Raw genomic sequence first — 121,896 nt, 5'->3', positions numbered from 1 at the left:
AAAAAGTTTTCAAAAAATCACAAAAAAATCAGGGCGGTCAAAACTTTTCTGCTCCTGTGGCCATTGATTAATGAAATTCGCTGAAAATGTTCATGAATCTAGCCTATTAGGTCCTACAACACACCTTTAAATATGAAATAATTTTCCAACAGGAATTTGTGACAGCACATTTTTTTTTCTTCTCTTGGGCAAAAAATCAGTTAGACTGGGGTGAATAGGAACACCATGGTGTCGTTTGATTGGCCCTTTAAATTTTCTGTATGATTAACTATTATAATGTCATAAATTGCTCTGAAATGTTTGTTATGTCCAGCTATTTCCAAAAGTGTGAATTTTTATTCTAAATCTCTTGACAAGAGAGCAATTAGATCTTTGGATATGTGGCTTCACTTTTGTATACATCATAGATGAGAGTGAACTTTGCTGTCTTAACCCTAACTTGGGGAGGAAGGGTCTGGGAACCCTGGCCCCACCGACCCTCTTGGGATTTTTTTTTTCACTGCCTAAGACAGGATAGGACTTTTCCACTTGTATTTCATGACCCTTTTCTCTGTCTTCTGCATGTTTTAATGCCGATAACACATCTGTTTGGGTCAGACCCATACTATAGGTGCCAGCTTAATATAATTGCTGTAAGAACTCCCAATATATCCCCGACATCACAAGAGTCAAGTTACACTGAATTTAGAGTGTATGAATAAGATTGTACATCATGATTTGCCACTAGAAGAAGAAGTGGGTTAATATTTGATCGCAGTTCAATGGATTAGTAAAGTTTTGACTTACTTTTCAATCTTAACCATTGACCTGATGGGTGACATTTTTTGATATCAGCTCATTTTGTTGAGCTGTTGCAATTTTTGTTAAAGATTGATTTATCAATGGAATAGATTGCTCTTAAATGTTTGTATATCATTTTTAAACTCTGTAGTTGTTCCCTTAATCCAATTCATTGGATGGATTGAAAAAAAAATGCCTCCTAACAGCTTTTTTTTTGATCAAAAATAGTGTTGTCCCTGTTGACCCCAAATTTGGGGTCAACAGGGACAGCGTCATTTTATCAAAAAACATACTTTTCCCCCAAATATTTATTTTTTTTTCACAATACCACATTAAAGGTATTTTGGGTGGACATAAAAATCCCCACATAAGATTGAGTCTCTGGGCTGCATGAAAAAAAAATACAATCATAAGAACTTTAAATTTGTCCCTATTCACCCCGTTTTACGGAACCCTTAAAAGGTATCAATAATCGGTTTCATGGTAGTAAAATATCTTTGTGCTATAAAGGTAAACCGATGCTTTCTAGTTGCATAGATTTCTAAAACGTGTTATACCGTAGGACCTACTCAGAAAATCTATGCTCTACAAACGTGAACATCCCAACATCAACTCGCTCTGGTTTCAGCTCCACAGCGCCATCTGTTGCCCTAATCCCTCACGAGGTCTCTTGAGCTACTACATACACTCGCAAAGAGAATAGTTATAGTGTAGCTTCTATAGGCCCCACTCTTTGCTAGCTCGCTCCACTCATTGCGTTAAGCTCTACGCACATCTCCTCTCGTGTGGTCTAGGCCTATGTGGTGACAACTGCAATTATACTCTGGTTATAGTATTATAAATGTATAACATTTTACTGCGTAGCTTTACTTTGCATGCAGTCAAGAGGTGTCGATCACGTTTCGAGTACAATAAACACCAGCGCCGGTTCCGGGTAAGTGATGTGCATTTTTCATATTTATCGTACTTCGTAGTGACCGACCTCCCAGCGTTAATAGGATTAGAGAGGTTCTAACACTAACAGTTAGTGTTAGTCAAAGTCTAGAATCTCTATAGAAGTGAAGTCGGTCCTTAGACCGTGAAAGTGAAACGACAAACTAAGAACGTTAAGGGTATCTCTCATATCATATCATTCCATCTCTCCTAGAATCTAATGCACTTGTCAATTGAAGTCCCGGCCCATGGGTACCCGGACATGGCCGGGACTTGCAACCAAGCTGGGCGGGGATTTCAGCATTTTTTTCGCCCGGGTGGGTCGGGAATAGACCGGGCTTTGTAGGGGGAAATTCACTTAATTTGTCCCGGTGGGCCGGGGATGTACCGGGGTATTGCCGGGGGAAATTCAGTTATTTTGCCCCAGTGGGTCGGGAATGGACCGGGGTTTGTCGGGGGAGATTCACTTAATTTGCCCCGGTGGGTGGGGAATAAACCGGGGTTTGTCGGGGGAAATTCGCTCCAACCAAATGGCAGGCATTTGGGGCGGGAATTTTGGCTGGGATTGAGCCAGATTTTGCTTGAGAGTTGATTATGACTTGTACCATTTCCAGTACGGTAATGTGACCATAAATTATTTCGCTTGACTAGCAATTCCCCGCTTTTGAGGACTCAGTAACGTTGCCCAAAAGTTGCGTAAACGCATGAATCACGTAAAGAGCCTAGCGCGAAACATGCGCGATTTGCACATTTCATGAATTTTTCTGACGCGGAACCTTCGATCGTATTGTCCGTGGATGTGCGCCGGATCGGCACTTTACGCGATTCCACGCGGGCGGGCTCGGTCACACTGCCCAAAAGTTGCGTAATCGCATAAATCACGTACCAGTAACTAAGAAATTTGGTTTTGTGTGCTTGTCCGTCGAGAATTTTACCATTTTCGCTGATTTACGCAATGAAAAATCACAGATGAATTGCGCAAGAACTACGGAAAGATCACGCAAATATATAGCGCCACAATCATACGTGAGTTGTTTCTAATGTTAGTGATACATTAGTGATTCCTCGATCAGTATTTCGTGAGTATTTACCGTGTTCTGTTAGAGATACATAGGCCTACGCCAATATTTTTTTTTCAGTGATTTTCAGTGATACGTAGGTGTTTCAAGCGCGAAACATGCGTCATTATTTATAGTCTGCTTTTTTGTCAGTGGAGAGTCGTTGGTGAACGCGATAGCGGCAACATTTTTGCGAACAATCGCTGTTATTCCACGCATATTTCGCGCATTGTTCGCGTAAGAACCACGCAAACTACGCAAAAATTACGTAAAACAGCGCAATACTGCGTAAAATTTTTACGCGAAGCCGAGTTTTGAGCTCCTCAAAACATGGAATTGCGTAAAGTGCCGATCCGACGCACATCGGCTGACAACTACGAAGGTTCAAATTGTAGACAAACTCATGAAATGCGCAATTCACGCATCGTATCGCGCAAAATAAGGCTCGAATTTCTTACGTGATTCATGCGTTTACGTGACTTTTGGGCAGTGTGAGAGGTCCTCAAAAGCCAGGTTTTTGAGCAGCTCAAAACTCGGCTTCGCGTAAAAGTTTACACACTTCTAGGCAGTATTGCGTTGTTTTAGTTTTTACGTAATTTTTGCGTAGTTTGCATTGTTCTTACGCGAACAACGCGCGAAATATGCATGGAATATCAGTGATCGTTTGCGAAAATGTTGCCGCTATCACGTTTATGTGCGATTCATACGCAGTTAATTGTGATAAAGCGCAGATTATGCGTGATTTTCCGTGGACCTCTGTCGTCAGGCGTCGCGCACAATCACGAATTCGCCCTATTTGGGGCCTTTGCGTGCCTATGCGCTGATTAGTGATTTTTGAGTGATATTTCCGTAGTTCTTGCGCAATTCATCGGTGATTTTCATCGCGTAAATCAGCGAAAATTCTCAATGGACAAGCACGCGCAAAACCAAATTTCTTGCGTGATTCACGCAAACTTACGCGACTTTTGGGCAGTGTGACCGGGCCTTGAGGGTCGGGACTTGGCCGGGGAGTTCTATACAAATATGCCCGACTTGTCGGGGACTTGGCCGGGGATTTCTGCACAAATATTGCCTGGACTGTCGGGGAATTGGCCGGGGATTTCAACTTCAATTTTGCCCGGCCTGCCGGGGACTTAGCGGGGATTTCCGTGAAAATTTTGCCCGACCTGTCGGAGACTTGGCCGGGACTTGGCCGGGTAGTGTAACTCCCAAAATTGCAAGTGGGATGCAAGTCCCGGCCATCCCCGGGTACCCATGGGCCGGGACTACAATTGACAAGTGCATAACGGTTAGACCCCCTCTATTTCAGTACTACTAACTACGGGGCGCTCCAGTTGTACCTGTACACAGCTTACTGTGGCAAGTGAAGTGGGTTCAGCTTTCTGGCTGTGTTTTGCAGTTATCCATGATTCATAGCCATATACACTACGACTACTACTATTATACATACTCTTGTTGGGAATGTTGCTATAGAATAAAGTGGATCCGTTGACTAATTGTTCTGGCTCCTGCTCGTGCTAAATTTCAGTTGTTAACGTCAATTACCGTATGGTCGCCACTTGTGTGTAATTCTTGTGCACGTCCAGCTGGCGAACTAATATCGGCACTGAATTAGTTCGCCGCCCCTAGCCGGCCACATATTATTAGCGTGTGTGTTATACATACGCTTCAATGAAGGAGGCATTGTCGGTCACCGCGTTTGAAAATCTCCCTTAATCTGCCACCTGAAATCCATTCTAAATCAAAAACATCCTTGCATTAAAAATGGTTTTATCACCTGTTACATAGATGGTAAAATATATTTTGATTAAAATTATTTGTGTTTTTACGGAGGAAAAAGGTGAATTACGAATGTATTTTGAGAGTGATGAAAATCCGTCGCCCAACCTGATCTCCGATCGCGGCGCGCGTTACATGCGATGTGAATGTCTGGCGACCTTACCGCAGTGGCGACCATACCGTAATTGACGTTAGAACTGTAAATTCGACCTCTAACAATAACAATTGTTAGTCGAACTAACTCCATTCATAACTTAGAAAGATCCGTCTGTCCGGAGGAGTCTTTATTTTTTTGACGTTATCGCTCTCTCCTCCGTAGACAGATGGAGGCTGGTAGAGTGGTACTATACATCGCTGTGAGGAGTCTTAATCACTGTCTCCATGCAGATGGAGAATTGGGTGAGGTACCTCACCCTTCTCGATTGCATCTACAAGGTTGTAATTCACAGCCCTAACTAACAGATCGGAAAATTTAAACTTGTAGGGGCCTATGTATAGCAAAATCAACATTTCAAGTATTCATTGCACTCGCCAGATTACTGATGTATCCAACATTTTGGTAGAATTTTCATGAAAAAAGATGCAACTACCAGCCGTTGTTAAACAGCTCTTCAACAAATGAATCCGTGGCGTTAGCCAATCACATCAGGGGTGTATCCAGGATTTTTTTGTGGGGGGGGGGGGAGGGGGTCGTGATCATAATTTTTTGGACCTTTTTACAATGATAGATACTATGCAAAGAAAATGTGGTAAGGCACATTCAAATGTCCCTGATAATACTAGCTAGGCCGTACACAAGAATATTTTTCGGGGGGGGGGGGGGGCAAGTATGTTCAATATATGGAAAAACACTGAAGCGAGGGAGCAAATGAGCAGGATGAGAGTGTGAGCCCACATGAAGTATTTTTCATTTTTAGAAATGAAATTCAACAATCTGGTGCACTTTTGGGGGGGAAATATTTGGAAAATTGTTAATCAAAAAGCAAGAAATATAGACATTCAAGGATAATCAGAATGGCTAAATTGAGGGGTCTGTCACCTTTTTTCCCCATCTGCGTGCCGCTTCACTGTGTGCTAAGTCAGGGGAGATTGACAGAAGGGGAGGGTGTAGGAGGGAGTGTCCCCCCTCCCACACAGGGAGCTTTTGCATTTTTAGAACTGGAATTCAACGATCTGGGGCCCGTTTCATAAAACTTGTCATCAGTGACAACTGCCACATTTCTATGACAACTTTGCTCTCAGCCAATCAGATGCAAGAATTTCAGTAGCTTGTCACGTCTATGACAACTTGTCACTGATGACAAGTTTTATGAAATGGGCCCCTGGTGCATACTTTTTGGGGTTAATATTCAATCAAAAAGTAAGAAAAATTAATATTTATAAGAACAATGTGAAGGGCTAAATTGTGTCTGACACATTTTTCTTTACACCGCATCTGGGTCCTTTCACTGTGTACTATCAAAGTCTAATTTTATGGAGATGGACTGAAGAGGGAGGGTGTGGGAGGGGGAATCTCCCTCCCACATGAGAACATGGCAATGATGGTGTTATTCAACCCCCCCCCCCCTTTCCACATGAGGGAGCTTTTACATAGACTTGAATTCAACTATCTGCTGCACACTTTCTGGGGGAAAATTTAGAATATTGTCATCAAGTTTTAGATTTAAAAACTAGAAATGTCGCTATGGTGACTGGCATGCCTCCACCATTATGCATGATTCTCCTAATACAATGTAGGTCTATAGTACATGTGGACAATGTGTGATTACATTTTCACAAAATTTCCAAAATATTAAAATGACATGTTTGTCACAAATGTGTTGAATGTTCACCTTCCTTGACCTATGTTTAATTGGATGAATAGGAGAGCATGTATTTGGGGATTTACGAACTTTAACTTTGACTTTGACCCTCTCATAAGTTTATGCATTGAGTAATTTTCAAGGTATGGAGAAAAAGTGCAATTTCTGTATTGAGCAGTAAATTGACCTAATAGGTCTATAGTACATGTGGACAATGTGTGATTACATTTTCACAAAATTTCCAAAATATTAAAATGACATGTTTGTCACTGATGTGTTGAATGTTCACCTTCCTTGACCTATGTTTAATTGGATGAATAGGAGAGCATGTATTTGGTGATTTACGAACTTTAACTTGACTTTGACCCTTTCATAAGTTTATGCATTGAGTAATTTTCAAAGTATGGAGAAAAAGTGCAATTTCTGTATTGAGCAGTAAATTGTTACCATTGTCATCAGGCCTTTGACCCTAAGATTTATAAGAGAATCACTGTCAGGCAGAACATACATAAATATGTACTAAGTTTCAAGATACCTTGAACCACTTCCGAGATATGGAGAAAGAAGGAAGTTCAGCACTTTCACTTGATCTTTGACCTTTTGACCTTAGACCTTTGCCAAAAAAAAATCCCAGAGAATCTCTATTGGGTTATACATGCATACACCAAGTTAAAAAAAAAATAATCCTGCTGACATTGCATAAATATAAGGGAAATAGTAAAATTTTGAAGTATTGCACTTGACCTTTGACCCCATGAACACCAAATTCCCTAGATAACCACTGCCAGTCAGTACATGCATATATACTATGTTCCATGAAGATACAGAACAATTTCCAAGATACGGAAAAAAAAGTGAAATGTTAACATTTTTTACTTGACCTTTTGACCTTTGACCTCATGACCCCAAACTTTCACCAGAGAATCTTAATTGGGTAATACATGTATACACTAAGTTTAAAGAAAATATCTTCAAGCATTGCATCTATGGGGAAATAGTGAAATTTTAAGCATTTGACCTTGACCTTTTGACCTTTGACCTTGAGCATGTGCACTCAAAAGTTGGTAGGCACAACTTCACCCCCTAATACATATAAGGGCTTTTTACACATTTTGTAAAATTTTGCTTAGCCCCGGACCAACGGTTGGGCTAAGGGGGGGCCTTGGCCCCACCGTTGGTACGGGACTATCCTTAGCCCACTTTCTGTTTACACTCGTTTTTGCCAAAGTGGGCTAGCCCCACCGATAGTACGGTACTATCTGGCCCTGCAAAATAGCAGGGGTTAGCACCGCAATTGCGGTGCCAAGCAAGTGAGTGTAAACAGAACGAAAAAATAATCCTGGGCTAAGCGACGGAGACGAAGTCCGACTCTCACTGACCAATCAGAAACGAGGTAATCAAGTGCTGCCGATGCGTGCGTGTACGTGTACAGTACACAGCGTAATTATGAATATTCATGTGGTTTGGAAAGTCCGGGGCTAAGAAATACGAGTGTAAAAAGGTCAGTTTTCTCCTTAGCCCCGGACAAGCGATAGTACGGGACTAATTGGCGAGTGTAAAAAGCTGAAAAAATTGGTACAAGACTAACGATAGTCCTGGGTTAGAGAAAGTCCGGGGTTAAGAAACACAAGTGTAAAAAGCCCTATACATGCCAAGTTTCAGTAGGATATCTCAAAAGTTTTGTTTAGTTAAGCTGTCCACAAAATTCATTACAGACGGAAGGACGGACGGAAGGAAGGACGGACAACCCGAAAACATAACCCGCCTCCGGCACCACTTCGTGGCGGAAGCATAAAAAAGGTGAAAAACAAATATTCAGCACAATGAGAGTGTCTGAATTGTGTTTTTCCCAGTCACTGTCACTGTATACGAAGGTGGAAAGGCCGGGGAGGGAATGGGAGGGGTTCCCCTCTCACACGAGGGAGTTTCTGCATTTGATGACATAAATGGTATCCCAGGGTACCAAATAAAAATCAGCCATTTTGTTGAATTATTTATTTTTTTTTAAAGGTTGTACCCTGGGTGCCAAAAAGAGGAAATTATTTTGGTGCAGGAGCTAGCGCGCGCTAGCCACTGCACTGCACTACACTAAAGCACACGCTAGTGGTATCGCAGCTTTCATGCACGCATAGTATAACATGCAGTGGCATGGGAAGGACTATGTACACGCACACAGTGCATGCATTTTTCTCTGACTGTTCTCGAATGGACGTGAGGTGGCGCTACACAACGCGGTAATCCGGGGTACTACGGTACCCCGGGGTAACGCGTGGTGCATCATTTTTAGCTCACCTGAGCCAAAGGCTCAAGTGAGCTATTGCGATCGCCCTTCGTCCGGCGTCCGTCGTGCGTAAACTTTTTACATTTTCATCTTCTTCTTGAAAACCCCAAGACCGATTTCCATCAAACTTGGCAGGTATCATCCCTAGGGGGTTAGGAACCCAATTTGTTAAAATGGGCACCATGCCCCACCCTGGGGGCCCCCAGAAAACCAGCCAAAATTAAGGAATCTGTAAAAATCTTCTTCTCTAGAACCAGAAGTGATAGAGCTAAGTTAATACTATGAGTTAGAACATTGATGACTGTAGTTTCAAGTTTGTTCATGGCAGAATCAGGGTTGCCCCCCTTGGGACCCAGGGGAGGGGGGTGGGGAGTGGTCCTAATGGGGCCTAAATTGTCCATTTTCATCTTCTTCTTGAGAACCCTATAACCCATTTTTACCAAACTTGGCAGGTAGCATCCCTAGGGGGTTAGGATCTCAATTTGTTAAAATGGGCACCATGCCCCACCCAGGGGGCCCCCAGGGGGCCCCAAACCCCCCAAAATAAAGAAATCTTTAAAAATCTTCTCTAGAATCAGAAGTTATAGAGTTAAGATAATACTATGAGTGAGTACATTAATGACTGTAGTTTCAAGTTTGTTCATAGCAGATCCAGGGGTGCCCCTCTTGGGGGCGGGGGGGGGGGGGGGGGTTGGGAAGGTCCAAATGGGGGCCTGAATTGTACATTTTCATCTTCTTCCTGAAAACCTCATGATGGATTTTCGTCAAACTTGGCAGGTAACATCCCTAGGGGGTCAGGATCTCAATTTATCAAAATGGGCACCATGCCCCACCCAGAGGGCCCCAGAGGGCCCCAATCCCCCAAAATTAAGGAATCTTAAAAAAATTGGGCCGTTTTTTTTTTTTTTTATATTGTACATTTTCATCTTCTACTTGAGAATGCCTGGTCAAATTTGAGTAGAGCTGTGAATAATTTAGATTAGTGACTGCGTGAAAGGTGAACTTGCGATACTCAGGTGAGCGCTAGACCCGCGGGTCTCTTGTTACAATTGTAATTCAACGGTCTGGTGCACACTTTTGGTGGAATTTTGAGAAACATTTCAATAAAAAAAAGGTAAGAAGATGAATATTGAGGGACAATCCGAATGGCTAAAACATGGAATCTGTCACATCTTTTTCCGCATGTGTGCCTTTGTAGTCTATCCTAGAGCTCACTGACAGTAACGAAGCTACAAGGTAGCCTATGTAAGTTCAAACAGTACTAAAGTACTGACCTGACTGGCGTGCAGTTCAACTGCTTGTGACATGTATGTCTAGGTTTGTGTTGCTGTTCATCACAAAGTAGGCCTATGGCCAATAGAGGAAAGGCGGCGCCCGCAAACAAAAATCATGTGTTGCTCCGGCAAACAACTGACATAGGGCGAAGCTTGAGTAACTTTTAGCCAGTTGCGATAAGTTGCTGGGAGACACGAAAATTGATTACAGCGCGGCTTGAAGCGGATGGCAGACTCAGTGTCAGAATGGCTGGAATTGGGTAAGAATTACGTCACGCAATTGGCAAAGGTTTTTGGATTCCTTGCTGGTACCTGGTCAATGTTTTTTTTTTTTTTTTTTTTTTTTTTTTTTAATTTAGGTCATTGTGGAAAGGCCCTCAGAAAAATTTTGCGAAAATGTGGACTTTCTTAAATTGTATTTTTTTTTTTGAGGGGGGGTCGTACGACCCTCACGACCCCCCCCCCCCCCCCTTGCATACACCCATGCACATGCCAGGTAGATTTCTATGTGATTTTTATTAAAACACGTACCTCGCATGTGATTGGCTAACGGATTCGAAATGGCGACTTACAGCTAGCGAACAGCGATGAGCCGATGTTGCGATATGGATACAAATTTCTGCGATATAACCTAGAGTCTAATTACTGTGAGTATTTCGATTGCTCTGTGTGAGAAAGTTACAGGTACCCCAAATATTGCTGCATAATGTGTCATGTCATGTCAAACTTGTTTGAATGTAAAAAAGCTGTCTGTAATTTGGTTTATCGTAACGTTTGATCTGTGCGCGACCGCTGGCCACAGCACATCCCTACAGGAGCTAGCATCATTGCCTTCGGTCTGTATAGGAGGGGATCCGTGAAGCCAGACGCAGTCTCCACGGAACATATCCCCAACGACCAGATACAGACCGATTTTTCAGTCAATTCTATACACGGCCCTGTCGCTGTACACAAGTGTCGCGACAGGGCTGTACCGACTGGAGGCATTGTAATCTTTAAATTCTAGGGCACCGACACTATTCTGAATTTACTACACCATATTTGCTACTCAGACTATGTAAAATGAATTATCTAGCTTCCGTCTTTAGGTATCGATATTGACATACAGATATCACAACTTACCGAAAATGAAGCCTTTTTAATCATATACGCTGCAGAAATCATAGAAATCGAAAAAATGATTCGAAATGTAGGCGCAGCACTGCAAAATGGTGGGCAAAGGGGGAGCTGTTGACCGTACGGGCGTACAAACTCTAGCAGCGCAATTTGCATCGTTCAAAGCTGGGAAAGATTTTTTTTTAATCGCCCAGCGATGATCACAGCATTCCGAGTTAAGATTGGACTTTTTGCTCAGTGTATGTTGCGTGAGGGCTCACTATGGACTGATATACCATGCTCATAGTCCAAGCATTTCAATTCACACGAGTGATTCGCAAAGTTTGTGATAAGAATGTAGAAATTTTCAACAGTTTTGTTGTTGTGTGACGTTTTCAAGGGTCTTTAGTAGATTGGTGTATCACAGTCTGTCTGGTCGGGCTAACTCCATTCGTAGACATCGCATGTAACGCGCGCCGCGATCGGAGATCAACTGGGGCGACAGATTTTCATCGCTCTCAAAAGACATTCCTAATTCACCTTTTTTTTTTCCCTCCATGAAAATACAAATAATTGTAATCAAAACATATTTTACTATCATATGTAAACAGGTGACAAAACTATTTTTAATGCGAGGATGTTTTTGATTTCGAATGCTGGATTTCAGGTTGCAGATTAGCAAAGTTTTTCAAACGCGATAATGCACAACATGGCAAATGTATTGAAACTGCAAAACACAACCCGAACACCGAACGCAAAGCGTTCGGGCTGTGTAGGGAAGGATATTGAGTGAAGGATATTGAGTCACGGCAGAGGGTAGATTCGTGGGTAAATTCCAACTTAAGTACTTTCCAAAATTTCTTCAATTTGAAAATTGAATACTTACAGATTTGGTCCAATTGTTGATAACACTTGCCTGGGTACGTTTTGCTCCTCCAGTAGTCCCTTTCTGTAAATATTGGAGACTTTGATCCGCTCAAGAGGAATCTGTGACAATGATGTCACAAATGTACACACAAGTAGTTATGTACATGTATCAAGGCTGTATGCATGGTTGTTTAATGTGTATGTACACAGGGTGACCAGATTAATGGAGAACATTCTATATGATATAGATATAGTACATACAGGCTGACCAGATCAGTGGAGAATTTTCTATGTGGTATACAATGTAGCTACAGTACATGTATGCATGTGACAGGAAATACATTATAGCTCACTCAATCTAGAATGATTTAACCCATTCCAGAAAATTCTAGGAAGTGCTGGCTGAGTGAGGCACTGCCCTTGTAACCCAATGTGATTGGTAGTTAATTTTGGCAATGATGTTATGCACATATTAGGCAGTGAGTCATCCAGGATTCCTGGAATTTGGACTTGCTACTATGTTCAGGTATGTGGCCCCAGGTTGGAGAAAATTACAGAATGTACTAGAAAGGGGTGAATGGATAGTATATAAGCTGGAGAAATTCTGCAGTAGGCAGAGTACCCAACACCTCTGCTCTGAGAGTTACGTCACTTCTGGCTCTGAAGCGACTTGTTATAGTCAGTCCTGTGTTACCTGCTGACCTGCTATACAAACTGTGTTTGTGGAGATAAGGCCTGGGAGACATTTTGCCTGCAGAGAATTAATTTGCCTACATTGGAGATAGACTCCATATTTTAGTGTCAACGGACATTATTACGGCAAAGCTGTGACGGGCTGGATTCCTTGCTGGACATTATAAAGTGAATCATCATTAAACGCATCAACTGGACGTGGTCGTCACAACGTTTGGATTCTGCGCGTTTCGCTGTGAACATCTATCGTGGACTATACCCTGGATTTATAACGCGGACTATTGTAACCTGTGCCTCTGGATTTACGTCGAAGGAATCATTCATCGGTGCATCACGGATCATTCATTTGTGCATCAAGCATCGTATTTGGACACTACCAGGAAACTGTAGGGATTTCGTGATTTAGTGAGTAAGTGATTCCATTAATGACTTATATTTGTTTATAGTGATCATTATTGTACTGATGTGAAAACCGATTACGAGTCTGTACCCACAATATCACTGTTAATAAACCGCCTGAACATTAGTTGATTGTTTCTTTTGTGCGATCATTCTCAGAGTGATTTTGGTCGTAACAAAATTGGGGGCTTGTCCGGGAAGTGAATGTAAAGCCAAAACTTAGAATTTGGAAAGTTCCGGAATCCAGAATATTGGTACAGACAAAATACCAGTGAGTTGATTGTTCAAGTGTACATTGTGTGTAATACATTGTGACAATGTCAATCAGTACAATGGATGTTCAGGCATTTGTTCAGAGGACAGATTTGTCCCTCAAAGATTTGCAAAGGTTGCGCAAATGTGATTTGACTGCAATTGCACAGCATTTAAATGTTGATGTTCCACAAGGTGTAAGAAAGGCAGAGATTCTTGACTTAGTAGCTGGTCACATGGAGCTAAAAGAAGAAACACAAATTTCAGATCAAACTCAAATGTCTGATCAAACACGGCTTGAGCTTGCTAAAATGGAAATGGAGAAAGAGAAGATGAGATTAGAAAGAGAGAGGGAAAGAGAACAAAGAGAAATGGAAATGAAGGAAAGGGAAAGGGCTCTGGAAATGAAGAAACTTGAAATTGAAGAGAAGAAATTTGAGAGGGAAATGGAGCAACAACTGAAATTGCGTGAGATGGAATTGACTCATGCGCAAACTGTTGGAAATCGTGACAGGGCTCCCCCTGAATTTGATTTGGCTAAGAACATTCGATTGGTGCCAAAGTTTGAAGAAAACAGAGTTGATGCATATTTTGTGTCATTTGAGAAGGTGGCTAACAGTTTGAACTGGCCACAGGAATTTTGGCCCTTGCTCCTTCAAAGTGTGTTTGTCGGCAAAGCTGCCGATGTGTACTCATCTCTCTCTGAAGAGCAATCACGTGACTATGCTACAGTCAAGAAGGCAGTGTTGAATGCTTATGAGTTGGTGCCAGAGGCGTACAGACATAAGTTCAGAAATTCGTACCGCAAACCAGGCCAGACACATGTTGAGTTTGCTCGTGAAAAAGAAATGATGTTCGATAGGTGGTATAGATCCCTGAAAGTGGATCAGGATTTTGATAACCTACGTGAGGTTGTTCTTTTGGAAGAATTCAAAAAGAGTGTTGCTTTCAGTGTGAGGTCGCATTTGGATGATCACAAAGTGACAAGTCTGCATAAAGCAGCCTTGATGGCTGATGAGTATGAGCTGACCCACAGAAATGACAACAGACCACCTTTCAGGAATTTCTCTGGAAATAAGAGAGACAAAAATCAGTCGAGCAATCCAAAGAATGCTGGTTCTGAAAAAGGCACGAGTTCTGAAACTTCATCGGCACCAAAGCCTCAATCTGACAAAGGGTCCAGTACAAGTGCAAATGTCATCAAATGTTTTCACTGTAACAAGACAGGGCATGTAAAGTCACAGTGTTGGAAGTTGCAAAACAAAGCAAAGAAGGACATGGGATTTGTCATGTCAAAAAGTGTCCTACCCGAAAATAGTGTCCCTTTCAGTGAAACACAGGCCATTGAAAGTCGATCTCCCAAATTCAAAGATAGGCTGAAGCAGGTGGATGAGAGCTATCGTAGCTTTTTGTTTGATGGTGAGGTGACAGGGGTCGAAACTGGCGATGGTCCGCTGGCCATTGGCCACCCACAATCACGTCGGACTAGCTAAAAATCCTAAAATTCTGAAGTTACTAGTCCGTCTGGCTAGCCAAAATGTTGCTTCAGTGTCAAAATTGATTCTCAGTAGTCCGCCTGGCTAGTTAAAAAAAAAGTTAAGTGCGACCCCTGGGTGACCCCATGTACTTCTGGTGAGGCAGGTAAACCAGTAGTCATCCTGCGGGATACGGGGGCCTCTCAGTCGTTGATGGTGGATGGTGGTATGACTTTTCCACCAGATAGTGCAGTGAATGCAAAAGTCTTGATTCAAACTGTTGATGGCAGTTATATGTCAGTACCACTGTATAGAGTGGATTTGAAGTGTGACCTAGTTTCTGGTCCTGTCACTGTTGGAGTTGTTCCCGAGTTGCCCATGGTAGGCATTGACTTCTTGTTGGGGAATGACTTGGCTGGGGACAAGGTGGTTGTGTCTCCAGTTGTTTCGGATAAACCAGTGGTGGTTGCTGAAACTGAGCAGTTGCAGGAGGAGTTTCCTGGGATTTTCCCAGATTGTGTTGTGACTAGGTCTCAGGCTCGTAGAGCTGTTCAAGATGATGCGGATTCTGTTGATGTGGAGGAGAATTCCGGTGTTTGGTTGGCAGAAACCTTTTTCAAGGATTTGAATGATGGGGTTGCTGTATTAGGCTCCGAGGCTAACAGTGATGGGCTGTTTAGCAAGTCTTCCTTGGTTGAAGCACAGCAGGCAGACTCTGAGTTAAAAGGCTTGTCTCAGACGGCGTGTTCTGAGGCTGAGGCCGAAAAGGTCCCTGAGTGCTATTATGTCAAAGATGGCATTTTGATGAGGAAGTGGAGACCTCCCCATAGGCCAGCTGATGAGGATTGGACGGTGGTCCGTCAAGTTGTTGTCCCTCCCTGTTACCGCGGTGAGATCTTGAGGATTGCTCACGAGTTACCTGTTGGCGGCCATTTAGGCGTCAGAAAAACAAAGGATCGGATCATGAGGCATTTCTATTGGCCAGGGTTGAATGTGGATGTGGCTGAGTTTTGCAAGACTTGTCACATATGTCAGGTGGCTGGTAAACCACAGCATTCAGTGAAGCCGGCGCCATTGATTCCGATACCTGCGTTTGAAGAACCATTCAGTCGGGTTCTAGTTGACTGTGTTGGACCTTTGCCTAGGACTAGGTCGGGTCATAAGTACCTCTTGACAATCATGGATATGTCTACACGGTTTCCAGAGGCTATCCCATTGAGAAATATCACTGCCAAGACTGTGGTGGATGCTCTAGTGCAGTTTTTCACTAGGTATGGGTTGCCCAAGGAAGTGCAGTCTGACCAAGGGTCAAATTTCATGTCAGGCATATTTCAAGAGGTGATGTATCGTTTGGGTGTGAAGCAGCTGAAGTCGTCAGCTTATCATCCCCAATCCCAAGGTGCGTTGGAGCGCTACCACCAGACCCTAAAGACAATGATTAGGGCATTTTGTGAGGAGTATCCCGAGGATTGGGATAAGGGCATCCCTTTCCTGCTGTTCGCAACGAGAGACTCCCCAAATGAGTCAACGGGTTTCAGCCCATTTGAGTTGGTGTACGGTCATGAAGTTACGGGCCCACTGAAGCTCATCAAAGAGAAATTCATGACTGAGGATGATGAGGTCCACCTACTTGACTATGTGTCGAAGTTTCGTGAAAGGCTTTCAAAGGCTTGTGAGGTAGCTAGGGAACACTTGAAAGTGTCACAAGACTCAATGAAGAGAAGCAGACAAAAATGCCAAAGCCCGAACCTTCAAACCAGGTGACAAAGTTCTTGTACTGCTGCCCATACAAGGTGAACCACTGAAAGCCAAGTTCAGTGGCCCATACTGTGTCAAAAAGAAACTCAGTGATGTGAACTATGTGATCAGTACGCCAGACAGACGAAAAGATCAGAGGGTGTGTCATGTAAACATGCTGAAAGAGTACTATGAGAGAAAGGCTAGTCAGCCTGTAGGCGTAGCTCAGGTGGTAGAAGAGGAAGTAGATGAAGAGGGAGAAGCTCAAGATGAGAATGGAAGTGAGCCCTCTAGTGTCAGGTTGTCTAACTCAGAGATGTTAGGGAAAATAGATGAGGCACTGAACTACCTACCTGAAGATCAGAGGAAAGATGTGACTAGTCTGTTACATGAGTACAAAGAATTGTGTGAAGACAAACCAGGCTGCACCCCTCTGGCTGTACATGACGTTGATGTAGGAGATGCTGACCCTATCAAGCAAAACCCTTACAGACTAAACCCGAGCAAACTGCAAAAAGTACGGGAAGAGGTTCAGTACATGCTAGACAATGACATAATAGAACCAAGTAAAAGCAGTTGGAGCTCCCCAATCGTCATGGTGCCAAAACCGGATGGGTCTCAAAGATTCTGTATAGATTACCGAAAGGTAAATGCCGTGACGAAAACAGATTCTTTCCCCATTCCCAGACTAGAAGACTGCATTGACAGGGTCGGAAATTCTGCATATGTCAGTAAAATAGACCTTCTAAAGGGATACTGGCAAGTGCCCTTGACCGACAAAGCCAGGGAGATTTCTGCCTTTGCTACACCAGATGGCTTGTTCCAATGCAAAGTAATGCCATTCGGCATGAAAAATGCTCCGGCCACCTTCCAACGGCTAACAAACCAAATCATTGCCGGACTTGACAACTGTGTAGTATACATTGATGACATCCTAGTGTATAGTGACACGTGGGAAGAGCACATTACACACTTGCGGCAACTTTTTGATCGACTCAAGGAGGCCGGATTGGTGATTAATCTGGCAAAGAGTGAATTTGCAAAGGCCAAAGTGGTGTATCTCGGGCATGTAGTCGGTCAGGGACAGGTATTGCCAAGAGAAGCCAAGGTAGAAGCTATACTAGGCTTTCCCATTCCCCAATCCAAGAAGGAGTTGCTCAGATTCCTGGGCATGGCTGGTTTCTACAGGAAATTTGTGCCAAATTTCAGCACTGTAGTCACCCCCCTAACAAACCTGCTGAAGGGTAAGGCAAAGTACACCTGGACTGATGAGTGTCAAAGAGCCTTCGAGAAACTAAAAGCAGTCCTTGCTAATGAGCCTGTTCTGGCAGCTCCTGACTTCCAAAAGCCATTCAAAGTGGCAATCGATGCTAGTGATGTAGGAGTGGGAGCGGTTTTGCTCCAAGAAGATGAAGAAGGCACTGAACGACCGGTTAGCTACTTTTCCAAAAAGTTGAACGCATACCAAAAGAAATACTCAACTATCGAGAAGGAGGCTCTCAGTCTCATCCTTGCCCTCCAGCAATATGAAGTGTACTTGACAAATAGCAAAGGGGAGATCACGGTCTATACTGACCACAACCCCTTGGTCTTTTTAGACCGGTTCAAAATGAAGAACAATAGACTGTTCAGATGGAGCATGATGACGCAGCCATATGCTCTCAAAATCAAACATGTGGCAGGCAAAAATAATGTAATTGCTGACGCTTTGTCAAGAGTGTAACATGAAGAGAGTATCAAAGGTGAAAAGTTTTCACCGCATATCACTTACAGTGTACATTGTATGTGTTTAGCATATCCATTAATGTATGCAAAACAGTTTGACATGATTGTATAAGCTCCGAGAATCCAAGCAATATCAATGTAACTGGTATCCATGAAAAGAGAACATGGAATCAATGCAGCTTTTCAAAAGGCATGTGATAGTATGTGATTATGGTTGTTTGAGTTGGATTTTACCTCACATTCGTTGTAAATAACAATAAGAAATTGTGAAGGTAAAAGAAACCCTTGCTACAGCAAGGCTTTCTTTTTCCCATGGGGGATGGTGTCACAAATGTACACACAAGTAGTTATGTACATGTATCAAGGCTGTATGCATGGTTGTTTAATGTGTATGTACACAGGGTGACCAGATTAATGGAGAACATTCTATATGATATAGATATAGTACATACAGGCTGACCAGATCAGTGGAGAATTTTCTATGTGGTATACAATGTAGCTACAGTACATGTATGCATGTGACAGGAAATACATTATAGCTCACTCAATCTAGAATGATTTAACCCATTCCAGAAAATTCTAGGAAGTGCTGGCTGAGTGAGGCACTGCCCTTGTAACCCAATGTGATTGGTAGTTAATTTTGGCAATGATGTTATGCACATATTAGGCAGTGAGTCATCCAGGATTCCTGGAATTTGGACTTGCTACTATGTTCAGGTATGTGGCCCCAGGTTGGAGAAAATTACAGAATGTACTAGAAAGGGGTGAATGGATAGTATATAAGCTGGAGAAATTCTGCAGTAGGCAGAGTACCCAACACCTCTGCTCTGAGAGTTACGTCACTTCTGGCTCTGAAGCGACTTGTTATAGTCAGTCCTGTGTTACCTGCTGACCTGCTATACAAACTGTGTTTGTGGAGATAAGGCCTGGGAGACATTTTGCCTGCAGAGAATTAATTTGCCTACATTGGAGATAGACTCCATATTTTAGTGTCAACGGACATTATTACGGCAAAGCTGTGACGGGCTGGATTCCTTGCTGGACATTATAAAGTGAATCATCATTAAACGCATCAACTGGACGTGGTCGTCACAACGTTTGGATTCTGCGCGTTTCGCTGTGAACATCTATCGTGGACTATACCCTGGATTTATAACGCGGACTATTGTAACCTGTGCCTCTGGATTTACGTCGAAGGAATCATTCATCGGTGCATCACGGATCATTCATTTGTGCATCAAGCATCGTATTTGGACACTACCAGGAAACTGTAGGGATTTCGTGATTTAGTGAGTAAGTGATTCCATTAATGACTTATATTTGTTTATAGTGATCATTATTGTACTGATGTGAAAACCGATTACGAGTCTGTACCCACAATATCACTGTTAATAAACCGCCTGAACATTAGTTGATTGTTTCTTTTGTGCGATCATTCTCAGAGTGATTTTGGTCGTAACAATGACAACTGCTCCGTTCGACAGATTTGAAACCTGTGCGCATGCGCTAACCAGAGTGCAATGTAGCCTTTTCACAAGGCCTTCTTGCTGTATTGCGTTGCTTTCTGGGTGAATGAAGAAGCAATATCCCAGCCGAGTGCGACAGCTTGAGAGCAAAAGGGCCTTGTCCAAAGGCGGAAAACATTGCGCCTTTCATGCATATTCATATCGCCAATGCACTATGTGCCTTCACAAAGGTCGTTTCGAAAAACGAAGTGAGGAACCGGGAGAATGGAGATGGACTTGTAGAAAAACGTCTTTTCAAGACCGTAGGATCAGTTTCAAAGTGTGCAAGTGAACAGCAAGTATGAATTAGATAAGAGACTTATGTAGAGTATAACTTAAAAGAGTAAGCCTTTTGCTGGTGAAAATTTGGGGTTGTCTTCCAATGTTCAGTTACAGCACTCTTTCAACTCGGGGCTCTCCCGCAGTATAACTATGTACAAGGAGCGCCCCGCGGTTACCTAGATACATTGAAGTGTGTGTATAGCACACGCGCTAATAATACCTGGCACGCTATGGGCGGCAAACTAATTCAGTGCCTATCGTTAGTTCGCCAACCTGGGAGTGCATAGGAAATACATGCAAGTGGTGACTATGGTAATTGGCGTTACTGACTTCAGCGGATAAGCCGAGTGCAGTGATCTGGATTGGTCGGGGCATGCAGATGCGGGTGATGGCGATATTCGTTTGTCTGCTAGGCACCCTAGACCCAGTGGTTTAGTCAAATGCGTACGGGGTCAGACAGCGCAGGTTTCCTACAGAGACCTAGAGTTCTGTATGCTATCAACTCCTCTTCAGGGCCAATTCACTTCTAGGTTCTAGACCCATTTCCATGAGTCCGAAAAGTCTGATCCACTGTAACATTAGTCAGTGGTCCAATCACAGTTCGGCTCATGATTTGGCTAATGATGATAACAGCTTTAGCAACCTTCTTCTGTGATGTCATACTAAGAAGCACGCACCCAGGTATCACTACAGATGCAGACTGCGTGATGTGCAATAGACAACGAAGGCAATGTTACTTAGCAACACCTATGTGCTTTACTCTTGATGACAGCTCAACTTCAGCAATCTTCGTATCAATGCTAACGTTATTGGCACTATCATCCAACAGCGCCTATGCAACTTCCGGGTTATACGCATCTTTAAACGTTTTTCATTAATCATTTCTTTGGAACTCACCAGTAAAACCTACAGTAACTACACTGTAGATCTAGAGTCTAGATCTATAGACCTTAATGCATTGACATCACAACTTAATATGACTGATTTCGGCGCTATCTTTGAGGGCAAGCAGTGTCTTGGCAACGCACTCAAGTGTGTATGGTAGGTGTCCAACACATCAACACTTTGACTGAAAGATTTGTATCTATCTGGTCGTCGGGGGATATGTTCCGTGGAGTCTGCATCTGCTAACCGATGTGTTCTACTAATATTGCTGCATTCACTCAATCCACATGTATATGAAGGTGGACTTGTCTTTTAAGTTTCTATTGATAGAAGAACATTAGGGTACCAATGTATTAGACACCCAACCATACTATGCATGCGACTGCAAAACTTGATTCACTTGACCGTAACATAATTTAGTGATATTGTATGCTACAGACATCTGTTGTATTATGTTTCAGCTTCTCAAACGATGTCATTGTGGTTGAACTACAGCCATCAAAAAATTGAAATAATTATTGGTACAAACGTTTCGCGTGTTTTTAATTCCGCGCAATCAAAACATCAACTACACGAACATATTGCAAGCAAAAATATTTGCATGCTTTATTTTTAGCGCTAGTTTCTCGTTGCGCGAAATGCGCAAAAATTTCAACACCGCGAAAATTTCCACTTTTACAGTAGCTGCATAGCACCTTCATTTTTAACAATCAAAGGTGTGCGGAAGTTTAAATATCCTTGTGTCTGTTGTTGTGATTCATTGAGTAACCACTTCACCAATTTCACCATTTGCACCCAGAAAATAATCCCGGAATTATCTAGAGTAAACTGATGACACATTAATGCCAACCCCGTATTAATATGTGTACTTCGCAGCACTCGCAACACATCGCTTGCCCTCAGGGAGAGGGCACCCTTCGGTTTCAAGGCTGCGTGACGTCATATGCATAAGGCCCGTACAGCCCTGTTGCTGTACAGAAGTCGCCACGGGGCTGTACAATCAGGGTCCGAAACACCAATGGACTCAAAATGATGACATTGATTTTGGATTCATGGTGTCATGTTTGTTACCTCAGACCCATTACTAACAATCTTAGGCAATTAGGGTCAAAGGTCAAGAGTAAAAATCAGGTGAAAATTTCGAAGCTAGCTCAAGTCAAAGACCTGTTCTAGACCACTGGCATGATTTCAAATGTCATGATTCTTCATTCTTTCATTTAATTTGGCCTCAAATAAGGCTATTTCTCCTCTTTTCTTTATTTCTTTCCTGAATTATCTTCCACTGCCTAATACAAAAGTAAGTAAACAATACCAAACTCAGAATGACTTATTTTCCTGCTTTAAATTTTTTTTCTCCTCCATTCTATATTTCTTTTCTGAATTATCCCCCACAATAAAAAAAAAGAGACCTTGGTGCCCTTTTGATCAGAATTAGCTGCCCTTTAAAAGTGACCCTTGATGCCTTTTGAATGGCCTTGATGCCCCTTGAAATTTTGAGGTATCTAAAGCCACTTTGCCCTAAGCTGAAAGTACCCTTTTAAAAATGGCCTTGACCTTCAAAAATCTTATTTTGAGCCCTGTGATCTGTCGAGAGGAGTTCTCTGTGAAGGAAAAGTCACAGTAGGAGTAGTCACATGACTATTACCTTTTGTAGGTGACTATTTTTAGTTGCCCAGAGGATGCCAAGTTATACTGTATAAGAACAAACTTGCCGCTGTCATTGGGGATCTTTGTAGGTCCTAACATCCTGAGTGAGCAACAGCAACTGAGCCCCACCTCACTCAAGTGAATGGATAGCATGCTTTATGATACATCCATTGTTGTCTGGAAAATGTGTTTGACAGTAGGATTGACAGTGATTGTAAGATGATCTGTGAACGATCATGGATCATCTTGTGTATCTGTACAATTCTTTTTTAAAATTTTGTATTCTGCATTTTTATGCCTCCGCCACGAAGTGGTGCCGGAGGCATTATGTTTTCGGGTTGTCCGTCCGTCCGTCCTTCCGTCCGTCCGTCCTTCGTCCGTCCGTAATGAATTTTGTGGACAGGGTAACTATCAAAACCTTTTGAGGTATCCTAATGAAACTTGGCATGTATAATATGTGTATTAGGAGGTGAAGTTGTGCCTATCAACTTTTGGGTGCACATGCTCAAGGTCAAAGGTCAAATACATAAGATTTCACTATTTCCACCATATCTATGCAATGCCTGAAGATATTTTCTTGAAACTTAGTGTATACATGTATAACCAACTTAGATTCTCTGGTGAAGAGTTTGGGTCATGAGGTCAAAGGTCAAAAGGTCAAGAAAAAATATTAAAACTTCATCTTTTTCCTCTTTCCTTGGAAATTGTTCAAGGTATATTCATGGAACATACTATATATGCATGTACTGACTGGCAGTAATTATCTAGAGAATTTAGGGTTCATGGGGTCAAAGGTCAGGGGTCAAAGGTCAAGGGCAACACTTCAAAATTTTACTTTTTCCCTCATGTTTATGCAATGCCAGCAGAATTATTTTTTTTTACACTTGGTGTATGCATGTATAACCTTACAGATATTCTCTGGAAAGTTTTTTTTTTCTTTTTTTGCCTCAAAGGCAAAAAGGTCAAAGATCTAGTGACAGTGCTGAACTAACTTTTTCCTCCATATCTCGGAAGTGGCTCAAGCTATCTTGAAGCTTACTACATATTTATGCATGTTCTGCCTGACAGTGATTATCTTATGAATTTTAGGATCAAAAGCCAGATGAAAATAGTAACAATTTACTATTCAATACAGAAATTGCACTTTTTCTCAATACCTTGAAAATTACTCAATGCATAAATGTATGAATGGGTCAAAGTCAAGTTAAAGTCCTTAAATCCCCAAATACATGCTCTCCTATTCATCCAATTAAACCTACAGCTGTAGGTCAAGGAAGGTGAACATTCAACACATTTGTGACAAACTTGTCATTTTAATATTTTGCTAATTTTGTGAAAATGTAATCACACATTGTCCACATGTACTATCTAGACCTATTAGGAGAATCGTGCATTATGGCGGAGGCATACCAGTCGCCATAGCGACATTTCTAGTTTTTTGTTCTTTCTCCTTACATTCTTGTGTACAAACTTAATGCTTTAAAAAAAAAAAAAAAATCAGTCGATTATCAACTTCAAACTTCATGTCATCTAATCACCATGTCCAAAAAATAATCACAATCACATTCTCAGGAGTTCATATCTTTCATCTCATATGACCTATCAATCTCTATCCAGTTATCTCATTAAACTTGATCCATCATGTGGATGTGTGTGTATTCGCATGTTGTAATCTTAACTTGCTCCATTCCAGCTTAAAGATATGGTACAGTATTGGTGGAGATGAGAATTGGGCTTTTAACTTTGTGCAAGATACCAAGAAAATACTTATGATATAGTACAGAGCATACCATTTTAAGAGGAATTCAAAGTTTATTTGATGAAAATCGGGTTTGGAATGACTGAAACATCCAAAAACAAAGTAAAACAAAGCGATCGTAATAAAGTGTGGGTCCCACACTTTATTAGAATCGCTCTATTTTGGATATCTCAGCCATTTCAAATCCAATTTTCATCAAATAAACGTGGAATTCCTCATAGAATGACATGCTCTTTCATATTTCAGAAGAGGTTTCTCATTATCTCACCAAAAAATGTGGGAAACCTGAAATTAGGTCTCAACCAAAACTATACGACCCCTTTAAATTTTTGTTTGCATGCATTTCATGCCATTTGGAGCATTTGATAAAAAATGGATGGGTGCGTATGTGCAAATTAAGGAATCTTTAAAAATCTTCTTCTCTCAAACCAGAAGTGATAGAGAGCTAGGTTAAAGGACAAGTTCACCTTCATAGACATGTGGGTTGAGTGAATGCAGCAATATTAGTAGAACACATCAGTGAGAGTTTGAGGAAAATCGGACGATCCATTCAAAAGTTATGAATTTTTGAAGTTTCCACTCATTCACGGCTGGATAAGAAGACTACTACCTTTGTGATGTCACATGTGTACAATGATACAAAGAAAGAATAAAGAAAATTCAACATACTTTCACTTTTCTTGCATAACAAAAGAATACTTGACTTCTCTCTTTCAGAAGGCAGGGGGAATAATGTTATTCTTAACATACTCCAGTAACAATTCGAAGAAATGTGCACTTTATTAAAAAAGTAAAGTTTTGTGAAATTCTCTTTTTAGCTCACCTGAGCCAAAGGCTCAAGTGAGCTTTTGCGATCGCCATTCGTTTGGCGTCCGTCGTGCGTCGGCCGTCATGCGTAAACTTTTTACATTTTCATCTTCTTGAAAACCCCAAGACCGATTTTCATCAAACTTGGCAGTTAGCATCCCTAGGGGGTTAGGAACTCAATTTGTTAAAATAGGCACCATGCCCCACCCAGGGGGCCCCCAGGGGGCCCAAACCCCCAAAATTAGGAATCTGTAAAAATCTTCTTCTCTAGAACCAGAAGTGATAGTGCTAAGTTAATACTATGAGTTGTACATTGATGACTGTAGTTTCAAGTTTGTTCATGGCAGAATCAGGGGTGCCCCCCTTGGGTCCCAGGGGAGGGGTCCTAATGGGGCTTAAATTCTACATTTTCATCTTCTTCTTGAGAACCCCATGACCCATTTTCACCAAACTTGGCAAGTAGAATCCCTAGGAGGTTAGGATCTCAATTTGTAAAATGGGCACCATGCCCCACCCAGGGTGCCCCCATGGGGCCCAAACCCCCAAAATGAAGGAATCTTTAAAAATCTTCTCTAGAATCAGAAGTTATAGAGCTAAGGTAATACTATGAGTGAGTACATTAATGACTGTAGTTTCAAGTTTGTTCGTAGCAGATCCAGGGGTGCCCCTCTTGGGGGTGGGGGGGGGGGGGTTGGGAAGGTCCAATGGGGGCCTGAATTGTACATTTTCATCTTCTTCCTGAAAATCTCATGATGGATTTTTGTCAAACTTGGCAGGTAGCATCCCTAGGGGGTCAGGATCTCAATTTATCAAAATGGGCACCATGCCCCACCCAGAGGGCCCCAGGGGGCCCTAATCCCCCCAAATTAAGGAATCTTAAAGGGAAGGTAAACCCAAAGAGCAATGTGGATTGAGTGAAAGCAGCAACATTAGTAGAACACATCAGTGAAAGTTTGAGGAAAATCGGACAATCGATGCAAAAGTTATGAATTTTTAAAGTTTTGGTGTTGGAACCGCTGGATGAGGAGACTACTAGAGGATATGACGTATGAGTGGACAACAATACAAAGAAAATATAAAGGAAATTCAACAAAAGTTCACTTTTCTAGAATTATGAAAGAGCAATGGACCAACCGCTTTCAGAAAGCAGGGGAAATAATTGCTACCCTTAACATATGTCAATATCAAGTTCATGGAATTTGTAATTTTCATGAAAAATTGATTTTTGTAGAATTTTCTTTATATTTCCTTGGTATTGTTGTCCACTCATACGTCATAACCTCTAGTAGTCTCCTCATTCAGCAGTTCCAACAGCAAAACTTTAAAAATTCATAACTTTTGCATCGATTGTCCGATTTTCTTCAAACTTTCACTGATGTGTTGTACTAATGTTGCTGCTTTCACTCAATCCACATTGCTCTTGGGGTTTATCTTCCCTTTAAAAAGTTTGGGCCCTTATTGGACATTTTCATCTTCTACTTGAGAATGCCTGGTCAAATTTTAGTAGAGCTGTGTATTGTTTAGGTTAGGGACTGCATGAAAGTTGAACTTGTGATACTCAGGTGAGCGCTAGACCCGCGGGTCTCTTGTTATTTTCTTCATATCGCTACGCGCATGTGACATCATACACTGGAGTAGTCTTCTCATCTAGCATTGACAGATATGTAAAAAATTCATTCCTTTTGAACGGATTGTTCGATTTTCCCCAAACTTCACTGATGTGTCCTACTAATATAATTGCATTCACTCAATCCATGTGTATATGAAGATGGACTTGTCTTTCAATTTACTGTGAGTAATAGTACATTGATCCGAATGGGGGCCGAATGGGGGCCTAAATTTTGCATTTTCATCTTGAAAACCCAATGATGAATTTTCACCAAACTTGGCAGGTAGCATCCCTAGGGGGATGGGATCTCAATTCATTTAAATGGAATTTGTAAAAATCTTCTCTAGAACCAGAAGTGATAGGGCTAAGTTAATATTATGAGTTAATACATTGAATTTGATGACTGTTGTTTCAAGTTTGTTCATGGTAGAATCAGGGGTGCCCCCTCCCTCCTTATTGTCAATGAATGCCAGGGGAGGGGTCCAAATGGAGACTTAAATTGTACATGTTCATCTTTAAAAAATATAAATAAAAAATAAAAAAAAAACAACACCACACTCACGCAAAAACACCTTGATGGATTTTTACCAAACCTGACAGGTAGCATGCCTAGGGGTTTTAATAGGATCTCAATTTTTCCCAACTAGGCACTGTGCTCTCCTTGGCTAGGGGGCCCAAATTAAGGAATATTTACAAATCTTCTCTAGAACCAGAAATGGTAAAGCAAAGTTAATACTACATGTATGAGTTAGTATATTGATGTCTATAGTTTCAAGTTTGTTTATTACAGATCGGGGGGGGGGGGGGGGGATCTAAATGCTGGCCTAAATTGTACATTTTCTTCTTCTTGACAACAACATGATGGATTTTCACCAAATTTGGCAGGTAGCATTCCTATGGTGATAGGATCTCAGTTTGCTCAAATGGGCACCATGATCCCCTTGGGGCCCCAGAGGACTCAAATCTCCCATTTTAAGGAATATACTCTAGAATCAGAAGTGATAGAGCTTTAAGTCTTTTTTCTTTTTCAAACTACACAGTCAGACTTTTTGAGTACAGTGTACTTGGCAGATATATTTACCAGTGTGATAAAATGTGCAAATGGACACCATGCCCCCAGCTCTCAGAGCTGCCCCCTGCCCCCAAGTTTGTAATGATCTGAGGTAAGAGTCTGCAAGAATGTGTGGAAGTTGAACTTGCAATGCATACAGTAGGTGAGCACGACACCCCCGGGTTTCTTGTTGTTCAAACAGTGAAAATGTGAAATTTTAGCAACTTTTTCTGACAATTATGTTTCAGTTTGAAAGTAAGTTTGGCTCCGTTTTTTGATATTTTTCCATTATTAGTGAACAACTGTAACTTAATCATAGTAAAAGTAAAAATCATTACAAAGTGTGAACTAGTCAAGTAGTGGAGTTATAGTGCAGTTTTGCTGCAACACTTTCCCAGCGATTTCTCGTATGCAACGCCTTCATTCAGGGGGAAAGTAAGGTCACGGCAGAATGAAATTGGCAAGTTGATTGTACCCATCCGCTGCGACTGTGTAAAGTAAAAAAAAAAAAGTGAAATTTCAAAATCACGTCCTCAAATTTCAAGTTAATAGGCCGGTTTACTAATGTATGCACAGATCTTTAATTTTGCACACGGCCGCAACCTTGGGCAAACAAAGGATGCGAGCCTGCAACGTCGGCTGCTGCAGCCGTCCCCGACACGTCCCCACATGTAGACTTACGTGTATGTGGTGTACATGTGTGCGATGCATCAACTTCGACTTTACCTCCTGGCATTTCGTGTGGCTCTAAATCAATTCCCAACCTTAGATGAGGGAAAATTTTGCTGTGATCAAACGCAATTTGGACTATAGTTTTCGATTTTATTGAATTTTGGCTTCGATTTTGTCTTCAGTAGTTCTGAAAATGGGTGGAAAACACTGCTGCTACGGAACATACAACAGTATGACCGCATCACTTCAAACTTCAATGATTTTAAGTATTATGATTGATTGTGAAATCTAAACTAGACAACGAATCTCTCATAATCGATATGTTTCCAAGGATTTTTAAAAAAAGTTAGACTCAGACTGATTAGACTTCATGAAATAGAATGACGATTTTGACCTATTTTTCTATTAACAATAACAGTTAGGGGGCCTAGCCCTATATAGCCTAGATCTAGAGTAGATCTAGACGTAGACCTAAGATTAAAAGCAAAAACAATGATAGACCTAACCTCCCTGACATTCGCAGTAGGCAACATTTATTTCCCCCGTTGACTTATTCATCATGACCCAGGTCTGGTACGTTGGTTTGTTGAGGTATGTCCGGTCGGCCTAACCTCACTAAGGAAAACACGAAAAGGGCTCGTGTCCGAAACCTCATTGAACTTCAGGCTTGAAACACCCCCATCCGCGAAAAGACGGTAGTCCTCAAATGACTTGTTGCCTATCCCTTTAGCTTTTCCAGTCATGATGATCAGGTAGTTGATCAGGTAGTTGAACACGTCAAAGAGTCCAAAATCTGGAATACTCTCGAAGTTGGATGTAAACCCAGCGAGCTTGTTAGGATCGGAGAACGAGCAGCCTACCAGAACGAGCTTCTCCTGCAGTGACCGACCCGGTGTCCGCCCGGGAGAGGTCGGGATCGATGGGCAAATCCAAATCGGCTACGGCAGATGCACTAGTTTGATGAGTTTCTCCTTGTTGTAGCCGCTTGTGCTCACACCTAGACTCTATATCCCTAAAATACTCAGTTAATTCCTTAACCGTCCAATTCTTCCATGGCTTGCTCGAACTTTGGCTAGAACTTGAAGCTGACGCCATCTCAAAGCAAGATTATAGCAAACAAAAGTTGTCGATTATCCGCAGCGAGTAATGATCGTAGACAATACACGCGTGAATGCAGAAACAGTGTGGCGCGCGCGTCCGCGCTTATTTCGCTTGCCCGACTTAGTTACAATCACTAGGGTCGCGTGGGGTTGACGTCATTATGCATATCATTAGTAAACCGGTCTATTCAAGTGAATCTCACTTATATTTCGACGAATTTTCACCCATATATCAGTATGTTGTAAGATTAATGAACCTTTGGACTAACCAACCTTTTGAATAACAAACCTTATTCTATTTTTGGATTAAGGATCCTTTGGTATAGCAAACTGTAACAGGCATACTTATAGCAGAGTATTATTTATGTATGAGTATTATCTACATATTCATTTTTAAACAGAAGTCTTGATTCTGATTTCTTGTGACCTACAACATGGAGAGAGCTACCTTTCCCTTGCCTCTAAGTTTGTCTGTCGTACATGTATCATACATTGTGATTATAATATGTCTGTGTTTGTAAAGTACATATGCCAAATCAAAGGTTGGTGGTATAGGAAGAGAACCCTGTATTGTTTCCCTGATTTAGTGTCATGTCTCCTTTTTATTGAAAGGGACATTTGAAGTAAATATGAGAAACTATAACTATCTGAAAATAAGCTCATTAGACTATCTTTATAGCAAAAATAATGTGTGGACAAGGTCTAGGTTGTTCGCAAGGGGTTTGGGATGTTACTGACAGTCCAATCTAGTTAGTAAACAGACATCATAGGTTGCATGAAAACATGAAGGACCTGTATTCCAAGGAAAATCAAACTAGTGTCTGTCTGGTCTGGTGCATGAGATTCCTGTTTGAATTGTGGATTGTATAATGGCATTCATTTGATTGTAATGGCTGTGCTGTAGCTAAAAGTGGTTAGGGTTTGGTGAGGAGACTAAGAGGAAAGGACAATCGCTGGAACTCTGCTGGTAGGGAAGGGTCAATGTAATAAATCCAGTCACAGGATGTGCATGGTAGACAATCATTGCAACTGAGTGATGAAGTGGGAAAAGATCTTCACACTTCTGAGCACCTTTGTGCTATGGCTTAATGCCAAAATCTTCAGATGACTTGATGAAGTCATACAAAGTTTCTATCTCTTTCTCTCTCTCTCTCTTTCTCTCTCTCTCTCTGTGTATGTGTGTGTGTGTGTGTGTGTGTTTTGTGAAGATTTAGATCTGGAAAATGGTATGTGATCAACCACATAGTATGGGGTATTGATATGATTAATATGATCATACAGCAGAAATTTTTTTGTGTGTGTGAGACAGGTTCAATGATGTGGCCAATAGTAAATGTGTACACTAGGACTGTTTTCCCACATACCAACTTGAATCACGATTGTAATGTCAATGCATCACTAGAATCATGATTCAAATGTCACATTTTGACTGTGTATCATATGCAAACTGGAATCATGGAGGGTTATTTGAATCGTAATTCCAATTGTTATTCAAATGACTTGATTCGGAGTTGTTTTCCACTCACAATTCTCCAGAAATACAGAACAAAGCAGTCGTGTGTACAGATTGACCTCCTAATCATGTTGGGGGAGGCATCGTAATTCATGATGACCTTTCAACCACTTCTGCAGAAAACAGTGCTCAAGCACGCCATACTAACTGCTCAAGAGTGATCAATTGGAACTTAATGGTGCACATGCTGCAGCATACAGTCAAACCTGTCTACAATAACTGCTCGGGGAAGCTATGAAATGTGGTGACTATAGACGGGTGGTCTTTATGAGCAGGTTTGACACATTAGCCATATTTGATAGACATTTTAATGCCCCATGTTATGATTACATATAATTTATATTTACACCCACATTAAAGTATGGTGAATGAGAAAAAAGGACAATATTCATAAACAAGGTGATTTATATATTTCTGGAAAGCTTAAGTCTCTAGGAATATGAATAATTAATTTTCAGAAGGTGAAAACGTCTCTAGAACGATGGAGAGATGGTGTTTTGAGACCCTTTTTAGACCACCTGAACCCGATCTGACGGCAAAATTTTGGTGACCAAAATCATGATGTCACGAAATGAACGAATCAGCCCTGCGCTGATGCGCTGTGCTACGCGGCGCCGTGGTTCAAAGCGTGAATTCCGCATGATGACCCACTGAGTGCAGCGAGGTGTCCTTTTCACACAATCAGGCACAAGTGAGTTATAATTTCACTTATTGAATCCATCTTCCTTAGAATTACCATTAAGTATACAGATGACAACCTTTTTAGACTTCTCACTTGCAAAGCGCTCTCGTCTCGACTCTCAAACGGCTCGTAGTAGGCCTAGGCACTCTTAGAACTTAGACATTAAAACTTAGAACCAGAACTCTGACCTACGTAGTACGTACTCTTAATCACGTAGGCTTAAGTTAGATGATCTTAGATCAAACGTCAACGGTTAGACGTGCAAGGTTTTACTTTATTTTCTAATTTACGAACTTAGTTAGGTACATAATTTTATCAAGCATACAAAACTGTAGGCCTACTCCCCAGTTCCCTTGTAGGTTGTATTTGCCGGTAAAGTGATGGCATGCTAAATCGTCTTTTTGGTTTTGTTTTGTTTTCATCTGTAGAACTCTCGTTAGAAGTTATAGAACACCGTCGTCGTGTGCCTGCTGCTGGCAAATCTCCTCACACAGAAATTCTGAACACAACTTGATCTCTGTTGCATTCTAGGGGCAGCTACATGTAGCTACTCGTAGAAGTAACCATTAGACATTTTCTAGAAGCATTAGACCCTAGTAGAACCTCTTAACGTCACTACAATGTAGTACAGTACTAGTCTAGTAGTAGGATGCTGATGCGTCGCGACATGTGTCATGCTGCTAGCTAGCTAGGCCCATCAAGAAAGTCAAACTTAGCATCAGTCGGACAATACAATTACAAGCACAGCCCTTATGCCGAACACGGTCTGGTTTGTTGCTATGGTGCGCCAAAGTAAATAATGTTTGATACTATAAAAACAATATGAAAATCAGGAATTCAGTACAAAATCAATGCAAAATGTTACTCTTATGTCAAAATCAAGGGCATCAACATCGGTATATGAAGCCTCCGGGCTTTTTTAACAAAATTATTAGCGGGGAAGTGATATTGTAACAGAACCAGACACGGTTACTTTTGGCGCACCATAACAAAATACAACAACATAGTGGGCTCCGTTGCCTCTCCCTCGCTTCGTCTACCACCCCCACTTTGCCACTGTCACTATTAGTGTCATTGTCACTGTTAACACTCAATTCACTCTGGATGTCAAACTCAAAGTCTTTTCGTACAATATAAAGTAAAATTTGGACGTTTTAATGTCTCAGCCGAGAAAGCAGATGCAACTAAAGACAGGCCAGATATTGCATCCGCTCACCAAGAAATATGTGCTTTATGAATGGCGGCCTCGATGTCCCGCTGCACCACTCGTAAAGGGTTTTGTTCATTTCATGACGTCATATTTTAGGGCTCGAAAAAGACGGCTGTTCTGGAGCGAATATCGGTGAAGCAAATCAGTCAGCTTTAACTCACGATTTCTCAGTGGCGCGAATATCTGTTAATAAGTCACATTAAAAATCTGTTTTAGGAGACATTTCCCTCTGCTTTGTCACCTTCTTTTATATGATTTTCTTGATTTTAATGTCTCGTTCACCATACTTTAAGTCATAATTTACAGGAATGAGATAGAACAATAACATAATGACCAATGTGACCTTTTGTGCTGTCATAGTATCATAATGTCTCTATGTGTGAACTGTCTTCGAACCAAAACACTTTTTTCTTTCATTCAACCTAGATTTCTGCCATGAGATAATCATTTACGTGCTGACTGTGTGCGTGTCATGTGCTTTTTTGTCACTCTTTCACTTTCAGTTGTGTTGATCTCATTCAGTAAATGTTTAATATTGTACTTTTATGTTATTTATTTTTGTGTCTTGAGAATTGGCTTTGCTGAACCAGTGCGTTACCAACACTGTGTGTTGGAGATGTTTTTGTCATGCATGTTTTATGTCATGTGAGTATATAATCAGAGCCAATGATTTTTTTCATCATCTACATTTTTCAATTGTCAGAGATATAAAGTTGGTATAAAAAGGTTTTATGAAGTTCAGATTTTCAACTAATATTTAAAACTCACACCGCCTTATCTGCAGTGTATGATGTCACACTCCTCTGGCAGTAGACGAAATTGCGCGAAAGATCATGATGACTCTCATGAAATCAGTGCTCAGTTCACCTGTTTTCCTATTTCTTTTGAAAGAATATTAATAATACATCTAAAGCTTATGATCTTGATACATCACAGCAGCAGTGCTGACATACAAACTACAGCGTCTGGTACTTGTACTTTATTTGCCCGCTTTCACTGTTCTGCACTTTGCAACTGCATACTGTAGTCCCACACATGCATTTACACGTAATGCTGCACACAATCACGTCTTGGTGCTTGGCCTTGTGCTTTGTACTTTGCAGCCTTACTATGCATAATGTTTTAAAATCCACATAATTCATCCGAGGATACTTATTCGGCATCTAGTCAAAGACAAAGTAAATATTAAAGGTAAAAAAACAAAGTCACAAATTCCACATAGGCACCCAAGGCACAGGTACTAGCCTACTGCACACGTCAAGAGATGTGACACCCGAAATCGAAATTTTTTCAGCAGCGAGTTGATGTGGGGATGCGACACCTTGACATACGCCTGTGGTTGGCGTCACATCGTTCTCGTTCACCCAATCGCAAAGTCCCTAACAACTGAGTGTTTCCTCAATTGATAGTTACCATCAGAGATGTTTTCAAACTGGATTAGATGCACCCTTATTTTATGAATAGCAGTGTGAGATGTTATGTGTGCACAGTGGCAGGAGTGTAACAGTGACATCAAGTGAGGAGTATACTGTATCATTAACTGAGTGTTTCCTCAATTGATAGTTACCATCAGAGATGTTTTCAAACTGGATTAGATGCACCTTTTAAATGAATAGCTATTGTAATAGCCCTGCTCCTTCAGATGATAACCAGTGTAGACAAGTTTCTGTGACATGGCTAACAAAGCTGTAATGAGCTCTTAGCAGTCCCAGCGGACGACTATAATTAACTCCCCCGAAACGCAGGAAATGTTTTGAATTTTCAACCGTCATCAAGGCAGTCCGAATTGGGCGTTCTCATTTTCACCAAAATTTCACCTTCTCATATCTCCGCTATACACTGACCAAAATCGCTCAAACTTTCAGTATTAATGTAAAATGATGATATCTATCCACATACGAAAAATCCCGAGAAATGATTAAGTATTTTTTAAGTTATTCAACATTTCATGTTTCTCTGTCTCGGAAAACTACCCTCCGACTATTGCCAGACACATTTGGTCGCACCACTAAATATTCATGAAACTTAGTATACATATAAGGCTTATTTTTGAAGATACTTGAGTGAAAATAAATGAGATGTTTTGTCAGAAATCTCAAATTGTGCGGGAGCAGCAAACGAGAATAATGACGTCATATTCTAAGAAAAACTGATTTGCGCTTGTGCAATGAATGGACTTTCCCCACGCTGCACCGATCCAGTGAGCTGACTGTGCGATGCGTACGACTGTTACTGTGCAATGCGAGAGTGTGGCTGCTGCGAATGCCTACACTGTACATGAATGAGTATGGGCCACGGAGTTGGTGTCGATAGCAGAGTACTGCTGACGACTTCGCCACCTCATAAACAAGCACTTACTTCATCAGAACTGGCCTAAAGAAAGAAGCAAACATGTGAACATCTACCAGCTATGATACCACTTGTAAATTCATGACATTGGATTATTCGGACTTTACGCAGATTTTTCTGCACTAACAATAAACTACGAGTTCCCGGTACGAGTTACGATCAGAGTACAGGTGATGTGAGCGCCACAAAGATGTGGGTAGGTGGGACTGTACCCTGTCTTCCCGTGTGGGAAAAACTATGAAATTTCGTGCTCGGAATGAAGGTAGAAAGTGCACCTCATTCGATTATTTCCAGACATATCCGGACGCATGACTTCTCTTATGTGATATTTTAGAGTTCCGTACAGAAATACATACTTAGTAACATACTCAGTGATGGATCTACAGGGGGGTTTCGGGGTTTAAACCCCCTCCTTGGGCTGCCAAGTGAAAAAAAAAAAGAAAGAACACAGAAACAAGCAAAATATAATTAATCGATTATATTAAGACCAAAATGAACATAAAGGCACTTTTCTTGTCTAAAAGTTGTCAATTTCATAATTGAAAATGCAACATTTTCGTCCCTAATGGGGCGAAAATTATAGTACACTAACAATGTACATTATTGTATCTGTACACTAATATTTACTTATGAGTAAATTTAGTGTATATCAAGCTTCGCGTCCTCGAGTGTGCCCCATGGAACATAACTTAAGTAAACCCTACATTTTTCCTTTTCTTCTATGCTTTCTAGTAATATAAGAATAATTTTTATTGCTCGAACAATGCGATTATGTTTTAGCTTTAAATGAATACATTTCAGATGAATGGCAAAGTGAGAGTGGCTCGCTCGCTCGCTCGCTCTGTCCGTACTTATAGTAAAATGAATAGTTTGCTTAAGTTATGATCATTTTCCTTCGCAGTGATTTTTTTACTTTGTTCAATTCCCTAGAAATTTGATGCTCTATAAATGCGATCTTATGGTTAGCGCTCTAACCACGAGCCGCGGGGGGTCCCCACTCATAGTTAAGCACCGTGTGGACACAAAAAACAACGAACTCGAAGTTAAGAGTGACTTCGCCGTGAACTCCAGCCCCCACAATTTCCCTCTGCTTCCGGGTCAACCTCCCAAACATACACCACAAATACACTACACGTGCGCCCAAGGTGAAAAACCTATGACGCACATCACAACAACATCATCTGTTCTTCCCATGCGCTTGATCTCTGAAACTGAACACGTCGCACTCGCTACTGTATTCTATATTCTTCTCCGACGCCAAAAAATTGTTTTCGACGAATATCTTCATACACTGAATACTACGGCCAGCGCATTGGCACACATCACACGCGCACAAATTTCAAATCCATGAACGGATAAGATGTTTGTGTGTGCATGCGCTGGCCGTCAATTCAGTGTAGCTCTCCCAAGGTCCTCTCGACCGAGTCACATTCAGTCATCAATTCGAACAGAAAGGGACTATTGGCAAAACCAAACGTTGCCTGAAGCCTGTTTTCAATACTTCAACTTAATTGGTAAGTCTTCAAATTGAAGAAATTTTTGGATTTTAAGTTGATATTTACCCGCGATACTAAATCTGTCATGATGCTGAATGCTACAATGCGAAGCCCCATTTAGCTATGCGTATGGGGCTGCTGGTCACAGTTAGCTATGCGTATGGGGCTGCACGCTGCTGGTTGCAGTTGTCATGCAATAATGGTTTCGTACAATACGTGTACTACCTCGCCGCCGTACGGCGGCGGCTCTGGTATGAAACCATTATTGCATGATTACTAAGACATGAGAGCACTTTGGGGCGAGTAAGTCTCACAGTGTTAGTTATATGAAAGGTACTTAAACCTGAAACACAAACTAAGACGAGGAAATTCAGGGAAACTTTTGAGGTACCAAAACTTTATATTATCTTTATGTCGTGGCGCATGCAGACTCCATTACGGACAACAAGGGTTTGTGCCTGCAAACTACCCCCCCCCCCCCCTCGCTCGCTTTCCTCGCAATATCCAGCTCAGCCCCTGAAACCCCTTCCCTGGGAAAAAGCTAGATCCACCCCTGCATACTTACAAGTTTTTTGTTGTTCACGAAGTCAAAATGTGAAATTTTAGCAACGATTTCTGACAATTATTGTCCGTTTTGAGAGTGAAGTTCTGCTCCATTTTGGAATATTTTATCGTCGTTATTTAAACAAGGTAACATATTGACAGGTAGAAATGAGGTTTTTACTTTTCATAACCATTTGGATTATCAAAAAATATGAATTAATAGTAAAGTTACAGCAGTTTTGCTGTGACACTTTCCTATTGGTTTTTGTGCGAATCGTGTTCATTCAAGATGAAAGCGAGGTCACGTCAAAATGAAAACAGCGAGTTAATTGCACCCTTCCGCTGCGACTATTAGCTATACCGGTGGGTGGTCATTGCGAAACTGTATGGTTGTCTACCAGAAACCAAAGCCGTGGTCGCCATGCACAGGTTCTGAACAGCCTGTATTCTTTGCTGGAAATGCCGTGTGGTCACTTTTGATGGGCAGATGGTTGTTAGGGGCAAATTGTCATGAAGGCAGGTTTGTCGGTACAATTGTGTCATGTGCTCCAGGGGCATGTTCATGTGCAAAGCCATGCTGTCTTCAAGGGACTTTGAAAAGTAACAAACTCAAACAGAATCTTCTTTAAAGACTTATTTATTTGTGAATTGATATTTTTGGTTTATGTGTGTGTGTATTGAAAGTAAATTGTTACAGTATGTTTTGTGATGAGATTGTAAAGCGCATAGGGAACATTCATTTGTTATATGCGCTATAAAAATTTTTAGTTACTGGGGGCAATTCTAATCGGCATTAGAATGGCAATTGTTATATTGATAGGTAAAGTAAAGCTCTCTCGTAGATAAAATGTTCGATACCGTACATACATATCATTGGTCAAGTGCAACTGTGACCTCTTCTTCCTAGAAATATAAAGTTATTCCAACAAAGCATAATTTGCTGCAAGGGATGTTTTTTTTTTTCTTTTAATTTTTCTTTTTCCCACATAATTTTATTTGATGTGATCTGATTTACAGTGTGTGTGCAGATCAACAGAGACTTGTACAATATTGTATGGTGATGACATTAGGCCCTATCACCTCTAATCTTCACATTTATTTTTGTGGCTCACACAATCATTTTGTGAAAACATGTGATGATTTAAAAACTTGAACATCTCAACATGTCCAACTTTGATCAAGATGTTTGTGTTTTATATAACTCAGTTTATCATATAATTAAGTAATTCTGAACATGTAGTAGAATTGCATATTAAATTTGCTGCTGCATAGACACTTGTCATGCACAAATTTGTAAACATTGCTGTATATTAAGTCACAGTGAAAGTCTTTGAATATTAAATATTTTGAATCTGTCGTAGAATTTTTTTCTTGTTTTTGTTACCTGTGGAAAAAACCCACTGACTATGATTACTGAAACTAGAAAAAGAAGTATCAGATTCAGTAGAATCAAAATAAATCTACAATGTATATTCTTGGTGAGCCATTTGTAGGAAAATAATAATATGTGAAGAGTTTGTTTGCAAAAACCGATAAGTCCATTTTTGAAGATTTTGAAGTATGGTCTCTGTCATAAAGTACAAAATAATACCTTTTAAATGATATATTGGTCACTACGTATAAAGGTATATTTTTGAAGTTATGGTTAAAAGAAGCAAAAATTTTCTTATTATTCTCTTTATTTTCTTGACCTTTAATCGCAAATATCTCCATTTGGCAAATATGGACTTATCGGTTTTTGCAAACAAACTCTTCATGAGTCAATAAAATGTAGTTACCATGCTCAGCAGTCAAACTTAATGGATACAAAAAGACTGAAAGAGTAACAATTGATGTAAGACTTTTACAGCTAATCTAAACCTGTGTAAGCACAATAAAATTATTCCTCAGTTATTTTCCTATATAGATAATGCAAATTATACATGAGGATCTCAAACAAAAGTACAAGGAATCACTGTCCAAGGTACAGTAGTTGTGCTGGGTGTACAGTAGTGAATGTGGTTACAGTAAATTCCATCCCTCAGACTTGTCCTCTATAGGGCTTTTTACACTTGTAAATTTTTGCTTAGCCCCGGACCAACGGTGGGGCTAAGGGGGGGGGGGGGGGGCCTTAGCCCCACCGTTGGTACGGGACTATCCTTAGCCCACTTTCTGTTTACACTCGTTTTTGCCAAAGTGAGCTAGCCCCACCGATAGTACGGTACTATCTGGCCCTGCAAAATAGCAGGGGTTAGCACCGCAATTGCGGTGCCAAGCAAGTGAGTGTAAACAGAATGAAAAAATAATCCTGGGCTAAGCGACGGAGACGAAGTCCGACCCTCACTGACCAATCAAATACGAGGTAATCAAGTGCTGCCGGTGCGTGCGTGTACGTGTACAGTACACAGCGTAATTATGAATATTCATGTGGTTTGGAAAGTCCGCGGCTAAGAAATACGAGTGTAAAAAGGTCAGTTTTCTCCTTAGCCCCGGACAAGAGATAGTACGGGACTAATTGGCGAGTGTAAAAAGCTGAAAAAATTGGTACGGGACTAACGATAGTCCTGGGTCAGAGAAAGTGCGGGGTTAAGAAACACAAGTGTAAAAAGCCCTTATGTACAAAGAAGACGGGTGACAGCCATACAGTGAAAATCATGAATACAACCAGAAGTATGATAGATGAGATAAGCAGATGTTCTAAAAAGCACCATAATGTTATCTCTAGAATAACTATCTTCTTTTCTATCGAATAGCCTGCTGTACATATTAATTACGACATGCATATATGTCACAAGCAAGAATGGTTACCAAGCGGTACAGACTTTAATAGGCTGCTAGATCTGGAAGGATTACTTAATATGAAATCTCAAGACACACATGTCCTCACTGACTAACGAGCAACTGCCTGAGCTTGATGAAATAAGATCTTGAGGGATTTTAGTGGCTATGATGACACATGCTATATGATTTCACTTTTATATCCTGACATTGGTACAATGATAGAAGTTAGACTAAGAAAGGCTTGAGGAATACACTGTAGGCAGGAAAGCTGTGGGAAAGAGGAGGTTGTGAAGGTAAAGCCAGTTTGAAGAAGAAAGAAAGAAACCTTGCAGGAGATGACACAGTCATGGTAATGAATAGTTTACTCCTTAGGGAATATGTTGTTCAATAGTACTGTGCCTTTATATATATAAACATATTTGATGCAAGAGACCAATCTCTCTCTCTCTCTTTTAATGCACAATCATTGAAAATTAGATTAGGGACAAGTTGTGAAGGGGGGATACTGAGGGAAAGGAATACCTGTAATAAAAAATAATGAAAAAAAGTATGGGAATAATGAGTGGATGCCATGAGTAAAGCTCCTTAAGTGTTACTTTGACGCACATACAGGTATCACACTGGATTAAACTCTGCGGTCCAGGGACAATAATGGAAGGGATAAAGGAAATGGTAGCCTTCTCTACATGAGCGTATTAAAACAGTGAATAGAGTTGCAGTGATGGTAGAGGATGAACAATATGAAAGGGTATTAGAGGGCAAGACTTCTGATACAAGTGTAGCCCCCACATCTTAGGCTGGCAATAATGATAGAAGAGAAATCCTGGGCACTCTGGACTGTGTGAGCTATCCCCTCGTGGTTGATCACATGTGCCAGTCAATCCTGACGCTGGTTCATTCCTGCCTGTAGGAGGAAGTAGGTGATTATGGCAGTTGGAGAGCAGTGCAGTGCTGGAGGGTGTCCCCCTTTTATGCTTTATTCTGCTTGCCAGTCATGAACAACACCTTCAATTAATCTTGGACTGCTTTACAACTGGCTGTAGTTAGACTTGTCAGGCTGTGTGTCTGCCAGTATCGTGACTCTTTCTGCTCTTCTCTGTGGTTCAGCAGGTAAGGACAATGTCATTTTATATGGTTATATTGTGTGCAACTTGGCGATGAATGAAGAATTATCTGCAAGCATTGGTGGCTGAGGTTTAGATAAGTATAGGGCCTATGGAGAGGAATGCTACAGTACACGATATCTGTGTGCAGTGCATGTACATGTGCATATTGTACATATACCTCATGATATAAGATTTTGAGATAATTCCTGTATGCTTGCATAGTGTGGGAGAGGTTCCAATTCTGTGAGGAGCCAACTTTCCCGGGCACAGAGTTCATTTTGTTCTCGCTCTCTTTCTCTCTCTCTCTCCTTTCTTACTTTCTCATTCAGTGGGGAGTATTGGTATAGAACAGTAATTTAAAAAAATAGAACTACTGTTCTGTGTTCAACTGTTTCATTGATTGTGGAGGTTGTGCCGTTTTTGCCATTTGCATGTCCCACAATAATTGTGCCCACAGTGCTGTCTTGGGTTAGGTACTGTAAACATGATACCATGTACTCGTTCTGTCGTTTTCACCGCCCTAGGGGAAAAAAAAAAGTGATGGAAGATGAAATCTATAATAAATGTTAATGATTCAGTAATATGTATACCAAACTAGAATTTTTGGTAAAGTTTAGCCTACATGATGTATAGTTACATCTGTGGCATATCAATGAACAATATTTCTTTTTCAGGCTGTTCAAGATGGATCATTGTAATTGTGTTCCAAAGATGCATGTACATGTATCTGACTCATTCTCATTGCTTTCACAGGATTGGCCAAAAAAAGTGATTTTTTACAGGTTTCCACTGTCTCTGAAGATGTGTTTAACATATGATATCTGTGACATATTGTTAGCAACGTAATCATGAATTTTGTTTTGTTTTATTCAGAAAAATTATATCTTGTATAGAATGCTGAGTCACTGCTTATGGGAACCAGATGTAGCCTGTGTATTACCTATGGGAACTTGCCTGTACTCTGAGACATTGAGTCAAAGTGATCACCACCTTATCCCTTGGAAATGAGTCAACATATTAGTTCCTCCTCAGGTGGTAAAACGTGTGCTTATATTTTTCTGCAAAGGATCAAAAATTTTTAGAAGCAAGAATTAATACCGAGCTTTCTTTACTCAGTAATTAGTTTCCCCATTTCATTTACTTCTTAATGGAAAAGAAAGTAATTTCATGTTATTTGGAATGAAGGTGAAGTTGTGCCATTTTTTATTCTATTAAGATTAACATTAATGGCACCAGATTAGGAAGAGTAACAGATTGCAAATACCTTGGGGTGACACAGTTTGACAAAAAAATCTGTTTTGGAAGGCACACATTAAGATAAGTGTACAAGGGGTCTTCAATTATTGAAGCAATATGGAATCTCTATAGATGAAAAGACAGCTCTGTTATTGTACCAAATGATCATTCAACCACACTTTGATTATTGTTCTGTGACGTGGCTGAATAAGAAGTTGTGTGACCTGCAAAGATTCTGGACTCACAGAATAGATCTTCATGCATTGCTTTTGGGGTGGATGCTCAATTGAACTGGGAAACACTGTATCGCACCTAAAAAAAATAAAAAATAAAAAAAATAAAAAAATAAATAAAAAAATGACTATTTAAATGAAAGCTGGAGAAGGCACACTTCAAATTTGTAAAGCTATTCAGAATTCATTGAATACCTGTTCAAGTATTGTATTAAAAGAACATTATTACAATGTTTGTAACAATGAATTATGTCCTTGCCCAAACCAAAGACGAATTGTTTGAGGCGTACAAGTAGTCTGTTCTACCAGCATATCTAAGCTATTTAATGATCTTTCCCATAATACTAACTAATTGTCAACTCCAGCTCTTTTGCAAGAGCAATCCAGAAGATGAATTGTTAAGCTATCATAGCGATCTTTTCTTACCACTCAACTCACAGCTTATTGTATTGTGTTTTTGTTTTGACTGTCCATGTTGTTCACCCCTATACTGTAAAAGTGGAAATTTTCGCAGTGTTGAAATTTTCACGCATTTCGCGCAACCAGAAACTAGCGCGAAAATAAAAGCATGTGAATAATTTTGCTTGCCATATGTTCCTGTGCGTGATGTCTTGATTCCCGCGGAATAGACCGGTTTACTAATGTATGCACAGATCTTTAATTTTGCACACGGCCGCAACCTCGGGCAAACAAAGGATGCGAGCATGCAACGTCGGCTGCTGCAGCCGTCCCCGACACGTCCCCACATGTAGACTTACGTGTATGTTGTGTACATGTGTGCGATGCATCAACTTCGACTTTACCTCCTGGCATTTCGTGTGGCTCTAAATCAATTCCCAACCTTAGATGAGGGAAAATTCTGCTGTGATCAAACGCAATTTGGACTACAGTTTCGATTTTATTGAATTTTGGCTTCGATTTTGTCTACAGTAGTTCTGAAAATGGGTGGAAAACACTGCTGCAACGGAACTGTCGGAACATACAACAGTATGACCGCATCACATCAAACTTCAATGATTTTAAGCATTATGGTTGATTGTGAAATATAACTAGACAACGAATCTCTCATAATCGATATGTTTCCAAGGATTTTTTTTAAAGTTAGACTCAGACTGATTAGACCTCATGAAACAGAATGACGATTTTGACCTATTTTTCTATTAACAATAACAGTTAGGGGGCCTAGCCCTATATAGACTAGATCTAGAGTAGATCTAGACGTAGACCTAAAATTAAAAACAAAAACAATGATAGACCTAACCTCCCTCACATTCGCAGTAGGCAACATTTATTTCCCCCGTTGACTTATTCATCACGACCCAGGTCTGGTACGTTGGTTTGTTGAGGTATCGTATGTCCGGTCGGCCTAACCTCATTAAGGAAAACACGAAAAGGGCTCGTGTCCGAAACCTCATTGAACTTCAGGCTTGAAACACTCCCATCCGCGAAAAGACGGTAGTCCTCAAATGACTTGTACCCCTTTAGCTTTTCCAGTCATAGTCAGTCCGATTGATGATCAGGTAGTTGAACACGTCAAAGAGTCCAAAATCCGGAATACTCTCGAAGTTGGATGTAAACGCAGCGAGCTTGTTAGGATCGGAGAACGAGCGGCCTACCAGAGCGAGCTTCTCCTGCAGTGACCGGCCGGTGTCCGCCCGGGAGCCCGGGAGAGGTCGGGATCGATGGGCAAACCCAAATCGGCTACGGCAGTTGCACTAGTTTGATGAGTTTCTCCTTGTTGTAGCCGCTTGTGCTCACACCATATATCCCTAAAATACTCAGTTAATTCCTTAACTGTTCAATTCTTCCATGGCTTGCTCGAACTTTGGCTAGAACTTGAAGCTGACGCCATCTCAAAGCAAGATTATAGCAAACAAAAGTTGTCGATTATCCGCAGCGAGTAATGATCGTAGACAATACACGCGTGAATGCAAAAACAGTGTGGCGCGCGCGTCCGCGCTTATTTCGCTTGCCCGACTTAGTTACAATCACTAGGGTCGCGTGGGGTTGACGTCATTATGCATATCATTAGTAAACCGGTCTATTAAAACCACGTGAAATTCTTCTACATGAGAGTATCCCGGCCAAGCGCGAAAAATTAGTCGCGTGAAAATATCCACTTTTACAGTAATTTTTTTTTTTTTTTGTCTTCAAAATGTTTTCGTTGCCATTCTCACTTATTTTGTGTTTATAAATTTGTTCTCATATATAATTTTTCTTATGTCATTTATTTTATATTTTGATAATCAATTATATTTTTTCTTTGTACTTGCTCTGCTGTTAATTCATGATTCAGTTTTGTAAATTATTATGCACAACCTTGTTGAAAAGCAGCTTAACATGTTGAAGACTAGTTCCAAGTATACTCAGGCAGGTGTCTAGGGAAATGTGTGTTATAGCAAAATCAGCCCTTCCTCAACAAGTTTAAAAGCTGATAGCAGTTTTGCTTTGTTTTTTTGTTTTTTGTTTAGAATGTTGAAATGAATAGATATTAAAGCATATCCAGTGCTCTCTGCTACAGATTTAAAATATAGCAAATTGTTATAAACACCACCTTACATATGATTCCAAATCACTTTATTCCATTGTGGAGCCAGAGATAAAGCAGCCAGCTAGCAGACTGTATGAATTTTCTGTTAGACACTGTATGGAAACACTGTATGGCATTAACTCCAGAAGCAAACTTATGTTAAAACTGTATGTCCCTGTGTGCTTGTCCCACAGAGGAGATGGCATATTTGAATTGAGTCCACTTAGTGTTGTATTCATATAGTTACATGATTTTTGTATGCCTCTGCCCATAGGGTGATAAGGAGTTGTTATGTTTTCAGGTTGTCTGTCAGTCTGTATGCCTCAAAATCTTGTTCAAAACACAATGAAAACCCTTTTGTTAGATATATTATGATACTTGCAACACATAGACCAGGTCTGTTACCAAAAGAGAAAAAGTGCCAAATAGATTATTAGGGGAAAAAAAATCCTATAAGGCTAAAGGTAAAAGGTCACTGAACTTTGACTGTGGTATCACTCCTTCTGGCCATACCTTCAGCAAAGAATGCTTAGGTCAAGAGAGAAACCATAAGCTTCAGGAAAGTGGCAAGATTTGCTTCAATTCTCCTCATAATTGAAAATATGACAAGGACTCAAACATTAATACCTGATAGGAAATGGAAGGAGTGGCTACAATCTGTAGCTGTTTTACTGTACATTGGCTCATGCAGTTGCTTTCAGGTTCCTATTATGGCAACTATGGGAATATGATTCATTGACTATATCCATCCTCTAGCTCTTTGTAAGAATTAGTGCCAAGTTACGAAAAAAGAGAGAGAATGATACATTGTACAAGTGTGCCCTGTTACACAGTGCAGACACGCTATATTGTGTAAGTATCACTGGAAATATAGCAGATCTAATTCTTTCTATTTCTTGCTATATAACATTCCTCACATGCAGTCTCTTGACAACTTTCATAATATTTATTTTCGATAAGATGGAAAATTTTCATTAACAAGTGGCATGCATATTTACACATTAAAAAAACACACACATTCCAAAATGAAACACAAAAGACAGAACAACACATATTACATTTATTCATTATATGAATAGCAGAAATCTTTGCACCCAGTAACAGAAAAAAAAGGGAATACATCCACTACGTAAAATATTGCACCTGTTTATGCTAAAACCACTTATAAGCCTAAATCATGTCCAATCATATATTTACCTTTATACCTATGAGGTATGGGGAATCTGTCCCCCATACCTCATCTGAATAACTCTTTAAAACACAATGTTATATAATATGATGCCGTGGTGTACTTCTCTTCATGTCATGGTTACCTTTTAAAGACCTCAAATGGACTTTTGATCTCATAGTGGAATTGAAGTATGGATAAGACTGACCAATTTTTTTACATTGTGAGTCATGTCTCCTCTATTGAATGCACTCTCTTTCATACCCATGGGAGATTTACACAGGCTGAAATATCTTTCGAGTAGGAACCAAAATATAGAGTAATCTAGCATGTACCGGTAGTACAGGAGTTTAACTATGGTTGTTGTTGTTTTGGGTTTTGTTTTGTTTTTCTTCAAATGTACAACATTATCTTGGATACAGCAGTGAAATATCAGCTTAATCTTTATATTCTGATAAATTCTATTGATTCACAAGTGTGAATACAGGACTGTGTAGTAAAGCAGGGAGAGGATACATTTTACATTGACTGGACAGAAAAGAATGTGCTTGCTGCAGTATCGATATTTTTAAAATTTCACTTTGACTTTATAAAGTGATTTTTGACTGCATTCCAAGATACGCTGCCAGAATGAGGAAGGCATGGCAAGGCAGTATATTAAATACACCTTGATATTTGGTATGAAAACTGAGAGCGCTGTTGAATTTAATCCAAATGATGATCACATTGTTGCATGTTTGGGCAAGTAAACTAGAAATATATTCACTCTCTCAAACTTCTGAATGTAATACAGCAATGTGGAGCGATGATAAAACATGTTAGTCCCGCGCCTGCAAGAGAAAGTCTGTGAAATGACAATATCTCTTATCATCATTTTCAACATTGTCATTCCTAGATGCATGCATATGTTTGTAATCACACCCCCTTTTTTTTTTTTTCTTTGGAGAAATTGAATGACCACAAAATGTCAACAAAAAGATGAGCAAATGAGACATAATTAGTTATTGACATCTTAAACCTTTGATGTTTGTTGAAATGTTTGGATGATAACTGGCAAGATATGGAACATTAAACAATATTCCTTCCAAAGGGTTGTAAATGCTATTGATAAACACATTGGTAGTTTATTTTGTGTATTGCAATATGTCCAGAAGCATTTTCCCACTCAAACGAACCTCTCTTCCATTTTCTATATGTTTAAACAGTAGGAGATGGCGATCTCCCACACAGATATCTTTATCCTGCCTTTCTTATTCAGTGATTGTGTGAGGTTATGAATGATACTTTAGCATAACTGTGTAGCTCGACATCTGCATGGAAATGTATGTTCAGGGGATGCCGGCATATGTGCAATCAAGCCTATTTTTGCTGTCAAAGTTCACATTAGCAACAAATGTGGGCCCGTCATGCATTTTGGTTGCAACAACTGTTCTCAAGGAGAGCCTAAACTAACAATATATAGTGCATAGAAAGGGTAAGAATGAGAATGAGAAGGTAGAGTGTATAGATTGCAGTGAATTGTACAGTGAATCATTCCTGAGGTGATGTGAGCAGATATATTTACACTTGTGACAGCTGACTGGAGAGAGGCCATATAGTTGACATAATTTCTGATGTTACACATGTTTGACTCACCACTAAGTGAATCAGTATGCTCAGGTCTTGAGGGCAGTAGACTACTTCATGAACAGTCCTTTAAGCCTCTTACAACCCTGCCTTTGTTGCTCACAGAGTGACTCTTGAATACTATGCTGAAATGGATCTCAGTGCAGTCCTGTTTGTTAAGGATTTAATGATACAGCTTTCCAATTGTCAACGATGTCTAAGCTTCAAAGAGAATAGGTGTTGCAATCCCTCAATATGGCACATGATGGTAGTGTCTCGTGATGATGCTCCTCACTGTACACTGTAGTAAATTAAGAAAACAAACTTCTCAGAATATCCCATGCATGGAGAAATTGAAGCGGGGAGGAACCTCAGTTATATAACTTCTTTTTGGTTCTCTTTACCATGGCAAGGATATCAGTTTTTCCAGAACAGTGGGGCAGATGAAGCTCCAAGCCGCATATATGCTAATTGAACAATAAATATTCTTGATTACAAGTGTATATATTTCTTTCTTCCTTGCATGTAAAGCCTGACTAATCCTTCCTCATCCTGCCAGAACCACCAATCTCTCTCTTGCTTTCTTTCTCCCTTTTATACAGTACAATTCTCCTGTCCTTTAGCTGTGAGCATTATGTAGTTGGAATATATTGCTTTCTTGGGCTTATGCTAAACAGTTGGGTGGCGATATGGCATGGCAGGTTGAGGCTTGCTGGATCGAAATTAGCCAATCAAAGTTGCATGGTGTCTTCAAAGGGATGAAAAAGTGTCCATATCACAGGATGAAAACCTACGGAAAGATACTATACAAAGAAAAATGAAAGAAGTATAACTGGTAACATGATAGACCTGAAAAAGTAGATGATAGGATAATGCAAAGAAAAGTAATGAATGGCAGAGGCTAGAAGGGGAGGAAAGATGGGAGAGGAAGGAAAGGTTGGAAAATATAAGATATAAGATACAGATGTAAATAAAAGAAAGATAAAGCTTAACATTTGCTCAATTCTGTATAGACGTTCTGTCTGCCTCACTTAGCTAGCTACAAGATTAAAACAAAGTTAAAACTTGTCAATTGATGATGAAGTACTTTTATGTTATTTTAAGAGTCACTTGAAAATAAATAGAAAGAAGAGCCGTTTGTTTATAATTTTTAAACAATTTAAAATCTTGTTTCAATATCCTCTGAAAGAAGTGAAAATAAAAGTGAAAGAAGACACAATGGTACTTTATGGTACAAAGGCAAGAAAAACATTACAGTAATTTGTTGGTGGGGATTTCCCAAGGCATGTGTTGTACAAGATTACACTTGGGTGCTTCATGGACTAGAGAGCATGCAAATGTGAAACTAATGGTAAGCCATTGATATCAAAAGAATTATTGGAGTTGCCACAAAGTGCAAGGGAATCAAAGGAAATATTAGATTGAGTTCAAGCATACAAATCAGAAATGCAGAATAGTAAAAGGTAAAAGTAACAAAAATTATGTATGTCTCTAAGTGAAGACTATTGATAAACAAGTATAATGAACCTTCTCGTGGTATCATTAAGTTTTTAGATGCAATGTTCATCCAGCCCCTCCATTTTATATACATATGAAATGTCAACCTGAGGGTAAAAACACATGATTCTCTGTTACATACATGAATTATTCATGAACTCTACAAATAGTACTTATCAAAGATCTCCATGTGTTATACGACACATCCTTGAAACACCTTTAGGGCATTCTCACAACAAAGATTATTAGTTGTAATCTTCATCTTAATCTAAATGTTAATGATTTCATTATTCATAATTTCAGTTCTCATATTTTGAGTGATTCCTTTTCAGTTTCCATTTTCTGCTGTCACCTAAACCAATTTTGTTTGATAGGGTCGAATCTTCTTTCACCAGAGCATTGCCCAAGCAATGTTTTGATTAACAATGTATGATTGTAGAAGGCCGGTAATGAATTTGGGCACCTTTTTTTCAATACATCATCTTGAAGACACTATACAGCTTTTGGGGGCTGATTTCGACCCAGTGCGCCTCACCGTGCTGTGTCGTGCTGCGACATGGCTGTATAGCGTAAACTGCTTTCTTGTCTTTGATATGTTTTGCCCTGCTACTCATTACATCATGGAAGTTGTTCCTATGACTTTGTACTAGCATCCATATGTATAGATGCCACATACATATAGATTTTGTTAATTTGTGCCTCGGATTGTAGATAGGGATTAGTTTATTCACAGCTTATACCAAGTGCTTTCACTGGGGTTTCATTTTATTTCCCTGTTTGTTTGTTTGTTTTGTTGTGTTGTGTTTTTTGGGGGGTTGGGTTCAGGACTATGACCTTTGGAATTGTGGTTGAAGCATAATATTCATTGTTATTGAATTAATATTTTGTAAAAGTTTCTTCCTTTAAGCACTCAGGCGTGAGATTATTCTAGATTTTCAACACATATCTTTCCCAACCTTGTGAGGATAGTGTTTGTTCTGGACTGCAGGCAAGTTCAGCTCAAATTACATACCGGTATATGTATGAGGAGTTAAGTAACAGACCCTGTTGTACAAGTCTCATGTACAAATCCTTTAATCCTTGTAATGAAGCACTTAAACCCTATACTATGCACTAATTATTAGAGTGAAATAATATCGAAGGGAAATACAAAATACACTTGTATTTGATGTCTTTCATTAATTAGAATGTTATCCCCCCTGATCAAACCAGTTGTTAAGATTTGTTATTAGTTTGTTAACATGATGTTTATGATGCAGTGTATTGTCAAAGAGAACATCAAGATATCTGAAAGCCCGGTCACACAGCGCTTTACGGCTTAATCACGGCCAAAACCCATCAAAAAGTGGTCTCCCGTGAAGCAGACCATGTTGTTCGCATTGATGTCAAGTTTAAGACGAGCTACAGTCGATTTATAGACGTGGCAGGACACGGGGAAAAATCAGAACGGCGTTGGACGCGTTAAAAAGTTTTGAACTGCTCAAAACTGCTCAAAACTTTATTCCGCGGACAACCACGTGCGGCACACGTGGTAAAGATGTGCAACACACGTGAAACACACATGATAATCCGTGTTCCGGCAGTGATTAAAACTTGGGGAGACGCGGTAAGACGCGAAAGTTTAGCGGTCTGTTCACGGGCAGAGCACGGTCATCTGACGAGTGTTACGCGTTGGTATCACGGGAAATAGCGTGTGTTTAGTGGCTTATCACTTACAAATGGATTTTTCCGCGTACATACATGTGGCTGGACGTGGTTAGCCGTGCTTGGGCAGTGCTTCAGTAGTGGAACAGCGGCCAACGGCCATACCCCGTACAAAGCACGGCCAAACCAAAATTGACCAAAAAATTACCACTTACGACCACGTCCACCAGATTTTCATAACTTTTTGTACGTGATTTAGACGTGGAGTGCTGTGTGACCGGGGCTTAAGGTCCTGTGACTTTCACCATTCCTGCTGCAGGGGCATACTATACAACATACAGTGTATTTGCTCTGCCTTCCACTTGCTGTAAGACCAAAAATATTTGTGTGCATGAAACTTTTGTGAGGAGCCATGATTCGCGAAATGTAAAAGGCATGTGAAAGTGGTTGTCTGCACAATGCGCTGAATGCCAGTGGTGATTCGACAAAGTTCATGCTGCAAAAAGGGCTGTCTGCTCCAATATGTTCAAAGTTTCATGCTGCAGATGTTTCTGGTGTTACAATATGCATTTTGTTTAAAGTATATCAGTCAGGTTTGTGTTTGTTAATCCATATCAAGACATAAGTTTGAGGCTACATATTGAAGCAGAGTATTACCATCCCATGTAAAATTGTCAGTGGTCATTTAATTCAAATTTTCCCATTGGTTTAGATATGAAAGGAATTTTCAAAATAAATATGATGATTGGCATGGAAGGAAACATAGAGAATGAGCAGTCCAAAGGGTTTGAAATGCTATTGAGGAAGGTTTTTGATTGTATGGACTCATACCCTCCCCCAAACAGCACTTCAAATACTGAGGATGGGGCATTCTGTTTATTCTGAATATCAAATTCATTAAGAATAGGGTTTTCTAATAGACTGAAATTGACTAATTTTCTCCAATCTTTATGGAAGAATCTACATCATGTTCCTTTTACTTAGCTGCTAATGTGATCATGTATTTTTGTCTTGTGTACCGCACAGGTATCATTGGACATTACCAAGAAGTCAGCCACACTCGATACATAAAGTACAGGAAGTCGAAGCCACGGCATTACCATGGTAACCTCATCAGAGAGAGGGGTGCTGTCAGTGTTCTGCATTGTCACCCTTGTCTTATCAGGCTGTGATTCATTCAGAGGTAGGAACAAACAATCAAGAAAGTACCCTGGCATTCAGCCAAACCTACGGTTTGCTGTAGCTAAAAGAACATGAGTAAAAACATTTCTGATCAATTTAAATGTATCGCACCTTCCAAGTCTCACATTGTAGGCAAGAGAGTGATGTTTGACACTTGATCCCTAATAGACAGTTGAGTTGATAGTGCACATGCATTGCATATCGCTATTGTACAAGATGTATTTGGAAAAAAATATTGATAGCACAAGCACAATCGTTCAATTAGAAGAATTGGTTGAACGACTAGTTTTTCAAGTCATTTTTACTTTTTTAATACTCTTTAAAATTTACATTTAAACCCCAATATATAAGAATTGGAGTGACAAAAAATTCTTATATTTTGCAGAGGGCATTTTTCAAGCATATTCAACAAATATAGCAAGCATAATACTCAGGGTATTGGTATACTTTAAGCATTTATTTTATGTCCAATGACTATTTGTATTTTTCACAGGTATTTCCATTCTCTCTATTGCTCTTTTTACCAAGAATATGAACAATCAATTTGCCATATTTTTGTATATTTTGGGTCTAAACAAATTACCGTATAAATGCAACTATTGCAAATAAATACACAGTAATCATAAATGCCCTTACAGAATTTTGCCATTACGTAAAAACATTTCCTTTTATTTGTGTGTGATTGCTTGTTTTATTATGTCATAAGTACTTCACATTGAAGAAGCCAGTGGTTAATTTTGAATGCATATTTTGAGGTTATTTGGTTTTTTTTTTTATTCTAATGAAGACACAGGAGGCTACATAACTCTAGCATCAGTATTGTAGGTAGTGCCAACAGCATGTTAGTTCCAAGAGCAGAGTGTAATGATATGAATCACATCAAGATGTTGCCTTTATTTTCTTGAATCATGTATATTAAAAGTGAATGTATTAGTTTTCTTACATGTCAGAATGAATCATTGTCTATTCAAAAACACAATGTGAATAAAAATTGCACCACTTCATGACATCACAATTGATAATTAACATGATATCACAAAAGAGGGGCCCTCTTAGAGAGAGCTACCTTCAAGTTTGCATCATTGGCAATATAACATTAATTTATAGAATTTTCAAAAAAAAAAAAAAAATGTGGCAATGAATGAACTCCTTCAGTGTAACTAGTGTAAAAGTGGATATTTTCGCACAAGTAATTTTTCATCCCCGGTCAGGTTAGATGAATTTCACATGTTTGTAATTCTCCAGAATCAAGACATTAAAGCCAATAAAAAGTTTTGGTACCTCAAAAGTTTCCCTGAATTTCCGTGTTTCAGGTTAAAGTACCTTTCATATAACTAACACTGTGAGACTTACTCGCCCCAAAGTGCTCTCATTTCTTAGTAATCATGCAATTAACTGCGACCAGCAGCCCCATACGCATAGCGACCAGCAGCCCCATACGCATAGCGTAATGGGGCTTCGCATTGTACGTAGCATTCAGGATCATGACAGATTGAGTATCGCGGGTAAATATCACCTTAAAATCCAAACAATTCTTCAATTTGAAGACTTACCAATTAAGTTGAAGTCTTGAAAACAGGCTTCTGGCAACGTTTGGTTCTGCCAATAGTCCCTTTCTGTTCGAATTAATGACTGAATGTGACTCGGTCGAGAGGACCTTGGGAGAGCTACATGTACATACACTGATTACTACGGTCAGCGCATACGCACACATCACATGCAAACAAATTTCAAATCCATGAATGGCTAAGATGTTTGTGTGCGCATGCGCTGGCCGTCAATTCAGTGTAGCTCTCCCAAGGTCCTCTCAGTATGCGAATGGGGCTTCGCATGCGAACTTCAGTATGGGGCTGCTGGTCGCAGTTAGCTACTCAGTATGCATATGGGGCTGCACGCTGCTGGTCGCAGTTATCATGCAATAATGGTTTCGTACAATACGTGTACTACCTCGCCGCCATACGGCGGCGGCTCTGGTACGAAACCATTATTGCATGATTACGAAGACATGAGAGCACTTTGGGGCGAGTAAGTCTCACAGTGTTAGTTATATGAAAGGTACTTTAACCTGAAACACAAACTAAGACAAGGAAATTCAGGGAAACTTTTGAGGTAATACAAAACTTTATATTATCTTTAACTACTAGAACATTATGGCACACAAAAATATTCATGTGCTTTTATTTTTGTGCTAGCTTCTGGTTGCGTGAAATGCACAAAAATTTCCTCTTTTTACAGTACCATATTTTGATGTAAACATAATGTGTATTCTCTATGAAATATTATGCTGAACATCCTGTCCTGTTACATGATTGTCTAAAACTATATGATATTTTTCTCTTTACATTGAAAAGAATATGAAATTGAAACAGAGTTAGGAGAGGCAGTGTACAATCCTGGTGCCAGAGTCATATTCCGCACAGCCCGGCAGGTAGACACCAGTGAAACAAACGTGACAGAGGTGGTTGAGGTAAGGTCATTATTTCATGGGAAGAAAAAAGTCCAGAGAAACTGTCAAAGGTCACTTGATAGTTATCACTGTTATGAATGCATATACCATATAAAAATACTTCCAAATGTGAATCATGGCAAGAACATAAAGTAGCAAACCTGGGACATGCTTTGATTATGGAAATGTTTGTTGCCAGAGACCATGTGTAATACATTCAAAATGGATCCATGCCTGTAGGATATGGTCTTCAGAATATATGCACCAAGTCAAATTTGAGAGCGTGAAACCCACACCTGCACTCTTTGCTTTCAATATTGAGACAAAACTCTAAGTTTTAACTTGTGTTTCAAGGTCGTGAGGAGTGTGTGTTCTGCAATTGTGTGTTTGTGTTAATTCCTGTAGATACATACTATACTTTGTCAGATCCTTACTCTCATCCCAATGTACCAGCATAAGCCTTAGCTGTCTCATGAAATCATCTGTCCTGCCCTTATTTTAAAGGTTATACTCCTTAGAAAATAGCAAGGCACCAGCATTTGTAATATTTGGTTTCTCTACCATTCTTGGCATGTGCTTAATGCACTGGAAAAGAAAGCATTTAGAAAGGACCAGAAGAGAAGAGCTGTACAACTGGATTACATGCTTATTGTAAGACTAACATATAACCTAAATGACTGGCATACAAAAGTCATGCTTTGTAATTGTGTCTAAATTTGTTATATTATAAGGTATCATACCCATAAGTTTTCACTGTAGAACATTAAGAATACTGTTGTTGTTGTTTTTTAAATTGCATAATATGTGAGTTAATGAGATTTATGTATAAGTAGTCAAAGGGAAAGAATATTGGTCATCCTTTGCTGATCATACCATGTTACCCCCCCCCCCCAAAAAAAAAATAAATAAATAAAAATAAATAAATAAATAAATAAATAAATAAATAAATAAAGTAAAAACAGTAGTGATTAAAAGATGGTCAAATGAGAAAAAAAAAAATTAACTGCTTTTGATTTAGCTGAAGGTATACAACCACATGAGCTGACTCAGAATTCTTATGAATGCACTGTTACATGTCTTAGCTAGTATGTACTCAAATTTCTAATCACTATCCATGGCAACAATTCCTGAGAGATTTTGTTGCTGTATCAGTGATCCACATTTCCTCTTTTGGATAATTGAAGATACTGTGTAGTTTCCTGTCCTGAAATTTCAAACATGGTCAAGTGTTTTCATGTCTGCCGATGATTGCAGCTTTACTTTAGTAAGGATTTGGAGGCCCAACATGAGATTCATTTTTGCTCTGTCAAAGATTTGATAGAAAGTTTTTTTTGTTTTTTTTTCCCCCACAATTTTGTTTAATCTCTACGACGAATGATTTCACAGTACTTTGCTGATGGGATTGAAGAAAATGATACATCTGCTGAGATGTATTTCTCAGTAGTGTATAGTTGAGGGTTAAGAATATGACATTGCATGAGCAGAATATGTTATTGATTTTCTTTTTTCTTATAGCAGACATATAAAATTTCGGGGGGGGGGGGAGATGAATTAGATATTGTAGAGCAAAGGAGAACAGACAAGTGGGTGGTTTATTCTTCCATTTTGTGGCATTCATTTTTCTGTATCACAATGGTTATGTAGCCATTAAGGAGACGTTAGGGAGCTTTAGATTTTGATGCACGGACGTTTTAGACAACGAGTGCGCTGGACGTTCTCCTCTCCCCTGCGTCGTGTAGAAAATTATCTTTAGATTACCCTGGGACGCAACGTATAAAAAATAAAATCGCGCCCCCATATGATCAGTGCATGAAGTAGTTTTCTACGTTGCAAACTGTGCGGACGTAAAAATAGCCCAGTGCGCGTAGTGAAAAACTCAAGCGACGCAAGCTAAAAATTGATCGACTTGACGCGTGCTACTGCGCACCCTCAGAGCATGTTTTTTCCCCTCTGAACTTCCGCGCGTCTAAAATCTAAAGCTCCCTATTATTATTAATACAGATCTGTTTTCCAAGACAGTGTAAAGGGTGAGGAAAGGTCTCATATACATGTATGGAGAATGATTAAAATAAAGTCTGTCAGTCAAGGTAGGTGAACTTCACCCAACATCCACAGAGATGTGGTACCCTCTTTTCCCCTATCCTACAGTTGTAGTTTACAGTCATACAATGGGCGTATTACTCCCAAGGATAACTGCAGAAAGAATGTTTATGTTTATCATGCAAGGCAGTGATTACCAAGGTAAAGATAATCTTTGCGGGGTGTTGGGATAGAAGGTTTCTAGAAAGTTCTTTGAAAAATTGTGAATGTCACCTGTAGGGCAGCTGCCCTCACTGTCAGCAGCACACAACATTCCAATGCGGCTGATAGTGTGAATATTTTTCAAATGCCAAGATTAAAGGACAAGTTCACCTTCATAGACATGTGGATTGAGTGAATGCAACTATATTGATAAAACACATCAGCGAGAGTTTGAGGAAAATCGGACGATCCGTTTAAAAGTTATGAATTTCTGAAGTTTCTGCTTAGTCACTGCTGGATGAGAAGACAACTACAGCTTGTGATGTCACAAGTGTTCAACGATATAAAAAATATAAAGAAAATTCAAGATATTTTTAATTTTCTCGCCTAATTAAAGAACACTTGACTTCCCTCTTTCAGAAGGCAAGGGGAATGATATTACCCTTAGCATACGTCAGTGATGAGTCAAGGAAATGCATACTTTTTTTCAAAAAGTAAAATTTTGTGAAATTCTCTTTATATTTTCCTTATATCATTGTATGCATGTGACATCATACACTGTAGTAGTCTTCTCATCTCGCAGTAAGTATGCAGATACTTTAAAAAATCATAACTTTTGGACGGATTGTCTGATTTTCCCCAAACTTTCACTGATGTGTTCTACTAATATTGTTGCATTCACTCAATCCAAGTGTTTATGAAGGTGGACTTGTCCTTTAATTGTCTCTGAAATTTGCCCTTGCATACTTTTCTCTATTAGAGTTTACATAATTATTTTCAGCATTATGCATACATTTTTAGCATCTGATTCTTTTACATTAATTTCACAAAGAGTACATTGCATATTATAGTAAACTAGACATTTACATGTAAAAACTTCAATTTTATATCGTAATTTCGTGAGAGATTACGTCATATATGAGATCCCGCTAGTGCGCGCGCCACTCAATTCGTTAGTCGCCGCCATCTTGCTTACACGCGAATTTCTGTGCATCGGAAAATTCGCCGGAATTGCACTTGAAAATTCAAGTTTCGTTCGAGTTGGATTGACATAATAGCTAAAGTTACCTCAACGGGAGGTTTTGCCAGGTTTTTTATGGTTTTAACGATCATTCTTCAGCCGAACAACAACGGTATTTATGTCTTCAACCAACGTTCCAAACGTGGGCGGCGCAGCCGCACCACCGCTGCTGACAGCAGTTGCGTCCCCGGCAGCCACCGGCGGGGGTCGCGGAGACCAACACGCACAAGAGTGCAAGCAGAAAACTGCGACAGCCAAAGGTAAAACGCCTACTAGAGCCGGCAAGGTAGGTACTAGTAATAGTACTACTGCAACTACAAGCAGTGCTAACCCTAGTGGTAGTACCGGTGCAAACAAAACAGTGAAACCACCTGCCAAACTGGCTTCTAAAGTTTCAACTTTGGAAGATAGACTCGGCAAGCTTGAAGGCCAGTTAGCTGTGGTTGTTCAATTTGTGGAGGCACAGTCGGCAAAGCAGACACCAGCCCGTGAAGGCGGTGGCAATGGAAAGAGTATCAGGACTCGTTCTGAATACTCCCCTTCAGACTCGGCAGATACTGACTGCCATTATGATGATGAATATGCGGCACCATTTTTGGGCCGAGATATGGATGAAAACTCAGTGATTATCCAACCAGGTCAAGGGGATCGTTGTCAGGATGACAAATTTGATATTGAAGAAGGCGAAGTTCCCCCTCCTGTAGTGGAAAAAGTTCCAAACATTGCAGCCAAATTTGCTGTGGCTGAGGAAGTTGGTCCCCCCATTGACCCAGAAATTGCTAAGTCTACAGCCTACCTTCTGACCCACCAGCTTGAGCCCAAAGTGGTAGATGATACGATCACTAAATACCCCATTCCCAGCAACTGTGAGCTGGTGGATGTGCCGAAAGTCAACCAAAGAATCTGGAATGTGCTCCCTGCCTTTTCAAAGACACGAGACCTCAAATTTCAGAGACTCCAAAAGAATCTCACGAGAGGCATCAATGCCTACATACATACAGTGTCGGCACAGAATATTACTGAACAGCAGCAAGATGCACTAGCACTTCTGTGCAGTGCGAACTTTGAGCTAAATTCCTTACGTAAGGAATTCATGAAACCAGACATTGGTTATCAATTCCAACATCTCTGCAAGCCCTCTACACCGGTCTCCAAATTCCTTTTCGGTGACGACCTGGGAAAGCAAATGAAAGACATTAGAGATGAACAAAAAGCAACTGAGGGTGTCCTCAGGAGTGAGCATAGCAGACAGTACAAAAAGCAGCGTTTCAGCCCATATGACTATGGCAGGAGTGCATATGGCAAGGGCAGGAGCAAGATTACATCAGGAAGCTCGAATTTGCCCCAACAGTACCGCGACGCGGGCTGGACTACATCTCGTGCAAGCACAAGTGATGTGACTAGGCCTACAGGTGCAAAAGGACCGTGGACTGGAGCTACCAGCCATGCTTTTTTGGGCCAGCGCCCCAAGGGGAGGGGGAAGCCGCCAGCTCCCCACACCTTCACACATCCCAGCCAGTACCAACCGCACTGCGGCAGCAAGCAAGGCTCAGGGATGAAGAGAGCACGATAACCTCCAGTTCAACTGACGAGGTAAATATAACATCCTTTTCTAGTGATCATGCAAAGCTATGTCATCATGATAATGTAGAACCTGTGGTAGGAGGTCGACTGAAGCAATTCTTCCCAAAGTGGCGCAAAATTACTTCAGACCCACATGAGCTAAATGCTGTAAGTGGTTACAGGCTTGAATTCAGTAAAGAGATGGGTGCACCATCTAGAACTAAACCCCCTTACATTTTTCGATGTGATAAAGCCGAAGAGGCTGATATTGATCTTGAAATTTCTAAACTCCGTGACAAGGGAGTAATTGAACAGTGCCAGAGGGAAACTGGAGAATACGTGTCTAATATTTTTACGCGGCCTAAAAAAAGATGGGGGTACACGCGTTATCCTAGACCTGTCTGATCTCAACAAATATCTCCAGTACCAGCATTTTAAGATGGAAAATATCCATACTGCTATTGAACTCATTTCAGAAAATAGTTTCTTAGCTTCAGTCGACCTTCGGGACGCGTACTATACAGTACCTGTGCACCCAGCACACAGGAAGTTCTTAAAGTTCTCCTGGAAAAATCAACTTTGGCAATTCAAAGTACTGCCTAATGGCCTGAGCACGGCGCCAAGGTTGTTCACTAAACTACTGAAACCTGCATTCACATTACTGAGAGAGCAAGGGCATGTAGTAATTGGATACCTTGACGATATCCTCATTATTGGAGAAAGTGAGAATCAAACTTTGCAAACGGTTTTGGAAACCACTAGCATCCTTGCACAACTTGGGTTCTTGGTGCACCCAGATAAATCAGTACTATGCCCCACTCAAGAAATACAATTTCTTGGTTTCATTCTCAACACTCAGACCATGACAATTCGACTGCCTGATAACAAATCAGAGGAAATACAGTCCTTGTGCACTGAACTTATGCAAATAGCAAACCCCAGTGTCAGGCAGGTGGCTAGAATTATCGGGAAAATGGTAGCATCATTTCCCGCAGTCCAGTATGGACAGCTCTATTACAGGGCTTTAGAAAGGGACAAAATCAAAGCACTCAAAATGAATAAGGGGCATTTTGACAGAAAAATGAGCCTATCTTTGGAAGCAAAAGAAGAGCTGCAATGGTGGATAGACAATGTGCAGTCTGCTTTCTCACCCTTACGACACCCTAAACCTATGCTCGAATTGTGCACGGATGCCAGTGGCAAAGGCTGGGGGGCATCTGATCATACCACCCATACAGGGGGTAGATGGAATGAAGACGAGCTGCAAAAAGCCAGGGAGAATAAGATTAATTATCTGGAGACCCTGGCTGCTGGCATGGGACTCAAGTCCTTCTGTTCTAATTCACAAAACATTCATGTCTTGTTACGGCTAGATAACAGTACTGCTGTTGTGTACATTAATAACATGGGAGGCATTAAATCCCTTGACTGTGATCGGGCAGCCCGAGAGATTTGGCAGTGGTGCGAAACTCATAAAATTTGGGTCACAGCAGCACACTTGCCAGGAAAGCTGAATGTGGAGGCAGACCGCATGTCTAGAAAATTCAATGACCGCACAGAATGGATGCTTGACCGCACAGTTTTCCAAGAAATAACCTCACGTTTTGGGACACCAGAAATAGACCTATTTGCCTCCAGACTTAACAAGCAGGTAGAGAACTATGTCACATGGCTGCCCGACCCACATGCCAAGGCTGTTGATGCCTTTACTCTCGATTGGGGAAAGTGGTACTTTTATGCATTTCCTCCTTTCTGCTTAGTTGCTAAGTGCATTCAAAAAATCAAATCTGATAATGCAGCTGGGATACTAGTAGTCCCAAAATGGCCAAGCCAGCCATGGTTTCCTCTCCTAAACAGGATGATGAATGAGGAACCACTTGTTATTCATAGGAGTCAATCCTTACTAACATTGCCAGTTTCTAACACTCCTCACCCACTTCACACTCAGATTGATCTTCTTGCTTGCAGGTTCTGTGCAACCCCTTCAGAGATGCGGGATTGAATGCACGGATAATTGCTGTAATGGCCTCTTCTTGGAGAAAAGGGACTAAAAAACAGTATGCAGTGTACATAAACAAATGGAAAGCATTTTGTGACAGGAAATGCAGCAACTACTTGTATTCAGATGTTCAAGCTGTCCTGGAATTCCTGAGTGACATTTTCTTCGAAAAAGGGGCAGGTTACAGTGTCATAAACTTAGCACGGAGTGCTCTATCTTCATTTGTGATACTTCGAGATACTATGTTTACAGTTGGAAACCATCCCTTTATCCAGAGGTTTATGAAGGGAGTTTTTCAGCTACGCCCACCCAAGCCTAGATACATGGAAACGTGGGACGTTAACCTTGTTTTCAATTTTCTTCGTTCTTGGTCCCCAGCGCACGTATTGGACCTGAAAAAATTGACGCTTAAATTGTGTGTGATTATTGCATTAATCTCAGCACAAAGGATTCAATCATTACACTACCTAAGCTTGGATGATATGGTGTTAAGAGAGAATGCAGCCACCTTTCACCTTCATGATCTCCTAAAACAGAGCAAGCCTGGAAATTACTCACACAGTGTCAAGCTCCAGGCATACCCACCAGACAGGAGACTTTGTGTGGTCAGGTACTTGCAGGAATACATCAGAAGGACCCACAGGATCAGAGCTAGTGAGCGGTACCTTTTTGTTAGCTACAAGAAACCGTATCACAGGGTATCCTCTCAAACAATCGCTCGCTGGATTAAGGAGGTTTTGGAGGCTGCGGGTATTGATACAGGGATCTACAAGGCGCATTCTACTCGGGCAGCGTCTACCTCCGCAGCCAATAAAGGAAATTTCCCAGTATCTAAGATACTTGCGCAAGCTGGTTGGGCCAACGAAAGAACCTTTCGCAAGTACTACTAGAAGCCCTGTCCTGCTGAGAAAAATTTTGTAGAAACAATTATCAAAAAATAGACTGTGAAGCCCTAAGATTTGAGGAGACATGTCTTGAACTGCCTGAACTTGTGAACTCTTGGAGACACAATATCTATGCAGCATTCAGCCTGAATGAGAATGGCAATGGAACCTCTATCTAAGGTATGCTCCCTACCCCTTTTCGGGGGGGTTGCCTCGAGAATGTAACCACTGGCTTCGAAATCTCATATATGACGTAATCTCTCACGAAATTACGATATAAAATGGAAGATTAAACGAGAACTTACCGTTTGAAGTTTAATATTAATTTTATGAGTAATTGGAGGGTGAGATTACGTCCCACCTCACCCTCCCTCAATTTCAAACGGTAACTTAATCTCTCGTTATCTTCCTACATCAGTGGTCACATTCTTGCTTCTAATATTGAGTGGCGCGCGCACTAGCGGGATCTCATATATGACGTAATCTCACCCTCCAATTACTCATAAAATTAATATTAAACTTCAAACGGTAAGTTCTCGTTTAATCTTCCATTATATACAGTATATGCAATTTTTTCATGTTATTTTTATGCTGTCCTTATATTTTCTTTCACTGTTAATTTGTTTTGCTTATTCTAACCTACGTGTTTTGCATTTTGCTTCAGTAATTTCTTTGCATTCTCTGTCAATTTCTCTCTGCTTTTGTTCTTTTTCCTTAATAGACCAGTTCGTAATTCCACTTTGCGCATGAGCAGAAAAAGGTCATTTGTACCAACAGGCATTTTGGTTTATTAATTCACTGAGATAACCATCTGTGATGTGATGATTATTCATGTGATCCTTATCTAAATAGTGCTTGCCAGCACATCTACCTGACAGCAAGCCTGGTATGTGGCAATATCAAAAGAAAAGGGTTGTTACTGCATTCAATACGAAACAATGAATTAGATGCCTGCTAAAGTGTCCACAGACGGACTATTCTGGTCACCTGGTCTAAACACAACTTCATACTTTGTTTGAACACGAATTCCATAAATTGTTATGTCGGGCAAGCTTATGCATTATATCGCTTTGAAAACGAGTGAAGTCCCTAACCAACTGAGAAAAAAGAAAGGTCATTTGTACCAAGGTGTACATGAGCTAATTACGAACTGGCTTATTCTGTATTCAATTGTGACTCATTACTTAAAGGGACTCTACAGTACTGGTTGAGGTGGGGATTCATATTTTGAACATTCCTAAGTGAGATAATGAAAAGCCTCTTATGAAATATGAAAGAGCATGTAATTTTAAGAAGAATTCAATGTTTATTTGATGAAAATTGGTTTTCAAATGACTGAGATATCCAAAAAAGTGCTAATGATAAAAGGCGACATGCCACAACTTTATTAGGATCTCTTTGTTTCACCTTGTTTTTGGCTATCTCGGCCATTTCAAAACCGATTTTCATCGAATAAACTTTTGATACCCCTTAGAACTGCATGCTCTTTGACATCTCATAGAGTGGTTTCTGAATATTTCGCAAAACATTAAAAGCTAAATCCTCACCTCGACCAGAACTGTACACACCCTTTAAGACCATAGTCTTTCAGTCTTGAGGCATCTCTTGAGAATATATACTTAGTATGAAGTTCAACAAGCCACAATGAACCAATGGCAGTTCTTATGTAGACCTGCTAGTCTTCGCAGGTGTAACTGGTCTGGAGGATAGGGCAATCTTGCACATTCTATGGTATACTTACTCTAGTGTGATGTATATTGACTTCTGTGAACATCGGTGCAGCACAATCTTCATGTACACACAGTGTTCATAACCCTCTGTGCAGCATGCATACTTGAGTATGTGAGTATCATATTTGCATGTGCAATGAAACAGTGTGTTCTATTATAATGCTACAAAGCTTGTTGTCAAGGAAAAATCAACAGAGCAGTCCCAACCGTCTCTGTGTAGCATGGTTGGTCTTATTTCTGTTCTCTTTTCTCTTGTTCTATAGGACAACCACACTTACTACACTGTGAAGTATCACCAGACTAGTACTGATGGTGCCAGATTCTGGGTGGACCTCACTAAACTAGATAGCAAGAAGCATCCAAACTTATCCACAAATCCAAGATTAGCAGCCGTGAGTAGCACCTTGCCTCTGTCAGTACCATTACAGATTTAGCATCTTTTTTTTTTCTTTTTTTTTTAATGTGTTAATAAACAAATTGAAAAGCTCTTTTCCATACTACCAATATACTTATTGCTGGCATTTGCTTGTAAGACATTGTGTTTTAGTATTAAAAGGTATCACTACAGCTAAGAATGTCCGTCAGTAAAAGCATCTGGTAAGGATAGAAATGTGTTCACAGCTAACACATTAATTAATTGCATTATTTGGTGTAACAAAGAAGTGGCTAGGAAAATATTTCCTATGTGCGGAGAGTTAAAGATTGATCCACGTGGTGGCCAAGATCAACTAATTTCAGTAAAATGATCTTGTGGTAGATAGTAAAATTTATGTGTTTGAACCGGAAGCATCCCAGTCAAATGTGTGACAGCCACATTGCTCTTCTGAAGTCTGGATTAGCATTACAGTTTGCATATAACAATTTACAATTATTTTGCAAATAGTATGTGAAATGGGAAGGAAGACATGTTCATCTGAGAAGTATAGTTTATTGCAAATTAGTATTGTGATCGGAAGCCTTTCACATTTAACAAATGTCACATATTGTTTTTAGTTTTGTGGAAGAAGTGCTTGGAGCTACCTTTCTCCTCTGTGTTATGAAAGTGATGAAAGTGCTGTATCCAGCTCCTGATAACACAAGCTGCCAACCTTTTAAATGCCAGACAATTATGTGACATTTTCGTGTTGAACATGCCGTTTTTTTAATCTCCTTCCTCTTGTATCCTGCAGAAAATTGAACTGGAGTTTAATTTCCCATTTTATGGCCACAACATCACAGAGCTCTTCCTGACAACAGGTGGTAAGGTCACATTATTTGAGTGTTTCAGACCAGTCTCCCTTGTGTGCAAGGTTTTGTTAGTAACTATAATGGTTTCCATTGACAAATCCATGAATGAAAAGAATTTTACATGATTTTCTGAAATTTTGAAATACTGAAATTCAGCTGTTGTGTTGGGAAACTTACAGAATGTCATATTTCTTTTCCTGTGTTTGTCTCTTATGAGAAAGACAAAATCCTCTCACCTTAATGCAGGATAGATGTAGTCAAGAACATTCTCACTAGGACTAATTTTGACAATCATATTTCCAGTATACTTTTCATCAGTGATAACCACCTGAACTTATCCCATGCAAATGCAGCCTATGTTGGCTCATTGGTACATGCTGGTACTTTAACTGAACAAATGATTAGAAGGCCAATGTGATATGCATTATCAGGAAATATGGGTACTGGTAGAAGGAAGTACATAATATATTTTGCAACTTTGTTAGGGAAAAAAATATAAGGATATTGGAAGTGCATGTGTAAATGTATTTGAACAAGAAATCTGGGAATTGTGAACTGTGTTGCTTTACACATTTAGTTTTTGAGAAAGTGAAAACACAAAAAAAGGCTGAATCATTCTTTCAGTAATTTGTTTCTTTCTGCTCTTATTTTCAATTTCACTCCAGAATAATTTGACCTCACTCATACTCTCTCCTTGTCCATGCCATTCTATGTATTTTTCCGTCTGTTCCTATCTATTTTACTTTACTGATCTTCATTTTCTGGCAGGTTTCATGTACCTTGGATCTTACGTGCATCGATATCTCGCTGCCACACAATACATTGCTCCACTCATGGCCAACTTTGATCCAGCCAGGTCACCCAATTGCTCCATCAAGTACTACCAAAATGGTGAGGGAAGAGTCACAAAGTCATCAACAAAAACTTGCATGAATGAAATAGGACCAAAAGACGAAGCCTTTCAGCTGAAAAACTCTAATAATTCAATAGTTGTACTAGAGTAATTCATTTTATCTTGATCAAATCAGGTAACCACATGTCTGTGAAATTTTAGAAAAGAGGGCATGCTTTTGAGAGAAAGTTTGAAAACTGTATGTGATGTACACTGCATTGATGTACAGGCAGCTGCAGTTACTGTAATGTATATTTGTTTTCATACTCCCAATGGGTACAAGAAATTTAAGAAATACTACAGGATTTATTCGCATTCAAGCAGCACAGTACAGATACAGGCTGTTGTAAGCAGTAGTAAGGGCTGGCAGTATGTTGTGTCCTCTCCAATGAGTGTAAAATGAAGGATTTATTGTACATTCAATTAATTTTACTTCTCAATAGAATTCATAAAGTCTGTGAAGTCTCACATAAAGTTGCAAAGCTGTTATACCTCTAGTGGTTTCTTGGTTGGACAGTATTTCATAGATAATCACTACTTATGATGTTATGTCTCAACCTGTGAAATATAAGTTTTTAACCCAACAAAATTGTCATAGTTCAGAGTTTGGAATTGCTGTCTGTAATACTAGAGGTTGATAGTTAAGATTGGGCTTGTCCCATCTGTACTATTTCAAACAGGTTAGATTAGGAAATGTGATAACAGAATTAAAGATAGATTAAGCAATTCAGAGTTATTTGATTGAAACAGTAAAGGGCCGGCACTGCTATAAGTCTCTAGCTATGCAATAGCGATCCATGCGGGATTCCTTAGCATCGGGTGGTAATGTTGCCAATCAAAAATAGATATAAGATGTAAATATTCACTATCGCATTTTGATAGACAAATTTACACTTCACATCTGTGCATTTTCTTACTTTTTAAATTTCTTGTCTGCAGCAACACATTTTATAGCAGAATGGACAAACATACAACTAGCAGACAATGTCGATGGTAAGTTCAGTGCGTTACAACAAATCTCCTTTCCCACTGTGTTGACATCAGGTTAGCGATGTGGCTCTCCAAATAACCTGTAAAAAAAGCAATAACTTTTATATTGTACTTCTGAATATGCATGTGATATCAAGATTAATAACATTTGAGTTTGCTGTGTATTATCAAGAAAACAAGGTTGCGTTACACAACCCTGCAACCAAGGGTATGATGGTACTCTGGGTTATAGAGTGCCTCATGTGTGGATATTCAATTATATGACATTTACCTTTTGGTAAAACTTTCAGAAAGCAATACTACAAATGATAAGACTCACCAGCCCTGGAAGGTCAAAGCTAGTCCTCACATGGTTTTGACATCACCTTCAACATACCTTTTTCTCCTTGACTTTTGCTAGTCTCCATATGTTTGTTTGGTTTTCATGTAGTTTATAGAGTATTCAATTCATTGACATTATTGCATATTTTCTGTCTTTCTGTCCTTACAGCTGGATTGTTCTCATTTCAGAGCATTCTAAGTGACAGTGGACATATTACTTTTGCATATAAAGTGGTAGGTTTTCACAATCTTATTCCACATGTTTTGATTGTCCTGTTTGAAGCATGTGAGATACTCTATGATGGAATCAAATTGTTATGAAGTAGCCAAACGTTTGTTTCCTGTCATGGCAGAGTATTTAGCTGTCACAATGTTATAAGAGGAAGAAGATTATCCTCCATAGAGCATTTATTTGCTCATAGCAAGTCATAGCAAGTAATTCCTCAGTGTCAGTTGAGATGGCATCATCAGTGTTCCATCATAGCTTTTAAAATATCAGAAAATAGATACACTTTTGCAATATTACCCCTAGAGGTGATAAGTACATCAATATTGACAATTAGAGAAAATACCAGCAGAATGCAAAACAGTGATCCTCACTTTTAAGTCAGACAGTTGTGAATGACTATTCATCACTATGAGTGGGAAAAAGAACAACATGAAAATGTTTGCCGTTATTGCTGGTAATTAATGCATCTGATATGTTGAAAAAAAAAATGCTTAGTAAGAATATGTATTTAAAGTCATAATTGTTCATGCAATACCATAGAACCAAAAACATTAGCAGTATGAAACTTTTGCGAATCTTGAGTCCTCATGAATTTCGCAAAAGTTTCGTACACATGAAAATTTCTTGTTTTGCAGTACATTTTGAGAGTTTAAAATGTGTTTTCATGTATTATGGTAATTACAGAATCAGTTTCTGAATAAAGCACACTAAAAATTTCCAACTGACAATGTTTCAGTCATACTGTTTTAAAATGCTAATAAGCACTGTGGAAACAATATCTGTAGCCCCCCCCCCCCAAAAAAAAAAAAAAAAAATATATATATATATAGTTTGACCATGACCATGCAGCTGTGCCAATTTGACCAAAATTCACCACTGATTTTTTTTTTTTCTTTTGCAGGTACCTATTCCTATTGAGAGTATTTCAGATAAAGATCATCCTATGAAGGTGGGAGTGGCAGATGCTTTCTATGTGGACAGGAAATTAACACTGTGTAAGTTAACCAACCTGAGTAGGCTTGTACACAAAAACAGTGTATTCAGCCTGTGTTCTTCCCAGGGGCTCCATGACTAATGAGATCAGGCAATGGCAGTAAATTGTTTTATTTGTACTTATTCCATACATTATTTGTACATCCCACCGCTGGGGTGATAATTTCCAGAATGCCTGACACATAGTGATATGGTTTGAAAATCCAAGAATCAGTCAATGTATGCCTACTGTTTCCTTTTCTTCCACTCTTCTTGTGGGATACAAACACTAAGAGACAGGATAATTGGGTTGATAACTACAGTTGAATGGGGTGAAAGAGAGAATCAGTACACATTGAAGATATAAATATGACATACATGATTCTAAGATAAAACTTGTAGTAAAGTAGAGAGATCTACAATAAAAAAAAAAAAAAACTTCAGGAATGCTGTAGGGGATATCCCAGTAATAATCATTCTGACAAATTGTGTATTTGTTTGGTTGCATAGTAAATGCTGTCAGAATAAAGTGATTTAGCTGGCTTTAGCATAGTTCATTGTTCCAGAGAATTGAAAGTGATAGTCATGGGAAACATGTTCAAAAACAAAGTTTGGCTCAATTTAGTTCTATTGATTTCAATTTATTTTCTCTGTAAGTGTATACACAGAATTAAAAGCTTTCACAAAAAATCACATGAATGCACAGGTTCATGAGAATGATAATGCATAAATATTCAAAAACTTGTGGTAAAGAGCCAAGAAGGATGTAAGATTATCCTTGTACTCAGGCTGACCCATTCACACACACACACAAAAAAAAAAAACCAATTTCTTCCGAGGGTGAATTTGACCAATCATGCATTAGCAACTATATACAAGAAAATGACGAGAATATGTATGATGTCACATACGGCTCTTTCCTGTTATTTTAGTTATATCAAACAATATTTTTCAAAAAGATGTTGTTTGAACTTACATTTCGAATACATTTAGGGATTTGGAGGGCTTTTGGTTTGTATGTGTGTGTGTTTTAGACCATTATGTGTTGAGCTATACTTTGTTGTACAGAACTTGTAGATCTTGGTTTACTATGGCCTTCATTGATAAAGTTTTTACTACACGAAGATGAAAATTTATGGCATTTTTGTGTCCATATAAATGCATATCAGAGGTTATAGCGGAGTAATTATGAAGAGGAGGAGGTTAAAGCTTTTTGTAGCATGAAAACGAGTTATGAGTATTCCAAGCTCACACTAAGACCTATAGATATAAACATGTTTCAGGTTTGGTATTGGGTCAAGTGTGGACTTTGAAGGTCAAATTATTCACAAACTTGTTCCATGTTTTTGTGATATAAGAAAGCCTGTCAGCATAGAATGAGGTTGCTTTTTCACATGTTAGATTTTTACAAGGTCAGTAGATTGTAGTAACCTGAGCTTCCACTGCAAACAGAGATTTGATCAACAGCAGTTGAAATATGTAGGAACTGCAGTCATTGTTATGTCTATCTATGTGTGTTGTCTGTTACTGTACCTTGATTTTTTTTTTTTTCAGGGATCAAGAAAAGGACAATCTTCGAGTACCACAAGGTAGCTCTAGACACAACATTGGTGTCCAATGCTTCAGCTATTGTACTGAGTCCCATACCAAGTGAGTTTCTTTTAGTGTATACTATCATGAATGTTCGCAATTTCATTGAAGTTAATACTATGTGTCTCACAAAATCAGAAAATATGTAACTTTCTGTCTTGTAGGGTTTATTATTCAAGAGTAACTGAGAGTAGCTCGTATTTTCTAAATATAACTTAGGCTCAGGAAAAAAAACAAAACTAAACCCTATCTAATATTGGTCATAATGTCAACTATAATCATTATAAATGAGGTTACATTTATAATTTCAATGAAATCCCTATGACGTATGTAATCTTTTTCATGTAACATGGCATTCTGTGAGAACTTCCATATGAGGCAGTTTTGGTTGCATAACTGATGTGTCATCCAACTATTTGTGGACATAGTCCTTAATTTACATATTGTCCAAAGCAGCAGAAGTCTGCTCCCCCAAATTACTAAGCAAATTAAGGCTTCTTCTCTATGCAATGAACAATCACAGTACAGACCTCAAATTGTCAGATAATTGTACTTTATTGTACTCCTTAATTTACAGCAACCAAATTGTCACAAATTTGCCATGCAATGTGATCTAAAGAATGTGTCATTTACCAGATGCCTGTGTCTTTGCAAGGTTCATGAAAGAGATTAGTGAAGTTGATTTTTTTCTCAACTATTTGCTTGACAAGAAGTTGACTGAAACTTCATAAAAGATCATTAAGATGCAGCACTTTCACATTTTACCAAAATGGTCAGTAAATGCTCGTTTCCAACAAACAAAGTTATTTGATTTTCAATTTTCAGTTTAATGTACATTCAAGCAAGTAATTGTTACTCTCAGATTATGAAGTCTGTGTTGTATGCTGTGGACTTGGATTGCAAAGCAACAAACATTTTCAGATGAATAGAGCTATGACTTGATAACACTGTGCTTTCAGTCAATCACAGCATCTGGTGCACTGTGGCCTCCTTTAAAACTCCAAAGACCACTTTTGTTGTCTATGTAGTGAAGGCATTAAAGAATTATTTGCCTGAGTGCTTGATAAAATCACTTGTAACTACACAATATTTCAAATATGTCATGTATAGAATATGTATACATGTGTAATATGTGGGAAACTTGTATTAGAATCAAAATTTACAACAGAAATGAAGTGAATCATGAGAAAATGCATCTCAGGTTAAACTTACACAGAAGGTGGCTTTAGAATTTGAAATTGATGGTGTTCTAGCTCGAGATATTATGCTTATTAGTAAATGTCTTGGTGTGCATGAGAGAAGCTATTCATGAAAATCATTGGTTAGATTTGCGGTAGCTAAGTAGTGACAGCAATATTTGAAGACTGGAATAATGGCTGATACCCTCTTTGTGCCATAACTCAGTGTATGTTTTGACTGACTAAAAGTGAGGTGTAATCAGCAGTCATGGCATTCTGTTTATTTCCATACTTTGTCAAATGTAACAATAATGGTAATAACATTCTGCACTTGTTCAAATTCACTTGCTCCCAGGAAGTGCTAACTTTTCCTACAAAGAGGATATATGGCAAAGAATTAGAATTAGAGCGTAGTCATAATTTCTCGTGTCTAATTATGATGTTATGAAATGTGATTTTCTGATCTCCACTCTTCCTTTCTCAGCCTGCAATCTCCATACTGATTGTGAATCATGTACATCTAGTGATATCAACTTCAACTGCACCTGGTGTCCAGGAGCAGCGCGCTGTTCAGATGGCTTTGATCGTCACCGCCAGACATGGGTTAATGCTCACTGTGAAGAGGAGGTTTGTGATTAAAAGTGTTAAAATGGACCACAAATAGGGAATTTTGTTCTAAAGGCCTAACATTTAATTTTGACAAAAGTGAAGAATATGGACATTGGATTTTTCATTGTAGGGAATGCTGATAATGGCAGCTGCTTTCCATTGAGTTATTAATAGACAGCTTTGATACAAATGTGAGGTGAGGATGTTTGTATTCCATGATAGGTGCATTATTTGAGGTGAATGAGGTGAATATTAGGGATTTTCAGTATACGTTCTTTCTAATCATCGTCATTATGCACTTGGGCTTATTCACATGCAAAAATTGTAATACTAGAAGTAAAGTCTTCTACAAAATCTGATTTTGTACAACGAAGTTTCCTTATCAGATCTAGTCAGACCTGGAAAACATGTTTGTCAGAGTTTCTTAACTGGAATGTGATTGGTTATGTACTGTTTTATGTCTTGACACAGGGCCATTACCAGGAAGTGCCCTATAACTGTCCACTTCCTACAATGAAACCTTCAACTACTGTCAGGAAATCTACTATGGGCAAGCATCCATCTATCTACACAGGTAAGCATGCATATATTCAAGTTCCTCTGAAGATGTGTTTTGGTAAATATCTAAAAACAGAATTTTCTCTTGTCTAAGGATTATGAGATGCTGTGAATATGGTCATTTCATGTGCAGACAAATGGATATGCTACGGGAAACACTTGACTCTCCAGTTTTTTTGTTCAAATGTTTTTGAATTATGTCAAAAATATTTGTGTGTACAATGTGCTACTGTTTACATCTGTTTTCATTTCTGATTCTTGCCATTTGAGACAGATTTGTGAAGTTTCTAAATTTTGATTTTGAAATTGTTCAGTTCACTTTATTTTATGAAATATATCTATGTCTTACTGGTTTTCAGCATAGTGCATGGATCCTTTTTGACAGTGGTCACAACAAAATGTTTGAATTTAAAATCTACAAGAAAAGTGTACCTCATTGGGGAAAACATGGGAAGGCAAAACTCACATTTAATATGTGTGATTCTGAATATGTGTGATTCTGAATATGTGTGATTCTGTATGATAGAGGCTACCACCTAAATGAAAGTACTCTGCGTAGTGGAGAAAGGGGGGGGGGGACCAAATGGACACTACTTTTACTCACCATTTGTGCAATTTGCTGAAATCCTATTCACATCTTGATTTTACTGTACAAGATCGATAAAATGACTACCATTATGAGTTCAACTTTCTAGCACTTAAAGGGATGGTACAGTATTGGTGGAGATGAGAATTGGGCTTTTAACATTTTGCGAGATACCAAGAAAACACTTATGAAATAGTACAGAGCATACCATTTTAAGAGGAATTCAAAGTTTATTTGATGAAAATCGGGTTTTGAATGACTTAAACATCCAAAAACAAAGTAAAACAAAGCGATCGTAATGAAAGGTGGGTCCCACACTTTATAAGAATCGCTCTGTTTTGGATATCTCGACCATTTCAAAAACCAATTTTCATCAAATAAACCTTGAATTCCTCTTGGAATTACATGCTCTTTCATATTTCATAAGAGGTTTCTCATAATCTCACCAAAAAATGTTAGAAACCTGAAATTAGGTCTCAACCAAAACTATATGATCCCTTTAACTATAAAGTATAGCATGTAGATGTTGCTACACATGCATTCACTGAATGAATGTGAAATCAATCTTGTTGGTAATTATGTGTATGTTATGCATTTTTTACACTCTACAGACTGCTCTGAGGGTATTTCATGTCATAATGGTGGTATTTGTCGCTATGGGGAGTGCTTATGTCCCACCATGTACACAGGAAGACTCTGCGATAAATGTAAGTATTCAGACCAGAATTTGCTCATTTTGTAGCTGTTTGACATATTCCTACTAAAGCTGACCCGTAGGAAACTTACTCTGAAAATTTTTTTTGTGAGGATTGGCTAGTTTTGTTTTGGCTTAGATGAGCTATTGCCTTGAGCTTTGAGCATCTACGTGTAGCCATAGGTATGAGAAAGTAGGATCAAAAAAGAAAAAAAAAAGATACAGCAAGATTCAGTTATAGTGAGAGCTCTCACATACAGTTAAACTGTTGTCCAATAGCCAGGCTTACCCAAAAGACTGTAAACAAAGTCAGTAGAGGCTCAAATATGGTGGCAATCTACATCTGGTTGGTAATAGGAAATTCTCAGGGCATCCGCATGGCTGACTGTGAAGTGGCCTTCCACTTGGGAATGTATAATCTGGACAGTCTGGTTCAGTTTGTCAAGCAGACTTCTCAGTCTAGCATAACCTAGTCCACTCTGGTGCATGAAAAGGCTCCCAGCTGAGCCCGACGAAGCCCTCAGCCTGACATAGCCCTCAGCCCAGAGACCCTTGGGTGATATATATTTTGATATATATATACAGTCAAACCTGTCTTGGCGGCCACCTGCCTCTAGCGGCCACTGAAAAATCCCCCGCACAAAACTGCTATATTATAGACCTTTTGTATAATGGTCACCTGCGTAATATAGCCAGTGGCCACTCAATATGTATCCTGTTCTGAATATCTAACTGCATATAGCGGCCACAAAAATTTAGCTGAAACGTTAAATCAGCCATGAATACATCAGCTTTTACGTTAATTGCGTGAATTCTGCAGAGTCGTAACTCAGTCACAATCACACAGACATGATTGACAAACGCAGCTCTTTGCTGTGAAAAGCCGTCTTACCACTCACGTGACTAGATCTAGGCTTCTGTAATGCTGCCCTGAATAGATGTTACAAAGGCAAAGACAGCTCCTAATATTTCACATCGTAGAATTTTACCAAAATGCTGACTAATTAGTAATTAAAATCCCTTTGAATAAGGGCAATAGGATACTTGTCTGAGTATTGTTTGTTGTTTACATCAGCTTCACACATTATCAGTCGATCTCCCCTCGTACTTGCTTGTGAACCCCACTTATGCAAAACTGGTATGAACCAGTCCCTCAGGCTCAAAATGTTATTTTGAAAGTCAAAAGAACAAAAGTAGGCTAAATGAAGATTTAAAATGAAATCAAGTGTACACAAAAAAAAAAAAAAAAATCCCCATATTATGGCTGCTCATGCATTTGCTGCTTAGCTCGTGCATTAACAACCCAGAAGTTCTATGTCAGTTAAAATTCATAGGGAAAAGCACCCTTATATACAATATATACTGTACAGAAAGACATTGCATGTTCCCACGGAAGGGAAATTCATCCTTGGGAAAATGTTGGATTTTTGTATCTTAATGTATTGACGAGTTATGTTTATGTCAATAATATTTTTCTGTAAGGCAGAAATTTCTGGGGTTGCCCGCATTAATCTGTTGGAGGTTAAGACTAACATTTATATATACAATCAAACCTGTCTAAAGCTGCCACCCAAGGGAAACAACAAAAGTGGCCACCATAGACAGGTCAGTAGCCATTTTGAATTTCAACACTTGCATTGTATAATAACATAAAATGCTGCATAATATTCTTTTTAAAAAAAAAGCAGCAAATAAGTTTGCATGAGCAGCCATAATATGGGGATTTTTCTTTTTTTTGTACACTTAATTTCATTTTAAATCTTCTTTTAGCCTATGGGTGGACACATTTGTCTCCAAGAGGAGATTGTTGAGGGGGATCTCCCTAAGCGCTCCCCTCTGGACACCCCAAACTAATAATGGGGTAATCGTGCTGTCCAGGCCTGATCTTAGAAAACATCTCCACTGAAAGAATGGAGATGGATTCAATGATCCCCAGGGCAGTGATGGTGGAGAAGATATCGGCTGATGACTTGCACTCCAGTCTGATCTCTACCACTCCAAAGATGGAACTAACTTGAACATGATTTGAATGAACAACGACTGAGCGATAAACACATTTTTCTCATGTAATCTTTTCATCGTATCCCTCCTTCTTTCTCTGTCTGTCACACACACACACACACTACATGCGCAGACACACATAGAGTATGGGCCACATGTTGATAAGGTGACTCTCCATACTCAGTTGAAGTGGTGGCAAATGAATGCAAGTGTAGAACCTGACGTTGCTTGGTGACCGCCAACACACCGTCCTTCGGGTAAACTGCCCAACAGCAAATGTTTTGACTATTTAATCAGCAGAATTCATCCAGGAATGGTTAGAAAATAAATCTTCTGGAAAGGAAATGAAATTCCTGAATTATTTGCAAGGATTTATCTGTTGTATTTAAACATTAATAATGGACAGTGGAAGAGTTTCAGCAGAAATATGTTCCAAGAAAACAATTTGTGGTTCTGATTAAGTGGTGAAAATAACATGTAAAGAGTTTGTTACATTACATTTGTTGCACATTTGATATGATTCATGATGTAGACACGAGTTGATTAGATTGTGGACAGAAAATGAATTTTTTCCATTTTAACTTCATGAAGGAATATCCAGTGGCAATGGGCCTTTTTACACGTACAGAGTTTGCTTCATTTGAAACATGATTACAAATGGGATTGCAGCTATGATTCCAATCATCATTCATACAAACCGTAGGAATTACTTTGTGTATTTTGTTATTTTGAATTTCAGAGCAAGGAGGGGAGGTTTGGCTTCTTTCCAAGTTCCCATCAGTCACTCTTGAGCCTCCTTTCTGCGAGAGTGGTGGGAAGGTCACCGTAATTTCCACCCCCCCCCCCAAAAAAAAACAACAACAACAACCCAATTTGAGTTCAATTATGGTAACACGGTCGTTTCGTTGCTTAATTCTGGCGAAATGTGATTGAAAAATACCTCTGGACCTTCATTTCAAACACAACTGGAATTAAGTTTTAAAGGGACTGTACAGTTCTGGTTGAGGTGAGGATTTAGTTTTTAATGTTTTGTGACTTATTCTGAAACCACTCTATGAGATGACAAAGAGCATACAATTCTGAGGGGAATCAAAAGTTTATTTGATGAAAATCGGTTTTGAAATGACTGAGATATCCAAAAACAAGGTGAAACAGAGATCCTAATAAAGGTCGTGGGCTGTTGCCTTTTATTATTATCGCTTTTTTGATATCTCGGCCATTTGAAAACCAATTTTCATCAAATAAACATTGCATCCTTCTTAAAATTACATGTTATTTCATATTTCATATGAGTTTTCTCATTATCTCACTTAGGAATGTTATAAACCTGAATCCTCCCCTCAACCAGTACTGTACAGTCCCTTTAAATCACCCTCCGTGATTCCAGTTTCCATTTACATGGCAAGTTTACTTAATTTGAAACATAATTCTAGTTGGCTTGATTACAATCTTGTTTCAAATTAAGCAGTCTCGGTATGTGTGAATGCCCGGAATGTCATTAGGTAGGAAAGGTAGAAATAAGTAAATAATTAGATGTCATGTTTTATAGGTCATACTGATGGCTTGTGAAATATCAAATGTTCTCCTTTCAGATATTGGAAATGACAACAGGAAAGGTGGCAGCATGACCCAGACAGGAAATGAAGAAGGAGGGGACTCTACTGCTGTGGCTCTCCGTGTTGGCACCATATTAGGCTCCATTTTCATCGCTGTCCTGGTCTTGGCCCTGGTTGGATGGGTCGTTTACGCTTACAGGAACCCCAACACCAACTCTGGGATGTTCCTCATTGACGTAAGGAACCTGTTTTTGTAATTATAGCCCCCTGTCACCCCAAAACATTTGCTTTACCGAGGCCAGCCTCAGTACTGCATGGCGGGGGTACCAAGGCCTTGGTTCGTGCATATAGAACAGTAGCAAACACTTGTGCTCTCATCGAGCCTTGGTGCAACAGACAAGACAAAATACAGTGTATTATATTGCACAACCACTAACATGGTAGCCTATGGGGAATTAATACATTGACCCATATCTTTTGTTCAATTCACTGTTGTATTGTGCAGTGAAAAATCAAGTGGGCAAGAATACATGTTTTTGATGCGCTGCTAAAATGTCCTATAGATAATAATAGTATGTATGCACCTTAAGCAATCTTCAGAGTGGATTTGGTGCAATATAAGTTACATATACTAGGTGTTACAAAAAACACTTCCCACTTTTGATCCTTAATAGTTCAAAAACTATGTATCAGATAAAACTGTTCTTAATATGAGTAATAGCTGAATTGTGTACAATTTAGTTGGAGGTGATTTGAATATGAAAGCCTGTATCAGTTTCATGAAATCCATGATTAATTTCAGAGTTGGGTTCCAGATTTTGGTCAAATTGTAACCCTCAATGAAGTTAGAATGCCCGAATGAATGCATCACCTCTTGTTTTTAATATCTATCTCTGCTCTTTCCTAAAAATTATTCTCCTCCAGGTAGATATATTCAAAATTAAAGGTGATTGTTTTGTTTTGTTTTTAACGAGTATAGCTGTTTAGAGAGGAATGTTTTTGTACTTATAGATGTCAAAGAAAGAAATGTTTTTGCAATTATAGATGTTCAGGGTGGAATGTTTTGCAATCTACTTTTACCTACTTCCAAACAAGGCAGCATCAGTTCATGGCAGTGACATGATGACATTTGAATAGATACCCAATTCTGTATGTCAGTTTTATCCTGTTTGGTCTTTTTATGCCTCCACCACGAAGTGGTACTGGAGGCATTATGTTTTCGGGTTGTCCGTCCATCCATCCGTCCGTCCGTAATGAATTTTGTGGACAGCGTAACTAAAAAACCTTTTGAGGTATCCTAATGAAACTTGGCATGTATGTGTATTAGGGGGTGAAGTTGTGCCTATCAACTTTTGGGTGCACATGCTCAAGATCAAAGGTCAAAAGGTCAAGGTCAAATGCTTAAAATTTCACTATTTCCCCCATATCTATGCAATGCCTGAAGATATTTTCTTGAACTTAGTGTATACATGTATTACCCAATTAAGATTCTCTGGTGAAAGTTTGGGGTCATGAGGTCAAAGGTCAAAAGGTCAAATAAAAATGTTAAAATTTCACTTTTTTCTCCGTATCTTGGAAATTGTTCAAGGTATCTTCCTGGAACATAGTATGTATGCACTGACTGGCAGTGATTATCTAGGGAATTTGGGGTTCATGGGGTCAAAGGTCAAGGGCAACACTTCAAAATGTTAATATTTCCCTCATATTTATGCAATGCCAGCAGGATTTTTTTTTTTTAACTTGGTGTATGCATGTATAACCCAATACAGATTCTGTGGGAAGTTTTTTTGTTTTTGTTTTTGTTTTTTTGCCAAAAAGGTCAAAAGGTCAAAGATCAAGTGAATGTGCTGAACTTACTTCTTCCTCCATATCTCGGAAGTGGCTCAAGTTATCTTGAAACTTAGTACATATTTATGCATGTTCTGCTTGACAGTGATATGCTTGTGAATTTTAGGGTCAAAGGCCAGATAAGAATGGTAACAATTTACTATTCAATACAGAAATTGCACTTTATCTCCAAACCTTGAAACTTACTCAATGCATAAACTTATGAAAGGGTCAAAGTCAAGTTAAAGTCCTTAAATTCCCAAATACATGCTCTCCTATTCATCCAATTAAACCTAGGTCAAGGAAGGTGAACATTCAACACATATGAGACAAACATGTCATTGCAATATTTTGCTAATTTTGTGAAAATGTAATCACACATTGTCCACATGTACTATAGACCTATTAGGAGAATCATGCATTATGGCGGAGGCAAACTGATCGCCATAGTGACATTTCTAGTTACTGTATACGCCGTTATTTTCGCGTGTAGATATTTTCACGAATGACGAGGTCATAGACATGTTGTTTTCGCGAATCGACGCCGACGCTTACGTTAATGCTCTATTAACAAAGCGCATGGAGACAATTTCGCGTGTTGTTAAATTCGCGATCCAACTGCAATTCGTGAAATTCACGAAAATTAAACCCTTGCAAAAATAACAGCTTATGCAGTAATTTAATTTATCGGTCTCAATGAAGACTTGTTACATAATGATGATAATGTATCACAAGGCATGAGACAGCAGGAAAGTAGAAACTTTGATGGAAATATTTTGTCAACAGTTGACATCAGAGAGTATGAAGTTTGTGAATGTATCTCCTTTCTGAGTATACCATGTACATTGTAAGCAGTATGTCATTAAAGGTATTAGCCCACATTTGTAAACCTGCAGCAATTGGTCTCATAGTTAGCATGGAGTTTGGGTATGATTGCAGTAACACCTGTGCAAAATTTCGTTCCAATTAGTCCATTACTTTCATAAAAATAAATGAAAATGCACCGTAATCCGTATGCATGCGTATAACGCTCGCTAGCTCCGGTCCACGTACGTGTTACATGTACAATGTACGTAGCTATAGCCCGCGCTCGTAATTCGATTTTGGGTCGGGTTGACCCGGTTTGAAAATTGATTTTAAAACGATGATTTTCTTTCTTTTATCGAATGGTATAGACAAAGAGCGACAGGTGAGGTATGTTACTGTTATAACTTGTACTTGAAGTCATATTGGACCTGTTTTATGCAGTTTTGATTTTCGTGGGTTTGCAAATGTGGGCTAGTACCTTTAAGATGCTTTATTCAATCAGTAATGTGAAGTTTACTATCACGGACTTTTATCTTCATTCCTCTTGTGCTTGCAGATAACAAGGTTTCGCTTCAAGAAGAAAGAAGAGAATGGCATCGGTTATCATTATCACAAACCTGGTGACAATGATGAAGTGGACATTATTATATGAATCATCTCACACAGCATTTGGTGTCTCAATATGTGCATGCAGCGGATGATCTCTCTAGAATGGAGATGCCACCCGTGGTCTTGGACTTACCATCCACAGGGAAGCCTTTGGTCCTGTGCCATACCTCTCCCTACCTCCAAATTGATTTTAGGGTTTTAATTTTCTTTTAATTTGTTTATATTTTATCAAAAGTAGGCAATCATTCTTTAGTAGGCATAGACTAATCAAAGTCTTGATGTAGTGTTCACACATACAAACACAATACACATCACCAAACTCACACACACTCTAGAAAGTCTCTCAAGATCAAGATTACATAATACTGCATGTGTCATAAAGAATGTAACATGGTCTGTTGGATGGACCCATCAACTTTGTTATAATGAGATTTTACTTACAGTCTGATATGACTAAACATCACTCTGCCACCTCTTGTATTTTGGCTATCAATTCAAAGTGTATCGATTCACTCATAATTTTGTCCTTGAAAGATAAGTGTGGTCTGGCACACACTGACCAGTCCTGCATGCCTTGTGCGCATATTGAAATACGATGCCTGTGCCTCAGATATGTGAGCTATTTACAAACAGGTGAAGAAGTGATGCAATAATACTCCTTGTATGGAGAATTTGTTTATATACAATCTATCAAATTTCATGTTGAACTTTTTTTTCTTGTATTTTGTTGTACTAAGCCTGCAGTTTCCTTTTGTAGTTTTTGCTTCTTTTTTTTCTCGATACCGTGCACATGTTGTATTGTATATGATGTAAATTGAGTATTTTTGGATGCATTCTGAAATGGATTTGAGTTGGTGTGTACATGTTGTGATAGTAGAAGATAACTCTCTCTATTTTTTAGCTTACCAGAGTTAAAGACTAGAGTGAGCTAGAGCGAACATTCAGCATCTGCTGTGCATTGTGTGTTATGCATGAAACATTTTACAATTTCAATTTCGTTGTGAAGACCCCATGACAGATTGTAACCAAACTACACAGGTAGCATCACTAGGGTGATAGGATTTGTTTAAATGGGCTCAAAAGTGCCCAAATCAAGGAATCTTTACATATCTTCTTCCCTAGAACCAGAAGTGATGTGCAAAGTCAGTGCCATTATTGTGTGGGGGTCAATCTTTTAGAGAATCTGTTAGGGGGAGAAAAAAAAAATCTTCTATAAAATTAGAGCTGGAGCTAAAATGCTGTAAGTATGTACATTTGTGAGTGCGTTTTAAAGTTTGATACAGTCAGATCCAAAGTGGGGGCCGATTTTCACATTTCTATTTTTTTTTTTCTGAAACACATGGTCAAATTTGTCACCAAACTTGGCAGGCATTATCACTAGGATGATAGAATATATAGTTGCATAAATGGGGACCATCCCCAACCCTGGGACCCCAGAACCTTTCTTTAAAAGATCTTCTACAAAACCAGAAATACCCAGAGTGAATACATATATGTTTGTTTATGGCAGATACAAAATGTACAGTGGCGGCCTTCTTGGAGCTAGTTTTACCATTTTGAAAATCTGTGATCAAATTTTCTACAAACTTGGCAGGTATTAGCACTGGTGTGATAGAACATACAAATGGACACCATGCCCTCTGAAGGCCCCCAAAGCTCCCCAAGTTTGCTGTGTTCTTAGATACTGTAAAAGTGGATATTTTCAACAAGTAATTTGTCCCACTTGGTAGGATGCGATGAATTTTGCATGTTCTTCATTTTGCAGAACCAAGACATTAATCAGTGGAACGTATGACAAGCAACAGTATTCATGTGCTTCTATTTTCCTGCTTGTTTTTGGTTGCCTGAAATATGCAAAATTTCCCTTTTTTGCTGTAATAGTCTGCAAAAATGCATGGAAAGTAAACTTGCGATACACAGGTGAGTGCTAGACCCCAGGGTCTCTTGTTTTGCATCTGTTCTTTATCTTCCTCCCCCTCTTCTTTTTCTGTGGTTGTAACCAAGTTATGATTGTTGTACTCTGGTCACTGCATGTTCTTTTCCTCAGACAAATATTATAATCTTGGCTGTGCCACTTTTAAAGGGGGCCAATTTCAGGGGAATTTTTATGTTTCTTGGCCGTGTGTCACGATTGATAATGGCCATATCTCTCTTCCAACTCTTGTAGTTTGTTTACCAAAATTTGATAGCATGTTGAATGTTCGTTTGGTTAGTGCAATCTGTACATATTTTCTTATCAGCTTGATTTTTTTTTGGGGGGGTGTTATGGTAATTTTATAGATAAATGGATGAATTATATATTATATATATATATGTGTATGTATGTATGTATATATGTATATATATATATATATATATATATATATATATATATATATATATATATATATATATAAATATCTCAGAGTTTGGTCGCAAAATGGGGTAGCTCCATTCTTGTGGAGTTATTTGCCATTGAAACTGCTTAAAAAAACACCAAAGAAAATAAGAGAAAATGGGATGGTTTTAATCATTATTTTAAGAATATTCCTTCTGTTACAAGTGAGGTGTCACTGGAAAGGTTTTATTTGGCTCTATCCGATGATGGACTTTTATACTTCAAATTGTTTGAACATTGTGCATATCCCATTTTACGATCAAACTCTATAAAATTGGTGACAATGTAGCTTGAGAGGAAAAGTAGAATATTTGACTCTTTGATGAGTGTTGCTTATGTATCACCGATAACTTAGAATTGATCATATATACATGTAACAGAACCCCACAGTCATTGTATTCTGTCAGATCTGTACTCTTATGCTTCTCTTTTTATGAATCAGTTGATCTAGCAGCGGATGCTCAAAAAAAAAAAAAAATGCTGCAAGAAAGTTGTATTCACAGTGGGCACTTACAGTGTAAGTTGCCTCTGAGAGTCTGTCAATGTGGATTCATGTAAATGCAAACTTGCATTTAATATTCACGCATGCTTTTTATGATGCCGTCAAGTTGAGCATGGCTCAGCTTTAGCATGATTTTGCTGTGTGCATGGTTAGCAGAGCAAACCACATTGTAAGAAAAGTGCTTTTTTGTTTTAAATTTTCCTTGCCAATCACAACAGATATTTTTACTGAGTATGTCACATCACAGAACTATCAATATCAATACAGCATGTAATTATTTTCATTTCTTTGAAAATACATGTACATTTTTGTGTGTAAACCCTCAGGATGTGCAGCCCATGAGTTACATCACAAATTATTGGAAAAAAAAAGAGAAAAAAAGAGAAAAAAAAAAAGAAAAGGAAAAAGAATTTGTGTTCTTATGAAGGCATAGATGAGTGGTCAATTGTCAGTCTTTCAGTCTGTAATGAGGTAGGGTAGTGAAATAGATGTTGATATACAGTGTATTACTATCTTACCTGCAGTGTTATCCTGCACATCTTTGCCTTTGCTGGGAAATATATTTATTATTGTGATGTTACAAATATAATTTGGGGAAGCCCTCGGAAAATACAACATAATGCAACATCTTGACCTTCAAATTAGCAATTTTCTTGTCTGTTGTTACTCCGCTCAGAGGCATTGTATACTTCATATGATACTTGTGTGCTACTCCTGCAACAAGCCAGCCCCTGTAGTAGGAGTTTGGATTTAATATTTTGTAATACTTCTGTAGTTTTGTGTTCAGGCACTAAGTGATCCTGTCTGATCAAATGAATGTCTCTTAAACTCCTGCACAAAAGAGCACACTCCTGCACTAAAGAGCACATTGTGTACATGGAAGCATGGAAGGAGACTTCGTTTGTGAGCTTCATTGCCTGCCACCAATGTGATCAAAGCTTAAAGGGATCGTATAGTTTTGGTTGAGACATTATTTCAGGTTTCTTACATTTTTTGGTGAGATAATGAGAAATCTCTTATGAAATATGAAAGAGCATGTAATTCGAGGAATTCAACATTATTTGATGAAAATCAGTTTTGAAATGGCTGAGATATCCAAAAAAAGGGCGATTCTAATAAAGTGTGGGACCCACACTTTATTACGATCGCTTTGTTCTACTTTGTTTTTGGATGTTTCAGCTGTGCCAAACCCGGTTTTCATCAAATAAACTTTGAATTCCTCTTAAAATGGTATGCTCTGTACTATATCATATAAGTGTTTTCTTGGTATCTCGCAAAAAGTTAAAAGCCCAATTCTCACCCCCACCAATACTGTACCATCCCTTTAATCACAGGCATTTGTAGAAAATGTACAAATGATGCATCACGCGTTACCCCGGGGTACCGTAGTACCCCGGATAACCGCGTTGCGTAGCGCCACCTCACATCCACTCGAGGACAGCCAGAGTAAAATGCATGCACTGTGTGTGCGTGTACATAGTCATTCCCATGCCACTGCATGTTATACTATGCGTGCATGGAAGCTGCGATACCACTAGCGTGTGCTTTAGTGCAGTGCAGTGCAGTGGCTAGCGCGCACTAGCTCCAGCACCAAAATAATTTCCTCTTTTTGACACCCAGGGTACAACCTTTTAAAAAAAAAAATACATTGTAGATAATTCAACAAAATGGCTGATTTTAGTTTGGTACCCCGGGATACCATTTTTATGTCATCAAATGATGAATTTTAAACTCTTTGGTTCAGATGTGAGGAATGGATGTATTGAACTTTCTGTAATTATGAGCAGTTCATCATGGAATAATGAACATAATTTGATGATCATGGAAAAGAATTAGCCATATATGAGTCTGAGCTTGATTGTAAACAGTATATTGAGGGGCTTCACAAAATGTGCAATGAATGCCCCCTGTTGTAGATAATTAGTAATTTCTTGCATGGCAGAAGGGTTTATGTATGGACTGCTTCAGAGCCTGTTGATTTGACATTGCTTTGAGTAGCTGCAAATAAAGTCTCCAATCTTGTATCTGAGGGATACACACATTTTCAGAATAATAAACCAATCCAGTCATCACCTTTACAGTTAAGCGAACCTGATTACAAGTAGTGGTGTTATGGAAGGAGCTCAAAGATATTTCTGCATAATTTTGATATAACTTTTTGCATCAAAGGGGGCTGACATAGAAGAGTTATAACCTGTAGACTAAGTCTATGAAGGCTTATTTTCAAACCCCTGTGCCTTGCCTGGAACAGTGAACTACAGAAAGCTGAAAACCACAAGGAATGGAGGAAGCTGGATGCAAAATCTACAGTGGTGCCCCAGCAATCAGCCAGACTACAGGAAAGGTGACCGGTTACAGATGTAACAGCATTATGTGTATGTATTAGATAATTTGCTCAGCCATTGGGGGGGGAATTAAAAAAAGAAAAGGTGATTACGGAAATGCAATTTTTTACATCAAAAGCAACATTTCAAATTATCTGTGCAATGGATTTGCATATAAATTTTTTTGTTACTGATGAGGAATGAGTGCACATAGAAGTTGACATTGAAGTTGATGTATGGAAAATTACTGATTTTCTTTTCTTACTTCATACACAATTTAATAATTTGACATCTATAAGTCACTATAGATCACCTACGTTGAAACTGGATTCATTGATATCCAGGGAGGAAAACATTAATGCTTTACATTATTTAAGAGATTTTGGCTGTGATTTCATAAAGAGAAAAGAAAAGGAAACAGCTCTGAACTGTGGAGTGAGGGAACATTACATGTGGGTGGGTAGTGGTGTCAAGTGCATGTGTGTGTGTGTGTGTGTGTGTAAACCAGCTTTGATCCTCAAGTGTGAAGAGTTGGAAGTAACAGATGTGGGAAATGGTGTACTGGTATCTGACATGAAGTTGAGAAGTACAATGTTGCCAAGTAGCTTTCAATGATGACCAACATGAACAAAGGTATGGAGTAGTCTGTGCCTTTGAGGCCCTCTTATTTCCCCAGTACCACTGATAATGACAATGGCAATGATCTGTTTAACAAGCAATTGTTGATCAGGAGAGTTTCTGGTTAAAATGATATGAGTTTGTATTTAGATGAGGATGTTTGGAAAGGGCATCGACAGGGATTATCATGAATGCTTGCCCTTCAAAGTACCCAAAGAAGTTCCCCTGACATTGAGATAATATTATCGGGACAAAATAATAATAGGCTCACCAATTCACAAAATTGGCAATTAAATTTGACCTGCCTACAATACATGTGTGTAATACCAACTGCAGATCCCATGAGACAAGGCTATATCTCTGTGAACAAAGAAGTCAACTTGTTGACCAAGGCACAAGTTGACAATGACATATGTTAATACATTTTACCTGTCCCAAGTATGTTGGCATACACGAGGTCCACTGTACTGTTCCTCAAGACCTTGAACTGGCAATAGTTCACAAATGAAAGAAACAAAAAATGTGTCAATTTCTGTCCTGATGTAAATATGTCTGTATGCATGAAACCTATGCAGGGTATTTCGGATGTGTACAATGTCATTTTCTCTACATCCGATATCTGTACTTATTGCACTAGTTAGGGCCTACACGATACATTTTTCCACTGCACATTGAAGATGATATTTTCCTAGTTATTGATGGCGAACCTGAACATTTCTGCAATGCACATGATACTATCTTAATCTACCATGTGTGTGTTTTGTGTGTGACTGTGCGATGAAGCAGATACATGTAATTGAAAAGCTTTTATTCAGCAGACATCAGATTGTTTATACAGGTACATGCAATGTGATTCCCTGTGTATATATGGTTACAAAATTGTTGGAAGATGGCTTGAGGTATTTGATATTGCGTTGTCAGCACGAAGGATATCTTATAATAAATGGTTTATGTTGACTCTACGTGAACAACTAAGTGGTCTTGCTTTGATATGAAAATTGAGTTTTACAAGAAATTGTGTTGAGAGTACTTTCATTGCAATTAGTGTAATATTTTCAGTGTTCCTTATGGTAACATATACACCATGACACAACATAATTTCAAGTCATTAAAAGATGATATATTGATTGAAGAAATGCAGCAGTATTAGTGCAATGCATTTGATAAGTTTGGTGAAAGTCACACAATCCATTGAAAAGTTAGGAATTTTTAAAGTTTCATTGCCACCATTGCTGAATGAGAAGACGACATTTTGTAACATCACACATGGATGATACTGAGGATATATGAAGAAAATTCCAAATATTTTCACTTTTCTAGCATTACAAACAAGCACATGACTTTACCTCTTTCAAGTGCAGGGGAATAATATTACCCCTACTTTATATCAGTAGCAAGTTGAGGATATGTGTACTTTTCATAGATAATGACATTTTGTGGAATTCTCTTTATATTTTCTTCACATCGCTGTCCATGTATGACATCCTGAACTGCAGTAGACTTCTTACTCTGTGATGGTGGCACCAAAACTTTTAAGGACAAGTCCACCTTCATATACATAAGGATTGAGAGAATGCAGCAATATCAGAAGAACATCAGAAGTTAAGGCAAATTGGACAATCTGTTCAAAAGTTATGAATTTTTGAAGTTTCAGTGCTGCCATTGCTGGATGAGAAGACTACTACAACTTGTGATGTCACATGCATAGGACGATATAAGGAAAGTATAGAGAAAATTCAACATATTTTCACTTTTCTCGCATACTAATAGAGCACTTGACTTTTCTCTTTCAGAAGGCAGGGGATATAATATTACTCTTAACATATGTCAGTAGCAAGGAGAGGAAATGTGTACTCTTAAAAAAAATTCTCTTTATATTGTTCTATGCATGTGACACCATACACTGTAGTAGTCTTCTCATCCAGCAGTGGCTGTGCAGAAACTTTCAAGATTCTTGACTTATGAACGGATTATCTGATTTTCCTCAAACTTTCACTGATGTGCTCTACTACTATTGCTGCATTCGCTCAATCCTTATGTATATGAAGGTGGACTTGTCCTTTAAGTTCAGAACTTTGCAATGGATTGTCTGATTTTCCTCAAATTTGAATACCCACATGTTGCACTAATATTGCTGTATTCACTCCACATTTCTTTGGGTTTTGTTCCCTTTAAACATGCACACCCACAGACAGACACAGACAGACAGACACACACACACACACACACACACACACATGCAAGCACCAGATGTTTGATGACTAGTAACCTACTGTCCACTCTAGGTATGGATATGTGTTTAGTTTTTAACCAAGAAATGTCTCCTAGTTACATCAATTTCTGTTACTGTAACCACTCGCTTTGTACCAATTGTGTGCTCATCATTGGTTCTGTGTCACCCTCACTGTCATTCATTTTGTGTGATAACATTTTTATCTTACAATTTTTGAATTTTGTGGGAATTAGCTTAGCTTAGTTGGATAAACATATTTAGGACACCGGGATGGGGTCATTTCTCATTCTGTTTCATGTGAAACTTGAAAAGGGTGATTGTGTCTTCCTGCCCGAAAGAGGTTGTTGGGAAGAGACATTGGATTTCATGGCGCTTTTACAGTAATGGCCGTTGGCACTGATTGCCCTGAAAAGGGCTGTTGGTTGGTTCTTAGAAGAAAAAAAAAATCAAACAGTGTAGACTGTCAAGTTGAGTTATGCTCCTTGAAAGACCAAGTGGTCATAGTGCACTCTTTGGTGACCCAGCATGCATCAAATCTACACAGGTTCTTAACTACATCTCTCAGAGACTCCAACTCTCCCGTTTTCGACGGGAGATCTCCCGCCGAAAATCCATTTTTGCAAAATCTCCCGTTCTCCCGCTTGAGATTTAATTTCTCCCGCCCTGGCTCTTTGTCTCCCGTTGGAAAGGATTTCTCACTTATTTCTATCGTATGTTGAAAAAATAAGCCTTAAGGGCTTTTTACACTTGTAAATTTTTGCTTAGCCCCGGACTATCGGTGGGGCTAAGGGGGGGCCTTAGCCCCACCGATAGTACGGGACTATCCTTAGCCCACTTTCTGTTTACACTCGTTTTTGCCAAAGTGGGCTAGCCCCACCGATAGTACGGTACTATCTGGCCCTGCAAAATAGCAGGGGTTAGCACCGCAATTGCGGTGCTAGCACCGCAATTGCGGTGCCAAGCAAGTGAGTGTAAACAGAACGAAAAAATAATCCTGGGCTAAGCGACGGAGACGAAGTGCGACCCTCACTGACCAATCAGAAACGAGGTAATCAAGTGCTGCCGGTGCGTGCGTGTACGTGTACAGTACACAGCGTAATTATGAATATTCATGTGGTTTGGAAAGTCCGGGGCTAAGAAAGACGAGTGTAAAAAGGTCAGTTTTCTCCTTAGCCCCGGACAAGAGATAGTACGGGACTAATTGGCGAGTGTAAAAAGCTGAAAAAATTGGTACGGGACTAACGATAGTCCTGGGTCAGAGAAAGTCCGGGGTTAAGAAACACAAGTGTAAAAAGCCCTTTAGATAGCACCAGAGAGCATCTAGAATCCTGGGAATTTCGCGCTTTGCACACATCAACTTGGAATCTCCCGTTTACTAGGGGTTTCAGGCGGGAGAATCTCCAGATCAGAAGGTGCTTTGGGTTGGAGTCTCTGATCTCTGTGGGGGATTTCTATGTCATTGGTTGTGGGCAGGTGGTCGTTAGAGACAGGTGGACACTAATGCATGCTTGACTGTACATGAACACTGTACATGTACATGTATTCATATTTTCAAGTGGCTGGTCCCACTCACAATATCCTGTCATAGCACAAGCAAGATGTTTTTTCTTTGACAATGCCTCTTTCCAATATGCAGAGTGACTAGGATTTCATTTCAAGAACAATTTGGGTCACAGCATTGTCCATAATAAGTTGTAACAAAATTCACACAGAAAAAAAAAAAAACAAACCCTCTATGATCTACACAAGCATGCTGGCATTGTCAAGGTGCAAATTTGCTCATGTAAGTTTTAACACACCAAATGGATGCTTGTACACTATATTGTACTGAAGCAGATTTCGACAATGTCCTACACTAAACCCAACATTTGATGTAATTTTGATGGGCTCCTCATTGCATTTTGGACACTAAACTGTTGCAACACTCACATAATATACATAAAGACTGTACTATCAAAGATCCTTCAGGTATTTTGCACTTGCTCAAACCTCACACACACTCACATGATTACTTCTTTCAGTCTTATTCAGATTTTGTTCAGTGATGTGGAAATCATATACACAAACACACACACACACACACACACACAGGTGTAGCCATGTTGTCTTCTCACTTATTTTTCTGGATCACATAGATGCATACATGCAAAGAAGAATAGTATACAGATATGTTCAAACACACACATTCATTTTCATAGATATCGAGACAAGAAATCAATACCTGCACGAAAAGTTTAGTGTACATGAAAACATGTACTTAAGTTGTTGAATTGTAACACATGAGATGTAGTGCTAGGATGGCCAGATTGCCTGTAACTGACCTCTCATCATAACAAGTCTAAAACAGTTGTAACTCATTATTACCCAATTTTGTCGATTAGTTGCTAATACATAATGATACAAGGATGGTTCAAACAGCCTTCACTTTACATAACAATGTCCCTACACACTGCATAATACAGGCAACTCTCATCATAACAAAGACCTCAGGACCAGCAGTTTGTTTGTTTGTTGTTTTTTTTTATTGAAATTTTGCTCATGGTCAAACAAATAATGTATTCAAACAATCCCCCCTCGACATTTTTCGCAACTATTCCGCCGCGCGAAATTTTTTGACCGCGCCGTTCGCTGACTTTTTCCTTTCAAGTCTTGCACATCTTTTGACACCATTTTTGCGAAAATTGCGCTTAACCGTTATGACGCTGCACAACCTTTTATACATGCCTGTCAGACCGAAAATGGCTCAAAAACATAATTTTGTGTATAAAGTCTATGCAAAATTGAGTTTTCTCACCTTACTCATTAAGATATGATTATTTTCACTTTCACAGGCTGAAATCAATTGATTTTAGCATAATTATGATTGAAGAAGGTTGTCATAAATTTTGCGGGAAAAAAATGATAAAACAAAAGGTCAAAAAACAAAGAAATACATAAGAAAATAAGTTTGATACCATTTTTTTTACAAAAAAATGCTACAAAGAATATTATCACCAAAAATAAGAATTCTAGGAGCTCTACTTTCTGATTTAGAGCAAAACATATGATTTTATGCATATATTAGCATAATTAATTAATATAATGAAAATTTCCATTTCTTTTTGTTAGTGTGGTAGATTACGCCACAGGTAATGCATGTGCCAAATTTCATGGCGATTGCGTGATCGACAGCCGAGATCTCTTGGGGGGGTTGAATCAACCCCCCTCAGCCACAGAACACCCCAAACAGCCCGGCCTGGTTAGGGTTAAGCATTCTACCACCCAACGTTCTACCACTACAGAAGCCTTCAAAGATTTCTTCTTACATAACCGTTATAACGGGAGTGTGCCGTGTATAGTCAATAAAGTTTGTTTACAGAGGACTCCTGCTATATCGAAGTCCTCGGGAATGGCAGTTTTCTTTCGTTATAACCAAACAAATGAACAATGAAGAACAAAGAACGCGTGATGTTGCGGCCTGAATTTTCAGTTCGTTGTAACCAGAATTTCATTATAACCGTGTTTGTTATAACGGGAGTGCACTGCACATCAAACTTTCTTCAGAATTTTGTTTCTTAAGAGTGATTTTATTATTATAAATATTTTTATCACTTTTAAAAACCTGAACATTTGAAACATTTACTGAACTACATGTTGTGATTACAGAACACAAAATCTGCAACTGGGCTAAACTCTGGAAAAACTAGAAATGTCGCTACAGCGACTGGTTATACCCCCGCCAAACAACATTTCATAAGCTTTGGTCAAAACAACATTTCATAAGCTTTGGTAAAAAAAACTGAGGAAGTAGTTAAATCCGCAAGATCTTTCCTTGATCTTCTGCCATTAATATGCCGTTACCATGGCAACGTACTTTCGGGTACTGTCGAAAAATGCGTCTTGCACATCTACAACCAAAGGCACACATCTGTACCAAGTTTCATGGAAATTGGGCAAAAACTGAGGAAGTAGTTTGCAACACAAAATTTTCCATCATTTTGGCTCATAATATGTGAGCTGTTACCATGGCAACATACTTTTGTCACTGTCAAGAAATGTGTCATGCTGACCTATATCCTAAGACAAACATTCAATATGAATTCCATGAGAATTGGAAGAACACTGATGAAGCAGTTTTGCCATGAAGCATTTTGCCCTATATTTTACCAATAACATGCCGTTACCATGGCAACGCACTTTTTGCCACTGCGGAAATATGTGTCTTGCACATTAACATATTCAGATGAACATCTGTGCCTAATTTCATAAAAATTGATCAAAAACTGTGGGAGGAGTTCGCGACGCAAGATTTGTACCCATTTTTGCCCATAATATGCCGTTACCATGGCAACGTACTTATGGGTACTGTCAAAAAATACGTCTTGCACATCTACAACCCAAGGCACACATCTGTGCCAAGTTCTATGGGAATCGGTTGAAAACTGAGGAAGTAGTTCGCGACGCAAGATTTGCAACGGACCGACCGCCCGACCGACCGCCCGACCGCCCGACCGCCCGACCGCCCGACCGTCCGCTGATTCCTATATACCCCCTTCAAACTTCGTTTGGCGCGGGTATAAAAAAATAATTGTAGCCAAATTATTGTTACATTTGCACATCGGATGACATGGTGATATCAACTGTCAAGTGACCAGTTCCCACACCAAGCCAACACTGTGTCCTCTGTTTTCTTCAATGCAGTTAGCAGGCAGATTAACCTCGTATAGTTTTTGCAGTCTCTCTTGTAGGGGATGACCCTGCAGGAACTGCCTTCCTGGGTCACCAATCAGTACTCGACATTTGTTTCTCCTCACAAGGTTATTGAGCCATAGAGAAAGTCTGTCTATGAAGTCTCTATCATAGAACATGTCCCCAAGGAACACAACATCCCAATGGTCAGTCTCATCATGTTCAGCACACTCTCTAATTATGTTGTTGGTTGAAATCTCCAGCTCTACTCCATTCAAGGCAGCATTCAGTCTCATCGCCTGGGCTGCAACTGTCCATCCATTTGAAAGTAAGAACAAAAATCTCATTTAAAAATTACATTGAAAGTACAGGGTAAAATATCAAATTGAAACTGACGTAAATGCCGCCTTAAAATCCAATAAACTTACATTCAGTAATGTGTCACTTGCCTAATGGCTTTGATCCTCTTCATCCTATGGAAACTGAAAAATTTTACATAAAGTGAAGGGAAATAGCAAAAATATATCTTTCTACACGTTAGACAAAAATCAACAAAAATACCATAGATCATAACGATCCTTGTAAGGACTAAAGAGATGATGGAGATGTGAAAAGTTTGTATGCGTATGCATCAAGTGGCACACAACACTGATTGACAGTACCTCGTCTATATGCCCCTCGATCGACCTAGGTGTCTCAAAATGTCTCAAAAGCCATCAGTTTGCCTAGACTAGGACCCCGTTTACAGTGCGCGTTTACACTGAAGCGGGGCTGGGCTCGGCCGCGGCCGAGCCGCGGCCGAGCCCAGCCCCGCTTCAGTGTAAACGCGCAAAAGGCCAAATGCGAGGCCAAAATTGGCCTCGCTCTGGAGGTGGTCTCGGCCGCGGCCGAGCCGCGGCCGAGCCCTGCCTCTTCTTGGTGTAAACGCAAACTGGGCCAATTGCGCGGCTAATTTTAGTCTGGCTTCCAAACCCTCTGCCTGTATCTTTCGCTATTCAGGATATTAACCCCCTCAACGTCGAAAACTAGTATAGTTTAAGGTGGTTTTGTCCTGCAAAGGATTTTTTTCCTTCGGCAAAGGCCTTTGCCCGAACGGCGACTTCGTCGCCAATGAATTCATTTGGCAAAGGGTCTGAAAACCAGACAATACCAAAGTGCGTTTGTTTACAAGCAGAGCGCCACTACGACAAAATATTGAAAGGTTTGAATCAAAAGCGCGGCCGAGCCCAGCAGTGTAAACGGACAAAATTGCGAGGCTCGGCCGCGCAATTGAGGCCGGACTCGGCCGCGGCCGAGCCGCGGCCGAGCCCGGCCCCGCACTGTAAACGGGGTCTAAAATATCACTTCATGTATTGTACAGCTAACATCATGAGAGAAAATGGCCTGGTAGCACAGGTAGACATGGGAGGCCCTCTTTAATTGATCTTTATTTGCTACCCATTTGGGAATTTGAAAACCATGATAACCTGTAGCGCCCGTAATCAGCGAATATGTGTGCATCAAAACATACAAATGCTCATTGGTAAGGGTTGATGCCAGTCAAGATTCTTCAGCTGTGTGTGTACATACAGTGGACTCCAATTATAATGAAGTCCTTAGGACTGGCAGTTTTCTTTCGCTATATCGAAATTTTGTTATAACCGAACAAATAAACAACAAAAAACAGAGCAGATAATGTTGTTGCCTGAATTATTACTTTGTTGTGACCAGAATTTTGTTATAACTGTGTTCGTTATAACGGGAGTGCACTGTATATTGAAATCAGTGATAAAGCTGTACACATTTCATTACGGGGATTCTTAAATGTATCTGAGGTGGGCCAGCCTTCCCACTCCATGGTATCCCCACACTACTGTGTCTTAAACTCAAAGTCATGATGTTGACTGCTATCTCTGTGCACATTAAATTATACCTAACTGATGCATTGTGATATCAAAAGAGTAAGGACTGTACCAACGTTCTTCTTGCTCAAAATCAAGCTAGTCAACTGTCTCTGTGTTTATGACATTATCATATTTAGAAATAAAAGTTTTTGGTTGTTACATGATGATTTCAGACAGTCACACTAGATAGAATACGGACAGACTGCCTCTTGCACTCTCATAGATGCATTATTAAAGATACACACCTTCATCAATGTCATTGGCCAATACTTTTCTAGCTCCACCTTTGACAGCAGCAATGGCTGATGCTCCACACCCTGATCCAATATCCAAGACAGCCTTCTCTTTGATGATGTGTGGGTTGTCCAATATATATCTAACATAATTTTAACATATTGTAAATCTGCGTGTCATTAAAGCATGACTTATAAAAAGTTCTCTATGACATACACAATTTTCTTAGTCTACATCAAAATTTATGGCATTGATGGGGTTTCAAACTTTTCTTGGAAAATTGTCCCGAGTGCTACAAAGACAGATTGCTTTTCATGTTTCTCTCTCTTATCTTTTTTCATAAACTTTCCCACACAACTACACCTGTGAAGAATCACAAAGGGTTGTAACCTGGAACCCTAAGATGTTCCAGGCAAAACAGTTTGGCTGTTCTCCATTCTATGTATCCCAATCTCCTCCTAATAGGTCAGCCTATCCTACTCTTAAAACCACAAAACATTTAACAAAATGAAATACATGAAAGAAAACAAAAGGGGGATGGACTATGGTTGCATGTGAACAGAAGTACTAGAAAGACAGACCAGAGCCATAAAGATACAACTTCTGAATACATTCTATTTGGCTCAACTGAAGAATGCAGTTTGAAACATGATATGCACTATGTGATCGTAATTAGCATCCTATGGTTGCATGTGAACAGAAGTACTAGAAAGACAGACCAGAGCCATAAAGATACAACTTCTGAATGGTTGCATGGTTGCGTGTGAACAGAAGTACTAGAAAGACAGACCAGAGCCATAAAGATACAACTTCTGAATACATTCTATTTGGCTCAACTGAAGAATGCAGTTTGAAACATGATATGCACTATGTTGATCGTAATTAGCATCCACTCAAATTACCTTTTATTAAAATACTTGCCAATTACATAATTATGAACATGCATAACTGTTGAAATTTGTTTTGATTTCCAACGACATGATCTCTTCTATAGCATGCAACTGCACCACTAAATTAACAAATTGAAAAAGGCAAATTAGAAATGTAGGAGTGACAATGCGGGACTTATATTACTGATCAATTTCTACCAAATCACCCCATCTCACCATGCGGCAATTCTGGTGCTATCCCCCAAAATCAAGAAAGCATTATTGGGAATCACAACTTATTCTTTTCAACCTTCTCCATCATATTTTGTGTCTTTCTGAACCATCTAAGATTGCAAACATCTCCCTAGTTGCCAAATAAATTTGAATATGTTCAAAGTTGTGCACAGCAAGAATGCCAAGGTGTGAAAGCTCATAATAGGCTTAAGAGCATGAAAAACACAAAATTTGTACCTCAGGCTCTAACATGACAGCTGCACCTAAAAGCATCAAGCATACTGAAAGAGGCTCCATTCATTTGTGCTCTCAAGTATATTAAGCCCTGTGATATAATGAGTATCAAACTCATGGGTCTTGTTTGCCTAGTGTCGGACTAGCCTTATGGTATTTGCCTAGTGTCAAGCTTGTGGGCTGTATGACACGTGGCGTGTATGAACTGTGGGCTGTAGGACTCATAGGAGTCAGACTTGTGATGTGGACCAAGCTGTAAGAGCTACAACCATTTACACTGTGTTTGACATTCATCTTAATTGGTCCGAGGCTGGCACTTTACTGAAGAAATGTAATCACATACCTAAACTCACATATCGATGACCTGAATTGGATCACAGACCATGAGCTGGTATGACTCTATCACAGGTTCTCCACTTACAATATTCTAGCAAAGTCTTAATTACTGTATGAGCTTCATATTACAACCACTGTAATTGGAGGACCCCATCTCATTGCCCCCCCAATGGGACATGAAAGTAGCAGCAATGTACCTGAGGTACACTGTATGTCTATAATCTTGTCATCACCTTCACCACAGACAGATTGCGATGAAGCTGCAGTGTTATCCTTTTGCAGGCCAAAAACAGAGTTGAATGGAACTTCTACCATGCTCTTTGTAATAATTATGCAGTTTTCAGAGCACCATGGTTGCCATAATTACCTAATAAGCTGAGGTACAAAGAAAATGCCACCGTATGACACTTTTTGCCATTCTTACAAGTTGCTTTGCTGTCATTTTGTTTTTTTGTCTTGCTCGTTTTTTTTTTTTCTTACCTTGTTAAAACTTGTCCACCTGGCCAGTAGAAAGCCCAGAATGGGTCACTAAATGGGCAGTGGTCAGTGTTGTGATGCCAGAGTGGACAAAGTGGAGTGATAAGTCTCAGTCTGATTTCTGGTGTCATGTGATCTGAGGTGACCATGGTATGTTCAGTGATGGTACTTTCCCAGCACCTGGCTGATGAGTTGGGTGAGAGAATGGTCCTGGTTCTCCCTTGGTGTTCCCACTGAGAGCTTGAGTAACGTGCTGCCAGGCACATCCTTTTTCATAACAAACACAAAGAAACATAACAAAGACACACACACACACACACACACACACACACACACACACAAAGATATGCTCTGATATTACAAATGGTGGATGATACTGGCACTTTCTTTTGGTACTGAACTTCTGGTACCATTTGAGACAAATGCTATGTACAGGTAAAGGGGTCCAATCATCATCAAACCAACCTTGAACACAAAATTTAGTAGAGTAAAATGCTTGTACAACATGTAATTCTCACTTAACTTAAAACTTTGTGTTGGTTTGAATGCAGAGCATGAACCACATTCAAAATATGTTAGTAAGGATGATATGATAAGTCTATCCACATGTACATACCGATCATTCCAGTGCACAAAGGTCTTTCATTACAACATGACTTCATGAATATTTTTTATACTTCAGCTTTTTGTTGAAGAAAGGTTTAAGTGATCCTAAGAGCAGAGGACAATAATTATCATGAATCAAAGCAATAGAATCATTTGTTGCCAAGCATCACAATTGCATCTCCAAATCAAACATGAATTCTTCTGTTCAATGTAAAGCAGTTGCTGGAGAAATGAGGCATATGGGTCATTGTTTTCAGTTGGGGTTTAAAAGTCAGAACAATAAGGACACTGTCACCAAAAATCATAAGTACATGGTAATTATGACCCTCCATAAACATTCTGATTAAGTTCAATGACCTTCATGACCATTGTGCATGTCTTTCATACAAGAAATCAAGAGACAACACTTATTCTCCAGCCTCCCTTCTATAAGGCCTCAAGTTTAACTTCTGAAGCGTACTGCATGTATTACCAATTTAAACACATGGTCAGAGTAGACAGCGTGACTGATTTATTGGAGCAATTTCTACACTTCTTACCATACTACTTAATATCGCTGAGCATATCAAGATAAAGTTACAGCTTTGTTTATGAAGAGATAACTTTTAGCCTGAATTCAGAAACCTCTGAACTTGAAAGATTTTGCCCAAATTGTAATCAGCCTTTCTACACCTAATGTAGCATACCTACATGTAGGTAAGATACAAGGAAAATCAATATGTAGGTAAGATACAAGGAAAATCAACTGAATGGTTGTTCTTACATTCAGATATTATGTTTGGGATGGACAGGCAGATACTGTATATATAGGTCAACACTTTGTAAGATTTTATTTTCGTGAATTTCACGAGTCATGTGCTATTTGTGAATTTAAAGACATGCGAAAATATTGACTCTGACTCCAACATGAATGTGAGAGCTTCATGCCTTTGGCATCCTTTGGGGCAGAAGCATTAAATCAGAATAAAATCATATATGACAAAGAATAATAATTCATGGAAATACACTTATAAATCACAACTGACCTCATTTCTAAAAGTGACAATATGAGAAGACACAGGCAATTACTGGAAAGCCAAGATGGTTGATAAGAACTACTGAATTACGTTATGGCAGCGCTATAACAGCTGATATTTTGCCAGCGCATGAAACCATGCCCACAAATGTATATGTTGTGTGTAAAAGGCCACATGGTGTTCACAACTCAAAGCAACCTGTGGCATTAACTTCTATACTGTGTCTCTTCCATTTCTTACACGCCATTAACATGCATTCAAGAAAATTGTTTGGGGAATTGTTCTCTAATTTTGTCATTAACTTTCTCTTTATTCTGGGGGGTTCAAGAAAATGTGTATCTGAAATGTAGTTTTACATTGAAAATACTTAATACTCCTCTCAACTCGTCATACCATACATTTTGCTCACCTGAAATATTTTTCTCCTAATTTTGGGCACGTTGGTCTACCACCTGTCATTGAGGTCTGCTTGTAGAAATTTTGTGGCCACGGCAAGAAGCCATTCATCATAAAAATGCTTGACCTCACACGTACGGATAGCACGTTGACATCTTGGACAAACTTTGAGATTCCACTCGTCATATCTTGAGCAGTCATAGAATTCCTGAAATTAATGTGACAACAGTACTTGTTATACATCATGTACATGTGTTGCTGATACAAGTTGGGGGTCAAATTACATTCTGACATGCATACTTCTAAACACCTGTCATTTGAAAAACCTTGATTCCTATTAGACAAAAAAAAATCTGTCTATCCGAAGGATTTTTTTCTTAATCTTTCTTCTTCTTTTTTTTTTTTACATTTATGGTTCTTCTCTGTATGGGAGGGGATTCCATTAAGCCTGACGTGGTATCCGCAGAACAACCCCCGACGACCAGATACAGACCAATCTTTCAGTCAAGATTCCTATAGTATGCATAAGGCTGCGTTCACATAGAAGTATACTATTCGGGTATTCGGGCTCGTTTTTCGAGGGCACGCGAATAGCTTGAATCGAACGATAGGATTTCCTTACACCGGTTCACATAGGAGGGCACTATTCGAAAGTACCGAATAGCTGCGAAAAGTATAGCAAAGTGGGAATCGAACTTGTTCGATTTTCTTGCAGCGTATACCGTCTCTCGTTTATGAAATAATGACAATTTTGGTCTGGATTTGCCCTTTTGCAAAAATAAGCATGTAGACTGACATTCTGATGCAGTTTAGAAATTGTTAATAAGATTTGCTAGGATGTAGGAGGAAGAAATCCTCACTGCATGGGAAGGTGAGTTGACGGTGAGGGTGATGGTGTATTCGGGGCCCAAATAGCGAATACCGAATAGCGAATAGCGAATAGCAAATACCGAATACTTCTATGTGAACGCAGTCTAATGCAGCCAAATGCTGCAACAAATTCTGCTGCCTCCCAATGTGTTTCATGGCGACCCTCAATTTGTTTTAGTCTCAGTGGAGTTAGTTTATTCCTCTTTTTTCTCAAGATATGGCCTCAGCTCATGGGCACATGTATAGTGATATGATAAGTGTATCACTGTGTGTGTGTGTGTGTGGTGCTAACCCCCGGGTGCTGTAAGGACATGTTGGGGTCGCTGGTGCGGTTAGTGCGGTTTGTACATTCGTCCATGGCATAAAAAATGCATCTACTTGTACCAATGATTACAGTAAATTGATTGTACACTGCACATTAAACATGATATTGTTAAAACATCAACCGAAGCTCTCTATTGACTTTCAGCCCCTCACAGCGCAGTTTCTAGTCCCTATATAGAGGATCCTTCGGAAGTGATGAACACAAGGTACAAGGTATAACTATAGGTACAGGCCAAAATCGGGCTTGGGTGTATTTTTGTAGATCTCTACAATTCTTCACGCTCCACTGCCTTCGCTGCCACTGGTTCACAGTGTGGCCAGTCAGTTGGTTGGTGATCATGTTCATAGTTTTATTGGTGCTTTCTCAATCAGTCATTGAGACAAGTTCAGAGATTTAGATCAACCATCCAACTGTTAGTGTTAGATCAAGAATCTATAGGAAGCCTATGGCTATGTTCATGTATTTACATTAGCGTCAGTCTAGCGAACTCACCTCTCTGGGTAGCCCGACCAGACGCTGTAAGCACGCTGTCGCAACGTACCTACGTACAGCGACTGGGCTGTGTATAGTTACTCTCTGGGTAGCCTGATTGTTAACGAGTAACATAGATAGATCTATACAGTTCTATATAATATGCCATTTGTTTTTAAAGCGACTGGGCTGTGTAGACACCTCTACAGTCTAGTTAATCTCTGGGGGTGTTTCACAAAGAATTTAAATTTTAGGTCGAACTTAAAATAATTTAGGGCCTAAGATTGACTAAAAATTATGGTTAATGATCTAGACCCTATAGAGTTCTAGCCATGTATAGCTATAACAGTTACGTATCTTTCCTATGCTGTTAGCCCGACCAGACACCGTACGAAGCACGGGGCTGTGTATATGATAGAGTTCTAGAACTAGACCTAGTTGAATTTAAATGCTGTGACCCTGTGTGTGTCTTAGTTGATCAACTTTCTAATAAAAATGAAGATTTTGGAGACTTTTTTTTTTTTCATGTGGCCATTTATCTATTCAATACAATACGAAGCCCATTGGCATTATCATGATTATTGCGGGTGCTCAGGTGCTGTTACGGTTAATTCAATATACAAGATAAAATAAATGAAAATAAAAATGGAATTATTCAATATTCTGTAGGCCTAAACATTAATGTAAATTAAATGATAAACTTAGAAGTGGGTGGTTAATACATTATTCTAATTAGGCTAATTTTGGGTTAGAATATCTACGCCTACGCTATACGGGACACTGTCTACTCTAGACCCTAAGTAATGTTATATTACGTTACAATAAAATTTTACAAGTTTATGTAGGCCTAGGCCTAAGTAAAACTTTAATACAAACTAATAGGCCTAATATCTACCTCTGCTATTAAAAAAAATTGAAAAAAAAATGTATACTTAGTCATAAAATGCATTTATATCTATGTCTATAAGTAGAAATGACCCGAAGAAATCAATAAAAACCTATAAAACCGGAAACAATAGTGAAAAATTACTCACCAACTTTATTTCACTTAGGTGGGACTAGCCCGACCAGACGCTACGCTATGTGTCGCTACTTACTTACAGCGACTGGTTAAGGTGGGACTAACGTGTACGCTGCTAGCGATTAATCCTAATTTTTGTGAGTACTTTACAACTAATTCTTTGTCGTGAAGTTTAAGCGATAATGCCACGGTTCCTTCCAAATCAAGCACCTGGTGTACCGGGTAGTTGTAAAAAAAATGAATTCTGATCACAGAACTATATAGATCTAGGTAGAATGATCAAGTGGGGTCTGAAAGCATAGCCAGTATCTCCGCCATTTTGGTTAGTCTTTTGTTACGTCACGGCTTGCATGCGCGCAGCAGGGTTTGCAGAGTTACAGCATAGCGCAGGCCTACGCTGACTTTTTTTTTTCTTTTTTACCTCCCCCTGTTCATCGCAAGCCGTGACGTAACAGAAGACTAACAAAATGGCGGCATGTAATGTGCGCGCAACTGGCTGTAAAGCTACGCATGGGTTGTGAATGGGCTTGATCAATCTACCTATTTATTCTGATACTATAGCGCGCGATTAGGATGGTCACCGTACTTTGCTAGCTGTGTACGCGTTTTTTGTTGTTGTTCTTTTAGATTTTTGGAGCTATCTGCCGCACCCGGGAGATCCCCGCAGATGGCCCTCACTGGTATGACAGTACCTAGCACACGTACAGTATCTCGCTCGTAGTCGCCCGGAGGTGCGCACGCAAATCCTTTTGGGGGTTGGACAACTCGACCGCGGGATAAGTCGTCCCTGGACAACTCGTCCCTACCCCTGGACAGCTCGACCGGGTCGAGTTGTCCAGGGGCGGGTTTGCGATTGGACAACTCGACCCAACTTTATTTGTGCCCGATTTTTACAGAATGAAACACATTTCTGTCATAATATTGACATAGGTTAGTGGAATGATGTATGAAAAAAATGTTTCATTGCATTTTAAGGCAATTCCTTTTTATTTTCTGATGCTGCGAAGCAATATTTAACGGTATCTTCTCTGCTCTGAGAGTCTCGGTGACGGAGCTTTTTCTTGTGACGAAAGCTTGCATGGTAAGGTGAAATTTGTTGAGAAATTTCCATTAAATGCTTAACACCAGCAATAAAATATGGTATTTTACATAGGTACATGTGTTTTCTATCCTTGGTGACATTTTCATGAGCAGAGGAATCATTTTAGTATGAAAAATGAAACAATTGTCTACAGTATGTCGAATCGTCTTCGTTCGTACTTGTTCGGTTTCCATATCGCGGGACGCGCGCCGCGCTGCCAGCTGCTGAGAGGCTCGGCTCGGGGTGGCGCTCGCCCACTGGCCACCGGACCCCCTCCCACGTGCACCGCACCGATACCAGCACAACTTGTGACGACAGCCTGTTTGGTAAGGTGAAATTTGTTGAGAAATTTCCTTTAGATGCGAATAACCAACAATAAAATATAGTGTTTCATATAAATACATGTGTTTTCTATCCTTGGTGACATTTTTATAGGCAAATGAATCATTTCAGTAAGAAAAATGAAACAAATCTTATGTCGAATCGTCTTCGTTCGGTTTCCACACCGCGGCACGCTGCTCTCTAGAGTGGCGCACGCAACCACCGATACCGGCCCGCGGGCCCCCCGGGCTGTAGGGCTGGCAGTCGTGCAGCTCGATGGGTGGAGCGAGCTGTGTCGCTGCGTAGCTACGAAGTCGACCGTGATCTTTTCTTCGACATTTGAACTAAATTCCAGTCAATGAAACTATTTCATACATTTCTCTTAACTTTGAACGATGTTATACTGACTAAATGGTTTGAAAAGTGTCTGAAATTTCACCGGCACTGTATTGATTCGTAAATAAGTCATCATCAACATGACAACCAGTCTTATCATGCAAGCCCAATAATTCTCCGCACTACCACTGCCATACACTTCCCACAAGCAATGGAGAACCTGACTCCATAATTGATACAGTACTGTGGGGACCAGTACTGTACTGTCAACAAATAATTGGGGAAAAAAACATAGTGACAAAAATACAAATTTTCACTCTTTTTCTTTTACTTTTTTTGTGTGGTTGGTTTGTTTATTTCTGTTTTTGCTAAAAAAAAAAGGAGAGTTGCTCTGCATGTCCTGCATTCATTATTAAAAAAAAAAAAGAAAAAGAAAGAAAAGAACAGGGTGTACACGAGGAACTGCTACTGGCTGTCTTAGCTTGTCTGAAAACTTCACATTTTTGTGTAATTCTCTATCTTTTTTTTCCACGCAATTCTCTCTCGGTCTTTGCCGAAGATATTATTTTGGAGAAAAAAAAGGCCTGTTACTTACACTACAGGTACTCTTCCTGTCCCCCACCCGTAGGTTTCCCAGACTCTGGAACAAATTACCTGACTCGGTAAGGGACTCGGCAGTTATCGATTCTCTCTCATCTTTCCTTCAACAGCTGAGAGGTTCATTTTAATGTAGTGTATTGATAACCACAGGTACGAAATACATACAATGTACATGTGTATGAGAATCTCTGTATCTTGACTTTGTTTGAAATACCCAAATGTGTCAAGTTACAGTTATATTTCTTCTCTGGGTTTCAGATTCTATATGTAAGACATATATAACATTATCTGATCAGTAATTGTATATATTTTTTTTAATGTTCATGCCTTAATTCATGCTCACATTATCTAATATATGAATTTATGGCTCCAGATATATAATATACTGTACATTGCAAAGTGGTGTATGTAATACCACACAAGGATTTTTCAAAGAAAGTGCTGGGTCATGGAGTCTCAGGGTAATGTAAATGATAAAGTTTAAGTTTTGAAATTATTTTTATTTTTACTGTGTATCGAAGATGGTTTGGGGTATGTTGATGATACTTGCTGGCATCGTACACTTTGCTGTCTGCAGTGATTTTTTTAAAATATTTTTTATATATACGATTTTTTTTTTTTAGGGGAGGGGCGGAGGTTTTGGGCCTTGGGATAGGGTTTGGGTGCAAAGAATTACATTATTAGTCAGTAGTGCAGTTAGAGGGGACATTTGTTGTTGTTGACATTCTGATAATACTTTTTGTACACTGGATTTTTTTCTTTTTTTACGGGAGGGGGTGGAATGAATACCCATTTGCCACAATGATATTTTTAGTTTGTACCATATGTAGAATAATCCTAATGGTGTACACGCTTCATTCAAAATTGTACTATTTCTTTTCTTTTATGTTCAACTACTCCCTGATGTGCTTCCTTAAGTTGGTTGGAGAGGCCCAAGGGTCATAGTGATTTCGACTGCTTTTTCCCAACCCGGCTCCTTAGGAAAGCTCAACAGGTATCTAGATATTACAATTTAATAGTCAGTTCTTAGAAACGCATAATACCATACAAATAGTCTCTATGCGTGTACAAAATAATGAAACAAAATCTATCACATATTTCTCTAATTCAAACATGTAATCAACAATTGTCAAAAAGGTGAGTTTTTAACACAGATTTGAATTTATCAAAATCTGTAATGCATCTAACACTGAGAGGGAGGTTATTCCATAATGAGGGTGCCATTTTTCCAAAAGACCTATCACCATATGTCTTAGATTTGACACTTATTTCTGAGAGGAGATTTTTTGATTTTGAGCGCAGATTACGACCAATTTGTTGTTGCCATGGCAATGCAGTTTCTCCCACTGATGGAAATGTGTCTTTCTCTTCTTCTGGCTAATGCAAACAGGACTCCACAGCTGGGATATTCAGTTGCAGGTGCAAGGTTTAGCAGTGCATCAAAAAGGGACCCCCCCCCCCCCCCCCCGGATTCCTTGTGCATTTTTGTTGTTGTTGGTCTCATCAGCAATGGCCAACACAATTGTAATTATGGTCATAATTAGATATTTCTATACGGTAACATAGCATACAAAACTGTGTTAACCCCATTCATTTCATTGCAAGAAAGTGTTTCTATGGGGCTGATAGTAACAAACTGGCAACCGATGATCATGGTATAAAGGTGAATTCACCAAACTTTTTAGGTGACACTGATTAAATTGATGATGACTCGATCCCTTCATGCAGCAAATCGTCACTGCAAACCATTGGGGTCAGGGTAAATAAACAAATGCATAACACAGACAGATTAATGCAAAAGGGCTCGTACAATCAGAGCCATTTCCTCCACCTTTTTTCAATGACTTTGATCTTCAGTTTTAATAATAATAATAGTAATATACAGTACATTTATAAGGCGCTTAATACGGATGTTTCTAAGTGCACAGTTTACCGGGAAAATTAATATTTAGACCAAAATAATACAAAAATACCAAAATACAAATACAAAAATATCCAAAAAGAAAAGATTCAGTGTATAAATGCGATGAGTAGGCCTACTGAAAAATCAAAATCAGTGTGCACCTCCATCGACCAACCCACAACATTCCAAAGGACTAACTAGTATCTACTAAAAAGTTTTATCATGGATTCCTTGTGCATTTTGTTGTTGTTGATGGTCTCATCAACAATGGTCAACACAATTCTATATCAAGGATCCCTTTATAATTTTGTCAGGTAACTGGACAAACGGGCTACAGTTGGACATTTTTTTTGTGAAAGGTAACATAATAAATTGTATCAACCTTCCCCACCACCACCACCACCACCACCTCATCTCTCTTTCCAGGCTCTCTCTCTTGTATCTCTATCTCCCCTTCAAATCCCCCAGTTACAGATTAAAATAGTTTTTGAATACCAATTCTGTGAGTTATAACTACAAATGTATCTCCTTTTGGATGTCAGGTAGTCAAATCACATTCATTTGCAATCTTTACATTATAAATGATTAAGGATTTTTTTTTTCTAAAATGTTCCCATTTTTCGGCCATTTCCCTCCTTTTGTGTGTGTGTGAGTGTGTATGCAATATGAACTTAAATGAGGAATAAAGATAGTAAAGACAATGAGACCGTCATGTTTGACATTTTTTTTTTTTTTTGGGGGGGGGGCCAACATGACTGTTATATTCTGATGATTTAAATGATCACATGATATTTCTTTGCTGCTAAAAGACATTACAGTGTATGTGGCATACACACACATGTGCATGCACAAATGAAAAAAAAAAGATACTGTGACATCATAACTTGACCAAAAATTTACCATCTATTTTCAGCCTTCTTACAGTTAGTTTTTTAAGAGTACTGATAGTTTTTTAATTTCATTTGTAGAATTCCAACTACCTATATTGAACATTTTGTCCCATCTTGGTAATTTATCTTCAACAATGTTATCAAACTATAATATAGACCACTGGACTTGATTCTCATCAGATTGTGTTATGTTAGCAATTGTCTGTGAAAACAAACAACCATATAGGCCCTATGGGTTAGAAATGTGAAATTGCTCATGTTATAAAAAAGCTTGTGTGTTTGTCCTATAGGCATCATAAAATGAAATGTTTTCCTGGTTCTACAACATACTCCTATATGTACACACATTGGTTTTTTAAGTGTAGCAAAAGAAAAAAAAAACCTGAAAACTGCTTATCCAATTGTGGAGAGCCAGTGGAGTAAAATTGAGTCAAAAGGGGCCTGAGCTTTCGATCCTATAGCAGAATCTTTGTCGGAGACAAAATAACAAACAGACAGGGAAAGCAATCATATAATAGGACTTCACACATAAAGAATAGTCAGAGACTGGCTAAGGACACAGAACAAGGAAAACAAAAGGGGAGGTTAGGAAGTCATGGGCAAGGAGCCCAACACGTTTAGGGAGGGGGATTAGATTGGGAGGTGGACAGACAAAAGGCTGAGGAGGGTCAGTGATGATCCAGATCCGAGGACCAAAGGGGGAAACCTTTGAAGGAACAGGATGAATAGGGAGGCAATATCAAACAAGATAAAGAACAACAGAGGGATAAAAAAGGAAAAGAGTGAAAAGCATTGGGGGGGGGGGGGGGGGAGGGGCTGAGCAAGCAGTGAGCCTTAATAAGGTGAGTGTCAACCAACCAATGCAAGTTCTCAATCATATCAAAGCATTAATAATAGTCATAATAATAATGATAATATGGGCCTAATAATGATAATGATATTGATAATAGAAATGAAAATGATAATTTAAAAAAAATATGTATTTAATATGAAAAGGGAGGAAATACACAAAATCCCTGGGAGAGAAAATGCATTTTACGTTGATGCTGGCATGAATATGCATAGAAGTATAGAACCACATTTAATTTCATTTCATGGATCCTGACTATCTGGGCAGATCAGACTTCTCCCCTTTTGCTTTATATTCCACAATTTCTATCAAACTATAGTGACCACTTCATTCTGAAAGGTGTTTGCTTGTGTTGTTGCAACAATTTGTTCCAATCAAGTTGTACAAGACAATAGCAATGTATTAGTTGAAAATGTGACATTATTTGTGTTTGTGTCTTTATCAAGATAATGCAGTTTCTTGAAGGTATGGTGAAGGCTAATGAAGCCCTAATAATGTAAAGCTATGTTCTTTTAAAAAATTAATTATGAATGTATTTTAATCTGTTTTCATAGTTTTTAAGCAAATATCTCAAAACTTTGGTACACATGATGACTGTGATATGAAAAAGTCCATGACACATCTTTGCAGTGTCCTGAATTGGTTGCTATGATAATGGCATAGCAAAAATAAAGGATGAAGCATGATTATTAAACCTTATCACAGGATACCCGTACCGGTCATTTTCATGAATTTTGCCACCATTGTTGGCCTCGATAAAAGACTGTAAGACACTAGGTTTCCTTGACATGGTGATGGCCTGTTGTATTATGACTCGGAGAAAACCTCCCAAAGAGAAGGAAACTGGATGGAGGCAGGAGTACCTGAATACAAGGTAATCATCTTCAGTATATATACAGTAATACTTCATTTTGAGGTTTCATTTTGAGCAGAAATACTACCTGAAGCAAGAGGAATCATTCTGAAGGTTACAGCTCGTTATTCCAAAGGTTCGTTATTCGGAAGGCTCTTAGTCCTAAGATTCGCTATTCCAAAGGTTCTTTATTCCAAATTTCATTTTCGGATTAACGAATCTCAGGAATAACGAACCTTCGGAATAATGCCACAAATGTTCGGATTAACGAACCTCTAGGTATAGGGAATTTGCGTGTTTCAGATTAACCAACCTTCGGAATAGCGAACTTTGGGAATAACAAACAGCACCCCATTCTGAAGCTGGTACTAAAAAAAAAAAATTAGAGTAGTTTGATCCACAAGACTTTGTAAAGGATGGTCCGTCGGTCAGTCCATTGCAAAGTCTTGTGGATCAAACTACCCTTATTTTTTTTTAGCAGTACATTGTAAACCTAAATCTTGGCAGGTGTAACCGCTAAATCACATGGAGATGTGCATGACACCTTTTCCTCCTTACTGATTGATGCATTGCCTTGATAATTGCAAAATTTATGAAAATCATGCATCTAAAGTTGTGGATTGAAATACATTCTCTCAATTGGCAATTCAGTTGTATGTATACAATCAGTAGGCCTATATCTTAATGTGTAGTTGTGCAAGACACTTTTGTGTGAGTGTCAAAAGATGTCTTGCCACTGTAACAACATTTTTGTACACTATATAAATCATTCAAAAGTGTAGAATTCTCAAACTATGCTGGTTTTCAAGAGATTCAAACAAAAATTGACTCAATATAAAGTTGTGCAAGATATATTAGTATACAAATGTATTCGAAGGTGGTTTCCATGATAAATGTAGGCCCTACATGGTGGCCCAGGAAATTACAAAAGGACTTGCAGATCGCACTTCTCCAGTTTTTAAGTGATTAGACAAAAGTTTAATAGCACACAGTGGGGGTATAAATCATCTTGACAGTGACATTTCTAGTTTTCGTTTATACTCCCTTCTTTGAAGTGCTATTCAGCAAAATTTGAGGTTGTTCTATCTAGATACCAGATAAGTAGACTGATGAGCTCACATCAAACTGGGACATAAAATAAGACAAGATGGTATTAAAAATGCACCTTTGTTTATGCCCTGATAAATAAAATGTGATGAAAATTAGTCATGTCCAGACCAGAAATATGTTGTGAAGAAAGGTGTGACATTGTTTTCTGTGATGAAACTAAGGTTTAGAGAGAACTGGATGGTGTGATGGACTTTTAACGTGGCCTTGGGATAATGTTACACCATAACTAATGTGTAGTGAAGTGTCTGTAACGTCAGTTTTCGCAGATTATATCTTTAGAAAATTAGACAGAGATAATTTTAAGTACCGTACCATACAGAAATATTTTTATTATGACCATAATTCTATTTCAAGAAAAATATAATACCTTTGAGTTTGACAGAGAGAGGCAATGTAACCTGTACTATACATATAGGTAACAAAATGAAATTAAGAATTATACATTTCTGTTTTTCTGACACAACTCTGTCCAGGGTATTAGAACGATGCCCCCCCCCCCCCCCCCCCTTTCATTCCCCCTTTTTTTTTTCTTAAAAAGGATTAGTTCAGATCATATCATCAAATTCAGAGAAGCACTGTCAGAAATTACTGGTAAATATAACTTACAAGTGTTTAAGTGTAAGTAACAGGCATTTTTTTCCCCAAAAATAATATCTTCTGCAAAGACCGAGAGAAGTGCATAGGGAAAAAAAATAGAGGATTAATACACATACATTTGAAGTTTTCAGACAAGCTAATTCAGACAGCCAGTACCTCATGTACACCCCTTTCTTTTCCTTTTTTTTTTTTTTTTTATAAATGCAGGACATGCAGAGCAACTCTCCTTTTTTGGCAAAAACAGAAATAAACAAACCAACCACACACAAAAAAAAGTAAAAGAAAAAGAGTCAAAATTTTGTTCCCCTTTTGTTGTCACTATGTTTTTTTCCCCAATTATTTGTTGACAGTACAGTACTGGTCCCCACAGTACTGTATCAATATGGAGTCAGGTTCTCCATTGCTTGTGGGAAGTGTATGGCAGTGGTAGTGCGGAGAATTATTGGGCTTGCATGATAAGACTGGTTGTCATGTTGATGATGACTTATTTACGAATCAATACAGTGCCGGTGAAATTTCAGACACTTTTCAAACCATTTAGTCAGTATAACATCGTTCAAAGTTAAGAGAAAGGTATGAAACAGTTTCATTGACTGGAATTTAGTTAAAATGTCGAAGAAAATATCACGGTCGACTTCGTAGCTACGCAGCGACACAGCTCGCTCCACCCATCGAGCTGCACGACTGCCAGCCCTACAGCCCGGGGGGGCCCGCGGGCCGGTATCGGTGGTTGCGTGCGCCACTCTAGAGAGCAGCGTGCCGCGGTGTGGAAACCGAACGAAGACGATTCGACATAAGATTTGTTTCATTTTTCTTACTAAAATGATTCATTTGCCTATAAAAATGTCACCAAGGATAGAAAACACATGTATTTATATGAAACACTATATTTTATTGTTGGTTATTCGCATCTAAAGGAAATTTCTCAACAAATTTCACCTTACCAAACAGGCTGTCGTCACAAGTTGTGCTGGTATCGGTGCGGTGCACGTGGGAGGGGGTCCGGTGGCCAGTGTGCGAGCGCCACCCCGAGCCGAGCCTCTCAGCAGCTGGCAGCGCGGCGCGCGTCCCGCGATATGGAAACCGAACAAGTACGAACGAAGACGATTCGACATACTGTAGACAATTGTTTCATTTTTCATACTAAAATGATTCCTCTGCTCATGAATATGTCACCAAGGATAGAAAACACATGTACCTATGTAAAATACCATATTTTATTGCTGGTGTTAAGCATTTAATGGAAATTTCTCAACAAATTTCACCTTACCATGCAAGCTTTCGTCACAAGAAAAAGCTCCGTCACCGAGACTCTCAGAGCAGAGAAGATACCGTTAAATATTGCTTCGCAGCATCAGAAAATAAAAAGGAATTGCCTTAAAATGCGATGAAACATTTTTTTCATACATCATTCCACTAACCTATGTCAATATTATGACAGAAATGTGTTTCATTCTGTAAAAATCAGGCACAAATAAAGTTGGGTCGAGTTGTCCAATCGCAAACCCGCCCCTGGACAACTCGGATCCGGGCTAACTCGCCCTCGAGACAAGTCACCCCGAAGACAGCTCGCCCTCGATTTTCGAGGGCGAGTTGTCTTGGGTCCGAGGGCGAGTTGTCTCAAGTGGCGAAGGAATATACCCCAAATGATTGATTTAATTTCAGACAAAATAAAAGCTGCTTTAAAATAATTTTGCATTTATCTGCCTAAGTTAAATATCAGAGCGCACACATTTTCTATTTTCTCTGATTAAAATAACTTTTAAGATGAAAATTATGGCATTCTGTAATCGCATTTTCCCTGCCCTGAGATCGCAAGAATTGCCGAATCGTCCATGCCCGGCCTCCTGATCCCATCGGCAAACTGCAGTAAATTTTTTGACTTTGAATGCACCTCTGAGACTTCATTTATGATTCAGGTTTGTATTATTGATTAATGATGCTATATAGTAGGTTAAATACGATTAATATTTCACTTTCTTCGTTTATTCAGCAGAAGAAGAAGCAGAGTCGATCTCGCCCTCGCCCCTTTTTCTCCGGCTAGCGCGGAGTGCATTGTGTGGGCTGCACTATGGCCCGATCTGAGCCGGCCTCGCCCCCTGATTCTCATCGGCAAACTGCAGTAAATTTTTCGACTTTGAATGCACCTCTTAGACTTCATTTATGATTCAGGTTTGTATTATTGATTAATGATGCTATATAGTAGGTTTAATTCGATTAATATTTCACTTTCTTTGTTTATTCAGCAGAAGAAGAAGTAGAATCGATCTCGCCCTCGCCCCCTTTTCTCCGGCTAGCGCGTGTGGGCTGCATTGTGCTCCCGTTATGCCAGAGCTGAGCGTCGCTCGGCCGAGACTCCGGGGTAAACTTCTCTGGCCTCCCGTTGGCTTTCCACTACCGGTCGGGTTTAACTAATGGGTTAATGGATTTAATGCGTCGCCGTCTTCACGATTTGAAGTTGAATTTGATATAATTTTGATGATGAACTTGACTTATATTTCTCCCCTGTGAGTGGCCGTGGGTGAACATAGCCCTAATCTAACCTGTGCAATTTAGTACAACTTCACAAGTCTTTTGATGGCCATGGCATAAGTTAGACCTAGATCAAGATAGATGTCTACCAGGGTAAATCACGGTAAAGCCTGAGTGACTTAAAATTTTACTAAAAGGCTAACGGTAGTCAAACAGTTAGATCTAGATTTCTAGATTCTAGTAAAATTACTGCTTACTCAATTACTGAGCGTCATGCGTCATCATGAGTATTCTATGACATAGGAAATTCAGGTTATAGGCCTATCGGCCTACCACAACTTATAGACCTATACGGCCACGGTCATAGTCTGGACTAAAACTGTTAGTCTGGATCTGGATCTGGATGTGAGTACAGTGCAGGACCGACCTTTCGGTATAAAACACCGGCTGAGAGAGGGCACGTGGTTTTTAGTGGTAATGGAGATGGCTTTTCTCGAGTTTTGCTTTAATTTAAAGACTTCTGGTGATGTACTACTGACAACTTCAGTGGGAAGCTGATCGATGAGTTGTTTTCGCAAAAAAGAAAAAGAATTTTTAGTTGCTCTGTTTTAACGTTACAATGTCTTACTGAATACACTTTGTATGATTTTAACGTATTTCTCTACAGTTAATTGTCTATGTTACAATCTTTGAATTTCTTGGCTGTGATGTTTTGCTTTGGTCTTATTTTTGAGAGAAAATTTTCAGCAGGTAGGGCTGAGACCAACCCCTCGACCACCTTGAAGTCATCTTTTAATCATCTTTTAATCAAGTATTCAACTTCAACATGATGTAGATTCTACCTTTAGACTTAAAATTTAAATCTAATCCACTTTAACATTACTTTGCTTGTTGAATGTTAGGTCTAACTTATGCCATGGCCTGTCTCCTCGCCGACCTCGGTAGGTTATGACCCCAATGTTGTCCCCTATCTTCAGCTTCACACACAAATACGAGGGGCCGGATTTTACATAAACTTTTCAAAATAAGAACTAAATTAAAATAGATCTACAGTATGGTTTATTTAGGGGTCCTAGTTTCGGGAAGGTACAGGTAATGATTGTCAGCCTCCTTTGAGTGGAAGTATTTTACATAAAAATTCCTGAAATTTATCTCAAAATGTGCTAGACCCTATAGGTCTAAATCCTGTAGATTGACTTCATCTTGTCGCACTGTCAATATATTAAAGGCCAGCGTGGGACGTTTTTGTGCATGCGCCTGTCAGTGGGGTTCCTTTATTTCGGCAAACCACCCTCATCACCAGTAAATAACGTTTGGTTATGAGGTGGTGTATGCCCCTGATAAAAGCCAGTAAGAAATTATACCCACATTATCCGCAAAATTCTGAGGATTCCGATGCTGCTTTCATTTCAGCAGTTCAAACTCCACGTACAAAGATCTCGCAGGGCAAGCCCTGCCTTTATTTGGCCATCTAAAATTTAAGGTCAGATTCACTCTCGGGGCGTTGTTTGCCATTGACAAAGTATGTAACTGTGTTCCATTGAGCATTTTTAGTAGGAAAATTATTGTAAGATAATGCAGAGGCTGTTGGGTGAATGGTCGAATACTAACTTACTTTACTTGTGAGTGGGAATCCAGAATAGAATTTGTAATTGTATTGTAAAAATGTAGATCTACAAAGTTATTCCTTCATAAAGGAATAGAATTGTATCATCGTTTGAGCATTGTCATTGTCGGTGATACTGACAACTGACCTAGATCCAGTCCTGTTTGTGTAAACTTTCAAGTGTGTGCTCTAGTCTAAGTAAAAGAAGTAGGCATATAATAAATGTCAGGACAAATGTAATTCTGCGATATGATATCCATTTGTAAACTGCCCTCTGCCTGCATGGTCCATGGAATCCTATAAGTTATGTAATTGAGTTGGGGGACAAATTTCATGAAGTTATTTATGTTTAGACCTCCATATATTATTTCATAGATAGCCTACCAGCATTTTTAATTTAGGCAGTGTATATTGACAGGCGTGTATCTTATTCTTGCAGCCAAACACCGTTTGGGCTTCGTAAGTGGCTAAATAAGGCTGTATAAGTAAGGGAATTAGGCTCAGATCACACACACACCACACCCAACGTTTGTTTTTACTCACAGTTTACACTCTTTATTGAACATATTTCCTATTTCACTGTTGGCCAATGACTGCATACATGCACATCATACTGACCTATTTACGATTATTTTTCACAACAATAATTCTACAACAACAACAACAACAACAAAAGTTTTGTTGTTGTTGTTGTTGTTTTTTAATATAAACTGTGAATCTAGTCCCCCTTGGGGCTGTATCTAGGATCTGGGAGTGGTTTGTGAAACTTTTTGTTGGTGATTTCACTGATAAACTGTTATAACCTAAAATTTGTCAGTGAAAATCATCGACAAAAAGTTTCATGAATCGCTCCCCTGGTTGGCTCTAGTGCTTTTCAGTTCTAAGCATCGAATACAGTGCCCACTTAGAGGACAAATCCGGGCCAGGATTATGAGGAAAAATTTCACCTACAGAATGGTGCAAAAATTATAATTGGATGAGAAATAAGGGAGATATGACATTTTGAAATTTCATGGTTTTTTTTTCAGAAAATAACATTTCTTGACCAGTTCTTATGGATATATGAGTGAGGTAATGATGTCATCCCCTCACAATTTGTTATATATTATTTTACATGGAATTTGATTTTTTTTTTTTTTTTTTTTTTTTTTTGGGGGGGGCTGATACAGGTAAACCCATATCCCTGTATGAAAATGTGTCAGAATAAACTACATGTGTCATTTACTTTGGGTGGATAGCAGGTAAACTTTACCGGTACTGTCTTATATCTGAAAGATGAGATTTGTTGTTGTTGTCATTTCTGTAAATGAATTGTGAAAATTGTAAGGGAATGACATCATTATCTCCCTCATTTGAATATTCATAAGGACTGGTCAATAAATGTTTTCCAGAAATGTGTGAAATTCCAAAATGTTTGTCTCTTTCATTCCTTATCCGATTAACATCATTTTGTGCACTATTCTGTAGGTTAATTTTTTCTCTTTCTTCTTCAACAATTCTGGCCCAGATTTATCCTTTCAATTTGGAAGTTTAGTGCCCAGATTCTTTGCTGAGTATATGCCTGACTATATTATCAGTTTAAAGGCATAATTTATCATTTTCCAGATTTCAGAAATCTGAGCTGCATGCCTCTACATAATTTTAGAATAATGTTTAGGGGGTTAATAATGAAACTGAAAAAATTATGCTTTATGGTTTCATTTACTGCTTTAAACAGTGAAAACCTAAAACATTACCACCATATAGACTACTGTGTTACCTTATTTGGTGTTATACCACCAAATAAGCATATTCATAATTAATGCATTTTGAGTTTGAGAAATTCATAATTAATGCATTATCTTTATTATTTTTGTTTCCTTTGTAGCTTTTTCACCCATCTGAACATGTAATTATACAGGTCAGGCAGCTCAGTTTGAGAATTTTTTAAATTTGTCGCCCACATTGTTAAAGGGACTGTACAGTACTGGTTGAGGTAGGGATTCATGTTTTGAACATTCCTAACTGAGATAATGAAAAGCCTCTTCTGAAATATGAAAGAGCATGTAATTTTAAGAAGGATTCAATGTTTATTTGATGAAAATTGGTTTTCAAATGGCTGAGATATCCAAAAAAGTGCTAATAATAAAAGGCGACATGCCCCAACTTTATTACTATCTCTTTGTTTCACCTTGTTTTTGGATATCTCAGCCATTTCAAAACCAATTTTCATCGAATAAACTTTTGATACCCCTTAGAACCGCATGCGCTTTGACATCTCATAGAGTGGTTTCTGAATATCTCACAAAACGTTAAAAGCTAAGTCTTCACCTCGACCAGAACTGTACACACCCTTTAAACTGTCTTTAAATCCTCACTTTTTCAAATTTCTTGAATAACACAGATCTGGACGCACACCTCACTCATCCATATCATTTACCTTCTGCACCCCACTTTTTGTCCACTTTGAGTATCTGCTTCAGACAGTCCCGTTTTTAAAGAAATGACACATCACACAACTGGTATAGTATTCTCCAAGTTCAGAATGGATTGTGTTTTATTTACAAAATGTACATATTGTGAAAATTCTGTGCATTAACATTTCACAAGGAAAAAAAAAAAAACGTATTACAATTGTATCCATTCTAGCCACATGCATTTGCAGTTTCACAAAGTGATGATTCATAATATATTCTTGTAGTTTTACATCTCATCACAATATGGCAAGGTTCTTAAACATTACTGTCTTCATTGAAAAGTAAGATAAAATGAATGAAAATAAAAAGAACGAAAAGAAAAAAAAAAGGAGTAAGTACCTCTTAAATCCAGCTCTGACTATGAATGAATAAATGAATGAAAATTGATTGATTCTTACAAAACAGTTGAACAATCAGAACTATTAGAATATGAACTGATATGAACTTCAAGAAAAGGGGAGACAAGCAGAAGCTTCTAAGGTGAAGTTCCCCCTACATTAAAAAGTATGTGTAGATGGCATGCATACAAACATAGAGGGAAAGACCCAACAATAACAGTAAGGATGTATAATAGCAAGGGTTCAATGTGCTCATCGATTCACTTATGACTATATCACTGTTTTACTATGTTCCAACTGCTTGGCCCCATGCACTTACTAAAAGAGCAGAGTTATTATGAGATGCGGATGTATAGTGGAATTTACTAGAAGAGTAAGTATTATTTTGGTGATATCTATTGCTACATCTGAACAAATTTGCGTTAGTTTCAGGAGCTACTTTTTTGTTTGACAAGAAGCAGTACTAAAGCAATTAAATATTTGCGACCATCACTGACCAGGGTTGGGAAAATATCATGATTTTTTTTGTCTTAATCGAAGAAGAAAATTAGATCATGATTTTTTCGATATGATTATTTCGATTTTTTTTTTTCATGGGCAAGGCAAGTATTCTATATTTAGATTTTGAGTTTACATATAAGGTTACAATAACAGTAAGGATGTGTAATAGCAAAGGTTCAATATGCTCATAGATTCACTTATGACTATTATCACAGTTTTACGATGTTCCAACTGCTTGGCCCCATGCACTTACTAAAAGAGCAGAGTTATTATGAGATGCGGATGTATAGTGGAATTTACTAGAAGAGTAAGTATTATTTTGGTGATATCTATATTGCTACATCTGAACAAAATTTGCGTTAGTTTCAGGAGCTACTTTTCGTTTGACAAGGAACAGTACTAAAGCAATTAAATATTTCTGACCATCACTGACACTGACATTAAAGCATTCGACTTTTACAAGATACAGGACTTGAAGGACTATGCAGGAACATTCCCGTAGACCGCTGCACAGGTGCGCAGGAGCTGATGTGGTGTCTTGTGTCCCTCCCTGTACTGCCTCCAGGCCTGGAAAACGCGCCCTTGTGCTGTGTTGGTCTCCCTCCTCTGGCGCTTGGTGAGTCGCCTCCTCTCGACCAGCTCGACGGTGATGTCAACCACTCGAGACTCCCTCCAGAGCAGGTTGGACAGCTGGTACACCCCAAGCGCCTTGCCGAAGGACCGCATCTTGAGGCGAAGATGAAATCCTTCCACATCGTTGTTGGTCCGAATGGCCCTCTCGAACACCGCCCAGGAGTCCACGGGCCACAGGGGGTTGGTCAGCCAGGTCTGATGGATGTACTCCAAGAGCTGCAAACGTAGAGAAAGAAATCATTGAGTGCACATAGTCTGACAGGGCTGTCAACATTGGAAACTAGTTGAGAGTGAGACTCCCAAGGCTAATGCTATAATTTAGGAGTCAAAATGAGTGAGATCAATAGAAATGCGTTCAAATGAAATAAAGTTTTAGAGTGAGAAAGGACCAAAATGAGTGAGTCTCACTCTCAATGAGTGAGAGTTGGCAGCCCAGGGGCCTGTTTCATAAAACTTGTCATCAGTGACAAGTTGTCATAGATGTGACAAGCTACTGAAATCCTTGTTTCTGATTGGCTGAGAGCAAATTTGTCATAGAAATGTGGCAGTTGTCACTAATAACAAGTTTTATGGAACGGGACCCTGGTCTGATAATGTTTGGGTTCAGTGACAATCCAGTTTGAAGAATGACAATATTCTCTTTAAGCAATAATGTTCATGGGTGCAAAACTATTTCAAATAAGTTCACTTGAATTGAAATTTATTTTACTTCTTGAAGAAGAAGAGATAAAAGGATCAATCATTCTGGCTCTACATACAAAGTTCACTGTAAATTTGTCATTGGTTAGTCCTATGTCCTTGAAAGAATTGAGGCATTTTGTGGAGGGAAGGAGTACAATTTAGAGGATCAAGCAATACAAGATGTTTACTGGCTATGAATTTCTACTGATGGATGTGATGAATGTCCTACCTCGTCCACCAAGGGGCCTGTACTGCTCTGCTGCAACTCTCGGAATACCTCCTGGGTGTGGTCCAGTGGGAGGAATGGCAGAGCCATGGCCTCCTTCAGTAGCTGCCTCGTCTGCTGGTCTTCATTGAATGCCCTCACCAGACCGATCCGCTGTATCCGTCTCCACACGGCCTGTTTCCAGTGGAACGAGCAGCCCTGCATTCGAACCTGGGAAAACAAGAAATAAAACATGAGGTCAAGTTCAAGACACATCACAATCATGTTGGATTGAAGAGATCAATACTGTACGAGCTGAAATTTTCGTGGTGGTTTTATTTTCGCGAATTTCGCGAATCGCCTTCGAACCGCGAAAATAACAACACGCGAAAATAACAACGCGCAATTAACTAAGTTCAATTAGACCCTCGTAACCGCGAAATCAACAACACGCGAAAATGTCCTCCAAGTAGCAATTCGCGAAAATATCTGTACGCGAAAATTTCAGCTCGTACAGTAATTGAGTATTTAACCGACAATACAAGAATTAAAAGAGAGTGGGATTACACGGTTATTTTCTGTCTAAAACAGTAGTGTGATTGCAATGAAAGTATACTTATCTTTTTTTTTGGGGGGGGGGGTGACGGGATGGTATGGAGGGGAATTGAACATAGATATTTGACTAGAGAGTAAGATAATAGTTAACATATTTTATTTCATGGCTGTAACACTTCTTTATCAGTATTCAGTTTAATAGCAGTCTGTAATCCTCAAGAAGTGTTCAAAGCACAGGGCATTGTTTGATGGTAATGAGCATTTATTTAGCTCCCTGAAAACTACTTTATTGTTGCTTTCATTCAGTTTGTTGATACTTTCCAATGTGATGGATGACTTTGTAACGCCACAAATAAGTGAAACTTGTTATCTTTTTCTCTGGCATTGAATTGTCTATGTTATAAGTTTCATTTTGTGTTATTTTTGTTGACTTTTTTTTTTCTTTTTATACATGTAGTTACCTGTGGAAACACCTGAGGTAGAGCCATCCAGAGAGCAGCCTCGAAGTCGACCATGATCTCCTCCACTATCGGTTGGACTGGGAGGGCATCCTTCAAAGCAGCAAGCGCCTCCCTGTACTCCGAGCGACGTTTCCCGGACATGAGTATGTAGGCGAGGGAGACCTGCTTGACGCATTCCTCCTTCCGGTAGAAAGCATGCACGGAGAGCAACTGGTAGAAGGGGTCTCGAACAATCTGGAAAGTGCCATCGATGTACCAGGTTCTGGCGCGGCTGAGGAGCTGCAGCTGCTGGGGAGAAGCGAACACCAAGCTGCGTTGACCATGACGAGTTATGTCTGCCACAAGGAAATCTGCACAGGAAGGAGACAAGGAGAATAAACATGTAATGCTTATTTTCATTCTTGAAGTGAAGAAAAAAAAAAATGTGAGAGTTTTACTTTTTTCTGTTTACTGTCAATGCTTCATTATCTATGTTCATTGTAAGAACAATTTTCTAAGCTGCATTATATTATGCTATACTACATGTATCTCTGTTCATTGTAAGAGGACTTTTCTAAGCTGCATTCTTCCCCCCCCCCCCAAGAAAAACATAACAAAACAAAACAATACAACAAGAAACCTTGAAGTTGAAAGCCAAGATAAGTGCTTTCTGTGGGGATGTTCTGTTTAGATAACATTTTTGTTCATCCAAATTTCTTTTCTTTCCCTTAGACATGCACCATTAAGTTGGCTCAGCTGGTTGTTTGGCCTTATGTTTAATGAACTGTTTGTGTATGGAATGCACTTACCTTCAGGAAGATGGTTCGGATCCAGGACAAAGTTCAGGGCTCGAGGCTCCTTTGGTCGTGTGGCCTCCCTCACCCTGTTGGCCATCCTTGCCATGGTGGCCAAGTTTGTGTCGGCGTAGCCCAGTCCATGGTCCAGGAGGACGTCTTCGGCGATGGCTGCCCCAGCGGTGTGTTGGTCCCTGCTAGCCCGCGCCTTGATGGTCTGATGGATGGC

The 121,896-nt window shown here is 39.2% G+C and overlaps 3 protein-coding genes across 4 annotated transcripts; 2 read left to right on the top strand and 1 right to left on the bottom strand.

Moving 5' to 3' along the window:
• The first annotated feature begins 1,633 nt into the window (after positions 1 to 1,633).
• LOC140227089 (plexin domain-containing protein 2-like) lies at positions 1,634 to 81,931 on the top strand. Its single transcript, XM_072307519.1, has 15 exons — positions 1,634 to 1,714; positions 52,066 to 52,222; positions 54,573 to 54,688; positions 64,369 to 64,497; positions 65,275 to 65,344; positions 66,101 to 66,223; positions 67,164 to 67,217; positions 67,705 to 67,769; positions 68,666 to 68,759; positions 70,291 to 70,386; positions 71,989 to 72,131; positions 72,585 to 72,687; positions 73,869 to 73,964; positions 77,545 to 77,744; positions 80,699 to 81,931. Exons 2-15 carry the CDS (start codon positions 52,141 to 52,143, stop codon positions 80,792 to 80,794), a joined length of 1,467 nt encoding a protein of 488 aa, XP_072163620.1. The 5' UTR covers positions 1,634 to 1,714; positions 52,066 to 52,140; the 3' UTR covers positions 80,795 to 81,931.
• LOC140228004 (uncharacterized) lies at positions 58,442 to 59,502 on the top strand. The gene has a single exon (XM_072308399.1). It carries the CDS (start codon positions 58,537 to 58,539, stop codon positions 59,500 to 59,502), a length of 966 nt encoding a protein of 321 aa, XP_072164500.1. The 5' UTR covers positions 58,442 to 58,536.
• An 8,982-nt stretch (positions 81,932 to 90,913) lies between the features above and the next one.
• LOC140227087 (electron transfer flavoprotein beta subunit lysine methyltransferase-like) lies at positions 90,914 to 103,824 on the bottom strand. Of its 2 annotated transcripts, none has more exons than XM_072307516.1 (5): positions 103,706 to 103,824; positions 99,772 to 99,966; positions 97,744 to 98,007; positions 95,602 to 95,732; positions 90,914 to 93,783 (listed from the first exon to the last, which is right to left on the bottom strand). In XM_072307516.1, exons 2-5 carry the CDS (start codon positions 99,957 to 99,959, stop codon positions 93,428 to 93,430), a joined length of 939 nt encoding a protein of 312 aa, XP_072163617.1. In that variant the 5' UTR covers positions 99,960 to 99,966; positions 103,706 to 103,824; the 3' UTR covers positions 90,914 to 93,427. The 2 variants fall into 2 exon arrangements, with proteins under 2 accessions (XP_072163617.1, XP_072163618.1); XM_072307517.1 differs by lacking the exon at positions 103,706 to 103,824 and adding an exon at positions 101,446 to 101,569.
• Between the last annotated feature and the right edge of the window lie 18,072 nt (positions 103,825 to 121,896).

The sequence above is a fragment of the Diadema setosum genome, chromosome 4 (assembly GCF_964275005.1).
Source record: "Diadema setosum chromosome 4, eeDiaSeto1, whole genome shotgun sequence".
Lineage (NCBI taxonomy): Eukaryota > Metazoa > Echinodermata > Echinoidea > Diadematoida > Diadematidae > Diadema > Diadema setosum.
Note: the sequence above shows the minus strand (reverse complement) of the source record. Positions and strands in the feature narration are given on the sequence as shown.

Bases quoted from the DNA above. Each gene is read 5' to 3' on its own strand.
- LOC140227087 (XM_072307516.1), bottom strand. From the start codon at position 99,959: ATGACTGCTCAAGATATGACGAGTGGAATCTCAAAGTTTGTCCAAGAT. The intron at 95,733-97,743 runs GTAAGAAAAAAA...AAATTATGTTAG, and splicing joins GGTGGACAAGTTTTAACAAG to ATATATATTGGACAACCCAC. The intron at 93,784-95,601 runs GTGTGTATCTTT...ATGGATGGACAG, and splicing joins GGCCAATGACATTGATGAAG to TTGCAGCCCAGGCGATGAGA.
- LOC140228004 (XM_072308399.1), top strand. From the start codon at position 58,537: ATGGATGAAAACTCAGTGATTATCCAACCAGGTCAAGGGGATCGTTGT.
- LOC140227089 (XM_072307519.1), top strand. From the start codon at position 52,141: ATGGTAACCTCATCAGAGAGAGGGGTGCTGTCAGTGTTCTGCATTGTC. The intron at 65,345-66,100 runs GTAAGGTCACAT...ATTTTCTGGCAG, and splicing joins GCTCTTCCTGACAACAGGTG to GTTTCATGTACCTTGGATCT. The intron at 77,745-80,698 runs GTAAGGAACCTG...TTGTGCTTGCAG, and splicing joins CTGGGATGTTCCTCATTGAC to ATAACAAGGTTTCGCTTCAA.